Genomic DNA, 134948 nt, shown 5'->3' on the forward strand with positions numbered 1-134948 from the left:
CAGGCCAAAGAGTTCAATCTTGGTTTCAGCAGACCAGAGAATCTTGTTTCTCAGGGTCAGAGTCCTTTAGGTGCATTTTGGCCAACTCCAAGCGGTCTGCCATGTGCCTTTTACTGAGGAGTGGCTTCCGTCTGGCCACTACCATAAAGGCCTGATTGGTGGAGTGCTGCAGAGATGGTTGACCTTTGGAAGGTTCTCTCATCTCAACAGAGGAACTCTGGAGCTCTGTCAGTGACCATCGGGTTCTTGGTTACCTCCATGACCATGGCACTTCTCCCCCGATTGCTCAGTTTGGCTGGGCGGCCAGCTCTCGGAAGAGTCTTGGTGGTTCCAAGCTTGTTCCATTTAAGAATGATGGCCACTGCGTTCTTGGGGACCTTCAATGCTGCAGACATTTTTTTTGGCATCCTTCCTCAGATCTGTGCCTCGACACAATCCTGTCTCGGAGCTCTACGGACAATTCCTTTAACCTCATGGCTTGGTTTTTGCTCTGACATGCACTATCAACTGTGGGACCTTATATATACACACACACACACACACACACACACACACACACACACACACACACACACACACACACACACACACACACACACACACACACACACACACACACACACACACACACACACACACACACACACACACACACGTGTGCCTTTCCAAATCATGTCCAATCAAGTTGTAGAAACATCAAGGATGATCAATGGAAACAGGATGCACCGGAGCTAAATTTAGAGTCTCCTAGCAAAGGGTCTGAATACTTATGTCAGTAAGGTATCTGTTTTTTATAGATTTGCAAAGATTTTCACTTTGTCATTATGGGGTAGTGTGTCTCGGTTGATGAGGATTTATTTAATAAATTTTAGAATAAGGCTGTAACATATAACGTGGAAAAGGGGAAGGGGTCTGAATACTTTCCAAATGCACTGTACATGCACAACGCGAGAAAGAGCGAGCGTGGCTATATAGTCTGGTTTAGGAAGGGAATGTCTATGTAATGTTTTATGGAAACAAGGTGTTCCTCAAGGACTGCAAGAAGTAATGGCAGAGGTGGTTTAACTAAACAGAAGCCTATGTAGGTGTCTGTGGGGATGCCTGCCCACTTGCCCTTCAGCACAGGCATCATGACGAGATGCATGAAAGACATTTTCACACTTCAAAAGTCATTCCATGTTTGCTTCATGCATTATATTATCCTGCAAAATAGTTAATTTAGCACTTTTCTTTATCTTTACATTTGTAAATGTTGCATTAGATAACCTAAAATGTCTGACTTGAAAGATTCATCTCTTTTGGTTTTGTTGGTCATACTTGCTGTACTCTGATCTTTTTGAGCCAGACTATGATCTATTAATTTTTAGGGTACTTCATGTTCATGCATTGCAAAATTAGGGGGCAGGGAGGAAACTTGCCAGAAGTGAACATGGGTGGTACAGTAGTAGCTAGCTGGAATGCATGGGTGATTCATATCGTTGCCCTACTATGTACAGTCGTGGCCAAAAGTTTCAAGAATGACACAAATATTAATTTTCACAAAGTCTGCTGCCTCAGTTTGTATGATGGCAATTTGCATATACTCCAGAACGTTATTAAGAGTGATCAGATGAATTGCAATTAATTGCAAAGTCCCTCTTTGCCATGCAAATGAACTGAATCCCCAAAAAAACATTTCCACTGCATTTCAGCCCTGCCACAAAAGGACCAGCTGACATCATGTCAGTGATTCACTCGTTAACGCAGGTGTGAGTGTTGACAAGGACAAGGCTGGAGATCACTCTCATGCTGATTGAGGTTGAATAACAGACTGGAAGCTTCAAAAGGAGGGTGGTGCTTGGAATCATTGTTCTTCCTCTGTCAACAATGGTTACCTGCATCGTCATCATTGCTTTGCACAAAAAGGGCTTCACAGGCAAGGATATTGCTGCCAGTAAGATTGCACCTAAATTAACCATTTATCAGATCATCAAGAACTTCAAGGAGAGCAGTTCAAATGTTGTGAAGAAGGCTTCAGGGCACCCAAGAAAGTCCAGCAAGCACCAGGACCATCTCCTAAAGTTGATTCAGCTGCGGGATCGGGGCAACACCAGTACAGAGCTTGCTCAGGAATGGCAACAGGCAGGTGTGAGTGCATCTGCACGCACAGGGAGGCAAAGACTTTTGGAAGATGGCCTGGTGTCAAGAAGGGCAGCAAAGAAGCCACTTCTCTCCAGGAAAAACATCAGGGACAGACTGATATTCTGCAAAAGGTACAGGGATTGGACTGCTGAGGACTGGGGTAAAGTCATTTTCTCTGATGAATCCCTTTTCCGATTGTTTGGGGCATCCGGAAAAAAGCTTGTCCGGAGAAGACAACGTGAGCGCTACCATCAATCCTGTGTCATGCCAACAGTAAAGCATCCTGAGACCATTCATGTGTGGGGTTGCTTCTCAGCCAAGGGAGTGGGCTCACTCACAATTTTGCCTAAGAACACAGCCATGAATAAAGAATGGTACCAACACATCCTCCCAACCATCCAGGAACAGTTTGGTGACGAACAATGCCTTTTCCAGCATGATGGAGCGCCTTGCCATAAGGCAAAAGTGATAACTAAGTGGCTCGGGGAACAAAACATCGATATTGTGGGTCCATGGCCAGGAAAACCTTAATCCCATTGAGAACTTGTGGTCAATCCTCAAGAGGCGGGTGGACAAACAAAAACCCACAAATTCTGACAAACTCCAAGCATTGATTATGCAAGAATGGGCTGCCATCAGTCAGGATGTGGCCCAGAAGTTAATTGACAGCATGCCAGGGCGGATTGCAGAGGTCTTGAAAAAGAAGGGTCAACACTGCAAATATTGACTCTTTGCATCAACTTTATGTAATTGTCAATAAAAGCCTTCGACACTTATGAAATGCTTGTAGTTATACTTCAGTATTCCATAGTAACACTGAAACAGCAAACTTTGAAAATTAATATTTGTGTCATTTTCAAAACTTTTGGCCACGACTGTATACAGAAGACAGCCAATAAAGAAAATGAATAACTTCAGTGGGGTAAGGAAATGTTCAGCTTATAATTAGCTAAAAAAAAAAAAAAAAAACATACATTTGACTAGCTGGCCAATTTCATGTTGATAGCAAGCAAGCTAAAGTTTATTAACTGGCTGGCTTTCTATGGGCTGAACAAAGCTAGCTAATGTTAGCTGTACTAGCTAACGTTCATTGTTACTTGCTAGCCACAAGATCATAATGTTTAACAGGTTACAGTTGCCTAGTGTAAAAGAGTTATAACGTTTAGAAAATGTGTGTGATGATTTTTACGCCCCAACAATGATTTTTACGCCCTAACAATGTCCCAACTCCAACAGTGTGTTCTAGCTAGCTAGCTACTGTGTGTGCTTGCTTATACCGGCAGGGCTGGCTGGAAGCGGAAGGGCGATCCTATGTAAAACAATAGATCATGATTCGTACAATTAGAAATGGGGATGGGGATATCCAACCAGCGTAGGGTGTTGCCTTGAAGTCTGAGGAGCCCCTTCATTATCATCGCTTCGTGCTGACACATCAAAGCAGCCTTTCAAGTCAGGGACGTAGAGAGGCTGGTGTTTGGGAGAGCAAGGTTAGTCTTGCTGAGTGAGAGAGGTGCACATTTTGACAGAGAGTCCAACAATGAGTCAGAGGGGTTTATAGGGAAAATGATTGTATTTGCTGTCATCTTGGTTTCTGACAGCTTCAGTGACAGAGATACTAGCATGGTGATGACAGACTGATGACAGTAAATGGACACCGTAAGACCGTTCGTGATGTCATGCTGTATCACCACCATCACTCGGACTGCCAGGAAAAAGTCTGACAGAGGGCATGTCTGTGTGCGCGCGCTCATCATGCAAAGCCCTTGCCTTCAGCCAAAGTGGAGGGCATAGTAAGCTATTATCCATTAATATCAAAATGGGTTTTCATGACAATTTTTTTCCATCACTTGGCGTTGGATCGATAACGGAAGGAATGAAATGGGGGCCATTGTGAAACAGAACAGCAGCAAAGTCCAGGCATTTTACTTCAATCAGCAAAACACTAACAAGTAAAGGATGCTATAGCATAAACGGTGTGTGTGTGTGTGTGTAAGAGAGAGAGAGAGTAGAGTGTGAGAGCTCGCATGTGAGCATTGTGTGTACTACACATAAATATTACTGCTGAGACCAAGTCCTTATTAACGGCCATTACACATGCTACGTCGGGCAGCCTAGTCCCATGGGAGTGCCACTGCCAGGCCATCTCTGGAGGAGCATTAGAGCCAAACCCAGCAGTCTGGGGGCTAAATATAGCAGCAGGGTCGTCTGACTCCGCACCCAGAATAGACTGACCCAACCCAGCCTGTCCCGGCCCACGCTCTGACAGCCATGCTGCATGTCAACAGCTCCCTCACATTCACTCACAGCCCTGTCCATCTGCACAGGGTCTGTGTCCCAAATAGCACCCTATTCCCTATATAGTGCACGACTATTGACTAGGGCCATAGGAAATATGGTCCCATTTGGGACACTGTTACAGAGTAGGGTTGAATGGCGGGAACCCGTTGACTGAGATTTACTGCCTAAAACCACTCCCTTTTCCCGGGATGATAATAAGAAATTATTAATATTAAGAGAATAGAATGAAAATGTAACTTAAAATATGCGACGTCTAAATCTGGCTCCTCTACGCCCTCTGCATGATGAATCATCAACGCTCAGGGTGGGGACAGACAGCCCATCTCGGTACGGAGCGCAGTTCACAATGCATGTAGACCTCTCTCGTCATGGTAACTTTATTTGTTGTGACAGGTAGGCCTACATTTGCTGCAGCATAGTCTATGCTACGGTAATCTAAAAAACCGAACGTGCATGTAATTGACCCATCTCCATCTAGCTTTCGGGTGTCAACTTAATTCATATTGTTGTAAAGATGTATTTATTTTTTTATTGCAGCTGCAGAGTTTTAAAAACAGCCCATCACTCGAATATAGCTGCTTTAAATCAGTGTACGGGTGAGCACTCCATCTTTCTCTCTCCATCAATTCCATTCCAATTGCATGCAAAATAGATAATCCGGTTCTAGATGAATATATAGCCCTATACACACACACACAGATATATTCATATACACTGCTCAAAAAAATAAAGGGAACACTTAAACAACACAATGTAACTCCAAGTCAATCACACTTCTTTGAAATCAAACTGTCCACTTAGGAAGCAACACTGATTGACAATACATTTCACATGCTGTTGTGCAAATGGAATAGACAACAGGTGGAAATTATAGGCAATTAGCAAGACACCCCCAATAAAGGAGTGGTTCTGCAGGTGGGGACCACAGACCACTTCTCAGTTCCTATGCTTCCTGGTTGATGTTTTCGTCACTTTTGAATGCTGGCGGTGCTTTCACTCTAGTGGTAGCATGAGACGGAGTCTACAACCCACACAAGTGGCTCAGGTAGTGCAGCTCATCCAGGATGGCACATTAATGCGAGCTGTGGCAAGAAGGTTTGCTGTGTCTGTCAGCGTAGTGTCCAGAGCATGGAGGCGCTACCAGGAGACAGGCCAGTACATCAGGAGACGTGGAGGAGGCCGTAGGAGGGCAACAACCCAGCAGCAGGACCGCTACCTCCGCCTTTGTGAAAGGAGGAGCAGGAGGAGCACTGCCAGAGCCCTGCAAAATGACCTCCAGCAGGTCACAAATGTGCATGTGTCTGCTCAAACGGTCAGAAACAGACTCCATGAGGGTGGTATGAGGGCCCGACGTCCACAGGTGGGGGTTGTGCTTACAGCCCAACACCGTGCAGGACGTTTGGCATTTGCCAGAGAACAACAAGATTGGCAAATTCGCCACTGGCGCCCTGTGCTCTTCACAGATGAAAGCAGGTTCACACTGAGCACGTGACAGTCTGGAGACGCCGTGGAGAACGTTCTGCTGCCTGCAACATCCTCCAGCAGGACCGGTTTGGCGGTGGGTCAGTCATGGTGTGGGGTGGCATTTCTTTGGGGGGGCCGCACATCCCTCCATGTGCTCGCCAGTGGTAGCCTGACTGCCATTAGGTACCGAGATGAGATCCTCAGACCCCTTGTGAGACCATATGCTGGTGCGGTTGGCCCTGGGTTCCTCCTAATGCAAGACAATGCTAGACCTCATGTGGCTGGAGTGTGTCAGCAGTTCCTGCAAGAGGAAGGCATTGATGCTATGGACTGGCCCGCCCGTTCCCCAGACCTGAATCCAATTGAGCACATCTGGGACATCATGTCTCGCTCCATCCACCAACGCCACGTTGCACCAGGAGTTGGCGGATGCTTTAGTCCAGGTCTGGGAGGAGATCCCTCGGGAGACCATCCGCCACCTCATCAGGAGCATGCCCAGGCGTTGTAGGGAGGTCATACAGGCACGTGGAGGCCACACACACTACTGAGCCTCATTTTGACTTGTTTTAAGGACATTACATCAAATTTGGATCAGCCTGTAGTGTGGTTTTCCACTTTCATTTTGAGTGTGAGTCCAAATCCAGACCTCCATGGGTTGATAAATTGGATTTCCATTGATTATTTTTGTGTGATTTTGTTGTCAGCACATTCAACTATGTAAAGAAAAAAGTATTTAATAAGATTATTTCTTTCATTCAGATCTAGGATGTGTTGTTTAAGTGTTCCCTTTATTTTTTTGAGCAGTGTATAAATAAAGAGAGATATATATATCTATGTCCTAGCCTACCTCTAAGGTAACAAATGCTACGCAGTATTAGCCTTATATTTAGCTACTTAATGATAGATGCATATTATGCATAATAAGCTTTGAAATAATAGCCTCTGTCTCTTGCGCAATACGCACACACCGGTGCTCCGCTGGCATCTCTCCTTAAAAAAGGCTTCTTAGCTCTTAGAGACCCAAGCAGGAAAAGCTAGACTAGAATAGCTTGCTGGACATTTATTTTGGCATTTCTTATACCAATAGACTATTCGAAGAGGGACGCAAGCTCTTGTTTGTTGAATGTTAAATACAGCAGCCAATATAACTCAAGGGGAGTTTGAAAGAAGAACGAACGCGCAATGGCAGTAGGCTATAGCCGTTATTTCGTCAGACCCATAGGCTAACCATTCAATATTCGTGAAGAGAAGTGAAAGCCTTCTGCGTCTAATTCTAGTCCAAAATTATTCAAGGATGTCATTAGAATAAGGACATTGAAACTTGTTTCATTTAGGGTAACAGTTGAAAGCGAGGAAGGAATGAAGCAACAAGAGCGAGAGGAGGAGGAGGTAGGCTAATAACATTAGGGGAAATATTATGAAAGATATACAGTACCAGTCAAAATTTGACACAACTACTCATGAAAGTTTTTTAAAAATGTTTTACCATTTTCTACATTGTACAATAATAGTGAAGACGTCAAAACTATGAAATAACACATATGGAATCATGTAGTAAGCAACAACAAAAAAAGTTATATCAAAATATTTTATATTGGAGATTATTCAAAGTAGCCACCTTTTGCCTCGACAGCCTTGCACATGCTTGACATTCTCTCAACCAGCTTCACCTGGAATGTTTTTCCAACTGTCTTTTTTTACAGACCCATGCCTTGTGCCGGTTGTGATTGGACAGCAGGCTGGGGATTGACGAGCCCTCTGCCTTTCAGTTACTGGTGTCACCAATGAAAGGGGTCCCGATGCTGTTTCTAGTTAAAGTGAACGCGTAGCAGTAGCCCAGTCTGTAGAAGAGTAGCCTACTCTGGGCAGATATTTAGGTAGGGGTAAAATGACTAAATGAAAACATACCTGCTGCTGTTGAGGATACTGCATTCCACTCATGCCCACCTGACCCCTCCCGTGCATTCCCATTGGATAGCGGTGAGGAGAAGGCGATCCGTATGGCTGGCCAGGGTAAGACCCGCCCCCGCCCTGTTGTTGCTGGGAGTAAGGGTTGTTGCCTATGCCATAGAGCTGAGAGCGCTTCATGGCCATGGCCTCCATGGGTGGCACCTAACAGAGAGAGAGGGGATGAGTTGGAACATGGTAGGGCTTGTGTTATAAACATTTAACACTTGAGGTTATAGCTTGCAAATTTAAAATGTCTCTCTTAAACTGGGCATACACTACACAACTTCTAAAATCTTAACTTCGATGGGCTCACATTTCCCGATTTCCTTGTCCCAAATCTTTCATTCCATCCATCCTCAACCCCAGGACGGTGGTGCTCACATTCCCTAGTTAATCCTGCCCTGGTTTCTCGGTTGTCGTAGGAAATAAATGCAGACACAAACAGTGATCTGCTTTATTAGTGTGCAGATTATTATGTGCCAAAACATCAAAGGACACGGAGGTTTTCATTTTTTATTTTACTAGGCAAGACAGTTAATTAAGAACAAATTCTTATTTTCAATGACGGCCTAGGAACAGTGGGTTAACTGCCTTGTTCAGGGGCAGAACGACAGATTTTTTACCTTGGCAGCTTGGGGATTCAATCTTGCAACCTTTCGGTTACTATTCCAACGCTCTAACCACTAGGCTATCTGCCGCCCCAAGGTGCAGAATACGGAATGATCTTTTTGGTTTCTGTCATGGTAGGATGCAAACGTAGTATTGGTGGAGTTCGTTTTGCAAGGCCCGGTGCCCCGTGTGGGTGGAGATTTGGTTTATGGAATGGTCTAAAATGAGCAAACGCCACCCATCCGGGGCACCGGGCAATGTAAAATGAACTCGCCCATTGAAAAGGCAGCCATGTTCTCTCCACAGCTCCACCAATCGGTCTTCCATCACCTCGGTCCACAAGGTGAGTGTTGTTTTTCTCTTCACCATCGTTTCATATATAAGTCGGTTAGGACTTGCCAAAGAAAATTGATAGCAACATGGTCCAATCCTGACTATCAATACTCAAATTCCAGTATGAAAGCTGCCCAGTATTGAAGTAGACCTATTCCCCATGTCCTGCAAACTACAGAAGTATTTTTTTTATATCTCAATGAAATCAGCAGAGCCCTATCAACTGGCATGAGGATGGCAGACATGGGTTTAGTGGTTGGTAAAGATATCCAGGCTAATGTGCCGTCAAGTGCTTTGGGAGTCAGGTTATTCTCTCAAGAGACTCGGCAGGCTGTGCCAAAAAAAATAAAAAAAAATAAAAAATAAAATGCGCAATTCAAGCAAATCTTTTTATGTCATTGCCAAGTTCACGCCAATTGAAGCACCACTTACAGAAACTGTGAGCATATCGAGAAAGCCTGAGAGGCCACTTTAAACGAGCAGTCTAAGTGTCAGCAGTCATGCCTGGGCACCCTGAGTTAACACACACGGGTAAGGTAGACAGCCTATTCTGGGGAAGAAAAAAACTTTTAAAAAAACTCAGAAGGGATTCTCCTCAATGAAAGCATGTGGAGGATGTTGCACTAACATTGTCTTCTGTAAAATTACTGTACATCTGGCAGTGTCCAAATTAAATCAATTATTGTTGGGACTAAGAAACAAAAAGACCAAAACAACCACCAATCAAATGTACATTTCCCAGAATCCAGCATGGAAAACACAAATGGCTAACAGTGGAAAAAGAAAAACATCTATTAAACATGATCTTGACTGCAGGATCCGTTTTAATCCCAAAGACCAAAAACCCTACACATTTTAGACCAAACACGTACGCAACACTTCTAATGAGGTCGAAAGCAAAATAAACATGTAACCCACTTCCAAGGGTGCTTCCGGTGTATACGGTGAAAAACACTGCTGCTTCTTTATGGGACCAAACTCTTCCAAAAAAAATTGTTTAATTGAAACATTTTCAAAGTGTAAAACAAAGATCAGCCCGTAAATGGAGGCAGCTGAAGTCTGAATCCCGTGATGGTGAAAGAGTCAATTGACAGACTTGTTGGGGAATGTTTGGCTAGCCTAGCTATAAACTTAGCTGCTAATAACTGAAACACTTAACCGCTAAAACATACGGACTCCGGTAGAAATCTACGCAGTAGTGAGAAAAGCCCAGAGCCGAATTTATCAAAAGAAAGAAAGTGCCAATAGCATGGCTAATCAATCTCATGACAGAGATAAGGAGTCTAGATACAAAGATGAAGAAAAAAAAAGATTGACAAAATGAGGGTGAGTATTGAAAAAGGAATGAATAGTAAAGTTGACAGCTTACGTGCATCTTTGGAGAAAGACATTCAGCATAATCATCCAGCTATGCTGACTCAACTGGAGAATAATAACAAGCAGCTACAAGACCGCACAGCTCTTGAAGTTGGACGTCTGGAGTCCTGTGTAAAATTCCTAGAATAGGTACCGCCAAATCAAAGTCCGACCCAGACGTGTATATCATAGTGGCAGGACTGCCAGCTGATGAAAAAGAGGACCTAATCTACAAAGTCAACCAGTTGATATCGGTTAGCCTAGGCTGCAAAACAGTTGAGAGGATGAGGGAGAGAGGTAAAGGTCCCGGGGTTGTGAAGGTGGAGTGTCTGTCCGTGGAGGAGAAAGTAGCTCTGTTATGGGAAAAACAAAAGCTTGTGAGGCCAAAAGAAAAACTAATGTAAAAGCCCTAGGGGCTCCGAGGTAGTGGGAATATGTGTAAAGTTGTGTGTTTTCATGCTATTTTCCACCTGAACAGTCTACATGGGTTCGAGATACATCCTCCTTCTATTGTCATTTGTTAAGTCAAGTATACAGAAGCAGATGCTATTTACATATGTGGGGATCTTAACAGTCAAATTGAGAGGTTAGATGACTATATAAATGATATTACATTGCCTGTTGCTTTGGATTACTTTGTTAATCATCATGGGGAAACCCTATTAGAATTCCTTCGGGACTCGAACATGTGTATAATTAATGGAAGAATAAGCCCCTTAAGCGATAACTTTACATCCATACAGCATCTGTCAAAGGAAAAGCTGTGATGGACTACATAGTTACCCTCCACGACTACAAACTTGTTTGGCATTTAAGGTGTTCTCTCCTACACAGATGGTTGAAGAATGCAGATGTTTTGACTTAAACTGGAGAGAGAAAAGTAGACTTCCTGGTTAATATTTTATTCATGATATTTTCTGGTTGGCCACAAACTTTCTCAGCCAGGTATTACTGTGCATCATTCGGAGCAAACGATACAGGCTTAAACGTAATTAAAGAAATGTGCCAAATTACTTTATGTTCTGAAATGGCATGTAGAGCTCTGGTGAAACTGCAAAGATGCCAAGAAACAACAATAGATTTAGATGTGTGGTATGAAAAATGGTGATAATATATACTCTGAAATGGGGGGAAAAAATGAGAATAAAGAATACAACCAAGTCCAGGAAAGATTACAAGCCAAACAAGCCTTATTGGAATGACTAGTTAAGGGATCTACGGTCAGTAAAACGCTGACCACGCCGCTTGCATCGCATGCGCGAGCGCTGCAAAAGAAAAGTACACGTACATGTTATTCAATCATTGCACCCACACCGCTCACGCGCCTCTTGCGTAGCCTTGCGCTAAAATAGAACTTGGTTCTATTTGTGACGCTTCACGCTCTGCAAGTCCCGTCTCTCCCATCTCATTGGTTTTTGAGGAGCATATACCCACGTGGGTGAATGAAAGATGAACTGAGGTCCACACTCCAGTCGGTAGTGGTAATGCACCTTAAAGTTGGTTCCCAACCGCCATATAAAGTACAAATAAGAAGCCTGAAGGAGGAGAGATTACTAGAAACTAACTTGGTTTACCCTGTTATCTGTGGATTAATTGTCAGAGTAGATGACCTTGTGCATTTCAGGTAAAATAATAACCCAATGTTTATATCCCAGGACAAATTAGCTAGCAACAGTCAGCATGTCATACACAAAGCTGAATACTTATGTTTACAGTGTACAGATAGGAATACAAGAGAACATTTTAGGAAGGAATTTAAGAAAAACCAGCATGTGTTTGATTAAAGACTGTGCCTATTCAGAGATATTGAAGAGATTTATTTAACCAGGCAAGTCAGTTAAGAACAAATTCTTATTTACAATGACAGCCTAGGAACAGTGGGGTAACTGCCTTGATCAGGGGTAGAACGACAGATTTTTTTTTACCTTGTCGGCTTGGGGATTCGATCTTGCAACCTTTTGGTTACTAGTCCAACGCTCTAACCATTAGGCTACCTGCCACCGCAGTGGCTCAACAGTTTGTAAGCCAAATAAAGAAGTTAGGACCAAAACGACATGAGAAAATTCCAATGAAAGTCAGGGAAGGGGGGTGGGGGGGGGTGTTAGAACTCAGATATTACACAGGTACTTAAGGAGTGGGAGAAGTGGTTTGCTCGTTTGTTCTCAGGTAACAAAAATGTGGCATATTTTGAGGAAGAATTTTATAAAGACGTACGTTCCCTGAGAACTAAAATGCAAAATAGAATGTTAAAACCCTCTGATCAACACAGAGGTGGAAAAAGTACACAATTGTCATACTTGAGTAAAACAAAATACTACATTTTCATACTTGAGTAAAAGTAAATGCTATACATCAAATTCCTTATATTTAGCAAACCAGACAGCACAATTTCCTTTATTACTTTTGACAGCCAAGGGCACACTCCAACACAATTTACAAAGGAAGCATTTATGTTTAGTGAGTCCACCAGATCAGAGGCAGTAGAGATGACCAGGGACGTTCTCTTGATAAGTGTGTGAACTGGACCTTTTCCATGTTCTGCTAAGCATTCGAATTGTAACTTTTGAGTGTCAGGGGAAAATGTATGGAGTAAAAAGTACATCATTTTCTTTAGGAACGTAGTGAAGTAAAAGTACTAGTAAAGTAAAGTACAGAAACCCCCCAAAACAACTTAAGTAGAATTTGAAAGTATTTAAGTACTTTACACCACTGAATACACAGTGCATTCAGAAAGTATTCAGACCCCTTGACTTTTTCCACATTGTTACGTTGCAGCCTTATTCTAAAATGGATTCAAAAATAAAATCATAATCCTCAGCAATCTACACACAATACACTATAAATGACAAAGCAAAAACTTTTGACAATGTATTAAAAAATAGAAATGCCTTTACATAAGTATTCAGACCTTTTGCTATGACACTCACAACTGAGCACAGGTGTATCCTGTTTCCATTGAACATCCTTGAGATGTTTCTACATCTTGGAGTCCACCTGTGGTAAATTCCATTGATTGGACATGATTTGGAAAGGCACACACTTGTCTATATAGGGTCCCACAGTTGACAGTGCATGTCAGAGCAAAAACCATGCCATGAGCTCAAAGGAATTGTCCATTAGGATTGTGTCGAGGCACAGATCTGGGAAAGGGGGCCCAAAAAAAATCTGCAGCATTGAAGATCCCCAAGACCACAGTGGCCTCAATCATTCTTAAAAGGAAGAAGTTTGGAACCACCAAGACTCTTCCTAGAGCTGGACGCCCAGCCAAACTGAGCAATTGGGGGAGAAGGGCCTTGGTCATGGATGTGACCAAGAACGTGATGGTCACTGACAGAGCTCTTGAGTTCCTCTGTGGAGATGGGAGAAACTTCCAGAAGGACAACCATCTCTGCAGCACTCCTGGCCAGATGGAAGCCATTCCTCAGGAAAGGCCCATGGCAGCCCGCTTGAAGCTTGCCAAAAGGCATCTAAAGAATCTCATACCATGAGAAACAAGATTCTCTGGTCTGATGAAGCCAAGATTGAACTCTTTGGCCTGAATGCTAAGCATCACATCTGGAGGAAACCTGGCACCATCCCTACAGGGAAGCGTGGTGATGGCAGCATCATGCTATGGGGAAGTTTTTCAGCAGCAGGGACTGGAGGACTAGTCAAGATCGAGGAAAAAGATGAACAGAGCAAAGTACAGAGATATCCTTGATGAAAACCTGCTCCAGAGCTCTCAGGTTTACCTTCCAACAGGACAACAACCCTAAACATACAGCTAAGAAAAAAACAGGAGTGGCTTCGGGACAAGTCTGAATGTCCTAGAGTGGCCCAGCCAGTGCCCGGACTTGAACCCGGTCAAACATCTCTGGAGAGACCTGAAAATAGCTGTGCAGCAACGCTCTCCATCCAACCTGACAGAGCTTGAGAGGATCTGCAGAGAAGAATGGGAGAAACTCCCTAAATACAGGTGTGCCAAGCTTGTAGCATCATACCCATGAAGACTCAATGATGTAAAGGTGCTTCAACAAAGTACTGAGTACTTTAGGCAAATGTGATATTTCCGTAATTTATATTTTTGTAATACATTTGCAAAAATGTCATTAAAAAAAAACATTTTTGCTTTTTATTATGGGGTATTGTATGTCGATTGATGAGGGGGGAAAACAATTGAATATATTTTAGAATAAGGCTGTAACGTAACAAAATGTGGAAGAAGTAATGGGGTCTGAAAACTTTCCGACACCACTGTATGTAACCCATACTTAAAGGAGCTTCTTCTGTGGCAGAAGTTAAGGTGATTGACGCTGCAAAAAATGGGAAAGTGTTTGACATTGATGAACTGCCTAATTAACTTTTAAAATCCAAATTTGTTTTGAGTACAGTACAATGCCATCCATAAGTCTATAGTAAATCCCATTCTCAAATCTTCAAAACAATGTAACTGAATTATAGAGGCATACGTTTATGAAGTACGGTATATAAAATGATATTCATCCATCCTCAACAATAGGCTAATTACCTTTTTGCAGGATCAAAACATTCTAGTGGAAGAACAAAATGGTTTCGGTAAATCCAGAGCCTCTTTTGATCATATCTTCTCAGTCTGTACAATAATCAGACATAGATTACATAAAGCCTACATTTGCATGTTTCATTGACTTCCAGAAAGCTAAAGGGATCTTTTGGCCTGTAGTTTGTTAAAGACAAGGGTTGATTGGAAATTTTATCATGCAATCCAGTCTCTTTACGAAGTACCAAATGCTTGTGTGCGTGTTAATGAATATCGTACAGATTGGTTTCCCACACCCTCAGGTGTAAAATAAGGAGACGCCTTATCACTGACTTTGTTCGCTATGTTTATAAATTATTTGGCAAAATAATTGGAGTACGATATGATGAAATGCTAAGTATCCTTTTATATGCTGATGTTATTTTAATGGCAGAAACTGAACAAGACCTGCAGAAACCTTTAATTTGTAGTTAATTGGTGTAAAAGATGGAGACTCATGATCAACCAGACAAAAACACAGATAAAGCATTTTGGAAAACCAGGTACTAAAGAGAAGTGTTTTTCAGTTTTGTTTTGGTGAAGACATTGAGTACATTAGCAATTGGCCGGAAGGGTAGCCTAGTGGTTAGAGCGTTGGACTTGTAACCGAAAGGTTGACAGATCGAATCCCCGAGCTGACAAGGTAAAAATCTGTTGTTCTGCCCCAGAGATGCGTGTGTCCTGTTCTGGAATATTCAGCAGGAGTGCTGAGAGGTATCTCAAAAACAAACATGTCCAGAGCAGTACTTTACTTAAGGTGGTCACATGTTTGCACCTATACTTGCAATAACTGGGGACATGGGTTGGGAACCCTGTGATGGAAGGTGTGTTTGGTGAGACTTTGGAATAGACTTTTGGATATGCCAACTGCCAGAATAGCTAGTAGGTAGATAGGTAGCAGCAGGTAGTCTAGTGGTTAGAATGTTGGGCCAGTAACCGTAAGGTTGTAAGATCAAATCCCCAAGCTGACAAGGTAAAAATCTGTCATTCTGCCCCTAAACAAGGCAGTTAACCCACTGTTCCTAGGCCTTCATTGTAAATAAGAATGTATTCTTAACTGACCTGCCTAGTTAAATTAAGGAAAAATAAATAGTAATGTTTTTCAATGGGATCTATCCATAGAGGGGATCCTGGGCAACTGAAATGTCTGACCTTTTTCAACAGTGACTGAACATCTGTACAAAAAACAAATTACAGGAAACATTGATATTATCAGAAAACTTGATGCAATATTTCAAAAATGATTAGAGGAGATTAATGATAAACCCAAATTGAGAAGTTTTTGTTTGATTAAGGGTGAATTTGTGTGTGTGTGTGAGAGATATATTATGTATAACCTACCTAAAAGCAAGAGATAGCTATGTGCACAGGTAAGATCAGGGATATTGCCTCTGCATATTGAAACAGGTTGGTACGGTGGCAAAATGGAAGAGAAAAGACCTCTTATTGTGACCTCGAAGAAATAGAGAATGGAGCTCATTTTATCCTCTATTGGCCTATCTATCATGGCATATGCTTGCTCTTAATCCACAAAGCACACCAGATATACCCTGGCATCTGTATATGTTATGTATGGTTGTTATGTTATGTACGTAAGCACAGTACCATTCAAAAATGTACACCGACTCATTCAAGGGTTTTTATTTTTACTATTTTCTACATTGTAGAATAATAGTGAAGACATCAAAACTCAAATCACACATATGGAATCAGGGAGTAATCCAAAAAAAAGTGTTAAATAACCAGCTTCGTGAGGTAGTCACCTGGAATGCATTTCAATTAACAGGTGTGCCTTGTTAAAAGTTAATTTGTGGAATTTCTTCCTTCTGAATGCGTTTGAGCCAATCAGTTGTGTTGTGACACAGTAGGGGTGGTATACAGAAGATAGCCCTATTTGGTAAAAGACCAAGTCCATATTATGGCAAGAACAGCTCAAACAAGCAAAGAGAAACAATAGTCAATCATTACTGTACATACGTTTCTTTGAAAGTTTCTTCAAATGCAGTCGCAAAAACCATCAAGTGCTATGATGAAACTGGCCCTCATGAGGACCACCACAAGAAAGGAAGACCCAAAGTTAGCTCTGCTGCAGAGGATAAGTTCATTAGAGTTACCAGCCTTAGATTGCAGCCCAAATAAATAAAATCCATTTTTATTTGTCACATGGCCGAATACAAGCCCTTAACCATCAATGCAGTTTTAAGAAATAAATTGAAATAACAAATAATTAAGGCGCAACAATAAAATAAACAGTAACGATGCTATATACAGGGGGTTCCGGTACAGAGTCAATGTGCGGGGGCACCGGTTAGTCATGGTAATATGTACTCGTAGGTAGAGGTAAAGTGACTATGCATGGATAATAAACAGTAGCAGCAGCATACAAATGGGGGCTGGGGTGGGGACAAAGCAAATATTCCAGGTAGCCATGTGATTAACTGTTCAAGAGTCTTATGGCTTGGGGGGGGGGGGGTAGAAGCTGTTAAGCATTTCTTCATTTTTTGCCTGCCGTGCGGTAGCAGAGAGAACAGTCTATGACTAAGGTGGCTGGAGCCCTTGGCAATTTTTTGGACCTTCCTCTGACACCACCTGGTATAGAGTTCCTGGATGGCAGAAAGCTTGGCCCCAGTGATGTACTGCGGCCGCAGTGCCTTGCGGTCGGAGGCCGTGATGCAACCAGTCAGAATGCCCTCGATGGTGCAGATGCTTCAGAGTTCAAAAGACAACTGTTCAGAGGAGACTGCGTGAATTTGTATTTATTATGGATCCCGCAGCAGCTACTCTTCCTGGGGTCCAGCAAAATTAAGGCAGTTCATTTTTAAAACATTACAATACATTCACAGATTTCACAACACACTGTGTGCCCTTAGGGCCCTACTCCACCACATACCTACATTACTAAATCCATGTGTATGTATAGTGCGTATGTTATCGTGTGTGTCTGCGCCAATGTTTGGGTTGCTGCACAGTCCCTGCTGTTCCATAAGGTGTTTTTGAATGTGTTTTTTTAAATCAAATTTTACCGCTTGCGTCAGTTACTTGATGTGGAATAGAGTTCCATGTAGTACTGTGTGCCAGGCCTTCATGGTCAAATTGCTGCAAAGAAACCACTACTAAAGGACACCAATAATAAGAAGAGACTTGCTTGAGCCAAGAAACACAAGCAATGGACATTAGACTGGTGGAAATCTGTCCTTTGGTCTGATGGATCCAGATTTTTGGTTGCAACCGTCGTGTCTTTGTGAGACGACGAACAGATGACCTCCATATGTGTGGTTCCCACCGTGAAGCATGGAGGTGTGAGTGTGCTTTGCTGATGATGCCATCAGTGACTTATTTAGAATTTAATGCACACTTAACCAGCATGGCTACCACAGCATTCTGCAGCGATAGGCCATCCCATTTGGTTTGCGCTTAATGGGACTATCATTTGTTTTTCAACAGGACAAACACACCTCCAGGCTGTGTAAGGGCTATTTAACCAAGAAGGAGAGTGATGGAGTGCTGCATCAGATAACTTGGCTTCCACAATCACCCGAACTCAACCCAATTAAGATGATTTGGGATGAGTTGGACCGCAGAGTGACGGAAAAGCAGCCAACAAGTGCTCAGCATATGTGGAAACTCCTTCAAGACTGTTGGAAAAGCATTCCTAATGAAGCTGGTTTAGAGAATGCCAAGAGTAGAAGTAGGCCCATAGGTTACCTGGCCTGCGCACAAATGTAGGCGTATAAAATGTGCCAATTCGGGGATCAGATAGTATTTCTGATTGGCTTAACACACCACCTGTGGAACTTCAAAGTAATGTTTTCTTCACCTCAAACAGCAAGCAAGCAAAGTCTGTTTTCACATCCATTGAGAATGACAATAGTTCCTCAATGTATTTGAAAAACAACTCAGCGCGAAAAAGGAAAAATGTCATGCTCTGATCCAGTGGAAACGGCATAAAATAGACCTACCCAATTACTTCTTATCCGTTGCGCAAATAGTCTACAGCTGTGTCTGTCCTGAGCTTACTGGTGTGGGAAACTGAGGGCACAGAATATTTCATACAATGTTGCAAGTTTGCTAGCATGAGCTTCAGGCCAGATGCAAGTTAATACAATGTTTCAAGTTCATTGAAGATATCCTATAAATCACATTGGCCTATTTATAACTTATTTTAGGACATTTTCTGCCTGCAGGCTGCAATGGTTTTATTTGTTGGCTTTATAGGCTATTTACAGTTGGCAATGGAAGTTACTTTTTAGGTTTGTATCATTTAAAATTTAGTTTTGGATAGAATTTTGTTTAGCCACATGACAATGATTGAGATACGAAAGATGTTATTATAAATGAAACTTTTTCACGAAAATGTGCATATGAAAACCATACCTGGCACGCAGATCGGTAGAAATGGTAAGATAAATTGGCATGTCACATGATAAAGGTTGCCGACTCCCCGCAGAATCTGCAAGCCCCAGTAGGAGGATGGTCGGGTCAGGTTAAGTTTATCCTGATCTCTGGCTCCCTCAAGTAATTTGTGTCTTATTTTAAACAATGCGCGTAAAGCATCAGACAAGCTCAATGCATATATAGGTAATTTTATTAAAATACATAGGGTGTGTCTTCGTGGAAAAATACACTGTTGAACATTTTGACCAACTGATTGGTCGAAAGAACAGATGACTTTCTGTTGACTAAGATACTTTTTTGGTCCGGGACAGCCCTAAATTTTAGACAAAACCTTTTCAAAACAAAACTAAAAAATAGGGCCACCTCCTGCGATAACCAGCGCAATTCTGACAAAACTATGATAATATGCCAGCAGTGTAAAAATAGTTTTGAACACCCAATGTCAGGTTTGTCTGACCCCAAAAGGCATGTGACGAACTCTCTGTAACCCACGATGAAGTGGCCATCGCACTGACGTCCAGGCTTGTCATGAATAGAACCATCCTGCACATTATAGGCATTACATCTCTGCATTTAGCAGATCATCTTGGTATAGGCCTATATCCACAAACGGTATCTTTGTTGTAAATATACCCACTTGATTTGTCAAAATATACCATAACTAGATCGTTTGATAGCATGGTCAAAGCGAGCGTCAAAGCTATTTCGGTGTCTCTCCCTCCGTATTTCTTCTGAAGCTCCAAGGTTTGTGTGCTCAAAGCCCGAATGAGAGCGAGCTGCTAGAAAAACAGGGCACGTCCTCTTTAATAAGCCTAATTTAAGATTCAATTACAATACCTCTGAAGATCATTAACTTCCAAATTAGACATTTACTGTAGGCTTGTCAGTGACAGAATCTCAATCTGATGGAGACAGCGGGTATGAGCTGGTAAATACACAAAGAAGCGTCTATCTGAAATGTATATTTTACACTGGTGTGAGGTAGAAATTAGTAGTGGGGAAACTAAGCTACAACACCAACATTGTATTATATTTTTTTCCAGAAAGAAAGCATGCCCACATTACAATAAGACATCGATGCCTTGAAACAGATTTTTAGAGCAGGTTGTCACAGGGCAGGCGTGACCAGTGCACGTGTGTGCATGCATGCTCCTGCTGAGGTAAATAGCTGGCTGATGGTGGGATCAGGCACATGGCTAATCTGCATGTGTGAAGGTCAGGGCTCAACCACATAATGGGCTCCCTGCCAAAAAGCAGGATCACATCACTAGATAAATGAAGCAAGTAGCCAGAGTGTTAGAGATTTCATTACACAATGTAAACAGAACACAATCCTGAATCCTACCCCACACCATTACTGAAGGGATTAAGAAATTAGGCAAGAACACAGTAGACATCTCTATTTACGTCTACAGTGAAAATACACACATTTGATAGATGGGTGGTGAGAACCAATCTGATGCAATATTATGTAAACTAGGCAGTAGCTGTGAAATTTCACTCCAATTCTCAAACTTCCAAAGTGCCCTCGGAAGTGCAAGCTGTATACTAGTCCAATATTGGACTACAGGAGCTTAACGTTACTCCTTAGTCCAAGGACTTTACATGTTCTGTTTAAAGTGCGAATTGGCGCTGGAAGCCAAAACAGCGAAATACTCTTAAGTTAAATGTGAATCGATTCTCAATTGCGGTATTGTTCTAGAAACATAAATCCCTCTACTTTCACATCACATCAAAATAATTTCATAAATGCAACACACACATTCCGTTTTAACAGAGTTGCAGCCGACAGTACTGTCCACTGACAACACGTTTGTGGTTTCTGTCCTCCATTTACACACAGGTGTTCAGAGACTCAGACATCCAATTAGCACAGGTAGTCTACGTTTCCTGTAAACAAGCGCTGTAACATGGAAATATGGCCATGTGTGAACCTTAACCCTAAAAAAAGGTGTGTATCAATTTAATGTATTATTCATTGTCAATATATGAAAAATAAGGTCCTTATGCTACCAAAACCGTACCACAGGCGATGCGTGTCAATGTTCAGACCAAGCGTCACAGCTCTTAATAAAATCCCCCCCCTACAGAAGACGCCTTCCTCCAATGACTTACGTAATGGAACTGAAAGTCATGACCAAGAGCTAGCTGGATACCAGCCCTTGCAATCTCTAACCAATTGATTGCAACACATGGGAACATAGCTAGCTACTAGCATAATATATCCCTTAAAGGCGTTGGCAACTCTTTATGCACAATATGGGCCAAGGAGCATATCTAGCTAGCCAACGTTAGTTACTTGGCCAACGCGAGGCCCTCAAACTAGTGTTACAAAGCTAAATGTTATCAGGCTATGCTATAGCTAGCATATAACAAATTAGCGTATATAATAGTTCGCTGGATATCAACAAACGAATGCTAACGTTAGCGAGTAAGAATTGTGCTTGTTCAACATACGTTGATATGCTTTTTGAGATTTGAAACGGATACTTCAATATCTCAGCAGTTGCACACATCCTGACCTGACCGTTAGCTAGCTAGAGTCAACCTTGCTAGCTAGCAAGTCAATGCTAGTTAGAATGGTCCTTGGTTTTTAAGCAAGCTGAACATTAGATGGAATGGTCGACGATATTTTTTGTAAGTCCACAAGTTAAATTGCAAATAATGTTTTAAAATTAAATCAGCATGCGAATGCATACGTTTATTTGGAACTATGTATAGCTAAAGTGGTTTTAAAATGTTGGAGCATAGACTATAGAAACTAGGAAGCAAACTAACTGAAAAGGATAACTTTGTGGTCCCCAACCAGATGCCACATTTAATGCCAACTTCAAGCAACCATAAACATAATAGTTTGCTAACTGCTCACATGGCTGCTGAATTCAGAAAATGACAACGTGGATGTTATCTCCACCTGCATGTTTATATATTATACAGTAAAATGTTAGGTACTGTAATGTAGCTACACAAATATGCAGCCAGACTCAGAGAAGACCTCTCATCCTAGCCTCACTGGCTGACAAATTGGCATAACGTTCGCTAACTGGTCTCTGTGACCATAGCTACATTAATGTATCTATGTAACGTTAGTTAACTACAAAACCGCCTGGAAAGCTTAGTTAGTTTGGCCAATTAGTTAAAAAGTGACATATATGAATGTATCATTTACCTGTGATCTGCCGCTTCCTTGTCCGTTGTTTCCAGGGCTCATGGCTGGGTGATTTCTTTGTTGTCCTCCCCAAACATGAGTAACTGAACCGTATTGGGGGTTTATGTCTTTGGTCAGCCCCATGCTTGATTGTTGTTGTTGTTGAGCAGAGGGATTAGTGTAATCTTGATAGCCACCGCCATAGCCCCGCATCATAGGGCTCGGGGATGTCAGTAGCTGGTTTAGAGTTGGGGTAGCCCCCGAAGGATGTTGCTGAGTTTGCCCTGGAAATCTCTGAAACCCTCCAACATTAGCACCACCAGAAGAGGCAGCGGCCATGGCAGCTTTGCTATGATTAGCAGCAGCCGTGTTGCTGCCTAGGCCCATCATGTTGTTCCCCTGCCGAGAGGGACTCATCATCCCATATCCACTATTACCGTAGCCAGGGCGGTAAGTCGGGTAGTGGTTGTACGGGTTGTTGTGGTACCCTTCGTGGGAGTTTTGTTGAACTTGATCCATATTCTGTTGTACCGAATGCATTATCCCAGACCCAGGGCTTTGTTGTCCGCCATGTTGATCAAAGCAAGGCCCTCCTTTACCATTTCCATAATAACTATTAAACTCCGAAACTGAGCTGGTACCACTTTGGGACGGGTTGATGTTGTTATTCGTTGGTCCCGAACTGGCATGCTCGTACCTGCTGTCCAACCGGTCTTCCGTTTTGCTCGGTTGGTCGTCCTCATTTTTATTCAGCATTTCCTGTTGCTGATGGCGTTCGACTGTATTCCCTAAAACAACATTCCCTTTTCCTCCATGTTGGCGGTTTCCACTTTCTCCATGTAGCGACTGCTGGTTGTTGTTCTGAATTTGGCGTTGTTGGTGCTGAATGAATTGGTTGAATGGCTGTTGCTGAGGAGGTGTGTGGTGGAGAGATGGAGTATCTTCGCCACCAACATTTTTCACTTTATGACTCACAAACATTCCCGTCTCCATGCTAGAATTTGAAGTCGAAAAAGACGCCGATCTAGAATCTCTACTTTCCTTCTCACGTGGATTCGAATCGTTGTTTGCAGGAGAAGCTCGAGCTCTACTGGTCGGGTTCAGTTCATGGCGTTCTACATTATTCATAGCATGAACGCTAGTCCCATTTCCTACCCCAAGCACAGCTCCACCAACTACTCCAGACTTGCCAGATTTCAAATCTTGACTCAAGTTACTGGTTAAATTCGACCTTTTCTTACCATTTGATGTTGGGGCTGTTGCCACTTGTGCGGCCATGATCAAGTCCACATCTCAGGCATAAAGTCCAGTCAAGCTAGCAAGCTAACTGGCTAATGAAAAAAAAAAAAAAAAGAGGAAGAAAAGCAGAACACAAAAGAAGCCAGACAGCTAACGTTAGCTAACAAGAAAACGACGTTAGCGTAAAATCAAAAAGCGCAAGAGTATCGAATATCCGCATAAATACCGTCTGTTAGAGCAAGCTCATGTTATACGTTTTCAGACAGACATGAAACTTTTTTCCTTCCATGTCTAACCCGGATACAGGCAAATGCCTTTTCTCTCCGAAGCCCCTAGCCCAGCATGGCATCAGCGAAAACAGCGAGCGTTGAGAATCAAGGTCTCTAGCCAACGATGGTGGATAAATAAAGATGTCTACTCAAGCAGTTTACCATTTGAAAAAATGGTCAAGGTTCCTGTCTGTGTAAGTGGGTGTTCCCTCTCTCGCGTGAGCATGCTTTCCCGCGTGAGACCAATGGTGGAGTTCGGTTTGCATGGCCAGGTGTCACGGGTGGGTGGAGATGTCTTGTAAGGACAGGGGTGAAAGTAAGGCAAAATACATATCAGGGTAAGCCATACTGGTAAAACATCAAATCAAATCCAACTTTGTCACATGCGCTGAATACAACAGATGTAGACCTTACCGTGAAAAGCTTACTTACAAGCCCTTAACCAACTGTGCAGTTCAAGAAGAGTTAAGAAAATATTTACCAAATAAATGAAAGTAAAAAGTAAATAAATAAAATAACGAGGCTATATACAGGGGGCACCGGTACTGAGTCAGTGTGTGGGGGTACAGGTTAGTTGAGATAATTTGTCCATGTAGGTAGGGGTGAAGTGACTATGCATAGATATTAAACAGTGAGTAGCAGCAGTGTACAAAAGAAATGGAAAGGGGGGGGGGGGGGGTCAATGTAAATACTCCGGTGGCCATTTGATTAATTGCTCAGCAGTCTTATGGCTTTGGGGTAGAAGCTGTTAAGGAGCCTTTTGGTCATAGACTTGGCGCTCCGGTACCGCTTGTTGTGCAGTAGCAGAGAAAACAGTCTATGACTTGGGTGACTGGAGTCTCTGACAATTTTATGGGATTTCCTCTGACACCACCTATTATATAGGTCCTGGATGGCAGGAAGCTTGGCCCCAGTGATGTACTGGGCTGTACGCACTACCCTCTGTAGCGCCTTACGGTCAGATGTCAAGCAGTTGCCATACCAGGCGGTGATGCAACCATTCAGGATGCTCTCGACATGAGCCTTTCACAATAATTAAAACAAAATGTCAAGAAAACTGTAAGCTATTACACCATTATTAAGAATTACCACATGTCAGAGGCATGAAAAATGGACTTGAAAACGGGTGGTATACCAACCTACGAGCCAAAATGCAATGTGCCAATCGACAAATGTCATTACACTTTTTGGTGTTTGGTGTACAAGATGTCTCTTTCCATTCACCACTGTTTAGAGGCTGGAAATATTTTGTGAGTGGATGAACGTGCGTGTGTAACAGTGTAGGTTCCGTCCCTCTCTTCGCCCCAACCCGGGCTCGAACCCGGGACCCTTGCACACATCAACAACTGACACCCATCGTTACCCATCGCGCCACAAAAGCCGCGGCCCTTGCAACGCAAGGGGAAACCCTACTTCAAGTCTCAGAGCGAGTGACGTCACTGATTGAAACGCTATTAGCGCGCACCACCGCTAACTAACTAGCCATTTCACATTGGTTACACGCGTGTAGCCTAGTAAAGGAGCCCATTTTATTTATTTTATTAAACTATTATTTAACTAGGCGAGTCAGTTAAGAACAAATTCTTATTTACAATGACAGCCTACCAAAAGGCAAGGGATTGTTTGAGAATCTGATGACAACATCATGACTTATTGTGGCATAAACACAACCAAAGGTAATACATACAAGTTAAAGCTACAATATGTAACTTTTTGGCAACCCAACCAAATTCACTTAGAAACATATGTAAGAAGCGGTAGATCTGTTCTATGTAAGCTATTTCTATGCTTCCCGTTCTTAAGTTTAGTTTTTGCCAAACTGAAATGCACAATTTGAATGCCTGAATTGGAAAACAAGGAATGGATCCTAATGTATTTGAGAATTGTTCTCAAAGTGAAATAGGAACAAAATTATTTCACAATATCATACCAGGTGGAATTTAAATGTTTACCAAAAAAGTGGCAGGGTAAACGTTTTGAATCCCATATTACCCCTTTAATCAACAGTAGATGTCTTCAATGAATTAGAAATAGGCTTGTGTTTGAGTATGAGAGGCACAGACCTGTTTTTGTGATGTATTGAGCCATTGTTTTTCCTGCTTTCTTTACTATTTGTCTGATTGAATTCATTTCATATGTGGGACAATTGTTGACTGTAACGGTACTCATTCTTCTATATGCTATTATGTTATTAACAAAGTAACAAGAATGGAAAGAAAAGGATCAACAGAAAAGGAAACAGGCCATATGAGAACGTCTGTGTGTTTCTACGTAGGCCTAAATGAGAGCGAATATACATGAGCGAATTGTTAGTCTGTGTGCAGATGAGGGATTGACTCACTTGAGGGACTCAGTGGCCTGTTCAAGGGGAATCGACTGGGCCCTCCCCCAGCAACGGCAGCAGCAGCCCAGTCAAGTCAAGCAGGGAAAGTGGGTCAGACAGAAAACCCCCAGAAAGCAGTACAGCACAGCTCTCAGTAACACACTGACACCACACGCCTTGTATTTTTTGTACAAGAAAATAAAAAAGTATTCTCTAACACAGTAATTGTGAGCCAAATGCAAGAATATTCCCTTGATAGTGCACTACATTTGGCCAGTGCCCGGACAAAAGTAGTGCACTATATAGGTAATAGGATGCCATTTGGGACGCACACGGTGACAAAAGACACATTTAAACACACCTTGCTATACAGACACTGGCCAGACCAATGTGTTCAATTTCAGGGTGGAGTAAAATAACAGTTTTACAATTGATTTGTTTACTAGGATGGCTTCAGGTTGCTCAACATGCAGTGTATAAAAGAGTGACTGTATTCACAAATGTGTCTTGAAGACTGATCCATTTCATATGATATTTTACGAATTGCAAAGTGTACAAATTGTTACGAATTTGTAAAACGAATGACATGTTACGAATTTCAAATTGTTTTTGCAAACGTTAGTTATGCTAGGAGTTAAGTTTAGGGTTAGGGCAAGGGTTATCTAAAAAGGGTTAGGGTTAGCTAACACACTAAGATATTTCAAATTAGCTAAAAATTAGTATGTAGTTGCTAATTAGCTAAAATTATAAAGTTGTACGTGATGAGATTTGAAAAAGCAATCTTTGGGTTGTTAGACGTTTGCGTTATACGCCCGCCTTAAGTAACCATCTGTCTTATGTAACCATACCAAATGTAACATACTAATTTCAGTGTCCTGGATTTACATGTACTATGTTACGTCTAGTCTATGAGACCAGGCTGTGTATTTTCCATCCAAGTTCATGCCTATTTCACTGGATAAATGTAAGCAACCAAAGGCAACTTCTCAAACCTCTGACAGCAAATACTTTGTGGATGGAGGTAGAGATAAGAGGAAATCACACTTATTGTTCTCAAACCGCAAAGTATTGCTGAAATTATGAGAGTACAGACAGAATAGAATTACATAATATAGAATGTTACATTTTAAGTCTCTCACTGCATAATTCCAACAATACTATAACCCTATGATTCAACAACATTTTGTGTCAACCCTGTGTTCTATGCTTTGCACATTAGCAATAACAGCTTATAATATGATTGCTTCAAACATCAACAAATCAGTCAAACCTATGGAACAAATCTAATGAGCAATAGTTGAACAGTGACTTTTCATAGTGGAAAGCATAATCATTTCCATTAATGCATAATAAGGCAGGGTCTATGCATACAATTAGTCCCTAAATGTATTATGATGTAAGGTTGAAGTACAAAGAACAGAAACAGGGATGTAGCCTACTCAGCACTAACCATGTAACCATCTGCATCCCAAATGGCACCCTATTCCCTATATAGTGCCCTACTTTATGAGCCCTGGTCAAATGTAGTGCCCTACATAGAGAATAGATTCAACCCATGACAAATTATAATTTTCACCCATTGTCCATTACAGTCCAGTTTACTGCATAGAGAGCCTATTATAGTATTAAAGGGGAACTATGTCATAAACCCTCTAAGTTCCATAATGGGGCCAAAATGGCTACCATTTTGGTAAGGGAGAATCCAAAACCAGTCTAATTGGAATGAATGGCGGTAGAGGCATTTCCAGCTTTTACTTTTGCAGGAAAATAAAAGTAAGACGTGATGTATCAGAAATTGTGTAATGGAATTATAGTCAACCTAAAATATTATTGTCATATAATTATAAATACAGTTTATACAGATTTTATACAAATGTTGTGTATAAATAGCCTCTGGAATATATGTAAACAGACCATAAATATCTCAGATTTTGTTTTCTTGGAAAGCTGTGAGTGCTATTATATGATACAATATCAGTACTAGTTGCATTTACAACTTGTTTAAGTCCTATCATCAACTGATTTCAGCCAGTGTATGGCTTTGGATTGTTTGAATGGAATGTTGGCATATTGGCAGAATCATTCCTCTAAAACTGTCTGGCCAGCTAGCTAACACACATACACTGCAGATAAACTCTTCACATTCATTGTTTAACACAATATCTTATCACAGCACTGTCAAATCATGGCTGACCTTTGGACCATCATAAGAAGGTTCTAGTATTCTAATTCCTAATTGTATGGTCTACTGTCTGTGAGCATCATCACTTGACTCTTTCACATTGACCCTCTACTCCACAACAGCTTCTCGACCACCCAGACCCCTTTTATCACCCCACTTAAAGCATCCATGTGACAGCTGGCTTTTAATGAACAATTTCACTGATGTGCCTTAGGTTGGAGCTGGCAGGGACCCAAACAGGAATTGGTCTCTGGGTCTCAAATGGCACCCAATTCTCTACATACAGTAGTGCACTCGAAATGGAATAGGGTGCCATTTGGGACGTAGCCACAATGAGCCGAGTGACACTGATTGCATTTCTCCAAATTAAACGTCACCTGACCTTGGCAGAGGTAAATCATTAGTTTCCCGTTGTAATCATCACACGGCCGCAATTATACGCCATTGGACCTCCATTTGCATTTAGACGTAGCTCAAGCCATGCCAAAAAAGAAAATACACATTGACAATGTCAGAGAAACTCAGGGACAGGGGTTTGCAAGCCAAAGGGATTGCATGATTGGAGCATAGCTATACACACAGTAGAGATAAGCAACTACAGGGCACATATTTTGTGTGCAACCCTTCTAAACAAGTCTACCTTATAACAACACTCTAATTCAAGAATATTCAAACGTAGAGAGAGAGCATTTGAGTTTACATTACTTGAAATGCAGCCCATAACTGAGAAAAAAAGATAAATCAGGGAATTACTTGCATCATTAGTAATTAATTACTTTAGTAATAAGGTGTTCTTTCTTACTGGCAGCTGTCTTACTGAACTAAGGGGTTGCCTAGCAATCACCATTACACACTGGGTGACATCATTCATGGCTGAATCAATCCAATCTCTTTAATTAAAATGACCTAGCTGACCATGTAGCATTATTTCCATAAACGTGACCTTCAAAGTAAGTCAGAAAACGTGAGCACAGTGAGGGGGGGTGTGAGATGAATCCAAGTCAGATTAGTATGGTGAAAACGTCAAATGCTGTGGTCTGCAAAATCATTGCTGAGATTCAATTTTACCACAGGGAAGGTACAATAGGCGTGACTTAATTTCCTCTGAAACACGCCAGCCATGCTGTAGTAGACAGTAGACAGTGAAGAACAAAGAACAAAGCAGCCTGAAGTAGAGCATATCATGGCTACAATACTGAAGCCAGCAGGTTTAATATAATAATCATCTCCCTTTGTAGGTTGGAAATAGAACAATTGTGTGTAATAGTATTAGTAATCTGCAGCAGGGGTTCCCAAACTTTCTTTTCACAGGGCCTCCTTTTTCCATTTTTAGAATTGTTCATTGAGATACCCTATGTTAAATACACCACCAAAAGCTTGATTTTGTTTCATTTGAGGGACCTAGGATTTTTGTTTGTTTTTAAGCTCATTTCCTTCAATTCTCATGACATCTTTTAGGTAGGCTATTTAATAATGATCATAATGATAATAATAATGGATAAGGAAAGTAAACTCTAGATCTGATTTCCCCAAATGTTATTTAGCTACCAAATTGTTTTATTATAATTCATATGAACCCTTTTACAGAAAGTGAATAGATCAAATGATAGCGACAGAGTCACACATTGTATAAGATTACTTCCCAAGCAAAGTCTTTTTTTTTTTTTTACTCCTCTACATTAGGTCAGCCTCAGATATCTCCATGTGCTTCAGAGTTGTGTCTTCCTCTGGCATTGTATAGCTTGTTTCTAGCCTAAAGCAACGCAGAGTTATGTGTCGTTTTCGATCGGTTTATACAATTGTGAATTTGTAAACCCCTAGGTTGGGAACCCCTATTCTAGAGTAATTTAAGATACGTCCCATAGGGCTTTCTTCAGAAGTAGTGCATTATAGAGAATAAAATACAATTTGGGACTAAACCCTTAGTGTCAGGGACAGCATTCTCACACTAAACACAGAGCCTATGTCCCGCCAATTCAGGTCTTTCAATCCATTAGGGATCACCACTAATCATTTAACCAGCAAAGTGGCGAGTCAAGACCTGGGATAATTTGTCCTGGCACACAGTGAAATGGGGCTGTGCATTACAAATGGCACCCTATTCTCTTTATAGTGCACTACTTTTGACCAGGGCCCATAAAACTCTGGTCAAAAGTAGCGTACTATGTAGCTGTTCCACAGATGTATACACGTGTAGTGGTTGATTGTGGATGCTTGGCAAGGAAAACAACCTCTCGACGAGATGTCCCCCCTCTGCTCACCGCTCCTTAGGCTGCGTCTCAAATGGCACTCTGTTCACCATATACAGATGTAGGATCTTAATTTGATCACATTGTTGCTGCAGGAGATTTCCTGCATAGCAGGAAATGCAGATGTGTAGTGTAGGCTTCTAAAGTTTGTAATTTATACTTAAAAATGTCAGACTTGATTTGCCCTAACAAAAAATGTATCAACCCCTACAAAAATGTCCATTAATTATAATCCACACAAGAATTCACATTTCCGGTTGCTGTAGGATTATTTTCCTTCTGTGAGAAACTGGCCAAATTAAGATCCAACACCCGTAGTGCACTACTTTTGACCATTTCCCTTGGGGCCTTGTGAAATGTAGTGCACTATAAAGGATATAGGGTGCCATTTGGGATGCATTGACACAGACTTATACACACTGTTCTCACTAAGTCTGGGATATGATCTATAGATTCTGTCTGAACACTAGTTTTAAACAGACACATTTCTCTGGGTATTTTTTTATGATGCTAATTCGATTTCCGCAGGGTCACGGACATCAACTGTACGGCTGTAAAATAGCAGCATGTTTCTACAGATGGGGAAAGGAGGTTCAAAATCAATGAGCCATCTCAGCAGGTAAATGTGTAAAAAAAAAAAAAAAAGTCACATTTACAATTTGTGGTATTAAATTAGCATTAGTATTAGTATTAGTATAAATACAATAAGATAAAACATTTTACATAATGGTGTACTTCCACTAACTGATCTGTGGACTAATAGTTTATAAGCAAGGATGTATTTATTAAAAAAAACTATTTATTGTGTGTAACACAAAATACATAGTTTCATAATAAACAATGGAAATTGCCTGAGTCACTTGAGTCAGTCTACTCTTGGGCGCAAACGTATCAGTGTTTCTCGTCTGAAAGCTGGATAACACTACTCAACAACTCAAAGTAACATTTCTATTAAACAAACTTTGAATGTTGTTAGCTATGTGCAATTCATTTTTAACATCGGACATTTATGCTTACATTTCCCCGCCCTGCCTGTCATTTAGACATTTTTTTATGAAAAGTCTTCCACTCTGTTTTCCCTGGACTCCTATTTGCTGTGCCACTTTGTCCTTTATTAGCACAATTGCCCTGGAATGCAGGCCATGTTAACGGAACCAAATGATCAAACCACATTTTCAAAGAGAAAAAGGATTAGAGGATAGTCTCTCTGGGTGTTTGTGGCCTGGCCACAGGATGCCTGTAATGCCTCTAGTGCAGTAGTGTAGTAGGTAGTTAGTGCAGGATAGTTACAGGATAGTGATGGGTGATGCATCCTTAAAGGGCCTGAGGATGAACCTTTGAATCCCGCAGATGGTTCTGTGTCAGTGGAGGTAGAAGCAGCAGGCTCTGTGTCACCAACTAAGAGAGATACAACGCAACAAGAACAGATCAAATCAAAGTTTATTGGTTGCGTACACAGTTGTTGTCGTGGGTATAGCGAAATGCTTGTGTTACTAGCTCCTAACAATGCAGCAAAAATATCAAACAGGTACACAAATAATAATCAAAAACAAGAAATCACAGGACGAATCCAGTTAGCAACCCACATAACGCCGTATCAGTAATCCAAATACAATATATGCGTATATACACCAAAAAGATACACAGGAGTAAAAGACCACGTTTTTTTGGCCAACCTTACACCAACTTCGATTTTGGACTGATTAAAAGGAAGCCTGGACAGTGACAGTTGTTCAGTATTGAACCAAAATCATCATCATCATCACCTGCTATGAAAAAAAGTGTGTGCCGTGTGCTGCAGTGTGAACAGATTAAGACACCAATTTATCAGGAAATGTGCAGAACAAAATGCACCTTGAAATGTACGACACAGAAGAGTTTTCCATTGTGTCAGATGTGTATACTAAGACCAGATGCTGCAGTGTGGACAGACGGAGGACTTAGTGACTGTCACAGAGAAGGTTGGAGCAGGATGTGGGGTGCTGGAGGGCCACATGGCTGATGTGGGCCTCTTGCTTAGGGAACCTCTGCAGCACGGTCCAGAAGGCCTGGATGGACAGGCTGTAGAGGCGGCAGAGAGTCAGCGCCGTCATGTTGGCCGAGTGCTTAGCATCCGTCACCAGGCACAGCTCAGAGCGCAGTCGGACCAAACCAGAGACAAACAAAAAGACAGGTCAGTAGTTGAGATGGGCCAGCGTTGCTAAGAATGGAATGGGGTCCTCATCTGGGTAAAGGCATGTATTCCACAAAAGAAAAGACGATGGTACCTAATGGGTTTCCATCAGTCAAATACAAAACAAGTAAGAATTTAGCATAAATATCAACCTTGAGCAGCAGCCACTAACAATGGCTGAAACTAAGTCAGTCTTAATTACACAGCAACATAATAACATTTCTATGGAGCAACCTAAATATAAGCATTCATTAAGGGTGGTGTGAGCTACTTTGATCTTCAATCTTTTCATACACTAAATGTGGCTCAGTTGGGAGAGCATGGTGCTTGCACCACCAGGGTTATGGGTTCGATTCCTGGGACAACCCATACGTAAAATGTATGCATGCGTGACTATAAGTCGCTTTGGATAAAAACATCTGCTAAATGCCTTAAATTATATAAATACGGTTGTAAAAAACAAGACTTCATTACGTTTGCTTTCATGTTCTTTGTTGTTGATTTTTTACCCTTTTTACTCCCCAATTTCATGGTATCCAATTGGTAGTTACAGTCTTGTCCCATTGCCGCAACTCCCGTATGGACTCGGGAGAGGCGAAGGTCGAGAGCCATGCGTCCTCTGAAACACGACCCCGCCAAGCCGCACTGCTTCTTGACACACTGCTCGCTTAACCCGGAAGTCAGCCGCACCAATGTGTCGGAGGAAACACCGTAAAACTGCCAACCGAAGTCAGCTTGCAGGCGTTCGGGCCCGCCACAAGGAGTGGCTAGAGCTTGATGGCACAAGGAAATCCCATCCGGCCAAACCCTCCCCTAACCCGGACGATGCTTGACCAATTGTGCGCCGCCTCATGGGTCTCCCAGTCACGGCCACTTGGGAGGCCATTTTCATATTTTTTTAATAATTAAATGTAATTACCATACCATGCATGTACATTGTGTTGTTCACATAAACATCAAAGAACAATCATATCACTATGATGTAATTCTCAAAATCCCTTTAACAATTTGCGTGAAAATCCAGGGATATTTCAGCATCTGTTTATGCTACATTCACCTCAGATTTCTTGATTACCAACCCAAAACAAATGTTGTAGAATAAAGACGGAAACAAGTGACTTTTGACCATGCAACTACTTATGCCATCAGCAACGATCCCATTTATCTTATTAGAACAAACAACAAATTAGACACCTATTATAGCATGAGTATAAACACGTATTATAGCCAACTTCCTGATTGAATATCTGCCACATCTTATCAGTTATGATTATCATGTGCATCCCTCAGTGCCTTTCATTTATAATCTCAACACTTTGAGCAGTGATCAGTCACTGTCAGGGGGACTCTGCAGTAGTAGAGGAGACAGGGAGGAAGACCGTCCTAAGCAGTGCCATTATGAACTACAGTTGAAGTCGGAGGTTTACATACACCTTAGCCAAATACATTTAAACTCAGTTTTTCACGATTCCAAACATTTAGTCTGAGCAAAAATGCATTGTCTTAGGTCAGTTAGGATCACCACTTTATTTGAAGAATGTGAAAGGTCAGAATAATAGTAGAGAGAATTATTTATTTCAGCTTTTATTTATTTCAACACATTCCCAGTGGGTCAGAAGTTTACATATACTCAATTAGTATTTGGTAGCATTGCCTTTAAATTGTTTAACTTGGGTCAAACGTTTCGGGTAGCCTTCCACAAGCTTCCCACAATAAGTTGGGTGAATTTTGTCCCATTCCTCCTGACAGAGCTGGTGTAACTGAGCAGGTTTGTAGGCCTGCTTGCTGGAACACACTTTTTCAGTTCTGCCCACAAATTTTCTAGAGGATTGAGGTCAGGGCTTTGTGATAATCACTCCAATACCTTGACTTTGTTGTCCTTAAGCCATTTTGCCACAACTTTGGAAGTATGCTTGGGGTCATTGTCCGTTTGGTAGACCCATTTGCGACCAAGCTTTAACTTCCTGACTGATGCCTTGAGATGTTGCTTCAATATATCCACATCATTTTTCTACCTCATGATGCTATCTATTTTGTGAAGTGCAGCAGTCCCTCCTGCAGCAAAGCACCCCCACAACATGATGCTGCCACCCCTGTGCTTCACAGGTTGGGCAAAGATGTGCTGGCGGAAGCTGCCAGGGTGACGGTAGTGTCACTTATACTTCTTCAGGTCACTGTGCTGGATGGAACAGTAAATGTTTGAAAGTGTAAGATTTAAGATCCAAAATTAATTAGACTGAATCGTGCATCTATACTGCCCTCTGGTGGGGATTGTATGTATACAACTTCCATTATTATTTTACACTGACTGGACTAACACAACAAATGCAAATAATCCAACATATATATACAGGATTATTTGCATTTGTAAAATAATTATGGAAGTTGTATACATACAATCCCCACCAGAGGGCGTCTAGCACGATTCAGTCTAATGAATTTTGGATCTTAAATCTTACACTTTCAAACATTTATTGTTACATCCAGCATCCAGAAGAAGTATAAGTGACACTAATATATATATATATATATATATAAATAATACCAGTCAAAAGTTGAGACACACTTTCCCATTCAAGGGTTTTTCTTTATTTGTACTATTTTCTACATTGTAGAATAATAGTGAAGACATCCAAACTATAAAATAACATATATGAAATCATGTAGTAAACAAAAAAGTGTTAAACAAATCAAAATATATTTTATATTTGAAATTCTTCAAAGTAGCCACCCTTTGCCTTGATGACAGCTTTGCACACTCTTGGCATTCTCTCAACCAGCTTCATGAGGTAGTCACCTGGAATGCATTTCAATTAACAGGTGTGCCTTGATAAAAGTTAAATTGTGTAATTTATTTCCTTCTTAATGCATTTCAGCCAATCATTTGTGTTGTGACAAGGTAGGGGTGGCTTACAGAAGATATTTGTTAAAAGACCAAGTCCATATTATGGCAAGAACAGCTCAAATATGCAAAGAGAAATGAAAGTCCATCATTACTTTAAGACATGAAGTTCAGTCAAATTTGAAGAACTTTGAAAGTTTCTTCAAGTGCAGTCGCAAAAATCATCAAGCGCTATGATGAATCTGGCTCTCACGAGGACCGCCACAGGAAAGGAAATCCCAGAGTTACCTCTGCTGCAAAGGAAAAGTTAATTAGAGTTACCAGCCTCAGAAATTGCAGCCCAAATAAATGCACTCACAGAGTTCAAGTAACAGAAACATATCGACATCAACTGACTGCGTGAATCAGGCCTTCATGGTCAAATTGCTGCAAAGAAACCACTACTAAATGGGCATCAAGCAGAAGTGACTTGCTTGGGCCAAGAAACATAAGCAATGAACATTAGACTGGTGGAAATCTGTCCTTTGGTCTGATGAGTCAAAATTTGTCTTTGTGAGACGCAGAGTAGGTGAACGGATGTCATTGTCTGTGATTTATTTTGAATTCAAGGCACACTTAACCAGCATGGCTACCACAGCATTCTGCAGCGATATGCCATCCCATCTGGTTTATGCTTAGTGGGACTATCATTTGTTTTTCAACAGGACAATGACCCAACACACCTCCAGGCTGTGTATAGGCTATTTTACCAAAGAGGAGAGCGATGGAGTGCTGCATCAGATGACCTGGCCTCCACAATCACCCGAACTCAAACCAATTGAGATGGTTTGGGATGAGTTGGACTGCAGAGTGAAGGAAAACCAGTGAACAAATGCTCAACATATGTGGGAACTCCTTCAAGACTGTTGGAAAAGCATTCCAGGTGAAGCTGGTTGAAAGAATGCCGACTTGGTGTGCACAGCTGTAATCAAGGCAAAGGGTGGCTACTTTTAAGAATCACAAATATAAAATCTTTAGATTTTTTTTACACTGTTTTGGTTACTACATGATTCCATATGTATTATTTTATAGTTTGTCTTCACTATTATTCTACAATGTAGAAAATAGTTAAAAAAAATAAGAAAAACCCTTGAATGAGTGTGTCCAAACTTTTGACTGCACACATTTGTTTACATCCCTGTTAGTGAGCATTTCTCCTATACCAAGATAATCCATCCACCTGACAGGTGTGGTATACCAAGAAGCTGATTAACCAGCATGATCATTACCTAGGTGCACCTTGTGCTGGGAACAATAAAAGACCCATTGTCGTGACATTCATCTGCCGCCATCACCTCATGTTTCAGCATGATAATGCATGTCCCCATGTCACAAGGATCTGTACACAACTCGTGGAAGCTGAAAATGTTCCTATTCTTCCATGGCCTGCATACTTACCAGAAATGTCACCCATTGAGCATGTTCGGATATACGACAGTGTGTTGCGGTTCCTGCCGATATCCAGTAACTTCGCACAGCCATTGAACAATGGGACAACATCCCACATGCCACAATCAACAGCCTGATCAACTCTATGCTAAGAAGATGTGTCGTGCTGCATGAGTCAAATGGTGGTCACACCAGATACGGACTGGTTTTCTTCCACAACCCTACCTTTTTTTTTAAGGCATCTGTGACCAACAGACGCATATCTGTATTCCCAGTCATGTGAAATCCATAGATTAGGGCCTAATGATTTTATTTCAATTGACTGATTTCCTTGCCTGTATCCGCTATGGGACAAATGACCACCCCTCATCACTGTCAAATGCTCCCTAAAACACTTCTGCGAGCAGGCCTTTCTAATCGACCTGGCCCGGGTGTCCTGGAAAGATATTGACCTCATCCTGTCAGTCGAGGATGCCTGGTCGTTCTTTAAAAGTAATTTCCTCACCATCTTAGATAAGCATGCCCCATTCAAAAAAAGTAGAACTAAGAACAGATATAGCCCTTGGTTCACTCCAGACCTGACTGCCCTTGACCAGCACAAAAACATCCTGTGGCGGACTGCAATAGCTGTGAATAGTCCCGCGACAGGCCACTGTTCAGGGAAGTCAGGAACCAATACACGCAGTCAGGAAAGCAAAGGCTAATTTGCATCCTGTAGCTCTAACTCCAAAAAGTTTTGGGACACTGTAAAGTCCATGGAGAACAAGAGCACCTCCCAGCTGCCCACTGCACTGAGGCTAGGCGACACGGTCACCACTGATAAATCCATGATAATCGAAACTTTCAATAAGCATTTCTCTATGGCTGGCCATGCCTTCCTCCTGGCTACTCCAACCCCGGCTATCCTAGACCTAGTTAAGATTTGTCATATCACTTTTAACCTTTTAATGTGGCAAAACACAACCAGTCATGATGTTTTCATCTAATTGTTGTCAAACGATCACCGTAGGCTACCCGCGCACATTGGTACACTCAAAAAATTATTCCTGCATCCAAACAGTGCGGCTTTGTCAGCGCGTCTTGGTCTCGGCCACTCATCTCCGCCTTGGCAAAATGTAAGTGTTCTCGTCGAACCTCAACGCAATTTGGAGCGTATACCACCCGGTTTCAAGTTAATGCGCATTTATTTCATGCTGCTGACACGCGGTGATGTTAAATAATGATGTAATATCCTAAACAAATGTGGCACCGCATAGCTAGCTAACTGGAGACGAACTGCATTGGCTCAATAATCTGCCACGGTGCTTCGAGGTAGCGTCTCCAAGCAGCCACTTGAGAGTAACATGCGTTACAATGTTTCTAGTGTTTTGTTGTTGTAGTACTGCCTACCCTTCTTTCTAATTAAACGGATTAAGTAAGCATGGCTCTGATAACGATGGATTGTACAAACATTTTGGAATACTCATTGCATTCTCTACGGATTTACAAAACACATGCACCGCATATCGGATACAAACGTCAGTGCTTCGGGACAATGCGCGCAAGAACCCGGGGAGAGGGACTAAGTTAGTAAGGGCAGACAGGAACATACTGACGACAGAAGGTAGCAGACCTAAATTACATCGAAACTATAATCGCTCACGTGAATGCAGAGTTCTAACTGAAGTATGTGATGTCGCAAATACATCCCAAAATGCCCCAGTCTCCGAATGTGCTTGTTTGTAATTCAAGCTCACTGATAAAGTGGATAAATGGAAACTGCTTCTTCAATAAAGTAAATGCAGACATTGGATGTGTCACTGAAACTTGGGTCCACGAAAATATCCCAGATGTAAAATATTTTCATACAAGACTATCAGCTGTTCAGTAATGACGTGTCCAAAGAGGGGATGAAAGGAGTGGGCGCGGCTATGTCTGTGAATTACAATAGGCAGGCAAAGAGAAGAGCTGACCTAGAGAAAGAGGAGTTTGAGTGTATGTGGCATCAGCTTCATCCTAAGTGACTCCCGGGCTCAGTTTCAACTGTGAAAGTGGGAGTACTCTACCATCCACCAATGGCAAATGAGAAAACACTTCAGCAGAACACTGTGGATTATCTCATCAACACTGTCCATGTGATCAGGATGTCCTCTCCCCAAATGGTTCTCATCCTGTGTGGAGACTTTAATCCGTCCTAGATCTGATCATTACAAATCTGAACAATCACTTTAACACCCCCACTGTACTTGCTCCTCTCAGATCTGATGATCAAATGTCTGCTGTTCTCCCCATACAACATCAGGAGGGAGAAGCGTGGTGCAGCGGAAAAACGGACGTCTGGTAACCAAGAACAGAAAGGAGGGCATTGTGTGTGTGTGTGTGTGTGTGTGTGTTTGTGTTTAACTAGGCAAGCCAGTTAAGAACAAATTCTTATTTACAATGACGACCTAGCAAGAGGCACAAGACCTCCTGCGGGGACAGAGGCTGGGATTAAAAATACAAATGTAGGACAAAACACATCGCAACGAGAGACAACGCCACATAAAGAGAAACCTAAGACGACGACAACAGCATGGCAGCAACACATGACAACATAACATGACAGCAACATGTTAGCAGCACATGGTACAAACATTATTGGGCACAGACAACAGCACAAAGGGCAAAAAGGTAATAGGTAATAAGAAAACAACAACACCGGACAAGCCCTGGATGACTAAATGAATAAAGGCTGCCATCAGGAAAAGACAGAAGATTTTCAACAGATGGGGTGAAAACAATGACATGGAGAAAATACAGAAACACAGTGCAAATGCTTATCAAGGAAGCAAATGAAAAACTACTACAAAACTGAAATCCAGAACCTAAAGAAGAAAACCCCTAAGGAATTATGGGACTTCAATAACAAAGAACATCCGGAGGGAGAATACAGGTCGAGAGAATTGAGGATGACGACGGGGCTGAGGTTTTGAATGGCTTCTTTGCTGAGGCATAGACAAGCACCATGCCTACAAGGCTGGTTGAGCTGTGCAGCATTGGCCAGATAAAGCAAGCTCTGACCAGACTCAGCCCATGTAAAGCTTGTGGGCCTGATGGCATTCCAGCATGGCTACTAAAAGAGCATGCAGAAGATCTAGCCCCTGTCATCACACACATTGTTAACACCACCTACTGGCAGGAGACTGTTCCTGCTGCCTGGAAGATGGCCAATGTGTGTCCCGTACCTTAAGTGTCAACGAGTGACTGGAGGCCCTTCTCTCTAACTTCATGTCTTAGAAAGTTCCAGGAGAGATTTAGCATTAAAAAAAATAATGCCAACCGTTTTATCCGAGTGCATGAATCAGTATGCCTACTTCCCAAAGTCCAGCACTACCACTGCCCTTTTGTTTCTCCTTCACATGTCCACCCGAAAAGTTGTCTTCAGTGACACTCTGGACACTGGGTATGCAGACGATGTAGGGCTGTCCCGAGCCATACCATTAACCAGCATCCAAGAGGACACTTCCATGGGCTTGGAGGCAAAGCAGCTGGAAGAGTGGGCCCCATCCAACTACATGCTCCTGAATGGTAAAAAGTCTGTGGAAATTGTGCTATGTTTTTCAACAGACCCTCCACAACCTGCACCTCTAATCCTAGGAGGACAGGAAGTACCAGCGGTAACAACGACCAAGTATCTTGGTTTTTATCTAGACTCTAACCTCAGTGGTGACACGTGGCGCAGTCAGTATTGTATTTTGTATTTATTAGGGATCACGTTCAGCTACTTTCAAGGCAGCAGTTACTCTTCTTCTCTTAATGTCCACACTCACACATAAAACAAAAGATAAAACAGTACATCATATAACATTACTACATATCTACAATACAAAATATATAATACCACCATACAACAATATTACAGTGTACGTGTGTGTGCTAGCGTGTGTGTGCATATGCGTGCGTCTGTACATGTGTCTCTTCACAGTCCCCGCTGTTCCTTAAGGTGTATTTCTATCTGTTTTTTTTAATCTGATGCTACTGCTTGCATCAGTTACCTGATGTGGAATAGAGTTCCATGTAGTCATGGCTCTATGTAGTACTGTGTGCCTCACATAGTCTGTTCTGGACTTGGGGATTATGAAGAGACCTATGGTGGCATGTCTTGTAGGGGTTTGCATGGGTGTCCAAGCTGTGTGCTGGTAGTTTTAAACAGACAGCCAACACCCGACTGTGAAACACCACTCTACCCACTGCTATCAGACTATATAATAACTCTAGCTCTTAATAAATGGTTTTCCTTAAAATTCTCTTTTTAACAATCACACATTAACATTTCAATTTCCATCATGAAAAATGTCCTTTAATGTTTCAAGTGTCCTGTATTCTATTCATGTCACGTATTTTATATGAGAGTTTTGCAATTCTTAGTAATGTAAATTCTGCATTTCTTCAGTTTTATCTGTGAGCAAGAATAAATCATCTCGAACTCATAGTTTTCTTGGCATTTTGTGTTAATTGTAATAGGCTCACGTTTTACCGATATGGCGTACTCCCACCATTTATTTTTCCAGGACGCCATACCGGACTGTACTGGCTTACTTTCTCCGCTGGTTAAAATAATATATTAATGCATCTGCATCAATCATCATAATAAACTCTGCTAAAAGACAACTGGGCATTAAAATATGTACCTCGTCTTCAAATACTCTTTGGCTGGGGTTGGAGCTGTTAGTGCATTTTTTTTTAGCGAGAACTAGAGTACACATGACTGTTCCCGTCCGTCTTGCTCACAATAACCACCCAGATTTCTGAAACCCCTGAGATGAAAAGAGAAGAAATTAGTATGCTTCTCCACCCTCACCCAAAGATGCTGTACTGTTTTTAAAAAAGCTTTAGGGATGGTTTTCCGGATACAGATGAAGCGTAATCGAGTTCTGGACTACAAAAACGCTTTCAATGGAGAAAAGTGCTTTTTAGTCCAGGACTAGGCTTAATCCATGTCCGGGAAACTGGCCCTTAGTGTTACAAATCAAATTAGATTAGCTGACCATGAGATAAAGCTACCTCAGTGTCTGAAGATGTATTACTACACTCCCATAGTTAAGTGTCATAATGTGACACAGAGCTCGAAACTTGTCTATCTGTGGTGCCACTATCACACGAACCACAGAATAATAACCAAACCTTGATTTAAGAAAACAAATTGCTCTCACCTCCATACATTTGTTCACATGTCGTAGTAGCCTGGAGAATCTGAGCAGGCGCAACAGGCTGAACACCCTGGTAATTCTGATCAGACACAATTTTGATCGAACTCCAGTTCTGTGGAGGGCATATCAATTACACCTGCAGCCTGAAACAGACGCGCTCAATAAGCCCTGGCTGTACACACACCCTTCAGCCAGTGGGAGGCACTGGCACCATGTTTAACGTATCTCAAGAGAAGCAGATTAACTGTATTTAGAAAAGTATACAACATTTCAGAGCCAATCCCTCCAAAAAAAGTGTTCCAAAATAATAGTTGATTATTAGCATAATGGGGAGGGCACCCATGGAGAGTTTTTAACAATACAAACATTACAAAATCAACATCTGAAAGAAGGAGTGGGAAATGCAGTACATACTGCTGATCACCCACAGCCAGAAGGTCTGGAATTAACTAAGCTTTTAGGTAGTGGTTCCTGACTTTTCTAAGGTCAAATGTCTATCTCTCATAATGTACCTCAACAAAATGTGTCTACAACAACAGAAAGAAGAAGACAACAACAGAAAAGCATGGAAATTCAGGGCAAGGTCAATGATGAAAAATACATGTATTCTACTCCAAATCTCGTTTTAACTTTATAATTCCACTTCATGAATGTTGAATCTTTCTTATTAAAACTGTTAATAATGTTCTGTAAATGAGTTCATGCCAACAAATCCAATACATATGTTTCAAACTATGTTCAGTAAACACAACTTTTATTTTGAAACTATCAGACCAGGGGTTCCATTTATATTAGGCCAGTTATGTAGGAGTGAAAAAACAGGCCGCTGTAAACTGACTTGCTGAAGGCTATATGCAACATGCGGGAATAGCATTTAGCAAGTTGGTGGAAATGGTGTTTCATAAAGGAAGTAGCCATATTTCAAATCAAATCTAACTTTATTTGTCACATGCGCCAAATACAACCTTACCATGAAATTCGTACTTACAAGTCCTTAACCAACAATGCAGTTCAAGAAAGAGTTAAGAAAATATTTACCAAATAAACTAAAGTAAAAAATAAAAAGTAACACAATAAAATAAGAATAACGAGGCTATATACAGGGGGTACCGGTACCGAGTTAATGTGCGGGAGTACAGGTTAGTTGAGGTAATTTGTACATGTAGGTAGGGGTAAAGTGACTATGCATAGATAATAAACTGTGAGTAGCAGCAGTGTAAAAACAAATGGGGGAGGGGATCTTGGGACCCATGACAAATATTTTCAGTCTCTTGGGGAGGAAAAGGTGTTGTCGTGCCCTCTTCACGACTGTCTTGGTGTTGGAACATGATAGTTCATTGGTGATGTGGACACCAAAGAACTTGAAAACTCTCGACCCGCTCCACTATAGCCTTGTCAATGTTAATTGGGGCCTGTTTGGCCCACCTTTTCCTGTAGTCCACGATCAGCTCCTTTGTCTTGCTCCCACTGAGGGAGAGGTTGTTGTCCTGGCAACACACTGCCAGGTCTTTGACCTCCCTATAGGCTGTCTCATTGTTGTCTGTAATCAGGCCTACCACTGTTGTGTCATCAGCAAACTTAATGATGGTGTTGGAGTCGTGTTTGGCCACATAGTCGTGGGTGAACAGGGAGTACAGAAAGGGACTAAGCACACACCCCTGGGGAGCTCCAGTGTTGAGGATCAGCGTGGCAGATGTGTTGTTGCCTACACTTACCACCTGGGGGTGGCCCGTCAGGAAGTCCAGGATCCAGTTGCAGAGGGAGGTGTTTAGTCCCAGGGTCCTTAGCTTACTGATGAGCTTTGTGGGCACTATGGTGTTAAACACTGAGCTGTAGTCAAGGAACAGCATTCTCACATTGGTGTTCCTTTTATACAGGTGAGAAAGGGCAGTGTGGAGTGCGATTGCGTCATTTGTGGATCTGTTGGGGCGGTATGTGAATTGGAGTGGGTCTAGGGTATCCGGGATGATGCTGTAGATGTGAGCCATGACCAGCATTTCAAAGCACTTTATGGCTACTGACGTGAGTGCTACGGGGCGGTAATCATTTAGGCAGATTAACTTCGCTTCCTTGGGCACAGGGACTATGGTGGTCTGCTTGAAGCATGTTGGTATTACAAACTCGGTCAGGGAGAGGTTGAAAATGTCAGTGAAGACACTTGCCAGTTGGTCCACGGATGCTTTGAGTACACATCCCGGTTATAATTAGTCTGGCCCCGCAGCTTTCAATGTTGAGCTGTTTAAAGGTCTTGCTCACATTGGCTACCAAGAGCGTTATCACACAGTCGTCCGGAACAGCTGGTGCTCTCATGCATGTTTCAGTGTTGCTTGCCTCGAAGTGAGCATAAAAGGCATTTAGCTCGTATGGTATGCTCGCGTCACTGGGCAGCTCGCGGCTGGGTTTCCCTTTGTAGTCCATAATAGTTTTCAAGCCCTGGCACATCCGACGAGCGTCAGAGCCGGTGTAGTAGGATTCAATCTTAATCCTGTATTGATGCTATGCCTGTTTGATGGTTCGTGTTTTCCATTTATTTTCCGTCTTCTCGCCATTAAATCGAGTTAAGGAGGCAATCGAAGCCTTTACAGCTTGAATGGATAATATTTTAAGTACGAATCGGTCACCGGGGGACACAAGTGTACTACCGGCTGGGAACATTAAGCCCAGATGATAGTGGAGATCCATAGCGCCCACTGCAGCTGCCCAGGCTGGTGGTTGATCAGCTGTGGTTGAGCTCTAAACATCTGACGTTGCTCTGTTTCAAGATACCACATGGACCAGGGTTGTTAGTGTTCATTCTGCTAGTCTTTGAAACGCGCTGACAATGTGTATCCACTGTGAAGACTCAGAACGTTTCCTCTATTCAAAACCCATAATTTGCTAGCTGGTTAGCCTGGCGCTGTTTAAATATGACCAAAATCCTTTTTAAAAGTTAAACAATTCAACAAAACGTTTTATGTCAGTAGGTAACCATTGCTATGAACGCTAACAAGCCCATCTTACTGAAGCATATATCAGTCGTTGGCCTATCCCTCTGTACTGGCACCGATCTACTACTCACACGAATCAGCCCCATGGGCACCGCTACAATTAACACATACCGCTTGTTTCCCCAATGCTACAAATTCCTTTGTCTCATGCACTTCTGCACACTTCTCACACCTAGGAACCTCCCTCCTTCACACTGCTGCCACATGCCCATAAGCTTGGCACCTGTAACAACGTAATGGATTTGGCACAAAAGCTCATAAGGGACACCTTAAATAACCTCACATCACTTTGTCAGGCAAAGACTCAACATCAAAACTCAAAAGATCAGACAATGACTCTTCTATTTCACCACTCGCACCAAACGACGAGCATCACAAACACCTGGAATCTTCCCCTTCAGTTGGTCTACTTTCACCTTTACCGCTTCCCCAGTAATCACTCCTTTCATGGCACCCTTATTGCATGCATTTTCTGGATGATTTCTCTTTTTCGCGAATCTCATGGGCCATGGCTAGATGGGATACAGTCTATGTCAAATTGACTTCGAATGTTGATGTTGTTTTTGCATTTTAGCTAACCCCAACCCTTTTCCTAACCTTAACATAATTATCCTAGCCTGCTACATTAATTCTCCAAACCTACTGTGTAAGTTCTCCTAACCTGCTACGAAAAGTCAATTCTGACATAAGATATACCTTTTCTAACCAAAATCCGTCACAAGTGTGGTCACTGCACTGAGGTGTAATAGAATGGATCACTCCCCGAAATGTAATTTACGTAGGTATCTTCCGCCACCATGGTGTGCTGGTTAAGTATGACAAGGTTGCTAACTTCATAACCTTTTATATAACCTTGTTCCTATAGCTCAATGGTCGCTAACTTTACTTTGGCTTTCAAAATTTGACCAAACCGATCTAATATCAAACACAGTGGCCACCGTGTCATTATTTTCTGATCGAGTCATGTAATCAGGAGATTTTTCTGATTGATGCCAGAGAGGATGAGGCGAAGCCAATATAATAGATCATTGGGTGTGTTATTGGGTGTGCAAAAAAAGTGCATGCAATCAAGTAAGTCATGCCTCAATTTTGTTTTAGATTCAAGAGGACTGCTCAGAGAATGACCGAGAGCAATGAGAAAACGACAGTAAACATGCCGTCAACCCACGAGTGATGCAACGGGAATCTGCAGAACACCGGTAATTCCATCTGAAGGTTTTGAGCCTCGGTGGTTTGGTGTAGCCAGGTTGGATTAACTGGAGTAGCATTTATTAGGCTATACGAGTTTGTTGTTTCCTATGGCTTTAATTTGGGGATTAAAGCCAATGTTCAAGATGGCATTGGAAATGTTATTGGTGAATTGTAAGGGTTCTTGGTGAGCAAGAATCCAAGATGTCTTCCAGTATCCCCACTAAATGGAAGTTGCTCAATTAAATGTCTTCATAAAGAACAGAAACAAAAGAGACATACAAACATATTTGTGTAGTGGTGGTGTAAAGTATATAGGCCGTCAAGTTTTACTATACTGAATAGATGCATTTCGATTTGAATCATATAGAATTTGCTGACTCGTTTTTGCTTCTCTTAATTCCTCCAGTTTTAGTTGGGGTCATTCAAGATACCAAATGCTTAGGAGAAAGGATTCACTACGTTGGCATCGTCATGTAATGCCCCAAGGGTGAGCAGAATCTCAATATACCACAGTGCTACAGTAAGTTAAAAAAATATATATGATATGCACTGCCTTGAGAATTAAATACAGACATAGTGTAGGCAGCAAGAACATCTACATTTTTGAAATTTAAGATGTGTTTATTTACTGCTTCTTTGATACATTGCATGCATGGGCACTGCACAGTTATTGCTGTTGTCTGTCATAGTGGAACGACCACAGAACTCGAATTCTATTTCCGTGGGAATGTCAGACCTCACAGAGAATTCTCTTGACACTGTAGAGTTGTGGTGGTTGCAACTTGCAGTCCATCACCTCAATCCTGTTCACTGTGAGGAATTTTTCCATTGGGGCTTTCACTTCAATGCACTAAAACAGTTGATAATGGCTAACTGTTATTTGGTTTCACGCCTTTGCTGTTATGCAGAGCTTCCACAAAATGTACTGCTGGTGTTAAAATCTGTGTGATTGTATTAGTTTAGTAGACTTGTGAACACTAAGAAGATCTATGGTGAAATCCCAAGGGATGTTATTGATGAATGAACTGGTGATGTCTTCTCAAATCATACGTTTGTCTACTTTTTGGATGTGCTCGGTGTGAGTCATACGGATTGAGAGAGATTTTTTTGGGGGGGGGGGATTTTTTTAAATGACTAAATAATTGCTTTAATTATTATCAAAGAAAATTACAATAATACCTCTTTGGTTTCACCTAAGTATTATTTGTAGGTGATAGGGCTGGCAGATAATTAGAAAACAACACAGAAGAAACGTTGTATCTAGGGGGAAAAAATGAAAAGCAACCTTGTGGCACAAAATCAATCTAATTGGTTAATTAGATGGGCATTGCACTAAGCGAGATGAAGAACCATAAACGCTCTGTGTGTGTGTGTGTGTACGTGTTTGTGACTCATGGTGCTCAGCTGTTTGTGCATTGAGCTGATTTGATGCCTGAGTGAACCCACTGTAAGAGTATGTAGATTTTCATTTGGACAAGCCTGACTCCCAGTCCCAGCAGAGCCCATCGCCTGACTAGCCTCACATCACATGCTCCTATTATCTGTAGGTGTTGGAAGTCAGAGCACGGGCAGACAACAAAGAGCAATATAAAAGGGAGGGAAGATCAAGTTTGACAGAATCTGATGATGTGCATGTTTTCTTATGGGGGAAACTTGGGGCGTCAAGCTATTGAAACTGCTTGGAAAGGAGAGGAACACAGATTTTAAATTGAAATCACATCCTTTTATTTGGTTGTCAAAAAATTAAGTATTTTCTCCCTTCACGTATGGATTTATTTCCGTTCTTGTACAGAGAAAAAGCAACAACTTTATTTGTTTTGCCCAGTAACAGGCTTTTTGCTTTAATGAAACACTTGGGCTTTTGCTTTGTTGCACTGATCATTATGCCCATGCACAAACATTGTGTTGCGCGAGAGAGGCAGACTAGGATGTTGCAGTCATTATGTTTTGTTCGAGTTATGAACATCCCATTCATCTTCATTGTAAGAAGCATTGGTCTCTCTGACATTCTTTATGGAACAAGTTGACAGCTTAACAAATCTTTTATATTTTTTTTCATTTTTAGCAATTAACAATCAAAAACATTCTTAACAAGCGCTAAAGTTGAAATGACTTGTGGATTGACAATCACATGGAATCATTATTTTAATAAGAACCTGATATCCACAGTAAATTCACACTCATCAAAGTTATGCCCTTAATCATAATAAAGTAGACCATTCTCAAATAGGAAAAATACATGTAAACCATATTTAATCAAATAGTTCATATTCCCGGTTTAAAAAGTGAAAGCATATGCATTATCAAGCATTGTTTTTAAGCATTATTCTAGAATCTAGCCTAGATATTTGTATTCCATGTTGCGAACATGAATATCGATAAGAACATAGTGAAGTATTGGTTCTCCGAGGCATCAAATGTACTTTCCTCTCTGATCAGAGGCAGAATGACATTTATGATTTTTGAGGGGGAAAGTCAGCTTTGTGAAACAAACCCTCTCAAATTAGGAAACCTTTTACCCAGTGGAGCCATTGTAGTTATTTTTGTTCTCTCACATACAGGTAGAGAAAAAACAGAGCATATGTCCTGTCAAGTGAGGTAAACACACAATGACACAATAAACCTACAAAACATTTCTGGATTTTTATTGCCATGATGTCGCTTTTCCAAAACAAGAGCAGCACTGCAATCGAGACCTACAATCTTAGAAAAAAGGGTTCCAAAAGGGTTCTTTGGCTGTCCCCAAAGGATAACCTTTTTTGGTTCCAGGTAGATTAGAACCCTCTGTGAATGACACAAGGACACATGCCTTAAAGATGATTGGGTACAAGACCCTTTTAGCCTCGCAGCTAGAGAGGGAGGGAGCTAGGGGGCGAGGCAGATAGAGGAAGGACGAGAGTGTATGTGTGTGTGTTCAGGGGGGTGTGCAGTAAATGAGTAGTGTGCATCTAGCCGTAGCGAGGTGATAATGGGAAAGCAAAGAGGATCATTATCTCCGACAGCCTGCGCTGCCACGCGCTGGTGGACTTACCATTAGGCAGAAGAGGAAATTGCTTCAGGCCTCACATCATCAATGGGCCTCATGAGCTGGGCATAAAAAATATATATATATATATATATATATATATATTTTTTTAAACATACCCCCCCCCATGCTCCGCTCGAGGCATAAACTCCCAAAAAATCATCCCCATCAAAATCCATCTGTTTAAGCTAGAGATATGTTTTTTTGCATGGGCTGCGTCTCAATCCACCACATCCACCACTGGTTTTAATGTCTATGATCCGCCAGCCTTCTGCAACTGTGGTGGAAGGTGGCCGACCTACAGAGGTGTTTGTCAAACCAGGTGGCATCCCGAAAATCGTCTTCTCACAAAAACATCTGTAGTGTCCGAGCGGTTTAGGCTGCACACTAATATGAACCCTCTATGGAATGATGAGACTCACGAACACTATTGTGTTTTCCATTTTGCTCTACCCCATAAGTGTCACAGGACTTGTCTGAAGGTAACCCCGTGTCGGGCCAAAAAAAGTTATGGAAGTGAACAGGGCATTTCCATGTAAAGTTTACGGGTAATTCCACAGTAAACCTTTTTTTTTTTCTTCTGATGTTTCTTATATCTCTCAGACATAGGACAGACACTTCAAAATATACACTGAGTGTAAAAAACATTTGAGAACACCTGCTCTTTCCATTACATATTTTGACCAGGTGAAAGCTATGAAAGTTAAATCCACTTCAATCAGTGTAGATGAAGGGGAGGAGACAGGTTAAAGAAGGATTTTTAAGCCTTGAGACAATTGAGACCTGGATTGTGCAACTCAATATTAGGAGTTAGGAATCCTTTTGATAACTTTTTTTACGATCTGTTTTTCTATGTATGAATCTGATATTCAATGTGTTTCTATTGGCTAGTAGCAGTAAGGCTACTTTATTTTAAATGTTTTAATACCTACAGGGGTCTTTAAAATTCCAAATCAAATAGATAAATGATCCTTGGTATGACCATCTTAAAACAATTCCATATGTTAGCTTAGTAGAAACCAAGCCCGGGCCCTTTGACTCTAGATGGATACAAATACGCATTTCTTTAGTAAAAAGACAGGTGCTGCTGATAATACTGCTATCATCGTCAAGGCAGAGGACATGTATGTGTAGCCCATGTACAGTGCCTATAGAAAGTCTATACCTCCTTCAAGTTTTTTCACATTTTGTTGCATCACAAAGTGGGATTGAAATACATTGAATTGTAAAAAATTAAATTAAAAAAATCAATTGATCTACACAAAATACTCCATAATGTCAAAGTGAAAAGACAATTCTACACATTTTGTACAAATTAATAAAAATGAAATAACTCAAATATAGTCGTGCATTAGTATTCACCCCCTTTGTTTAGGAAAAACCTAAATTAGTTCAGAAGTAGAATTTGGCTTAACAAATCACATAACTTATATTGACTCACTCTGGGTGAAATAATAGGGGTTGGCATGATTTTTGAATGACTACCCCTTCCACTGTCCCCCAAACATACAACATCTGTAAGGTCCCTCAGTCAAGTATTGAATTTCAAGCACAGATTAAACTACAAGGACCAGGGAGCTTTTTGAAAGCCTCATTAAAAAAGGGCAGTGAGTGGTAGATGGCTGTGATGGGGGAAAACTTAGGATGGATCAACAACATTGTAGTGACTCCACAATAATGACCTAAATGACAGTGAAAAGAGAAATACAAATAAACAGAATCAAAATATTGCAAAACATGCATATGTATGCAACAAATCACTACAGTAATACTGAAGAAAAAAAAACGAGGCAAAGGAATGAAAGTTTTGGCCTAAATGCAAAACCTTATGTTTGGAGCAAATCCAACACAACACATCACTGAATAACTGCCTCCTTATTTTCAAGCATGGTAGTGACTGCATCATGGTATGGGTATGCTTGACATCTGGGGTGTTTTTCAGGATGAAAAGAAACGGGATGGAGCAAAGCACAAGAAAGATCAAGGAATATTAGTGTTTACATTTTCAGTAATAAAAAAAATTAAAAACACTACAGAGCATTTTGTGTAGATTTTTTTGTCAACAATTACATCCGTTATAATCCAACTTTGTTACACAATAAAATGTGCAGAAATCCTAGGGGTTGTCGTCTTTCTATAGACACTGTATCTGATTCTGCCTGGATAAAAAGATTATGTCATGTCATATTCTTTTTGTCCAGACAGCATCAGATACATGGCTTACATATAGTAAGACAGAGGGGTGCTGTTTTGCTCGCTCATATGCTTTCTCCGGTGAGATCGTTTTAGCCACTTGCCTATTTAAGGAATGCTGGAATTATTTTGGATGAACGTGCGAAGGGACCCTACTTTTGAAGTGATTTGTTTGACAATCAGATGGAAACATCGTGTCTGGTTGTGTTCATGGCACATTAAACGGAAATACATTTTTACAGTTAAAATTACAGGAGAGGGGCTCAGACTGGCCTCTGCCTGGGGCCTCCAAATCACTAAGTCTGCCCTGCTGCCATGTACCTTATTCCCCTCCAAGATGGACTGGATGTGTGTGTATGGTGTTGGTGGGAACCTGAACTCCCTTTTCATTTCTTTAGTCTTCTGTAATTCTCCTTTACAAACAGTTGAAATTCTACAAACACATTTTAGGCACATGCTTTGGTAGCTATGTTTCACTAACTACTCTCCATTCCACTGCATTATTTAACAAGCTACAGATAACTTAACGAGCTGCATTATTTAACAAGCATGCTAAGAAGACTGAATATCAATCAGTCTGTTTATCTTTTGAAAATAGGATTGAGGATGATTATTTTAATCTCACAAGGCAAATGGGGTCTAAGAGTTGCAAGCTTGCAATGAACAGCTTCGTTTTTCCGACACATAAACGTCTAGTCCACGTTGGTTCAACGTAATTTCCTTGAAATGACATGGAAACAGTGTTTATTCAACCAGTGTGTGCCCAGTGGGTAACTTACTATGCAAAAGTAATGATGTCATATTATTAGCAGCTAATTATCATCAGCACTCTTTTCTCATCAAACCTTTGGTATGGAAAAGCCTCCGCGTCCATTTTTAAAGGAACTTGTCACCGGATATACAATACTTGTGCTGCGCTTGTGCATTTTTATGACACCTCTCCTCTACCCTACCCTTACCCTACCCTTGTGTCTTTCCGCCCACCACAGCAGCAGTCAAGGAGGCATTTACCCCAGGATTCTGAATCCACAAGCTGCCTTTCTCCAAGACTTTGGGAATAGCTTTACTGCTTGCGCTTGCAGTAGCAAGAGAGAAGAGATGAGAGGGGGCGATAAGGCTGTCAAAGTCATTACCTTCTTCCTTCCTCACCCTTTTTTCTCTCCTCCACTCTCTCCCTCTCACAAAGGCAGCCAGTAGAATGTCCTCAGGATTCTCCCTCCACCCCGCTAACAAGAGTAGGGTTTAGGGATTAAACATATTAAACATAGTCCTGCAGGCTGTAGCCAGCCCGGGCGTCTTTTGGAGGGACTCTGGATGGAGAGTAGAACTGCTGCGTTCCCTTGTCTTCATGTAGAGGCTTCTCATGTAGAGGCTCCTCCTGCTGGATTTCGTCAGCTGCTTGGGCCTCATCCTGGGGCCCTTTGTCACCCCATTGTAGCTGCTCGCGGCTTGACTGCTCGTTAGGCGACGTCTGCTGTTCAAAGTCCTTCTGCCCCCGTTGCAGTTGCTCCTGCAGTATCAGGTCACGCTGGAGCTGGTCGCGCTGTATTTGCTCCTGGTTTATCTGCTGCTGCAGTAGTTTGTCAGGAAAGGTGGTAGAGGTGGATGTCGAGGTGTAGTCCAACTGCCCCTCTCTTTTCCCGGGACACGACAAACAAAAGATGACCCCACCGGCCAGCAGTAGGCCGGCAGAGACAAAGGTCACGTACACGGCCCCCCCAGGCTCGTATTTACTGCTCTCGGGTACGTTGGAGTCCAGGAAGGTAGTGATTACCTCGTTGGTGAACCAAGAAGCGGGCACTAGGCAGAGGATACCAGCCAAGATGAAGCAACCCCCCGCCCCGATGGCCGCGTGCCTCTTTGCCCGGTGACTGCCCCCCCAGCGGGTACATTTGAGCCCCAGGGCAGCGAGACAGAGGCCAAGGCAAGCCATCATGCACGACAGAACCATTGTCGTCCGGGCAGTCTGCAGGTAGGCAGGCAGTGAAAGAACAGAGTACTTCAAGGTGCAGCTGAACACGCCGGTGCTGTACCAGGTACAGTCCATCCACAGCCCCTGCATCTGGGAGATGGCGGTCATGATGTTGGAGCCCACGTCGGCACTCACCTTCCAGTTGGGCAGCAGCGTGGCCACAGTGGCGCCCAGGACGCCCAGCAGCGCCAGGACAAAGGCGAGGATCTGCATGGCGGAGGACGCCATCGGCGAGTTGCGAGTCTCCTCCTCTCCGGCACGGCGGCACCCTCACCTTGCTGTGGCCTGAGCCTGGCTCCTTGGCTCCGTCTCTCCCTATCGCCCTGGTGCAGGCGCGGGTCCTGACAGCAGATAATTCCTCAGTGCAGGCTCCAGTGGGCTGTGATAAAAAGCGAAATGAGAATTGAACTGAGCGAGCAAGCGTGACGATCAGACGGATGAGGCACAAGGGCTGGTAATGTGGGGAGAGGAGACTGCGCTTTGCTCTTTTTTTCTCCTTCTTTTGAGGGGAGAAGCGTGTGTGAGGGTGCTTTCTGTTTGCCTGCATTTTGACTCTGCATCCCTGGCTTTGTGTGACTAAGTTTTGTGGTGTTCATTTAAAGGCTCAATTATGTGCATTTAAAGCTGCAGTGTCCTTCCTCTGAAAGTAGGTTACTTTTTTTTTACAGCAAGCAGCTAGTTTACTTCACTTCAGCTGTCAGGTAAATGCTGGTTCTATACAAAAATGGAAAATGCAATATTTCTAATTGAAACATGCATGAGCTATTTCTCGTAAAATAATGTGTAATTTCTTAAATTCTTTACTTTGTCTTTATGTTAGTGACGTTCTGACATTGATGCTAATGTAAATGCGTTGTTAAAGTAAATAAGTGCATAGTTTGTCTGTAATGCAGTGTTCGAGAGAAGAAAAAAAAGCATCCTTACCTTTTGTGTCTTGGACAGCGTGCCATGGTGCGTCAGTCTCTTCTCAATGTTGCCTGGGCTCAAAAGAGAGAAAAAAACATAACAATAAAATAGAGTGAGCAGCTTAGCGATTCGTACTTCCTCCTTCCATCTCCTTAGCAACAGAACATACAATTCCATCCTTTTCAGTGTCCCATAAAAGACGTGCCAGCCACACATCCTTGTTGCCTGTGAGCTACAGCCCCACTAAGGAGAACTGAGTGGTGGACTGAGAGAAACGTGGTGTGAGAGTGGTTAAAGAACTAGACTAGACTAACCTGAAGGTCATTGATTCAGATTAAGCTAATGTCCTCTCAGCAAATGGGCAGCCTGAGAATGTGATTAAAGACAGTAATAAGCTAATATTTTTCATTGCGGCATATTTGAATGGCTGACTGAAATGAGCAGTTCAAGATTTGTTGGTGTACCTTTAATTGGTTCAATATATCATTTAGACAGCCGAGAGTTTTGAGGTTTGATTTGACATTGGTGCTCGCTTGGCGGTGGCTTTGTGTGTTTCGTCAATTGTCACTCAGAGCACAATAGAAACCGACTGATGACAAAGACCTGCATCCCCATCCTTTTGCCCTGCAGCCGATACGAAGGTGTCGCCCTTCAAGTGACCGCATGAACTATGGCCGACTGCAATGCACAGATAAGACTGTGAACAGCCCCCTCCTTTTGTGGAGATGGAACACACACAGCAGTATCCCAACAACAGTTACACAACCTATCCTCATAGTAATCCTGAGTCTATATATTCACACACTGTGACAGCAAAAGGAAAGTACCCTATCGTGGCAGACCTGCCCCAACAGGAACCATTACCAGAGGGCTGAACATAAAAGGTTGCCCATAGGACTTTGACCGAATGTAGTGCACTACATAGGGAATAAGATGCCATTTGGGACACAGAGAAATATAAATGTTCCTACCTTCTCCTCAGGCCCTTATCAGACCCCCCCCCCTCCACGCTTCACATCTCTGTGGAAAGACTACATTAATTTGAAAAAGAGGAAAATATCGTATCATACATTATCTGTTCCAGACTGGTGATGGCAAGTACCGTAGCAGGGAGGGAGTGTGGAGGGTAAATGCCACTGTGATCATTACCACAGCTGTAGTCCTCATTAGGAGAACCCTAGCTCTATTTATGCGCCCATCCATTCCTGAAGGGACACAGCCCCTCTACATCCCACCACCACCCTACTCCCAAGAACAGCAGCATCCGGAGGTGAATGACCGCAGGTGTGGGTTTAATGGTTCCCCCTAGAATCGATGTCCGAGCCTCCACGGAAATCGAATAAGCATAATAAAATACAAAAAATCCCCATAAAGATCTGTCTGTTTAAGCTAGAGATGGGCTGCGTCTCAATCCACCGCATCCGCCGATGTCGTCCATCTGCGGTGAAAGGTGGCAGAGCTGCAGCGGTGTTTGTCAGATCATGAGACATCTCGAAAAATTGGTCTTCTCACAAACATGTCTGTAACATCCGAACTGTTTGGCCTACAAACTATTATGACCCTTCTATGGAATGATGATACTCTCATGAACACGATGGTTTTCCATGAACCCCACAAGCGTCATGTCTGAAGTCGGTACCGCTGAACTGCAAACATCTATCTGTAGTGTCCGACTCTCGCAAGTCCGTACGGGAGTTGCGGCGATGGCACAAAACTGTAACTACCAATTTGAATATCACGAAAAAGGGGTAAAAAATAAATAAACAAAATAAAATAAAAATGTATGAAAGTAGTTTAGTGTCTAAAAAAAAGGGACAAATATGTGTACAATATACAGTTGAAGTCAGAGGTTTACATACACTTAGGTTGGAGTCATTAAAACTTGTTTTTCAACCACTCCACAAATTTCTTGTTTTGGCAAGTCAGTTAGGACATCTACTTTGTGCATGACACAAGTAATTTTTCCAACAATTGTTTACAGACAGATGATTATCAGGAGGAATGGGCCAAAATTTACCCAACTCATTGTGAGAAGCTTGTGGAAGGCTATCCGAAACGTTTGACCCAAGTTAAACAATTTAAAGGCAATGCTACCAAATACTAATTGAGTGTATGTAAACTTCTGACCCACTGGGAATGTGATGAAAGAAATAAAAGCTGAAATAATTCTCTACTATTATTCTGACATTTCACATTCTTAAAATAAAGTGGTGATCCTAACTGACCTAAGAAGGGAATTTTTACTAGGATTAAATGTCAGGAATTGTGAAAAACTGAGTTTAAATGTATTTGGCTAAGGTGTATGTAAACTTCTGACTTCAACTGTACATAAATAATTTCCTCATCTTACTTATATCTCTCAGATATAGGACAGACACTTCAAAACAAACTTCCTTTCGATACATTTTTTGGACTATTTGTTTTTCCATGTATGAATAATTTCTTCAGTGTGTTTCCATAGGCTAATAGCAGTAAGGCCAGATTCAATGTTTGATAAAAACCTTTTTTTTTTTTTAAATTTTATACCTAAATGGGTCCTAAAATTCCAAATCAAATAGCTAGATGATCCTTGGTATGAGCATCTTAAAACAATTCCATAGGTTAGCTTAGTAGAACCCTCTCTCCCGCCCCCGGCCTAGACTCTAGATGGAGTACCAACTTTGGGCCTCCTGCCTCAAACAGAGTCACATTGAAGTCATTAAAATTGTAGAATTGTGAGCTTTGTGTGTGTGTGTGTGTGTGTGTGTGTGTGTGTGTGTGAGATGTGAGAGGACATGGCAGGCTATTAAAAGCATGCAGTTCCATATATTTATCCCTTCTCCTTCCAGGCACCGAAGTTGGGCTTGATACAGAGCCTGTCTACCGAAAGTCAAAGGAAAAACTGTCGTGAATTTTACACGCTGCATGCATCCCACTACTACTGTGTGTCATATTCCTTTGTACAGAAACTGTATGGACTTTTACTACCCAAATATGGTCATGTCATGAATGGAAAAAAGTAATAAAGAGCTCTTTAAGACCTGACCAGATAATGTTTTGTCATTTTACTACCCAGTATTTAGACAATTATTTAGATAACATGAATATTACTGGTACTCTTCGGATATTACTTCTAGCCTGTTGTCCCATAGAATTACTTCTAGCCCGTTGTCTCATTATTGCACATGACATGAGTCAATGAGACTGGAAAGAACTGCATTTCTCAAACATACACACTTGGATTTGGAGTTGTCATCTAAAATGTTTCTTCCCAAGGCAGTATGCTGTATGGAATTCTCCTCCATTATGTTGCCAAGAGTTTACTAAGTACGCAGGCAGGCAAGGTCATGCAGTTTCCCAAGAGTAACTCTAAGGACAAGTAAACATCTACTAACGCAACACCGCTACAAGGTGAACAGAACGTTCGTATTAATGTTATGTGATATCTGTGGTATAGGATATTTTTAATAAACTCCTTTTGATAGATATTGACCATATGAGCAGACTATAAAGTCCTTTACCAGCCTAGCCCTTTGAGGGTGTAGTGTAGTGTATTTGATGCATGTTTAGCCTGGGCTGCGAGGGGAGCGTGGGAAGAGGAGGGCCGAGTCACAAATGGCACCCTATTCACTTTCTTGTGCACTGCCTTTGACCAGACCCCTGGTCAAAAGTAGTGCACTAGAAAGTGAATAGGGTGTCATTTGGGATGGAGAAGAGGAGGGAGATGGGAACCAAGGCAACTCTCAGTAGAGCAGTGTTATTCTAGGTCTATTGCGTGGCCTCCACTAAGTGGAGAAGTAGCTGCTGATGTGTAGGCTAGTTTTCGAACGGAACGTTCTACTACTCCTTGTTTACTTTGGCTTCTTTACTTTTCACTCCCGTCATTCCTATGGGACAGTAGTAATGTGTTGTACTGTGGAGATGATGTTAGGGATGGATGAAAATGTACAGAATGGGGCCTCCCGAGTGGCGCAGCGATCTAAGGCACTTCATCGTAGTGCTTGAGGCATCACTACAGACCCGGGTTCGATCCCAGGCTGTGTCGTAGCCGGCCGCGACCGGGAGACCCATTTGGCCCAGCGCCGTCCGGGTTAGTGGAAGGTTTGGCCAGCCGGGATGTCCTTGTCCCATCGCGCTCTAGCGACTCCTTGTGGCGGGCCTGGCGCATGCACGCTGACTTCAGTCGCCAGTTGTACGGTGTTTCCTCTGACACATTGGTGCGGCTGGCTTCTGGGTTAAGCGAGCAGTGTGTCAAGAAGCAGTGCGGCTTGGCAGGGTCGTGTTTCAGAGGACGCATGGCTCTCGTCCATCTGCATCAGTGTTTTCGAATTAGTTTATTTTAGGCTATGTATCGATGTGTCCGATGCCGCCCTTCAACTCTGATTCTCTGATTCTATAGTGTGGTCTCAATGAAATGATCCAATGATGAAATGATCCATAAATCTTCAAGCAGCATCGCGGCACAATCAACCTGAAATGGACAGCTCCAGGCGCTGAAAGTAGGCAAATTTGAATAGGCATAATACATTAAAACCGTCTTCAGAGGTTTTTGTGTTGGAGCCTGCATGTATATCTTCCTGTTTAAGAAATAAGAGGCAGGCCTACCTGTTTGACAGACGATATTAGGCTATGGGCTGAAATATCCATAGGTTTGTCGTTGAATTCCTCCATCCACCATCCACTCTTTTAAATAGGATACCTCTGTGTCAGTGAATGGATGTTAAGTTAAAACCATCGAATTGAGGCAGTATGCGGGGGTATGCCATAGTCCTACCTTTTATTGAAGAAAATGGCAAAAAGCACAGCCCTACTCCTTGTTTGCCTAAGATTTTGAAGCAAAGAAAACATCCGATTATATAATAAAAATGTATAATATTTGGATTTTTGCACAATCTGGCTCCCCAGGCCCACCCACTGGCTCCCCAGTGGGTGGGCCTGGGTAGACATGCCTACACCCCTGTTATAACAGTACTTTGGTCCACAATGCTGTGTTCTAGAAACTATAGCTATAAAATATCAGAGAAAGACGTTGCTCCGATACATATGGGAGTATCATTGTTTAGTGTCTTTGACATTCAGAGGCTGAGCTACAACCCTCTATAGCCGAGGAGACAAAAAATACACTTGGGAAGTCATCTAATTCTGTCACTATCAGTTGATGAAGCTATTCACTTTCTGTACAATAGAAGATGTTTAAACCCAGACAGCTTTGAGGGAAACACTTGTGACCTTCTCTCGTTGGGTTAAGCCCAGACAAACGTTTGAAAGTACCATACTCAGATTCCTAATGTATAATGTCTCAGATGTAATTATTTGCAAACAGGGACTGTTTCGTTGCAAACAAGACATGCCGATTTGGCATTGGAGAAGATGAACACATAGGCCTATCTCTCTGTCTTTTCATAGCCTGTAATTTCGGTCATTTGTGTGGTAGTTTCTGCTAATGTGTAAAATGATATAGATTTGCATGAAATGTTTATAAAAGTAAACATTTTCTCAGACCTGCAAATACGATGATAGATTCATGCAATGCTTTTACTATAAAGGAGATTTCTCCACCCTCTACTCTTGTCCATGGTGGTCTGCGAATCCTGAGCGCACAGGGCTGTGGGCCAGATGGTTATCAAAATGATTGTGTTACCATATAATGCTTGCAAGACGAAGAACAGTTTCTTCTTTCTCATACAGTATCTAAGGCTCTGGTCTATTCTAGGACTGAGGCAAAAAGGATAGACATGTTCTCTGCTATCCACTTTGTTTTAATTATTATTTTGGGTACAGAGGAGGGTCACTTGTTTTGTTTCAAGCTTTCAGGGGGTGTTAATGTAAATATATATTTTGCTGACAGGAGGGCCATCCATTTTCTCCATGCAACCCTTATTATAAATAACGTTCACATCCTTATTGCCCGTCCCGATATTTCTCATTACTGTGTACTCATCTAAAATTCATAATGTTTAATGATGGAGGATGAGCATAACTGAGGACTATGGTTTGGCAGAGACAGACTATTGGCAGTTATTCTGTTGGCACTTCCAAAGAGGAATACAAATTCAAAGCCAGAGGTACACTTCTGTAATGATGGTGTAGAAGGGGACCCTACCCAGAATTCTTTTAAAATAAAACAAATATTATTCATGTGAAATGGCAAGCACGATTACAACGTTTTCATTGCCTGTTTGTTTGAAGTCTTAAAAAATTTTTTTTAAAGAAATGTTGAAATTGGTCACATAGCCAAATCATTTTTATAGGCTTGTAATGAAGATACTGCATGTTTAGTCTGGTATTAATTACAGGGTTTCTGCTCTGCTTGTTGTTCTCTCTTTAAAGCCTTGTTCATACAAGCACATTAAAAAAAAAAACTGTTGAGCTCATTCAGCAAATCTATTTCCAAAGGGAAATGTTATGAGCAGTAGACTAACGAAGACCTATTGAAGTATTTTAGCTAAGAGACAAATGCAAGAAACATATTTTCTTCTTAGATATCCCTTTATGTTCAGGCCCTATGGTCCGGTGGTCTAGGCACATGCATGCAACCCTGGAGACGGGGATTCAATCCCACTGTCTCCACCCTTCCTAATCTGTCTCCCCTGCTGTTTCTGATCTAAAATGCCCTAAAAAATATATATTATTAGAAGTCCCTTTATGATTACCGAATTTACTGATGTTTGCTGGGATGACAAGCTGTACAGCAATGAGAAATGTTGCATTGGAGTGCTGTTAGAATATTAATTTGCGATACTAGGCAACTAGGCTATTTGTTGCTTTCCATTTTCATTGCTAAACTACCCCCAGTCTCAGATGAAGTAGGAATAGCAACACTCCACAGCAAGAGAAGGAGGAAAAGGCAACTTCTTATGTAATAAGGATAACGAAAGGTATTAAGCCTTATCACCCTATCGCAGTAGCCAGAACACCAGGTGAAATGGGATATCTGAGTTGAGAGTTCATTCCATAGACTGAACTATTTGAGTATGAGCAGCCAGTATACTGACTACAGCCTGGAAGAATCAACCCTCCCAAAATCATCAAACAGACAGGAATATAAATGACCTATTTACTCCCACAGTCAAGAGGCAATGCCCTCACTACATTTTTTACATTTTAGTCATTTAGCAGACGCTCTTATCCAGAGCGACTTACAGTAGTGAACGCATACATTTCATACATTTTTTTCTGTGCTGGCCCCCCGTGGGAATCGAACCCACAACCCTGGCGTTGCAAACACCATGCTCTACCAACTGAGCTACAACTGAGCTATTACCTGCCAGCAGTTGAGTTGACGCTGTGTTTTTATCACCAATGAGGCATCACCGTGAAATTATTAACGACAGGTTCCTAAGGTTTTTGCACAGCATATACAATCAATGTGGATGGTTAAATAACTAGGTGTTTAGAAATTCTATTCTCTCTGAAAAATATCATTCATTGCCATGACATCGGAGTAATGGAATGATGAGGGAAAAGATGGAACCCATTTCCGGCTACCTGATTGGACAAGCCATAATAAGGAAGGTACACGAGCTGCGATGGAAAGTGCAAATAAACAAGCTGTCGACAAAGTTAGCAGAACGAGGATAATGTAAATCTATCGGGTGTTACTCGACATGTCCAAGTTGCTAACAGATGTGCTCGTGTACACAAACTGTCATCCATAGACATATCTCAGTCCAACTGTAGATTACTGTCGCTAGATGTGGTCCATATTATCTAATGGAAGTCTACCTAATGCGTTGTAATCAGTCTCTCGCGTGACGAGAGAAGGAAGAAGGAAACACTTGCAGCACACACTTACCGCTATTCTATCCATCCAGTGGTCATCCAGTCGCACAACTCACAATGGAACGTTTCTCCTGTGTTTGAGAGATTTGCAGACACACACACACACACACACACGTGTATGTGAGTATGTCAGGTCAGCGAGTGCTAGTTGAGTCTTGAACAAAGAAAAAACTATCCTGAGTTGCTGAATTTCCTCTTTTCACTTCAGTTTGCTCCTCAATTCATGCACCTCGGCGAGGTAGCGGCAGAGTTCCCTTCCCTTTGCGCTGTAGGTCCAGGAGGCCCCGGGAGGATCCCAGTCATATCATGGATGAATGGCAGGAGGCAGGAGTCGGCTGATCCACTGATGGCTGAAGAGACCCAGCTGTGTTGGAGCATGCCAGAGAGCAGAGCACACCTGCCTGCCTGTCTGTAGGTCTGCCGCTGCTGCTGTGGTCTTTGTGGAATGGCAATCCCACTCTATTGGTCTGGGTAGAGAAAAGAGCACGAGGCTGGCAGACAAGAGAGTCTAGTGGTACTGTAGTAGGCAGGCAGAGGGAGTTTTGAGAGGAGAAAGTGGAGGAGGTGGTGGACCAGGCACTGCCTTCAACAGTTTGTCAGATCAGAGGAGCTGCTATCAGTGGTCTGTGGTATCTGCGGAGCCCAGCCTCCAGTCCTCCTGCACTCTGGCCCCAGAGATAGATCTAAATTCAGCCATTCCCCATTCCTCTGTCATCCACTCCTTCTTTAATCCACCCACTGCCGAGACCAACATTTACTGCTTTTCCAACACAGCTTCTCTTCCAAGGCCTTTTTCTCGTGAAGAGTAAGCAGTAGGCACGCTGAAGTGTGTTACCCCCTCTCCTCAGGCTGTCAGGCGGCAGTGTGGCAGTATGTTCAGTGGTGGAGGCTCATGTTGAATTTATGTGTGTGTGTGTGGAGTGGGCTGTGTTTATGGCCCTTCACAAAAGGTGTTACTGTGGCAACAGGAACTGAACCGGCTTGCCATCACACACAGCCTCCTGTTTTCCCTTTAAAGCAATCTGTTACGCACATACCTGAAACCTCTCCATCTCCTGAGTATGTCTCTTTGTTTCTTGTGTCTCCATCTTGTGTCTGGCCCAGGAATGCTGTGTCTCATCCCTCAGATCCAAGACTGTAGCTAAAGTGACCAAGGACATTCCCCCCCTTAGAGAACTGCACCAACTGAGTGGAAAATAAATCTCCTCCCCTTCTAATTTCTACTACTCCCTCCATTCCTCCATTTTATGTGACGAAGACTGGCTGACGCCCTACACCTGATTAACGTTGTCCACAGACCTGTGAACAAAAAGACCTGGAAAGAGGGCCAGCAATTATGACTCATTGTGTTGGTGCTGATAGACTGGATTTAAAAAAAAGAAGCTTTCTCCATGCCGCCAGCTAGCAACAGTGTCTGTATTCACCAGAGCCTCAACTCCACTGTCTGAAGGAGGAAGAATCTGTGTGAGTCACACACACAACACTGAGGCTCGGGTAAAGGATGCTGCAGCTACGCTGATGTGGTGTGGTTGTTGTGGCTAGCTCTGGTCCAGGGCTCCAAAGTCTACATTTGGGCTCTACCTCCCTCTAGCTAACGGATGGAGCAGCAGGAGGAAGAAAGAAAGTGTAGGAATATTTTGCATCTTTCTTTACGCTCTTCTTCTGTACCACTCAAGAGTTTCTAATGCATTCTCTCGTCCAGTATATATTAGTGCCGTAGCAAACCGTAGCAAAACATTTTGCAACAGGAAACGTTTTGCAACAGAAATTAGTTTCTTATTGGTCAAGGTCAGGTCGGTGCTCCCCGTTTCAGTCAGTTTTCTTCCATTTGGTGTCTAGTGGATAAGACCTTGATTAGCCAATAACCTACAGTAATTACAAAGCATCTATCTATCAAGCAGGACAACTCCTGTGTGAGCCTGTTTAATTTTTTATTAAATATTACATCATTTAACTTTACCTGTACAATGTCATGTATATGAAAATAATATTCATTATTAGAGAATAAATTACAATTCAGCTAAATTGGAATAATGATAACAAACATTTCAACAATTTGTGACCTTAAAACCTTACAGTCCCACCTGACATTTTAGTCAAACAATGTGTTATTCACATGGAGTTGCTCTTTAGGTGGTCCTTTACATGTAAGATATGTCCGATTTTTGTTTAAAGTCATTTTACGATAAAACATTTTTTAAAAACAACATCAGAAAGTACTATCTGCACAAACACCTTTTAACTTGGTTCTATAAGGTTCTATCTGCAATCCAATCACACAATGCCGGGTTGTCAATCAAAAATGATTGAACGTAAGGTGATAAACTAGCGTATATATATATATATATATATATATATATAAAATATGAAAGAAGAATTCGCTACACAACAGTTCTGAGATCTGGGATGGGAAAATGTTGACGCTCAATATCTCAGAACGGAGCTTTGTGCAGATAGAACCTGATGGTGCCAGGGTCTTGAATTCTTAAAGTGATACATCAAATCACTTCAAGTATGAAAGAGCTTGAAAAGGGACTTTGCTTTAACTTAATAAGATAAATGAAATAGAAATGTGACACTTAATCTTAGTTTTTCTGTGGATATTAACACATGAACAAAATAATATAGAGATACATATAAATAGGAACAGGTTCAAATAAAGTACTCATATCAGATGTTTTTTTTTTATCAAGCAATTCCAGTCTTGAACTAACAACTGCTTTTGTCAAAAAAGCCATGAAAATAGAAAGCTACTCGCAATTGAGATACTGCATTATAGTTACAAACAAGATGAATTCCAGAGAGAAAAAAATGAAAGGAATGCTATTGAACATAGGCAACTGTGTTTATAGCTTATAGAGTGCAGCAAAACAAGGGACAGACAGGAGAGTCCCACGGGCATCCATTTACGTATGTACTGTGACGGTGTGTAACTGTGGGACCTGCAGGCCTTCGCTCTTCTAGGAGCTAAAAGGATAAAGTCAAGTCAAGTAACTGATCAGAGCTCAGTTCTTCAGTCAAAGCCTACTCAGCAGAGTCAGAGTAAGCATGTTAAAGAGATTCATCCTCTAGTCCATAGCAACTTGACCAGGCTAGTCAGTGTGATAAGAGCCTAGACAGGTTTTCATCAGCTCTCTGGGGTGAAGTTTCCCCTAGTTTCCCCTAGTTTCCCCTAGGCCACTATAGTGTTGGAATGGCAGCCTTCTGAATTCCCATGACCGTATCGTAGAAGCAGTCCTCGTTGACCACAGAATTCAGGCTCTGCACACTGAAGTCCCTCCCTAGTAGGGCGTTGAAGTCCACACACTGGGAGTCATTATCCTGCCTCCCCTGGCCCCCCTGCAGACTGCTCACCCTATTCTGGACAGCAGGGTGGGGCTGGGGGACCCCCTGTCTGAGGTGCTCCTGCTGGGTCCCCGTGCTCCTCGGCCCGGCCTCTTCTGTGAAGTTGAGTCTCTGGAGCTGGGCTTCCAGGGTGCTGGTCAGGGAGCACAGCCAGGCCCTCTTGCCCAGTGTGGTGCCTTCCAGACTGGGGAGGCCCGTGGAGGAGCGGCCGGGGTGCTGGGGCTCCGTGTGGGTGTCTCCTGGACCAGGGTAGGGGCCGCCGCTGGACACACTGCTGTCGTCTGAGTGGTGCTGGTGGCCTGCAGTCCTCCCGGCCTCTGATTGGCGCTGTTGTCTTCTCCAGGAGCCGTCTCTGACAGGTGCAGGCTGGGTCCTGCGGAGGGAGCCTAGGTGCTCTCTAGAACCCCTCTCTGATAGGAGAGGCTTCCGGGTGCAGTCTCGAAGGGAGCGAAGAGCTTTCACTACACTGGCCTTATTCTCCAAACCACTGGAAAAGACCCATACATGAGATCATGTCAACTAGGCCATGTTCATTCAAATGTATATATTTTTTGTTTTCATGATTGATAAAACATTCATTATCACTGTCATTTTCATGTAATCTCTCACCTGCTGCAGAGCTGGAATACGGTCTCTGGTCTCCCCTCCACCTGAGACTTGGTGTGGACCAGCTCCCAGACGCAAGGGTTCTCTGTTCCTGCTGTGTTCCCCAGGCGGACCTGCACTGCCGACACTGGGATGAGCCAGCGGAACTTGAAGGGGTCCAGGTCGGAGCGTGACGTGGTCTGTAGCATACAAAGAAACCAAAATGTACACACGCATCAGAACCTGCGTGATACCCACTGTATAACATAAAAGTTATCGGAAGAAGTGTGTTTGAGCAAAATGAGACTCACCATCCTCTTCCTCATCTTGCTGCTCTCACGGTACACCAGGATCACTGCTCTCTTGAAAACTGAGGACAGAGGCAGGAGCAACTCGATTTGAGTCCGACAGTTCTTGACTGTTGTAATAAATATGAAAACATTGACGTCGTCCTGTCAAGTCATTCTGATTCAACTCGTCATTGGAAAAAGTCCCACTCACCGAACACCGTCAGTTCAGGGTCTTTCCTCATGCGACACAGGGAGGGGAGAGGGTTGAGCCACTTCAAAGAGGAGTGGATGAGGAACTCCCCCATGGAGATCTCTGTCACCTGGAGAAGAGAGAGGGGGACACTTAGTCTGGGAGGCTGGTGGTGGAGGGGGTTTCCTCCAATGAACTCACTCTACAATGAGTACCATTCGTATCGTTCATCCAATTACTTGAATGAACAGAATCAAATATTCGTATTGTCAAGAATACGTTATTATAGTTTCATTTGCCAGTTATGTGTGGTGGTGATTACTGTACCTCTTTCTCAGGGCCACTCTGCTCTGCCACCAGCTGGTCAAACACAGTGCCGTAGTCCTCGTAGAGCTTCTGCATCTCATTGATGTGGCTGGCCACCTTCTCCATGGCTCTCAGGGCCTCTGATGGATGGAGACAGATAGACACACAGAGAGGTGCACGTCAATAGAGCTCACCCCTAACACGTCAGACAAACCTGGAAAGACTGCTGTCTGTGGGTCTTATGGTTTCTGTGTGTGTGTTTCTGTGTGTGTGTGTGTTTCTCTCTGTGTGTGTGTGTGTGTGTGTGTGTGTGTGGGTGTACATACATGTCCCTGTGTGTGTCTATGCGGGCTCACACATAAACCCTGACATATGTTGTCATACCTGTAAGGTGGCTGTGCTCCTCGCTTTCGGGGTCAGTGAGGGAGACCAGCTCTCGGAGCAGCAGGGGGTACTTGAGCACCCTCTGGACTGGCTTAATGAGGTACGACTCCAGGGTGGAAGAGTGCTGCTTGGTGGGGTTCCTCGCTTCCAGGAACTCCTTGAAAGCCCGGTCCGTCTTTGCTGTAAACAGGAAATGAGGACTTAAAGCAAGCTTTGATGCAGGCATTGATTTGCTGCCTTTTGCACTGGCTTTTCAGATGGCATTTAATGATTAACTGAGCAGGGATATTCAGGTCTACTATACATAAGGTAGGCATCATCCTTACCTCGTTCCAGAACCTTCTGGACTTTGATGTGGTTGGCACAGAAGCCGCTGTAGAGCTTGAAGTGGTCGGCATAGTAGAGGAAGGAGCCGCCCAGCGAGAAGAGAAGTTTCTGGATGCAGAGAGAGAGAGAGAGAGAGAGAGAATGCTTGCTGTTCACTTCCTGTGAACATCAAATAGGCCTACCGCTGACTAACACTGCAGTCAGTAGGTTAAGTAACATCCTGTTGATAAAGCTTGAAGATTTTCCACTAGACCTCGAGGCCGCATCCCAAATTAAACCCTATTCCCTATATAGGACACTACTTTTCGACCACAGCCGTGAGTATGAAAAACATTAGGAACACCAGCTCTATCCATGACAGACTGACCAGGTGAATCCAGGTGAAAGCTATGATCCCTTATTGATGTCACCTGTTAAATCCACTTCAATCAGTGTAGATGAAGGGGAGGAGACAGGTTAAAGAAGGATTTTCAAGCCTTGAGACATGGATTGCGTATGTATGCGTGCCATTCAGAGGGTGAATGGGTAAGACAAAATATTTAAGTGGGTTTGAATGAGGTATGGTAGTAGGCACAAGAACTGCAATGCTGCTGGTTTTTTTTCACACTCAACAGTTTCCTGTGTGTGTCAAGAATGGTCCACCACCCAAAGGACATCCAGCCAACTTACAGCCAACTGTGGGAAGCGTTGGAGTCAACATGGGCCAGCATTCGTGTGGAACGCTTTCGACACCTTGTAGAGTCCATACCCCGATGAATTGAGGCTGTTCTGAGGGTGCAACTCAATATTAGGAAGGTGTTCTTAATGTTTTATACACTGTGTAAATGGAATAATGTGCCATTTGGCACGCAACCCCAAACTCATGGGGACTCTACCTTGAACTGTTCCGGGGTCTCCAGAGAGCTGAAGTTGGGGGAGGAGGCGATGCGCTCCTCCAGGGTGTGTAGGAACACTCTCTGGAAGTCCAGCATCTCAGGCAGACTGCCAAACAGAGACTCCATCTAATGGAGGGAGGAGAGAACAACAGTTAGCAACGACCCAGAGGACAGAATATTCTTTATTTTTAGAAACCCTTTATTGGCACCTTTTTTTTATCTACTGTACATAACAAATTCAAATGCCCAAAAAGTACAGGATAGAAGACAGGAAGAGGTTTACAGCCAATGTTGCGGAGGTGGTTGGTAACCACGCTCATGTGATGGTTAGCATTGTCTGAGATCTGACCAACTTTTATTCCCTGAGACCCGGGTTCAAACCCTGGTCAGTCACACTAACATACAGCTTACTAACAAGCCATAATTCTATGTTATTGTATTTAACATGTTTAGACATGTAAAATACATTTAGACATTTACACGTATGTCTTTCCATAGTGCCCCCTTCGTGCTCTACCTCGTCGTGGCTGAGGAAGGTCTCACTCTGTAGAGGGGTCAGGTAAATGTCAAACAGACAGCCCAGGTCCTAAGGGGCAGACAGGGGAAAAACTTCATTAGACTGTGACATCATCACTATCAGACTATTACACCATCACTACCAGAGAAATCAGCATTCTCCTCAGCCTGACACATGGGCGTTAGAGTAGCAGATGGTAAACATACATTACACTAAATGCTACGAGAGATCATTAATAAACAGGCACTTAGAGACCATTCATTACCATTAATAAAGAGAGACCATCAATTTTAAATCCCCGGAGAGGACGTTCCAGCACTCTCTTAGACAAGGCAGCAGAATGTGAGTGATCAGGACCCGTATTCATAAAGCGTCTCAGAGCACGATTGCTGATATAAAACCAGATCCCCCTCTGTCCATTCATTACAATTTCAAATGCAAAACTGATCCAAGATCAGCACTCCTGCTCTGAGACGCTTTGATGAGGATAATGTATTTTAAATTATTTAACAAATAATTGTACAAATGACAGCAACACGCTGAATTACAAGTACAATTTACAATGAAATGATTAAATATGAAGAATTTGAAATATTACAAAAAAACAAGTATGGCCAGGTATGTACCTTGACGTAGGACTTCTCTGTGTCTACCAGTTCCTGTATGACCTTACAGAGCCTCTCAGAGATAGACATGTGTCTGGGGCAGGGGGGCTTCTGGACCTGTGGCCCGAGGGGCTCCATGGAATAGGGGTTTCTCTGGCCTTCTACCACCACCGCCCCACGGCCCTCTGGGAAGGTCTGGTACAGCGAGCACACCGTCTCCACATTCTGAAGGAAACAGAAGAGAGACGAGTTTAGGAGATATTCTCATTTCAGCTCTGAATATCAAATGACTGCCCTTTACTCAGCGGAGTGAAGATTACAATTCAGCTCGGAATCTACCGTAACAAGCACCTAATCTTAAAGGGGAATATCACAATATTGTTGGCATCCTATGACACGTTGCATCATCATCATGATGATGTGGATGGAGACACTTTTCTTCTTAAAAAGTCCAATATCTTGACAACTTGACTACTGACATGCAAAACATTTTGGGACTGTATCAACAGTGGACTAATGAAAGAAATACCAAAATATAGTTTTTGAATGAAATTCCCCTTTAATAATCAGTCAGTTTAAATCATCTACCCCTTGTGCAGTATAAGAGGCTGTCAAACCACTCCCTCTGTATTTATGGAGAGGCAAAGAGTGCAGAGGGTCAGGGTCTACATCCCAAATGGCACCTTTTCCCTATATAGTGCACTACTTTTGACCAGCACACTATAAATGGAATAGAGTGCCATTTGAGATGCATCCCAGGTTTAAGCCATAGGGCTCTGGTCAAACGTTGTGCACTCTATTTGGAATAGGGTGTCATTTGGGATGCACCCATCATCTAGGAGTTTTAGATATTTGTGTTATTACCATAATGATTCAGCCAAAATGAATCAATTAGATTAAATTAGAATATACTTATTTTGTCAACAATTTCCCATAAGACATGAGAGAGAGCGTCTAACAGTGAGGTATCAGACGAATAATCGGGTGTCAAGTTTATGAACAAGCATTTCACATCACATACACTTTCACGCTCTCAAAGTTGGAATAATCAGCGGTGAACACACACACGGGCCGAGGCAACCCTCAATAGCAGATTAAACAGATAGGAACCCCCGCCACGGCTTTGTTCATTTGTCATCATAACGTCTCCTGTCAGGCTATAATAAAGTGCTGACAAATGAATAAATCCCCTAGGTTAGGACTATTGCGCTGCGCTGCTATCCAGCTTTAAAATACCCTCTGAACTAGAAGCAAGGTCGGACAGAGAATGGGAAAAAGATTCTAAACATTAACATTGATGGGCTTATTACCTCCCGTAACATTTGTGTGTCTTTACATGAGCGTGTAGCCTATGTATCTTATACCTACAATAAAACCTCAACAGTAAAAACAGTGCATTCAAAAAAGCTCTTGTTTCTATGGCAACAACATCAAAGCAAAAACAACGCAACACTAGTTACAGCACCCATGCATCATCAGTGCAGTGCAGCTCAAACACAGAGAGAGTACAGTACAACAATAACTAGGATACAGAGAGACACCACAGTACACTAGCTACAGTACTACCAGGAGAGTGATCCCGTCGGCTGCCTGCTCGCAGGCTACGCAGGAGGCCACGTCGTCCAGCAGCCCGGCCAGCCTGTCCTTCAGGGACTGCCTGAGAGATGGCAGGGTGAAAGTCCCAGGGATGAAATCCCCCGCCCCCACTTCCACCTCACCCTCATCCTCCTGGGGCAGCACCCAGCACATAGCCCTGGTTGACAGGGCCACCCGGGGCTGCTTTCCCGGGGTGAACCTCTGGCTGTTGTTGGTGGAGCTGGATAGAAACAACATTCTACATGCCAGGCTGGGCGTTCTGACCTCTGCTGGTGGCCATTAATCCCTGGAGATTCCCGGTACTCTCGCTCTCTCTCTACCTTCTCTCTCCCTCTCTTTACCTTCTCTCTCTCTCTATCTCGCTCTCTCTTTATTTATGCCACTCTCTCTGTCACACACACTTAAGGAGTAAGCCTGCAGTTTGTCGTACTACACCTCTCTCTCTCTCTCTCTCTGTGTCACACACACTTAGGCAGTAAGCCTGGATTGGATTAGCAGTCTACTCAGGGTCATGTGTGCTGACAAGGCTTGGAGAGTCTATGGGCTTTAGGAGCCTTGGAGGAGGCTGGGAGGGAGGCGTTAGCTGGCTGGGAAAGACATTTGGCCGAGTGCATTTCAAGTGAAAGCAGAGAAAGGGATTTATTGACTTCGAGTAATGGCGGATATTGTCTTTGAAGCAACTGCCTTCAAATCTAAAAGGACATGACAGACCAATATAAATGTCAGTAATGTGCAGCGGGTGGCTATTCTATCGCCTCTGACCACACAACATCGGCCGCCATTTTCTGTCCATCCCGCATTGATTCCACATGTTGAATCGCCACCATTCGTCGACACCCTAAGGCAGTGTCATTTGATGTGAGTGAATTCCTGAAGTGAGGGACTCTTTTCTCTCAGGCCATTGTTCTACCAGAAGAGTCCCTTCATACTTCCAATAGTTGTTGATACCAGTTGATATTGTGCGATGGTGTTGGTGTCACCTGGTGAGGCCATGGCAGGGCAGGTGTGTATGACCTGGGCTTGAACCTGAGACAGTACTCTCCTGGCACCTCATCTTAGCAGATGTCCTGCTCACCAACACATGGCACGTGATCAAACACACCACTCACTGCTCTTAAACCTCCACTGACACACACATTGATAGATATTACTGCACTGTTGGAGCTAGAAACATAAGCATTTCGCTAAACCCTGCGATTGACATCTACAAATCTCTGTACGCGACCCGCACACACACTCCAGGCTCTTTTTTCACAAACCTAATGCAATGGTAAATCTCTGGCGGTAGCACCATAGGTACCAGAAATATGTGTCAGAAATATTTTTTTGCTATTTTCACAGCGGGAATTATGAGTGCAGTAGCCGGTGGTGGTGTGAAAGGGCTGGGTTTAGATGAATAAATACATTGGAGGTGTGACGAGGGCTTGGCCACTCACTGGCCAATCAACGCGTTCAATGGCTTAATACTGCATGCGTTTTTCTCAAGTTCTGAACGGTTATTGACAGGCTTTTGCGTTGTCATCAACTCCAATTCGGCTCAGGTTACAGACTGTTCTCATCATAGTCCATTGTGGATTGATACAACCGTTTATTAAATAGCAGAGGCTGCAGTAACTAGTAGCCTAATAGCAGTAAAAAAAAACATCAGTGTTTGCTCAATATGTTTGGAGTGTTGAAATTGGTTTTAACAAGTATAGGCCTACATCGCACTTCTCCTCAAATAAAAAATACTAGGCTCCCATAAATTGTATTGCATGTGTGAGGCACGTTCTCAATAAGCAAGATATAGCCTAGGCCTGCCTTTGATATGTTTGAATAATTCGAATATGTTTGGTGGAGTGAGTTTTTGGTAACCAGACAAGAGGCGCCCTTTGGAAATGGGGATGGATACCAGCCGAATTGAGTATTCACTGCAGGTAGGCCTATGTGAATTGTTCACGCAAAAAGCATGATGGGAAAAGCCTCACGAGTAGAATATTAAGAAACCTTTTATTGATAGGCTACTTGGCTAATGCATGGCCAGGATAAGAAATTCACCCGACGCATTGCTGTTGAAACCAGCTTTCGTTATAGTAGGGTAAAGGTAGCCAACTAAGGTTTTGTTTTTTAATCAAACTAAACAAACAGGAAAATAACTTAAATGTTTCTAAATAGGGTCACCAGGATCAGCTCATCTCTCTTTCCACGATTGGCATATGGACATGAGGGGTTTTAAGCACATCCCAAATAATGACAGGAGCTGGCTAAAATAATGTACAGAACAAAAGGGGATGTACTCTCCAAACCCTTTATCGATACTAGTCTTGACTAGCCGACTTGGGTAGGGGAACAAAACAGCCTTCATTGAGAGGAGGGAAGGCTTCGCTTGGTTTTTAATCAAATGAAAAGAAATGGGAAAAAACACCAATACAAAAAGCACATCTCTCTTGTCCCATACACATATACAGATGTAGGATCTCAATTTGATCACTCATTTGTTGTTGGAAATGTTCCTGCACAGCAGGAAATAATAACTTGTGGTCTAAGGTTTAAAAAGGCTTCTAAAGTTTGTAATTTCCACTTTAAAATGTCCGACTTGATTTGCTCTAACGAAAAATGTATCAACCCCTACAAGAAAATGTCCATTAATTATAATTCACATAATAATTCACATTTCCTGTTATTTTTCTGTAGTAGCAAACTGGCTCAAACTGGCTCAAATTTAGATCCTACATTTGTAGGCACTGTATATCATGGCTGGATAGGCTGCGCTTCTGCTGTCAAAATCCATGCCATAACCAACCACGTTATCGCTAAGACCAGCTTTTGGTTAGTCTTAAATATACCCACCAGCTACTGCCTGAAATTGGCACTTTTGGAGCATGTTTTTAAGGACACACCTCAGATATTGCCACCCCTTCCACCTCAGCGCAAATGGGTTCATACAAGACAGGTAAATTACCAATCCCGGAGGACGTGTTTAAAAATGGCGGAGCGCCGGTCGAATTTACTAACGAGCATTTAATAATTGCGCTGGCTTAACGCCAGACGAAAATAGAGCCCTCATCTCACCTGGCCGAGCTGCTCCATCTCATCAGCAGGTCGTGGTTGTTGTGACACCTCACCAAAGGGTGACGCTACGGAGCTCTCTGGAAGCTCCTGGGGCGATGGCATATCTGAGAGAGAAGCAGACAGGCCAGTATGATTAAATAGATGGACCAAAGGAAGCACATACACAGTAACCCCCCCCCCCCCCCCCCCCACACACACACATATCTACTGGTGCTGAGAGAGAATTCCTGGTTAGACCACTGAGGCAGTTAGACCAGGTTAAGTCCACCTGACTGGTGTCAACCAGCATTGATCTGGCTTCAATACAAGCCCAGCAGGCAGGAGCAATTCATTTGGCACCACTCCTCCTCTCCCCGGGGTCTTGCGCAGCTTACTTGGCGTCACACCAACAGCAATAACAGTATCATGCTTTTTAAAGTAAAAACACGCACGCACGTATGCACTCACACACATCCTTACACTGCACACATAAACACACCATTAAATCAATATTGCGTAATGTAATCAAGACAAAGATGATTGTCCTCCCATGGTGTTATAAATAGCATGCGGCCATTCCAACAAGAAACCGTGCTGTGCTGCCCAGTGAAATATGCTAGCTCTCTTCACATTTTCTTAATTGAATCAACGTGAGGCATTTTAAATGTCTCCATCCAGGCCTAAACACCCTGCAGCATTGGCTGGGCAGGATGGCATTCCCCTCAACATGATGTGGCAGACACACTGGCTCTGTGCTACAAGATACAAAGGCTGGAGAACCCTTTGGCCTGAGGCCCTCTAGTGGGGAAGAATACAACTGTTACCCGTTGAGAGAACACAATGCTCTTCAGACAGTAAACCAAATGTAATGCGAAGTTAGGAACAGGTTAAAAAAAAACATCTAGTAACTCAATAAACTCAATAATACCGGCAATTTCCAAAACACAACCTATTTTTTTTTGTCTAAAGAATTGTATCTGTGGGAAGGGATGCATTTCAAATGGCATCCCATTCTCTATATAGTGCACTATAATTGAGGTCTATGGGCCCTAGTCAAAAGTAGTGCACTATAAAGGGAAGAGTGTGCCCTTTGGGAAGTAGCCTGTATCAAGACGAGGTTGAAAATACAAAAGTTGTAGTCTCTACCTATAGGCCAGACACAGTGGCTGGGTGGCGGTGGTGCTGGCTGCCAGGGGTCACAGTCTGGCCAGACAGAGGTGTGGTCGCCAGGGACTTGCTCCTCTCGTCTGAGCAGTAGGTGGAGGACCTGGTGGTTGAACATCAGGTGTATCAGCCCCAGGTCCAGATTGGACACACTGGTCCCATTCAGAACCAGGATCTCATCCCCCGATCTCAGACCTGAGGGAAGGACAGGAGACAATCAATCAATCTGACAGTTATCCCCTCAAAGTGTTGACCACTATGGCCTCTTTTTATATTAGAATGGGAATCCATGTCCTTCTGTAAGTTTTTATAGATAGAAATGTATGGGATGGGGAGACAGATGGGATGGATAGAGCATAGAAAGTGAGAGGCGGAACAAGGGATCGAACCGCTTCCTCCAGGGGGAAATGTGTGGCAGCACTACCACTAGTCCACTACCACTACTGTATCTACTCTTAAGTAAAATGCATCAATACTGTATTTTTCTGTCTCTGATACAAAGTAGATATGTCAAATGTATTCGAAAGATGAATTGAGATACCTTCAGTGAAAGCCAGTCCCCCTGGGTTGACCTCACTCACGTAGACATGGCTCTTCCTGGCTCCGTCTACATGGCCTGTCACAGCAAAGCCTACAGGCGATAGAGATCAGAGGTTAAAACAGAGTAATACATGATATTATACTGTAATAACACAACCCAAGAGCAAATGTGCTCTTCCCTGCAAACACACACACACACACACACACACACACACACACACACACACACACACACACACACACACACACACACACACACACACACACACACACACACACACACACACGATCCCCATTCCACATGATCCCTACTCACCAAAGTCTACTGCTGTGTCAGGGCGGGACAGTTGTATGGTGAAAACATTGAGTGGGAAGACCTCAAGCTCTTCATACACCTATTCAGAAAAAGCACATAGAAGAGTGAAAAAGTACTCATCGCATACCTCAATGTACTTACTAAAGACGGCAGATATCACTGAAACTATATTCTAATAATGGGTGGATTATGGTTGAATCTTTAAATGTAGCAAGTTGCCTCAGTATTGACTCAGAGATAATACAACGAGTGACTAAATCAATGAATGAATGCTTGTATCAGTGATTGGATCCTTCGTTTTCCCATAGGTACTATATACGGCCGGGGCCTCACCAGGTCTCGTAGTGGGTCTGTGGGCGCTGGGGAGAAGGTCTCTGTGTCCTGACCCACCAGCCTCCTCACACGCAGGCAGTGCTGGCTCGGGTCCAGGTGCCTCTCCTAGAACAAGATCCAAGAGGATGAGTCCGGACGGGGTGCGTCCCAAATGGCTCCCTATCCCCTATGTAGTGCACTACATTTGACCAGGACACACTGAGGTTACATCCCAAATGCCACCTTATTCCCTACTTAGTGCACTACTTTTGACCAAAGCCTGACTAGGGCCCTTGGGCCTCTGGTCAAAAGTAGTGCGCTATATAGGGAATACGGTGCCATTTAGCCTCAGTGTGTCAGATATCTTCAGTGCCTTCAGCTACGGTAGCTAGCTATACCACGACTGAACCTGTTCCCTATCAGCTAAAAAGGATGTCGTGAGAGAACTTTCTACGGAGGGAAAGCATGAATTATTGAGATATCAAGAGCAATTAAACTAGTATCTGTTTCGTACCACCCCTACAGCAATCCTCTCCTATCATTTCCTCTTTAACTTTAACAACCATATCAGTCACTGGAGAATTCACGGCAAAATGCTGACATGGGAGTAATGAGTTAGGAGAGCGTTGAAATGTATTAATAATTAGGCCGATAGATGCAGTATGCTTACCTTACAGGCCAAAGATAGCATGTCCGATACGAGGAAATCGGGTTTGATGTGCAGAGTAACGCTTTGGCTGTCAGGCATATTCACACAGACGGGAGTTTCCAAACTGCTGTACCAAGGGTTGCCTTCAGGTGGTGCTATCAACTGCATTTTGGCAAGAGCGTCCAATCTCTGTCAGACAAAGATGGAGAATAATTATGTTTATTTCGGGTTTCTTACCTGATAATACGTTCTTATATTAAACAGGTTACTAAATAATTATGTCAGGAATTTAACATCCCTCTTGGCAATGTTTGTGAAAAGTTGTGTATTCTGGGACGTCTGCCCCATGATGCAAATATTTATCCACTATGACAAAAAAACGACAACTTTCATTACATCTGTTAAAAATCTATCAGTCAAAGATGTTTCATTTAAAACACCACAAAACCCCCAATCTCAGCTGACGTACGGGTCTATTGAACTAAAGTCAAAAGACAGTGAAAGTACATAGCAACAGGTCTGTGAAAGGGGAGGTGTCTCCCCATTCACTGATAGGTATCCCCATTCACTGGCCGTACAGAGGGATTAACACCGGTTGAACAATAGAATTCTGGGAGAATAAAGACCCTCCCCAGCCCCCCGGACCCTGGAACTCGGCCGCCTTACGCCTGCCTGTTTGCGTGGAGCAGTGTCAACAGATCAGCATGCTGTTGAGACAGCTGTGCTAGCCCCGACCCTGTGTGAATAGAAATGGCCCCACCTCTATCCCCCCCCACCCTTATTCTCCCCTAGGAAAGGATTAGTCTGAGGCTGAGATTGATCGACTACAATACTCCTCGAGTACGTCTCGAATGGCACCCTATTCCCTATATATTCCCTATATAGTGCTCTGGTCACTATGGGCCCTTAAAAGTAGTGCACGCTATAGGGAATAGGGTGGCTTTTTGGACGCATCCCGCCCTAGCACCTGGTTCTAGTGCAAATTTAGGGGCAGTTTTAGGAGACTTTCATCAACAAAGAGGAAAAGTTTGACGAGGCCTGACAAACAGGGTTGGGTAGGTTACTTTCTAAATGTAATCTGTTACAGTTACTAGTTACCTGTCAAATTGTAATCAGTAACGTAATTTTTTGGATTACCCAAACTCAGTAACATAATCTAATTACTTTCAGTTCATTTTGGATTACTTTCCCCGTAAGAGGCATTAGAAGAGGACAGAAAGGATCCATCAAACGCATTTGGTGTGTCATACTGGTCTCTGACTTGTGGTCAGACTCGCTCAGGTTGAACACACTGAAACTTGAGCCTTTTTTCAATGCGGAGTTGAACGTCATTGAGAAAACAGAAAGGTGTCAATGTATTTTTGTCTCTCGCAATCATCCTTTCTGAATCTAAAAGTAATCCAAGAAGTAATCATCTAGTTTTTCAAAAGTATCTGTAATCTGATTACAATATGGTAACTGGTAACAACTGATTAAAGGTCTTTTGTTTGTAATCAGATTACATGTAATCGGTTACTACCCAACCCTGCTGATAAATGTGTCCATGACAACCTAAAGTTATTGAATAGAATATTTTAATGCGGTTAGCTGGTGAAATATGATAAATTAGACATATTTCCACTGGTTGCAGGAAATTATGAGGTAACATGTTGGAGAAAAAAAATCCGGACAAAGTGCTTACTGTACCTCTGAGCTGCAGTGGTTGGGGATATGGCCAGCAGGCACTCCAATACTTTGTCCTTCAAAAACCTGCAACATGGAAAAAAAGCACATGCACATTAAGCCTACTCAGTGACTCAGGAGAAAAATGCACACTAAAAAGAACTAACTCAGTCTATATTTACAACATAATACATTTAATTAAAAACGATCTATCTAAAACCAAAGGCTTTGATACTATTCTGATCCAGATTGAGGCCGAAATAAGACTTGGAGGATCCATGGGAAGAAATAAGGGGTTTGGTGATGCTGAAATTACAGGTCTGGCAGTGAGGCAGATGGAACGGCTCTCATCAGGCTGGCGGGGATGGAGACTGTCTCCTCTCCACCCAGATACCAGTCTGCCCTCAGCAGAGATACCAATACCACCGCCCTCAGCCCACCGCCAGTGGCAGGCAGGACCACCACAGAGACAAGGGGTCATGCCTATGTCAACAAATGCCAACAGCTTACTGGAATTTAACAACAACAAACTCAAAATGCACACAAAATGCTTGAGTGCTGGATAGTTGTATGATTTTAGTCATTTTTCATCTTTACCTATTCTGTCTCCAGAAGAGGTGGTTGAGTGACACTGACTGACTGACTGACTGACTGACTGACTGACTGACTGACTGACTCCTCACCTTGACATCACAGCTCTCTGGAAGCAGTAACAGGGCCCTTAAAGTGACAAACCCCCCAATCACCCTACAATAAAAATACATTTCTGGGCTGGCGGAGAAAGGGGGTAGAGTAGAGTCCCTTCGGTAAATGTGGTGCTGTAGGACGTTTAGTGGACGGCGCGGCGGTTTACACAGACCATCTGTTTGTCGCTGCTGGCATGCTGCAGCTTGCAACAATTAACCACATGTGGCTTCCAGTAATGTCCGTTCCATCTCTGTTTCCATTGAGTGGTCTAGTTGGCCTCTCTAATAGGGAGATTAGACTTTCTCTGACTCAGGCTCATAACAAAGAACTTCACTGCTCGGAAATCTCTCCCTATCTGCCCCGTGGGTAAGGAGGGAATCATGTACGTATTTGGGCACCACATTTGACCTGTGTACAGAGATCTATGGACCGTCATGTTATATGTGTGTATTATATTAGATAGTAATATGTATAACCATGGTATATGTGTGTATTATATTAGATAGTAATATGTATAACCATGGTATATGTGTGTATTATATGAGATAGTAACATGTATAACCATGGTATATGTGTGGTATTACAGCGGTGGTTCCGATTATGACCCAGACACCCCTGGGCATTACCAACGTATGCTGGTAAGCATATGGATATGCCATGTGAGTACACAGACGCCAGGCATGCCTGTGACTACGATGTATCTTTCAGAATGTCAACACAGAGCATGTGTCGGGGGGGGGGGGGGGGTGAAGTGGGCTTACCATGTCTATCTTATTATCCATCCCATTATACAATACAGCCAGTCTGTCTAACGTAATGTCACACTGGACAGAACTAAACAATGATGGGAGAGCAGAGGGGCCCAGTGTGGTTTGTCCTTCACTGAAGTCCTAGGGATAAAAGATTCTATCAACATCCCAAAATAGACTGCTCTCTGAGTGCTGTTTATCAACCAGAGACGGGGGGGGGGGGGGGGGGGGGCTGGGACAGGGACAGGGCCAGTGGATGGGACAGAACTGGGACTGTTAGAGGGACTGACTTGACTTCAGTAACTGATGAGAATTTCTGCAGGTTGCTAGCTCTGCCCCTGACCGGGGGAAACAAAACATCTGCCTCACTCATCACCTCTATTTGGAATGTTCCCAAACAACGTACAGGAAAGATAGTTTTACGACGAGCAACCCCCTGTCTACCTCCCGCTGGAAAATTTAGTAAGTTCAACTCCCTCCGTCTGGCTAATTTATGGGTCACGGCTCGTGAGGAGTCAGACAGTGCGTAAAACGCATTCCAGGAACCAACCCGATTCTTTTTCTCTGATGGATTTATCAAACATGTTCTCTGTTTAAAACAGAAGGGCTCCAGAAACGTGCCATTGGGTTGGGAGCCAAGGGGTCCCTTGTAAAGAATTGTTTACAAGGAGAACAGGCAAAAGGCAAACGGGGGCACCACAGTCATGGGGTAACCCGCACAGGTCATTCCCCAGTTGATGGTTCAGTTCACCTAATAAAGGCTTTTGGGAGGTTCGTCCAAGAGCACCACAGAACTTCATTACCTCCTCAATGAGATATTCTTTACCTATGTACTTTTCCCATTCACGTGGTGTGGCAGTATAGCCGAGGTTGTAGGGAGGTTGTAGGGTGGTTGTATGGAGGTTGTAGGGCGGTTGTATGGACGTTGTTATAGGGAGTTTGTAGGGCAGTTGTAGGAAGGTTGTAGGGCGGTTGTGGGAAGGTTGTAGGAAGCTTGGAGGCTGTAGGGAGGTTGTAGGAAGGTTGTAAGGAGGTTCTAGGGAGGTTAAACAGTACCTGGGACACAGACTCCCTCTTCTCCTTGCTGCGTTTGGTCAAGCTGTCCAGACCCTTGAGGGAGGAGAAGAGCCCCCTCTTACTCCGAGCCCCTCTGGAAAAAGATCGGCAACGTCTCCGCAGGGTCGCCTCGTCACGGGTGCAGATCTGAGAACAGACATTGAAGACATCACTTCTGTGGTTAGAGACTTTAAAGAGCCCAAGACTCTGTATTACAAATCTGACCAGAGAGCACGCTGATGTTTTCTGATCATAGTAAACATAGATGGCATTCAATAACATTGCTTAATTGCACCTAAAGGGATAAATAAAGGTGTTATCAATGGAACTGTTCCAGAGAATGTGTGAAATCCAATGTCCCAAGCTGAGGGTGGATATGGATGTAAAGCTGTAGGTAGATCAGGCCTCACCAGGGCATGAAAGGAGGAGACAGAGAAGATCCCCAGGCGTCCCAGAGCGGTCTTAGAGGGGCGTCCTGCCACGGCCAGGAGACTCTTGGGGTTGGGGAGCTCACTGCCCTGCAGGCTGGCCAGGTAGCAGCGCATCCGGAACAGATCCATGTGGAACTTCTCCAGGTTCTGCTCCCACTGCTGGATCTGGGGAGAAACAGACAGGACAGACACCCAGGGTTACACCACAGTACATAAGGTTACAGTCACCTTCAAGGTGACAGAATGGCCTCTCCACCCTCTCATTGACAAAGAGAGACCAGGCAGGGCAGGATCAGACTCACAGTCAAAGCCAGAGCCATTTAGAGCTTGGCCAAGTTTGCCATGTTAGCGCCTTCATTCACAAATTTCTGGTGATATGACCATACCAGAGCACCTCTATGTGAGGGTGACATGGTGACAGAATGGCCTCCACCCTCTCATTCAGAAGGGCGTCTCTAACTACAGAACGAGCCACATGTCTAATTGGAGCGACATAATCACATCTCATCACACTTATCTCTCGCTCTCGCTCTCATTTCCCCTCTCTTCTCTCAATCCCCCGTTCTCTCTCTCCTTCACAGAGGGTGAATGTGTTATAACAGTGTCATTGTTTGTGAGATTAGGATTTAATCTAGAGAGGAGGTTTAAGAGGTTCACTTCAAATGGCAGAGAGAGCTAGTATCACTTTCAGAGAGACCGACCGTCAGACATCAAAGTGGCCGGTGGGCCTGGGGAGATGAGACCAGCTGCTGTAGAGCTCAGTAGAGGCTCTGGGGGTTTGACCCCCCCCCCCCCCCCATCTGATTACCCCACAAACTGGGCATGATGACCCACCCCCCCTCCTCCTGTCCTGCCATTAAGAAGAAAGGACACCTAACTACCCCTAATGCTGCTCCGGGAACCACTGCTGTCTGTAAACACATCAGCATTTGGTTTGTTACGCTATAAAATGTCCCCCTCATCTGGGTTTCCCATTACAACAGACTTCTATGAGGAGTGGATAGAATGTGTTGATGGTACTAGTCTATTAGACTGAGAACATCTGGAATACAAATGTCATGGTGGCAGGCTACTTGGGTCGGAAAGCTTAAAACTCCAGTTTCAACAAATGATGCTGCCAACACATATAAGCTCATGTCAATATGTTCCACAACCACAAGGAACGTTGTTATATCGTAATGATTTTTTGCCATTACATGGAGGTCGCAACTCGCAGACTTATGGACAGAAACAAGGAGATGTCATGCAGGTGTTAAATTATGTATGGTTCTACAGGAATAGAATGGTCTGGTTTGCATTGGAGCTGAGACACTAATGACCTAATAGGCCAATTTGACTAACTGCTTGTTTGAATGGCTCAGTCTAAAGGTGGCCCTTGATCTTAAGACCACGGCCATTTTACCGAACTGGCACGAAGGGCACGTGCACGAGGCCGCCGACCTCTAGGGGGCCCCCAACTAATTTTTCGAGGAAGAGTTGTGGGCCCCATGGTGGTCAGGGAGTTGTGGACCCCCATATGATAGCAAAATGTGTAGAATTGTAGGAAATTAGCTTTATAACTGCACAACTTTCTCTCAGTCTCATGGCAAAATGTGAACAATAGCTATAAAACAGCACATTTTTCTCTCTGACCCATGGCAAAATGTGAACAATATCTAGAAAACAGCACATTTTTCTCTCGGACCCATGGCAAAAAGTGTAGAATAGCCTGAAATTAGCTTTAAAACTGCAACATTTTCCTCATAGCCTCATGACAAAATGTGTAGAAAAGCATTCTAAAACTGCACATTTTTTCTAAAGAAATTTATTTTAAAAATTTACATTTTGGGGGGGCACCAAATGAGGTAGTCTGGCCCTTCTTAAGACTCACACACACACACACACACACACACACACACACACACACACACACACACACACACTTTTGTTATCCTTGTGGTGACCAAATAATTGATTCCCATCCAAAATCCTATTTTCCCTAAACCTAAATCTAACCCTAACCTTAACCCTTTAACGTAACCATAACCTTAATTCTTATGCAAGTCCTAATTGTAACACTAAACCTAACCCCTAAGCCTAAAATATATTTGTCTGAATTCTCCTCGTTTTACTATCCTTGTGAGGACTTTTGGTACCCACAAGGATAGTTAAACAAAAACACTCACACACACACACACACACACACACACACACACACACACACACACACACACACACACACACACACACACACACACACACACACACACACACACACACACACTAGACCATCTCAGTGCCTCACCTGGCTCTCGATGGCCTTCCTGTTCCTTTGGTCACTGATGACAGACAGCTGCAGCTCAGCCATCTTCTTCATCTTGCTGTCCATGTCTATCTTCTGCAGCAGGGCGCGGGTCTGGCTCCTCAGTAACCGCACCGTGTCCTCCTTCCCCTGTCTCTTAGCCAGCAGAGAGGCGCTGGCAGAGTGGATGGCAGTCACCCAGTTCTCCAGATCTGTTTGATTGGCAGCCTGCGGGCAGGAACAGGGCTAGATGACACAGTGCCACGGTTGGGCGGGGGGACATGGGGCCAGGTGACACAGTGCCACGGTTGGGCGGGGTGACATGGGGCCAGGTGACACAGTAGCAGGCCAGGGGAAGGGCAGGAGAACATGGCTCTCATTTCCCGTCTTTCTTTCTCTCTTCCCAGACGCCAGGGATCCTTAAGTGCCAGACAAAAGCCCGTTTACATGTTCGTGACTACGCTACAAAGTTTCACTCCCCTCAGTTTCCCCCTCGTTGCCATGGTGCGTTGGGTAGATACAGCCCTGCAGTGTGATTTGTGTGTCTAGTAAACACTTGGTGAATGAATCAAATGAACGTTACTCTCTGGGAAGAAGAAGGTGTTTTCAACGATTGTAAAACTGAGTGCGAAGAACATTAAAGAGAGACAACACGTTCCCTCTCAAAATGTGGAAAAAGAGGACAACAACCCTACTGCCAAACAGACACACAGGATGCATGCCAAATGGCACCCTATTCTCTACACAGTACACAACTATTGATCAGGGCCCATAGCGCACTATATAGGGAATAGTATGCCATTTAGGACGCACATATACACGACTAGTCTACTCAGACCAGCCAGTAGGGATGCTTTTCCCAACCCTACCATTTGACCCCTTTGTAGAACATATAACAGTGGAGCTCTAAAGCTGACAATGCATCCAGACAGGACATAACCAACGCCAATATAGTCATGACCAACCAGAACAGCAGCACATTCCATCCTAAAAAGCAGACGTTCAGCCCAGTCCATACTTGTGGTTGTCCCATAGCATATGGAGTTGTTCAAATATATAACCCTTCTAAAAAAGAATGCAACAGACTGAGTTGAAAAAACACTACTCCATCACAAGGGGTCCATGAGGCAGGAGCAGGGCATACTGCAGAAAACCCTAAAATGTTCCCTCTTACTCATTCACACTGTGCTCAAAGAAAAAGAGATCAACCTACAAAACAAAACAAGAGACAAGCTTACAGTATTGCAGTGTCCGATATGTAAAGACTGCATCAAAAATGACGACGTACTGCATTTCAAACAACAATAGTGAATGAGGACCTCCATGACAAGTGCCTCCGTTGATTGCACAGCAGTCTGTGTAGAACTAACCTCGTCCCCAGTTTATTCCACAGGCATATACAGGTACTTCCGAGCTTGAGAATCCTGGTGTGCGAGCCTAGGGTAGAACGTACCTGGAACAGATAGACGTCTCCGTACGCGTTGCTCAGACAGAAGACGTTCTCCTTCTTGGGGTGTTCGGGGACGGCCTGGACAATGCTGTCCTCGGCCAGCAGGGCGTAGCGCGGGGACAGCTCCTGCTCGGGACAGCTGCTCTTCCCATAGGTCTCATAGAACAACAGGGTACACCCTGTATGCACCAGGGAGGAGAGGAGGTTTTAGCTAAGACACAGCTCTAGAACCATATTATGAGTCAATGTCAACAATAGACTTGTAAGGGGAATACCTACAGAACATACAGTGCATTCGGGAAAGTATTCAGACCCCTTGTTTTTTCCCCAATTTTTTTACGTTACAGCATTATTCTAAAATGAAGAGAAAAAAAAAAACATTCTCATCAATCTAAACACAATACACCATAATGACAAAGAAAAAACAGGTATTTAGACATTTCAGGACTTGTATAAAAAATATACAACAAATATACCTTATTTTCATAAGTATTCAGACCCTTTGCTATGAGACTAAATTGAACTCGGGTGCATCTTGTTTCCATTGATCATCCTTGAGATGTTTCTACAACTTTATTGGAGTCCACCTGCGGTAAACTCAATTGATTGGACATGATTTGGAAAGGCACACACCTGTCTATATAAGGTCCCACAGTTGACAGTGCATGTCAGAGCAAAAACCAAGTCATTGGGTCGAAGGAATTGTCCGTAAAGCTCAGACAGGATTGCATCGAGGCAGGGTACCAAACAATATCTGCAGCATTGAAGGTCCCCAAGAAGATTGTGGCCTCCATCAGTCTTAAATGATAGAAGTTTTTTGGAACCACCAAGACTTTTCCTAGACCTGGCCGCCCAGCCAAACTGAGCAATCGGGGGAGAAGGGCCTTGGTCAGGGAGGTGACCAAGAACCCGATGGTCCCTCTGACAGAGCTCCAGAGTTCCTCTGTGGAGATGGAAGAACCTTCCAGAAGGACAACCCTCTCTGCAGTACTCTACCAATCAGGCCTTTATGATAGAGTGGCCAGGTGGAAGTCACTCCTCAGTAAAAGGCACATGACAGCCCACTTGGAGTTTGCAAAAAGGCATCTAAAGGACTCTCAGACCATGATAAACAAGATTCTCTGGTCTGATTAAACCAAGATTGAACTCTTCGGCCTGAATTCCAAGCGTCACATCTGGAGGAATTAAAATCCAGACGGAAAATATTTACACAAGAAGCAACCTAATATTACACAGTCAAACTCTCAGTCATTTAGTAAGTTCACCATTCTGCCATTCTCACTGTTAAACATCGCACAGTGTTCAACACAACGGCTCTTTATGTCATCATTTGATCTGATCAGTCAACGGCAATTTTTTCTAAAGTAATCTGGTATCATTTTATTTCAACCCAATAAGCAAAAAATAAAAACTGTATCGATCTTCATGTTAAACTACTTTTACAAATAAAAAGCAGGAAGAAAAAACACTATATTTACATATGGTGAAGCATGGTGGTGGCAGCATCATGCTGTGGGGATGTTTTTCAGCGGCAGGGACTGGGAGAGTAGTCAGGATCGAGGAAAAGATGAACGGAGCAAAGTAGAGAGAGATCCTTGATGAAAACCTGCTCCAGACCGCTCAGGACCTCAGACTGGGATGAAGGTTCACCTTCCAACAGGACAATGACCCTAAGCACACAGCCAAGACAACGCAGGAGTGGCTTCGGGACAAGTCTCTGAATGTCCTAGAGTGGCTCAACCTGATCGAACATCTCTGGAGAGACCTGAAAATAGCTGTGCAGCGACGCTCCCCATCCAACCTGACAGAGCTTGAGAGGATCTGCAGAAAAGAATGAGAGAAACTCCCCAAATACAGGTGTGCCAAGTTTGTAGCGTCATACCCAAGAAGACTCGAGGCTGTAATCGCTGCCAAAAGTGCATCAACAAAGTACTGAGTAAAGGGTCTGAATACTTATGCAAATGTGATCTTTCCGTTTTTTTCTGTCTAAAACCCGTTTTTAAATCTGTAACGTAAATCTGTAACGTAACAAAATGTGGAAGAAGTCAAAGGGTCTGAAAACTCTCCGAATGGAGAGTAGTAGCATGTTTACCTTTATTTAACCAGGTTGTCCCATTATGGTCAGAAGACTTCTTTCCCAAGTGCATCCCAAATGGCACCCGATTCCCTTTATAGGGTTCTGGTCAAAACAAGTGCACTATATAGGGAAAAGGGTGCCATTTCGGACGTGAACCCTATTGGCAGGTTATTTCGAGCGAGTGCAGGTAGAAGGAGGAGGGAGCCCTACCTTTAAGTGTGACCCAGTATTGCCTCCACTTCCTACGGGCCACCAGCTCCAGCTTCCTGTCCTTGTGCAGGGTGAGGATGGGTTTGAAGTAGAGCCAGCCTGCCCTGCGCACCACCCCCTGCTCCTTCTCAAACAGCAGGTCCAGCTGCTCCAGGGAACCCAGGGAGCCACTGCCACTGCTCTCCCCCTGCTCTCCCTCTCCTATTCCCCCGCCTCCTCCCATCTCCTCCTCCTCTCCCTCCTCCGAGGGCTCAGTCCGCTCCGGCCCACTGTAGCGTCCTGTCTCCAGCTCCTGCATGAAGTTCTCGTAGATGTTCTGGCGCAGAGCATCACTGTGGCACTGTTGGCCCTGGGTGTGGGTGTAGGTCTGGGTGTGGAGGGGATTCCACAGTGGACCAGTTAACTGGGAGCTAGAGTTACCTAACCCAGGGTCCACTCCACTGCTAAAGCCCTCACTGGTCTCACTACCGTAAGGCTCCTAGGGAGAGAGAGACAGAGCAGGATGGTTGGAGAGGAAAAAAATTAATAAATAGCTTGCTAGACCTTAAAAAGACCCGTAAAGTTGAATGATCATCTAACAATATGGCAATTTCAGGGGCACAGAAGAGCCATATTCTCATGTATTTCTCGATTTACCATTTCCTGGACAGGATGCCATGATTTTCTGTTTGTATTAGGACATAATATGAGATGTATTGTGAGATACTCTAACATGATATAATACAATCATACCCTGGAATGTTGCTGGTACGAGTAACAGAAGACATGGATATTATACAGACCAATCTAGAGCAAACATTCTTGCGACTTGCCCTTGGCTTGTGCTAGCTGGAATCGCTCATAGGGGCAGGAGCCTACCCAGCTAGCACATTTGGTTCCTTGGAAGTTGTGGGAACGTACGTTTTTGGTTTCCCATTGGTTCTGGGAGTGAAAACAATATGTTTCCTGACCGGTAAAACTGAAAGTTCTAAGAAAGGAAGTGAACATTTTGCCTGTTCTGGGTTGCAGGGATGTCTCGGGAACGTATTACTATGGTTCCCTGAACATTTTCCTGGGAGGTTTTATTAACGTTCCGAGAACGGAAATTCTAGGTTATTTGAAGGTAATTAAATAACATGCTGTGAACATGTTTCAATAAGACTTAATAACACTTCTAGCTTAGGTTAACTGTTTTGAACTCTAAACACAGTGCACATGGAAATGAATTTGCTTAGGTATTAATCATGCAAACACATTTATATTTTTAAATGTGGCACGGCGTCAGTGAGATTCAAACCGTGATCTTCTGTTTCCTATCCGTGGAATTAGTCGATGCCAGCTACCCCAGCAAAGGGTTACCTGTCATCCACATCTGGTTCCGAGGAGCATTTCCCGGAGACGAGGCCTACCCCAATCTATTTAATAAAAATGCCATATTGCATTCTGTCTTTGTTGTCCATTCAGTTAAGGCTGTACTCGATATAACTGAAAATCCCACAGAAGAATGTTTTTTCTTAACGTTCTCTGAACTATTTTCGAAAATCCCAACGTCAAACCAGCTGGAGAACGTTACCACAATTGAAATGAAATGTAAACATGTTTGAACTTTTAGGAAGTAATGAAATAGCAATGTAATGTTCTCCAGCGGCAAAAGGAGCGGGAAAGGTTTCCTTTCTGAACCGACATCATCGATCTTTGAAATCTTTCCCATGTAAATATTATATAATTCTACACAAAGTCTTAGGGAGACTAGCCTATAGTCTTACATAATATCTGTCAAAATTATATAAGGTTCTGAAAATGTTCCAGCGGGTAACTATTGTTAGAATAATGTGTTTTTTCCTTTCATAGTAGTGTTTATCGCAATGGCTTGATTTTGTTTATTGAAGAACAAGCTACAAAAGTATCTCCAAGGATCCAGTCTGTCAGATATAAGTCTGAGGGTATTTAGGAGCCATAGGATGACGTGTGACAGAGAGACATTCATATGGCACTGCAATGATCTGCATCGTCAGACTGGATTTAAGAGCCAACGGCCATCAGCCAATCACGTTGACCAAAACAACCTAAACAATGAGATTACTACCACACAGACTCAGCGAGCAGTCTTATCGCATCTCTTCGACAACTGGGGACACGTCATATGATAAAGAGTCTACACTACATGCCCAGTCTTTCCTCCTTCACTGTGTACCCTTCCCTCCTCCCATCCCCTCTTTCTTCCCCTCTTTCCTCACCTGTAGTCTTCTTTTCTTCCTGCTCAGACTTCCCGTCCAGTCGCCGAGGCGCCTGATGCGGCTCTTCAGGTTGTCCTTCCTGCTGTTACCAACCACGATGGCGGAGGGCTCGGTGGCCACCGTGGCAGTAACCCTCCTGCATGGCAGCGTGCGACTGTGAGAGGAGTAGCGCTGGTCGTACGACCCCGAGCTCTCCTCCTGGATGACCGCGTCCAGGGTCAGTAATGAAGTAAGCGACCCCCGTTGCTGGGGGACGTCCTGGAACTGAGTAGGGGGGAACACAGCCGCCACGCTGGGGTTAGAGTAGAGGTCAGACAGGGACACAGGAGGGGACATGAGGCTAAACGGACTCTTCTCCGGGAGAAGGATCATGGAGTCCCCGATGCCACTGTCCTCAGTGCGGCCCGAAGAGCAAGTGTTATACCCGTTGCTGTTAAACCCTCGGCTTGTATATTGACCGTTACCATCCACAGTCTGGAAGAGGAGGCCCGGGGAGATGTCCTCAGTGTGGGCGGACGAGAAGGTGTTGAAGCCGCAGCCCGTCTCCTCGGTGCGAGTGGAGGAGTAGGTGGTGTAGCCGCTGCTGTTGTCCCCCGCTACGGTCTGACTACAGGTGAACACATTGTCGTTGAGCTCCGTGGGGTTCCCCCAGGGAGAGTCGTACCAGGAGCCCTCGGAGCTCAGGGAGCTGCCCTTGCTGGTCCTAGTCAGAGAGGGCTCTGGGGCGGCTACCACAGGCTGGCTGTGGCCTGACAGATCCTGGGGCTCCAGCGACATTCGCATGGCGTTGGTGAACTCAACACGCATGCTGCCGTCCTTATGGAGAAGCACCTTGGGGCTGCTGCGGCTCTCTATGGGACCCCTGTGTTCACACGGAGAAGTCCTCTCGGGGGTACGCTGTCCATTAGCCCCGAGACCGTTAACACTCTCCCCACTACTCTCCAGGTAACTGTAACCGGTATGACAGACGTTTTTCCTGGTCACTTGGGAACTGTCCCCTCTGCCACACCTCTGTGGAGAGATGGGCTTCAGCTTGGCTCCCGGGGGCCCCCCCAGTCCCCTGCCCTCCTTAGTGATGTGGTGCTCATAGTGTTTCGAAGAGCCATAAGGCTGGTTGTGAGTGATCTTGTGCTGGGGCAGGCAGACCCTCCCTCCCTTGCCTCTGGTTCTGTATCCCTGGCCGCTCCCCTCGCTGCCCCTCCACCAGCTATGGGGGGACAGGGCCTCCTCTTTAGTGGAGTAGAACTTTAGAGAGCAGGATTTGGATTTCCCAGGGACGTTAAAACTGCTGTACTGGCTGTCAGTGTTTCCCATTCTGATCTGCTGGGCAGAAGACAAAACATCAGAATGAGAGATAATCAAGACAGGATGTATTTCATTGTAATGAAAAAGGAATTTGTTGTTAACTGACTTCCCTGGTAAAAAAAAAAATATGATAGGAAATGAACTCACATCAGGTTAAACAAAATAAAATCACATAAAGACAATGTTATATAAAACAAAATGAAATCACATAAGGTTAAATGAAAGCACATCAAAAACGATTGTATGCACACCAGCTGTAAAGTTTTCTTACCAGTTGTGGTGTCTGTCCTCAGGACAAACTTAGATACTACTCTGCATACTCCTATGGGTTACGTCTCAGCAGCGCTAGCTAGGCTCTATGTCGTTGTGTGATCTCTTCAGGACTGAGCACCTCTCTCTCTCACACACACTCACACAGCTGCTCTCTCTCTCTCCCTCTCTCTCTCTCGCTCTCTCTCTCTCTCTCCCCGACTCATCTGTAGGGAAAGAGAGGAGGGAGGGGCTTTGGTCAGCTCCACACACACAGTCTGCCTTGTGTGTGAGCCTACTGTGGTTAGAGCCCCACCCCAAATCTAAACACCCCTTCTTCCTTGGCTTGGCCATCCCCCCCACTCCACTCAGCCTCCTTCCATGACATACTGCTACTGAGCTGCTGAAGGGACCTTTTTAAAAGCAGACTTCATTCTGTCACATGTTTATTTTGGTTCTCAGGAATTCTGAGCAATTTTCTCTTCTTTTAAAAAAAATAAATCCTCCACTCTAAAAGACTGTTGAGTTGAAGTCATCAGACAAGGCTATTTGGAGAGTCACCACAAAGCAATGTCTCTGAGTTCTGAGTCAGATTTAAACTTTCAAAAAAAGAACACAAGTTAGAAATCTCGCGTCAGATCAAGTTCAAGCCAAAAAGAATGAAAGAGAACATATCCTTAAGGTAAAACAATTACGGGACATTTTGAAATACAATATGACACTGATGAAAAATGACATCAACCCCAGTGTTTCCTGAAACAGATAAAGCCTCAGAGACTGTTTACATCTTGCCCAGACTTATTTTTTTCCTGAGAGACAGAGAGGGGTCAGAGGTTACAGTGGCCCAAGGTTCACTGTGTTCCAGCAGTAAACTAAAGCAGCACTACGCCTATCCTGTCCTGGGCTCATTCATACTGAAGAGGGAGGAAAGGAAGAGGTGAGGAGGAGTAGAGGAGAGGAGGACAGAGCCCTGGCTACACAAAGCAGGGTGAGAATACATCACACTGCTTACCCGAAAAACATTAACGACCCTTGACCCCTTCATTTAAACCCAACAGGAAGCACCGATGGGGAAACCTTGGATGCCGAAACACCCAGTCAGACGGCAGAGAAAAGAGCAACCGGTTGCCTCCAGTCATTAAGCTAGAATGTTGAGGAGGACAGAAGAACGGCCAGCAGCGTGACAGGTTGTATTCGACACTCGCTGTGTGTGTAAAAAGAAGACGCACCCTTTCACCCGGGGCGCCAGACTATGGGCCTGTGCAGTGGGCTGGGCGGAACCGTGGAACGGGGTGCTTCGTGACACGGTTGTCGACTTGCGCTGCAGACAAGTAGGCCGTGAATGGCTAAAGGTAGAGGCGGTGGTTGACACTTTTGTTGTGCCTCTCCGATAGGCCATCTGCTCCCTCGCTGGGGAAGCCCTGTCACTCTCGACCCTGGCATTCTTCAAGCACAATGAGCCCCCCGTGTAGAACTCCAGGCCTGCCATACTGCAGTGGAAGGCATCAGGGCTGAAAATGAGAACGTGCTCCTGTGGATGGCTGAATGCTCTTGTTTGAAGTTTTTTTTGGGGGGTGGGGGGGGGTTGGAATGCCACACACACAGTCACATCCTATTTATTCCATGACATCAGAGCAGTTCAAAACCAACCGTTCCAACCTTTAATTTCTATTTCAGTGAAGAACTTCATTGCCTTTCCTTTTGTTCACCAAATACAGTACTACGAAACAAGTTCACTCTGAATCCCCCTTTACTATCTTGCTCGCTCTCTTGTCCCAGCAGCCTCTCTGCCTTTCTCTTCCTCCTCCTGACCCCTTTCCTGTTGCTCTGCTTACACGGGCCTGCTAAACACCGACTATGTCCCAAATGGCACCCTATTCCCTATATAGTGCACTACATTTCACCAGGGCTCTGGTCAAAAGTAGTGCACTATATGGGCATGGGCCTTGGTCAAAAGTTGTGCACCATATAGGGAATAGGGTGCCATTTGGGAAGCAACCACTGTATCAGCCAGGCCCCACATACTTCACACAACTTTCCATAAGGGGATAAAGGGCTGGCACAGAGAGAGAGAGAGAGAGAGAGAGAGAGAGAGAGAGAGAGAGAGAGAGAGAGAGAGAGAGAGAGAGAGAGAGAGAGAGAGAGAGAGAGAGAGAGAGAGAGAGAGAGAGAGAGAGAGAGAGAGAATCCTGACAGTGTTCTAAAACAGGCCATTAAAAAAAAAGGTACATGCCCTTCTCTTCATCCACTTTATGTTTGTCACATGAATGTCGTTAGAGCACATCTGCTGCGGCCAAGAATTCCCAACTGAAAATCTACTGCTATGATCTAATATTGTAATAACACAACTGCTCAAGTTTATGACTACAGTACATATGAGTCATCGTACAATGGAATTGTTCATTGTAGACGGTCACTTTCACAGCAAAATCCACCCTGATCAAATAAATTGACCTTATAAAGTTTTTTCAAACAGATCAAAACTGTAGGAGGCATGAATGTAGATGTTTTATTTAAAGAAAAAGAGGTAGATTCAAATCCCCACACTGTGTCAGCAGCAGCATGTGTAGCCTACTATGGATGGAGCCAAAATCCAGTGCATCATTTCTCCTTCAGCAGCCGGATAAAGGAAACAGGAAGAATAGCTAGATCATAAAAAGAAGGAAACAGAGACACCTCCTACCTCCCTCAGGACTGACACTATGATATGGTGGCAAGTGGAACGCAAGAACATACCAACAAACCAATACACCGGAAGTCTCAGTATCAGTCTCTCTCTCTCTATTGTAGAATAATAGTGAAGACATCAAAACTCTAAAATAACACATATAGAATCATGTATTAACCCAACAAAGTGTTAAACAAATCAAAATATATTCTTCAAACAGCCACCGTTTGCCTTGATGACAGCTTTGCACACTCTTGAAATTCTCTCAACCAGCTTCATGAGGTAGTCACCTGGAATGCATTTCAATTAAAAGGTGTGCCTTGTTAAAAGTTAATTAGTGGAATTTCTTTCCTTAATGTGTTTGCGCTAATCAGTTGTGTTGTGACAAGGTAGGGGTGGTTAAAGTCCATCTCTCAGTACATTTATTCATTTCCAAACAATTGCCTAGCTGTCAGGGTGGGCAGACAGCTTGTGTATCAACAGAGCTCTCTAAGATAAGTATCAAATATCATACTAATGAAACAGCCAACAACAGTTTTACAAACACTTTTAGGTTCCATCCCAAATGGCACCCTATTCCCTATGCAGTGCACTACTTTTGACCAGGGCCCTTAGGGAATAGGGGGCCATTTGGACGCATATTTAGTGTTGCTGCAGTGCATGGTTCTCACTGAAATGAAGTCATATCTGGCTGCGGTGTGTGGGCAAGCAGATATAACTCCATCGTATCCTATTGCACAGCCACAGGAAACCAGCCGTGTTGGTCTAGTGTGCTCTGGTCTGTCTTGATAAAACTGTGTTGGTCTAGTGTGCTCTGGTCTGTCTTGATAAAACTGTTGGTGTAGTGTGCTCTGGTCTGTCTTGATAAAACTGTGTTGGTCTAGTGTGCTCTGGTCTGTCTTGATAAAACTGTGTTGGTCTAGTGTGCTCTGGTCTGTCTTGATAAAACTGTGTTGGTCTAGTGTGCTCTGGTCTGTCTTGATAAAACTGTTGGTCTAGTGTGCTCTGGTCTGTCTTGATTTGTCCACACATCTGAATTTGACTGCTCAGGCCAGATGTGGTGTCAAACGCACGCTAGTTTGCAATTTAGTCATGTAAAAACTAGTGTACTGGCATTCTCCAGCCCTAACGCCAGGTTCGGCAATTTACCTGTCTAACATCAGCTCGCTTGCGCTGAGGAAGGAGGGGTGGCAATATTTGAGATGTTGACAAAAATGGACAATTTCATGTAGCGCTAATGGGAAGTTTTAAGACCCACCGGTAACGCAGTCGATAATGGCATGGATTTTGAGAGCGGAAGCGCAGCCTATCCAGCTATGACGAAGTGCCCATGGAACAAGAGATGTGCCTTTTGTGCCGGTGAATCTCATATTTCGAAACATAAAAAATGATTGGTTTCCCCCCCATTTAGTTTAATTTTATAAAAAAACAAGCATAACCTACCCTCTCCTTAATCAAGGCTGGTTTAGCAGCATTGTATTGTCTTTTTAGCCTGGTCATTAGCCGGGTAGCCTATGAATAAACAGGTTTTAAATGGTATACTGAGAGTGCTTTGAAGTATTTCAGGTTTTTCCCCTTTTTTTATTATTCACAAAACTGCATTTCACTTGTTGAAGTAGGCTATCCATCCCCATTTTCAAAGAACGCACCTCGTCTGATTACCAAAGACACAATTCTAGCTCCAAATGATTCCCTCCTCCTGTAATGCCATATCAACAGTGGATAAAAAAAATATATAAAAAAAATATGCCTCGCACATGGGCACCGATACAATTGACAGGAGTCTAGTATTTTGTATAGATGTACGAATGTTATGCGGAAAGAATAGGCCTGTGTGCAACCAGTGCCATGGAACAAGATAAGTAATTTATGATATTGCACTCCTGACGCTACCCTATTTAGAAATATTGTTGCTGGTTTTAAAAAAAACAGTTTCCTTGTTTTCCATTTCATATGATTAGAAACCAAGCCCTCCATAGGCTACCCTAGGCCTAGGCTACTATAGCGAAGGCTGGTTCAACAGCAATGCATTGTGTATTTTTTATCATGGCCTTGCAAAGTAGTCTATCCATAAAAAGTGTTTAAATGTTTTATTTCGTCTGAGTGCCTTGAATTGAAAATATATTGCACATCCTAAAACATACACTCATATGCCTATTTGCATACTTCATTTTGCTTGGTCAAGTATCCATCCCAATCCCCAAAGAGTGCCTCTCATCCAGTTACCAAAGACGCACTCCTCCAAACTTATTTACAATTTTCAGTCCTATAATGCAGTATCAAATGTAGCCCTAGTATATATCTTGCTTACTGAGAACCTGCCTCACACATACAATACAATACAATTTACAGGAGCCTAGTATTTTTATTTTACGAGAAGTGCGATGTGTAAAGACATGTAGGCTAGGCTTATTGACGCCAATTACAATGTTGACCTTTTTTTTCTGTTGCTATGCCTATGATATTTAACAAACTGTATTGTAGTATAATCAACAATGGACTAGGAGGAGAATATTCTGTGCCCGCCAGAAGAATTGGAGTTGACGACAACACAAAAACCGGCAATAACCTACAGAACTTGAGAAAAACGTATGCAGTATTAAGCCATTGAACGCGTTGATTGGCCAGTGAGTGGCCAAGCCCTCATCACACCTACAACTTGTTTATTCATCAAAACCCAACCCTTTTGCGGCGCTGCCAGTTATTGTTCTCATAATTCTGGTTGGACATATAGCGCTACCGCCAGAGCATAGATTTACCATTGCGTTAGGTTTGTTAAAATAAAGCCCACGGTTCACTAGTATGCACTGCTTCTCTTATTCACGTATTCATTCTCTGTTCGCCAAACAATGTTGACCCATTGTCTGCTAACCAGACTATATTTGACCTGGTATTAAATGAAATTAAACAAACTCTTTAGCCACCTCCAGCCCATTTCCACCCTCTGCCTCAATCTGTCAATTTCTAACTAAGTTAGCTGTCAATTAGAGTTGGACCCCATTGATCCATCACTGCAGCTGAGCATTCTGTTGTTAGCAAATATACTGGGGAGTGAGTTGAGGACACAGGCTGCTGTAACGTGTACGCTGGGAGTCGAGAAGCAAGTACAGGGAGTGAATAATTGAATAAATAAAATGAACATGGAACACGAATAGCGTACAGACGTGAAACAGAAACAATAACACTTGGGGAAAGAACCAAGGGGAGTGACAGATATAGTGGAGGTAATCAGGAAGGTGATGGAGTCCAGGTGAGTGTCATGAGGCGCAGGTGCGCGTAACGATAGTGTCGAGCACCAGAGGGGGAGCGGGAGTAACCGTGACAGTATCACCCTATTCCCTATTTAGTGCACTCATTTTAACCAGGGCACATAGGTGTTTGGCCAGTTCTATGTGGTGACTTTCTCTGGCGCAATTTGACCCAGATTTGGGTTAGGTTAGTTGGTACACCGATCGATGACACAGTCTCCAACCCTTTGTGACGCACACCTCTTTATATTGCATCTGCGTGTCCTATACTGTTAGTAGATTGTGTGTAGAACGTAGGTTTTGCCTTGATGTTACATTTTGGCCCTGATCATTTCAGACTGGTGAGAAATACAGTGAGAAATGATCCTAAAAGCCATCTAGAAGTAAATAACTAAATCTTCATACCCTTCATAGTGAGAGGGGTGAGATGGATGGTAGTTGTGCTCGTGGGGGCAGGGCTCTTTCTCTCTCTCTCTCTCCACTGAGCACACACTCTTTTCTTCCAGCTCCATTGTCCCAGAAGAGAGAGAAAGAAAGTGAGAGAGAGGGGGCCAGAGAGGGCCACACAAAGCAGAGACGGCTGCCTGGCGCGGGCTCTTCTGTTCAGCCTCTAGTCCAGATGCCAGCATCAAGCCCCTTTGCCCTTCAAAACATCCATCAATAAAATTTGAATAATACTACATGGTACTTTTCAAAGACCCAAAGTCGCTTTACAATTGTAAAAACGAAACAAAAAGCAGAAATCTAAACTAGGCCAGACTAACAGCAGGTCGAAACAGAAACATGAGTGAGCGAACAGGTGTTGTGTGTGTGTGAGAGTGAGTGTGTGTGGGAGAGAGAGTGTGTGTGTGTGTGTGGGGGGGGGGGGGGGGCTTAGGGGTAGGCCAAGGTGAAGAGGTGGGGCTTTAGGAGGGACTGAAAGATGGTGAAGGGCTCAGAGTCACGGATGGCTGGAGGGTGACAGTTCCAGAGCCTAGGAGCAACCCTGGCGAAGGCCCTGTCGCCGAAACTCCGGGAAGTTGGATCTGGGAACGACAAGGTGGCCTGCTGTGACGGAACGGAGTGAGCGTGCGGGTTGGAAGGGGGAAAGAAGGTCGGGAAAGGTAAGCGGGGGCAAGGTGGTGAAGGGCTTTGTAGGTCAGAAGGAGGATCTTGTAGTTAGTGCCCTAGATTCAATATCTATCCAAGGAGCTCCATAGCAACCACTGATGAGCTCAGTGAGGTAAAAGGCAACCCTCAGACATTGGACACTGTGTACACAATGCCAGTCTCACTGAGAGAGAAAGATGTGCCACAGTGTTGCTGGTGACAGTGATGACGATGGCTTGTCAGTGTCTTTGAAAGGAGGAGCCATATGTTGGCAACTATACTTTCAAAAGATGCCCATGTCATTTAAATGAACAGGTTGAATGGACTGTCTGTCGCTGGCGATTGAGGCAGTTTCAGGCAGTTTTGTGAATGTGCTAATCGCATTTGGAACAAAAACCTGCTAGGAAGCACTTAAATGCCAGCAGCACCCTCAGTTGGTATCCAGATTAAAACCTAAAAGGGTTCTTTAGCTGTACCCAATCCCATAGGATAGGGGTCCCCAACTAGATTCAGCCGCGGGACGATTTTTTTCGTGAGCGGATGGTCAGGGGGCCGGAACATAACTAGAAATCATTTGTACTCGGCAAATTGACGCAAGAAGCATAAAAACATAATCATTTCAAACCTTGATTACATTGGTACACGATCACATATGTCTCTCTATTTATGAGTGGGAATACTTCAGAATAGATTTCCTAAATAAAAATACATTTGAGCTGAGTTCCTAGTGATTTTACATTCTTTTATGTAAAAGAAAATGAAAATCCCCCCCCCCCCCCCCCCAATTTATTATAAAAAAAAAAAATGTTGGCTCAGAAAGCTTTGGGAGGGGGCAATTAAAAGCGTCAGTGGAACAAATTTTGAAAGTTATTTTATACTATTCATTTATACATTTTATTCAGGTTTTCAACATCCATAATAGCATGACCATGATAGTCTTTCAGTTACAATATGGTGGTGAAGGGCTATATTCAGCACACGTTTTCATAATTTCATATTTGGCCCACTCATCTCTGGTCAGAGTCAGAGTGAGGCATGCTGGGTTTGCTCCAGCAATAGCTTAGCACCTGGGTCCGAGCTGTGTGGCGCTGTGTACCGCTGTGTACCACCACACACACTAATGAGCAGGATGTGGTGGTTAAGGCTAAGTCCATGTAAACATAGGGATTCCACAGGCAAACCCGATGCATTCCCTCACACACGAATACACACAGAAGAACGCACACACAAACAGACAGACACACACACACCTACTCTCCCTAAGTACTTTGGGCTTTGAGGTGATTCAGTATTTATTTTCTCTGTGGAGCAACGACAGTGTTGTTGGTCAGTGAAGTCTTAAAGGAATGCATTAACAGTATTGATCTGCTGTTCGGATGCCAAATGAGAGAACAATGAGAGAACAAAAAAAGTGTTATTTCCAGTGCAACCAACAGAAAACAGGAAAAAGGCCCATTTGTAGAACTAAGTGGATTTATTGGCTTAAAGTTTAATACCATTTGTTCAGAAGGTCACTGGTAAATACCCATTTAGCCGTAGAGGAATGCCGTAGACTTTTACAGTAGACTTGGTAATGTGCTGTAAAGCAGCTGAAAACGACTAAAAACCTCTGGACCACATCCCCCTATTGTATGCTGGGTTTTATTTTAATAGTTCATAGTTTCTATTGTAGATGGTGCAGCCTTAGCACGGCAGTATGGCTGCCAGAGGTCCACAGCCATGGAAATGATGGTGATCTGAGAGGGCAGTAGGGCCCCAGCCCTGTTCTCCTTGTTTGATCGGCTATGCAAAAACACCTCTGACTCTCACTGAAGACCAAGGCACGCAGAGTCGGATCCGCTTTCCAGCCGGACACACACTGTGCACACACAGCTTGGGAATTCTGCTGACCGGTCACTTATGAGAGGTGAGAGGTGAGGCCGGACAAAATCCATTCTCTTGAGTCTTTCTCACGTGCACTGCAGTGCACACAATCCTACATGACCTAAAAACGCACCCAGGCACACAAGCACACGCACACATCAAGGCACACACTGACTATACTTTACACGGTACACACAACATACACACTCAGGACGCAGTCACTTCCTTAGTCAGGGTAGGGCTATTTCCGCTCAGATAGTCACTCACCAATAACAGGGCTCCAGTCTTATTTGAATGTGACTCACAGGTCTCAGAAGGTCAAACATCCCGTCCACTTGTGTTCCCGTGATGCTATCATTGTAGTACTGTAGGGTAAAACCTGGGAACAAAATCCAACTGAAGCTTCATCTGAATAGCCTACATGAGAGCGATCACAGCCCCAGTACACACAGCGCACCTATTCCCGCTGACTGCTTTGAGGAATTCAGAAAAACATGTTCAAGATTTCAGAATGATCTTTCAGGTTCTGTACTGAAAATTGAAAAGTGCTGCAGCACTTCACCAAGTTGTCCTCTGACTTCAGACTCTTCTCTCATTTGAGGGGAACATGTAAACAAATCCAAAAACCAACCCCTTCCCTTACATAAGAGGCCGCCCATTCAGGGAGTCGCGGAGCTGAGCTCACCAGGAACCGCAGTGGCTTAGTCACAATTCTCCACCCTTTTTTTCATAAGTGTGCACATGCACACTCCCCATCATGGATTTAAAAGCATATGATTGCCGTAAACATTGGCTGGAGTGAGTTTCCACTATTGCTAAATACATGCGAGAAAGTGTGCAAGTGTAAAGTTTGACAGAAGGGTGGAGAATCGGGACTCAGGAGAGAAGTCAGGAGCGCCTCACTCACTCCTCTGTTATGCAACACAGGGAGAGGCTGCAGATCCAGCCGCACAGAATGGAAAACAATGAGGGCTAGAGCCAGAAACGGGCAGGACAAGCTGCCAAAAAATCAACGGAGAGAGAAACCACAGTGTGTGCTGCTGGAGAAGAAATGAGAAGAAGAAGAAAGAGGGGGGAGTGGGAAAAACTGACACACAGGGGAAACATACACTCTGACTCACATACACTCGTTCATCCACTTCAACACAAATGCATGCTATTTATTTATTCATTTATTCAGGTGAATAAATGAATAAATAACCCTTTGCGTTTATTGCATGGTTTGTACCAAGCATTGAAACATTTAACTCTCACCACCCCAGTGGTGTTCAAATGCAAAAGAGTCATAAATTATAGGTCAGGGAAGGTTCCCATGAATCCACTGTGGGGAAGGAGGGAGAGAGAGAGAGAGAGAGAGAGAGAGAGAGAGAAGAGAGAGAGAGAGAGAGAGAGAAGAGAGAGAGAGAGAGAGAGAGAGAGAGAGAGAGAGAGAGAGAGAGAGAGAGAGAGAGAGAGAGAGAGAGAGAGAGAGAGAGTGTTCAATTCACATTCAACCCTTAATCTGGAGGGAATTAAACTCATGAGGCTACCCAGTATTTCCCCCCTCAGGCTAAACCTCTGTTCAATGAGAGAGCGATGTCTGGGAGCTCCAGCCTTACAGGGCCACTAACCCTAACCCTGTCTATGTAGCAGACAACGCATAACACACCCCCACAGCTAGGCTAATCTAGGCTGTCCAAAATGGAACCCAATTCCCTATGTAGTGCACTACTTTTGACCAGGGCCTGTAGAACCCTATTCCCTATATAGTGCACTACTTTTGACCAGATCCCTATGGGCCCTGGTCAAAAGTAGTGCACTACATAGGGAATAGGGTGCCATTTGAGACACACAGCCCTAGGCTCTCTCCCTGCACCCCTCATCAGGGAATAGGCGTCTCTGCTGGGGTTGGTGAGACGGATGAGTGCGTTGGGCGACCAGAGAGAAGAGGATATTAACAATTGTGACATTCTGTGTTTCCATATTAAAAGGAAATACGTTTGAGGATGTATTCTTAAGTGGCACAGAGGCTACAAATATGAGCGTCTCTGTTTGTGCTCTGAAGTGTGGGTGTTCTCGTAAATGTGTGTTTGTACATGCCTGTGTGTGTGTGTGTGTGTGTGTGTGTGTGTGTGTGTGTGTGTGTGTGTGTGTGTGTGTGTGTGTGTGTGTGTGTGTGTGTGTGTGTGTGTGTGTGTGTGGTGAGTGGGCGGCAGGTAGCCTAACGGTTAGAGAGGCAAGCCAGCAAGTGGAGGGTTGCCAATTCGAATCCCGGGTTCCGACGAGAACTGAGCTGGCAACCGGAGGGTTGCTGGTATCAAATCCTAGATGCTATTGCCTGCCTTTGCCCTAGGCACGTAACCCCCCCCCCCCCCCCCCCCCCCCCACACAACAGCAGCTCCCCAGGCACCCAGTGTGGAAGCCCCCTGCACCTCTCCATATTCAGACCCCTTGACTTTTTCCACATTTTGTTAGGTTACAGCCTTATTCTAAAATGTATTAAATCATTTTTCCCCCCTCATCAATCTACACACAATCCCCCATGATGACAATGCAAAAACAGGTTTTTCGATTTATTTTGCAAATTTATTTAAAAAAAATAAAAAATTCAATATCACATTTACATAAGTATTCAGACCCTTTACTCAGTACTTTGTTGAAGCACCTTTGGTAGCGATCACAGCATTGAGTCTTCTTGGGTATGACGCTACAAGCTTGGCACACCTGTATTTGGGGAGATCCTCCCATTCTACTCTGCAGATCCTCTCAAGCTCTGTCAGGTATGATGGGGAGCGTTGCTGCACAGCTATTTTCAGGTCTCTCCAGAGATGTTCAATCGGGTTCAAGTCCGGGTTCTGGCTGGGCCACTCAAGGACAGTCAGAGATTTGTCCCGAAGCCACTCCTGCGTTGTCTTGCCTGTGTGCTTAGGGTCATTGTCCTGTTGGAAGGTGAACCTTCATCCCAGTCTGAGGTCCTGAGCGGTCTGGAGCAGGTTTTCATCAAGGATCTCTCTGTACTTTGCTCTTTTCATCTTTGCCTTGATCCTGACTAGTCTCCCAGTCCCTGCCGCTGAAAAACATCCCCTCACCATGATGCTGCTACTACAATGCTTCACTGTAGGGATGGTGCCAGGTTTCCTCCAGATGTGACGCTTGGCATTCAGGCCAAAGAGTTCAATCTTGGTTTCATCGGACCAGAGAATCTTGTTTCTCATGGTCTGAGAGTCTTTAGGTGCCTTTTTGCAAACTCCAAACGGGCTGTCATGTGCCTTTTACTGAGGAGTGACTTCCGTTTGGCCACTCTACCATAAAGGCCTGATTGGTGGAGTGCAGCGGAGATGGTTGTCCTCCTGGAAGGTTCTCCCATCTCCACAGAGCGACTCTAGAGCTCTGTCAGAGTGACCATCAGGTTCTTGGTCACCTCCCTGACCAAGGCCGTTCTCCCCCGATTGCTCAGTTTGGCCGCGCGGCCAGCTCTAGTAAGAGTCTTGGTGGTTCCATTCTTCCAATTAAGAATGATGGAGGCCACTGTCTTCTTGGGGACTTTCAATGCTGCAGAAATGTTTGGGTACCCTTCCCCAGATCTGTGCCCCGACACAATCCTGTCTCGGAGCTCTACGGACAATTCCTTCGACTCATGGCTTGGTTTCTGCTCTGACATGCACTGTCAACTGTGGGACCTTACAGAGACAGGTGTGTGCCTTTCCAAATCATGTCCAATCAATTGAATTTACCACAGGTGGACTCCAATCAAGTTGTAGAAACATCTCATCTTTGGGTCTTGGGTAAAACGTGGAAGTCCAATTTTGGGTGATTTTAAAGCTCATTTCATAATCTCCAGCACAATACTAGTGTGTACATATTTGAAAACGGTGCATTTCTATGTTTTGTAGAACAAAATCTAATGTTAAAAAGTTCTACCCGATGACATCAACAGTGATTTTCAAACACTATGATATACGTGATGGCGTTGGAACAAGAAAATACTTTCCCTCTGGCTAGAAAATCGTTGCAGGTTTTGAAAATCACAGTTTTTCATACTTTTAACCCTACCCTGTGATGTCACAGAGAAGCATTGTTTAGGACCTTTCTTCTTATCTTTTTACCCACGGATCATAGAAACACGGCGTTGTCATATGTAAACATGGGTATGGTGCTGGAGATAATGAATATGACGTTGAAAAGTGGTGGAATTGCCCTCTAATCTTGATCTTAAGAGGCAAGGGGACTTATCTTGTGTGGGAACAGGGAGTAGAGGAGATTGGAGTGCATAACGTAGAACTAATAGATCAGTAATGAAATGCAGCTGTGGCTCAGTCAGGCCCATAAAGACATGGGGAAACATAAAGCCTTGTTATTGGACTCTCATTAGTGCTGAGTGATTAACCGAAATGTTGGTTATTTCTCTTCATTTTTTTGTTGTCGTAATTGGCCAACATCAGTTCAATTATTTTCTGTGAGCTCAATGCAAATTCGTAGTTTCTCTGGAGATAAATCAGATCAAGCCTGAACTGTGCAATGTAGTAGGGAGTTGTAGTTTCCAACAGGCCAATATTGTACATAGTTTAGCGCAGAAAATTTGGTAATTAACTACAATGACCATAATACATTGCGTGCCTACTTGTCCGGTGTGTGTTTCTTTTACGCCTGCTACGTAAAAGAGACAGAAGACAGCAGTTGCTTCGCAAAGCATCTCTACCTGAAAATACATGATCTAAGTGATTGATAGTTTGTATTCAGCAGTTATAAAAGTATGCAGTCATAAAAGTAAGAACTACTAAAATAGTGATTTTGTCAGACAGCATGGGTAGCAGCTCTATAGAGATGCGATGATGACTTTGATGAAATAATAAAGTCATTAAATAAAACCAATGTAATATACACAACAACTGAAATATTTTATAAAGGTAAAGTAATGTGAATAAATGATGGTTAATAAGTGATCAGCTGTAAATTGGCAGTCACTACCGTCATGGGACTTTTATTCATTGTTTTATTCTGTGTTGTTACAGCATTCCGCCCACATAATGCATAGTGCATTTAATGTTACATTTAAAAAAAATCAAAATCTGTTATTATTTTTCTAGAATCAAACCGAGACCGAACCAACCTCAAAAAAAGCCTAACAGAGTAGCTAGGGCCTGTCCTCTGTCCCTCACTTATGCACAACAACAACTTCAATGCACAAAGCAGTGTAAACCACCAATCTAGAATACCATTGAGTACAAATGGAGGTTGGGGTTATATTTTCAAAGCGCTTAAAAAAAAAGTGCTCTTGTATTCTGAAACTCGGCAGCATTAAACGATAGGAGAGAATGACACGCTTCCCTGAGAAGGGGGAGCTCTCCTAATACACACTGAGGAATAGAATAATTAACTTGACACTAATTTCAGAGATGGAAACAAACCTCCTTGGCCCATCTGTGGTCTGGTCTGGGCAAGCGGCTGCCGTGTTAAGAGGGGGTGACAGCGCTGCAGCTGGACGAGATTCGCTTCTGTTCTAATGCCACACATGCACGCGCACAAAAAGAGCGCATTGGGTTTGCAATGGATGCCCATTATCCCACATGGGAGATTGATAAGGTAACATTTGCTGTGAAATGGCATCGCGGAGAGACCCTTAATGCGAGCCACGAGTTTTTGGTGTGGCTGGAGGATGCAGGACTGTGTGGTACGTAACGCAGGCTGTTTTTCCAGTAAGGAAAAAAACTTTACCCCTAACTGAAAACCCCCCTATCCACTCTCTTCCCCCATTCAGGTCTCCAGCAAAGCCAGTGTGCCCAGTGGTGGAGACCATGGAGACAGAGGACGACCTAAATTACAGCTGTGGGCCACAAAGTAATCCACATTATCATGAGTTATATGTTGGTGATTTCCTCTTTCCTGGAAATAATGTATATATATATGTGTGAGGGAACTGTGTATATCAACGAGACAGAGGGCTGGCCTGGCAATCCATGTCTGTTTTGGAAATGCAGATTATCTAAGCATGCTTTAGGCATACTGTAGACTTTTGGTCTCGTAGTTGAGAGAGTGCATATTTTGAACTACACTGAGTGTACAAAACATTAGGAACACCTGCTCTTTCCATGACATAGACTGACCAGGTGAATCCAGGTGAAAGATATAATCCCTTATTCACGTCACTTGTTAAATCCACTTCAATCAGTGTAGATGAACGGGAGGAGACAAAATATTTAAGTGCCTTTGAACGGTGTATGGTAGTAGGGGCCAGGCGCACTGGTCTGTGTCAAGAACTGCAACACTGCTGTTTTTTTTTTTAACGCTCAACAGTTTCCGGTGTGTATCAACAATGGTTCACCACCCAAAGGACATCCAGCCAACTTGACACAACTGCGGGAAGCATTGGAGTCAACATGGGCCAACATCAGTGTGGAACACTTTCGACACCTTGTAGAGTCCATGCCCTGATTAATTGAGGCTGTTTTGAGGGCAAAAGGGGGGTGCAACGCAATATTAAGGTGTTCTTAATGTTTTGTACACTCAGTATATATAGCTACCGACTGCATAACAACTAGTGGCGATTTTAGCATGTAAATCTTGGTGGGTCAAAGAAATATGTATGCGTACCAGCAATGCCACTACACAACACAACACAATACAAAAATTGCACTGTAATTGTGAAAAACCGTGCCCACAAACTGTTAGGACCTACATAAAGATGTCCCAACAGCAGAGTCCCAACAGCAGTCCCAACACCTTACCACTGCTACACCTGGCTATCAGCGGAGCCTTGTCTGGCAGCAAAACAGTTCATTCATCCTCATTTACTGGCTTTTTAAATAACATAGCTGATATGGCTGACTTGCTTAAACAAATGTGCTTTCTACTGACAATTGAAATGTACAAACTATGGCATAAGAGAACGACGAGCGGATAAGAGGCAAGTCGTAATTTCGAATAAGACATTAATGAGAGAGCTAGGACGGACGTTGTCAATATAACTATTTGTTCAGCGACAGAATTCAGAACATGGGCCGTTCTTACAGTATTCTCCCTGTACACCAAGTCAGAAATATAGGTTAAATCAAGGGGGCATATAAGCAGACAATGAAAGCTCTTACAATATTCAATGACTACATTTCTCTAAAACAGGCTAAAGGCTACATGTGCACCACCAAGTCAGAACAGTAGGCAAAATTAAGAGGGGGAAAAGGGACCAAATTCCTAGCATGAGGCACATGGGCTACTTACATCTTAGTACACAACATACAGTTAGTACTACTTTCTTAGCTACAGTATACATATCTCCCTGGCATATTACATCATTTATGCAACAGCATACAATACATTTTTGGACTCACCTTGGTTGTGCAGTGCTCACTTCCTTCCAAACCATTCATTGTTGCATTTGTGATTTCCAACTTGTTGTGTAATGTTTATGTGCAATGGCCGATGAGCACCGATACGTTTTATCTATAATTTCTCTTCATTATTGATCTTCATATGACAAGGATTGAAAATAATTTGCCAGTAGATTGTCAACTTGATTCATAATGATGACTGTTAGCTAAGATTTTGAAAGTATGATGTTGACATGATCAGTCCAATCAAAGCTACTGTAGATATAACATGATTTGACATCATTTCATCTGTGGCCAATGACCTTGACCTTTCTTGGATGGGCACTTCTAATGTAACTCTGTGGCAGCACCCAAGGTGCTAGAATTTTTTAAGTCTACCCTTAGACTTTGCGGTGACGTAGTGTCCCCATGAGTGACAGAACACTGAGCCAATCACAGTGCAACGCTCCTTATTTTCTGCTGGCTTGCCCCACCACCACAGAAAGCACTGAGCTAGGCTGAAACACCTGCATTTTGGAGCTGCCTTACTCAAGAAAACAAAAGAGACCATGTTTGTATGCGGCTTCATTAACTCAATGATATACAACATTTTTTTTACATTATTTGCAAACTGATATGTGACACGTATTAAATGCCAAAATAGGCAAGCCCCCCCACCCAAAAAATGTATTTATAATTTTTCTGTTAAAAATGTGGGGCTCAAAACAGGTGGGGCTTAGCCCCAGCTGCCCTGAATGACGGGTCGCCACTGATGACAACATACAGGTAGATGCCAAAAAAAAGGTACCCCTTGAGTAAATGAATGATACAAAGTATATTGAAAGCTGCCCACTCTGCAAAAACTGGTTGAATCAATGTTGTTTCCATGTCATTTCAACCCAAAAATCTATGTGATGACTTTGAATCAACGTGGAAAACTGATTGGATTTTCAAAAAGTCATCAATGTAAGGGCATTTCATTTTTTTTGTATCCATCGTTTTACATACAGTAAATTCAATGACATGGTGAATTTGATTGTTGATTTCTCGATGAATTCACGTTAGTTGACAACTCAATCAAATGTAAATCAAAACTAGACATTGAACTGACGTTTGTGCCCAGTGGGAGGTGCTTCCACACAGGTGTGGTTCCTGAGTTAATCAAGCAATTAATATCCCATCATGCTTAGGGTCATGCATAAAAATGCCCTACCGTGGCTAGAAGAAGAGATCAGTGACTTTGAAAGCGGGGTCTCAAAGGAGCATAGGGGGTTTAAAGGATGTGTGTGTGTGTGTGTGTGTGTGTGTGTGTGTCTCAGTCACCAGATCTCAACCCAATTGAACACTTATGGGAGATTCTGGAGCGGCGACTGAAACAGCATTTTCCACCACCATCAACAAAACCGTAAATTATGGAATTTCTTGTGGAAGAATGGTCCCTCCAGTAAAGATATTTTATGTTGGTGTTTCCTTTATTTTGGAAGTTACCTGTAGCTTGAAGCACTTCACTATAAGCAGCCATAGTAACAGAATCTTAGATTGGCTGTTGTACGTTAAAAGGATAATATGTTGAAGTGAGAGCGCAATTACATGACTAATTCATATTAGGGTCCTTTAAAGTCTGGCTCTTTGTTGCTGTCAGAGATTCCCCACTAGGCTAATGCCAGCCTCTGAAATGACTTCAAACACTGAAACACTCCATTCAGCTGTATTCACAGCAACTCGCTTTTCCACAACGCTTTTGTTGTGGAACCCGCATTTCCACAACAAAAAAAGGAGTGTTTTGCCAAAAACAGTATTTGCTTTGTTTTATTTGGGTTAAGGTATGCTCTTCGACAGTACCCTTCCCTTCCTCTCTATGTTGACTTTCAGCATCATATTCTCTATGACGCTCAATGGGTTCTTTGGTTCCAAAAATGTGGGCTTTTTCACCTACCTAGAGCCAGACACTTGCCTTTGGCATAGCCAGCACAACTGAGCAACGCTCCACTTTAGTCTCAATTTATATCAACATTGGTTATCAACATTGGGTAGAACCTCTTGAATTGTCCATGATGTTAACAACAAGATAATGAATAACCTTTGTTCTTCTATAAAGATGACTCCCCAAGAGAAATTATAGATTTAAATGATCATCGCTGTCTGATTTTGATCTTAATACAACAATCTAATACATTTCTTATTTGTATTATTCATTCCAATGTCCGACCTAATTAAGGTCAGCAATTAACTCTTTATTATGAAGAAAATGTGAATCCAATTATGTTTATTGGCCAGGGGCATTTTAATAGTATAATAGTTCTGCCTGACATAATTGAGTTTTACATTAAATAAGATGGTATCAGGGCTGCTCTCGTGCCTTATAATGCCCCATGTATAATGGGTTTCCATTGTGGGATTACAAGGCCTCTTCATGCTCGGTACACCCAGTCTTATTGTTGTGCGCAAGAGGATTTAGCGAAAACAACAAAACCCAGGACAGCTAAGCCTATATCACATTCTTCCATCGTAAAAAAAGTGCAGGCTTGCAAGACAAAATATGGGTTAATTGGGTAGAAAATCCACCGCACATTCCACACGCCAGCAGTTCAGATAGCTGAACACAGAGGACCCTTCTTCTGTACCAGACCCACAAAAGACATCAAGGCACTTTACCACTAGATCTGGGCTGGATGAGGTTACTGGGCTACGTGCCTGTGATGACTACCACTGGAAAAATGTACCCACTACCCAGGGACTTCACCTGTTGATGGATCTTATTGTCTTTATATGTACCACAAAAAAAGAGTTCTCTCTGAAGGAGCTCTTAGGAGCTCTCACATAGGAGAATTCAAGAACATATACGGTGCATTAGGAAAGTATTCAGACACCTTCACTTTTTCCACATTTTGTTACGTTACAGCCTTATTCGAAAATTGATTAAATTGATTTTTTCTCATCAATACCCCAATACCCCATAATGACGAAGCAAAAACAGGTTTAAAAAATATATAGAAAATATAAAATATATATATATATATTACATTCATATAAAGACCCTTTACTCAGTACTTTGTTGAAGTACCTTTGGCAGCGATTACAGCCTAGAGTCTTCTTGGGTATGACGCTACAAGCTTGGCACACCTGTATTTGGGGAGTTTCTCCCATTCTTCTCTGCAGATCCTATCCAGCTCTGTCAGGTTGGATGGGGAGCGTTGCTGCACAGCTATTTTCAGGTCTCTCCAGAGATGTTTGATCAGGTTGAAGTGCAGGCTCTGGCTGGGCCACTCAAGGACATTCAGAGACTTGTCCCGAAGCCACTCCTGCGTTGTCTTGGCTGTATACTTTGGGTCGTTGTCCTGTTGGAAGGTGAACCTTCGCCAAGGTATGAGGTCCTGAGCGTTCTGAAGCAGGTTTTCATCAAGGATAGGGCTGGGCGATATGGCCAAAATCTCATATCCCGATATAGGTCACTTCATATCCCGATAACGATAGTTTATATAAAATGACCACATGTAAAGGCCTATTTCTTATTACATTTTGAATTATACTCAACAAATAAAAAAAGGTACTTACTCATATTTGATTATTTCTTTCATTTAGAACCTGTGCAAATTTTCAATTAAGCATGTAACAAAATATAAAATATGAATGTATAAAATCTAAAAAAAGGTAAATAGAAAACACTTCAACTATAGTTGCAAACAAAATAAATATATGCCTAATATATATATATATATATATATTTTTTTTATTTTTATTTTTTGGGGGGGGGCTTTCCTGTTTTGCATGTTATTTTGGCATTAATACGTGTCACATATCAATTTGCATTGGGTACCTTGGATCGAGTGTTAGCACCAATTCACAAAACCCAAGTTTCTTGACCGTGTAAATTGGGTCCATGTCTTTGTGTAACAGTGTAGGTTCCGTCCCTCTCTTCGCCCCAACCTGGGCTCGAACCAGGGACCCTTGCACACATCAACAACTGACACCCCACGAAGCATCGTTACCAATCGCGCCACAAAAGCCGCGGCCCTTGCAACGCAAGGGGAAACCCTACTTCAAGTCTCAGAGCGAGTGATGTCACTGATTGAAACGCTATTAGCGCGCACCACCGCTAACTAACTAGCCATTTCACATCGGTTACACTTGCAGATGTAAGTTGTAACAGCAGCTGTTATCTCCTTCCATCTTCGTGATTCTTTGCCATATGGTGTGCCGCGGGCAAAAGCCTCTTGCAATGTCTGAGTCGGGGGTTTGTTTTGAGCACTCAACTGTACTTTTTGGGGTCTCATCCGTAGACTGTCTCCGTGCTGTTTCACATGATTCTTGCGTAGGTGGTAAAATAGGTTAGAGGTGTTTGAGCCTGTTTTCGGGACCGGCCTGCAGCATATTTTGCAGTGGACGGTTTTCTGGTCCGTGTCAGACTTTTCATACCCAAACCACGTCCATGCGACCGAAGTTGCCCCTCCTTTAGGTACGAGCTCCGTGTCTCTGCTCTGTGTCACGTTCACTCTTCCATGTTTGTTTGTGTTGCAAAGCGCCATTTGGAAGAACGCAAAGCGTCATCCAATTGACGAAAAATATTGCAGTAAAGAGTGTGATTTGTGACACAACGAAATAAACGATAGAGCACAATATGAAACGATAGACGTTTTTCTATCGTCACACGATATATATCGTCATATCGCCCAGCCCTAATCAAGGATCTCTCTGTACTTTGCTCCGTTCATCTTTCTCTCGATCCGGACTACTATCCCAGTCCTTGCCGCTAAACAATATCCCCACAGCATGATGCTGCCACCACCATGCTTCACTGAAGGGATGGTATTGGCCAGGTGATGAATGGTGCCTGGTTTACTCCAGACGTGACGCTTAGCATTCAGGGCAAATATTTCAATCTTGGTTTCATCAGACCAGAGAATCTTGTTTCTTATAGTCTGAGAGTCATTTAGGTGCCTTTTGGCAAACTCCAAGCAGGCTGTCATGTGCCTTTTACTGAGGAGTGACTTCCGTCTGGCTAAACAATCATAAAGGCCTAATTGGTGGAGTGCTGCAGAGATGGTTGTCCTCCTGGAAGGTTCTCCCATCTCCACAAAGGAACTCTGGAGCTCTGTCAGAGTGACCATTGGGTTCTTGGTCACCTCCCTGACCAAGGCCCTTCTCCCCCGATTGCTCAGTTCGGCCGAGCGGCCAGCTCCAGGAAGAGTCTTGGTGGTTCCAAACTTCTTCCATTTAAGAATGATGGAAGCAAATGTGTTATTGGGGACTTTCAATGCTGCAGAAATGTTTTGGTACCCTTCCCCAGATCTGTGCCTCGGACAATTCCTTCGATCTCACGGCTTAGTTTTTCCTCTGACATGCACTGTCAACTGTGGGACCTTATGTAGACAGGTGTGTGCCTTTCCCAAATCACGTCCAATCAATTGAATTTACCACAGGTGGACTCCAATCAAGTCGTAGAAACATCATGAAGGATGATCAATGGAAGCAGGGTGCACCTGAGCTACATTTCGAGTCTCATAGCAAAAGGTCTGAATACTTATGTAAATAAGGTATTTCTGTTTTAATTTTTTATACATTTTCGCTTTGTCATTATGGGGTATTTTGTGTAAAAGGGGTCTGTATACTTTCCGAATGCACTGTAAAAGATTTGGTCACAGACTGAAGATGTTGTTACTATGATCATCTACTACCCTCTTAGAAAAAAGGGTTCCAAAAGAGTTATTTGGTTGTCCCCATAGGAGAACCCGTTTTGATTCCATGGAGAACCCTTTTTGGTTCCAGGTAAAACTCTCTGTTGAAAGGGTTCTACATGGAACCCCAAAAAGGTTTCACCTGGAACCAAAAAGGGTTCTTCAAAGGATTCTCCTATCCGGACAACCGAATAACCCTTTCTAGGTTTTAGATAGCATGTTTTTTTTCTAACAGTACACACAACTGTAAAACAAGGGAAAATGTTTTGTGTTTCACATTCCCAGGAGTCTTGTTACAGGATGCGTTATCTTGTGTGTACAGACCAGGCTTCTTCTGTAGGCTTATTGCATGAATCACTATTCCTGTTCACATTGAGCGGAGTACCATGCTAACTCAGTCAGCAAACATTGACAAGTAGCTCATGGTCCAGAATCAAGTACCACCTACCCAGCCAGAAAAGGTCCTGATGAAAACTCAGATGACAGTCCTTTAAAATAGATACTTACTGGCTGTAGCAAAGGATACCAATGCATTACTATTAGTTAAAAGGTGGCGAATATTTAGGGTTTCACAGCGTAGATTTTTAAAAACGTTATTTTCTAATTTGGCACACTGAAACTAGAGGCCATGAGTAACTTAGTCAAAAAGAAGGGCCACGTATCCGCCTTCCCTTTAAGCAGTCTTAAAGGAAAGGCGGATACCTAGTCAGTTGTACAATTGAATGCCTTCAACTGAAATGTGTCTTCCGCATTTAACCCAACCCCTCTGAATCAGAGAGATGCGGGGGGCTGCCTTAATCGACATCCACGTCTTCGGCGCCCGGGGAACAGTGGGTTAACTGCCTTGCTCAGGGGCAGAAGGACAGACTTTTACCTCAGGGATTTCAGCTCAGGGATTCGATCCAGCAACCTTTCGGTTACTGGCCCAACGCTCTAACCACTAGGCTACCTGCCGCAAACCCTCAAATGTCATCCCGTTTGACCTAGAGACTTGAAACTTTGTATGTTGGTGTCGTTCCTCATGCTGAACAAATTTGCCTCAAGGAACCATAAAATCCGTCAAGATAGATTTTCCTCCATCTTCGACATTTTGGAAAACATTTGAAAAAATGTATTATCATGAACCATAATTTCAAATAACATCAACAAATTCAGTATGTAGGCCCATGGTACATCTCTTAACTTTGTTTGAGAAAATCTAAGGGATTGGTTAAGAGATGGCTGAGATATTGATAAATCAGGAATTCAGATTTTACATGTCCATTTAAATTCTTTGTAAATCCACTCCACAATGTGCTATCAACTTGAAACTTTTTAGGGTCATCAAATACATTAACATGATAAACTAGTAAGCTTGGTATTGATATTTAAAAAAAATAAGGAAACTATTAACAATTCACTTTTTTGACTGTGTAACATTAATGCTTAAAATAATCAGAAAAAATATTCTTCCCATGGACTAAAAGTCAGATTCACTCCAAATGTGGTCATTGGACCCATCTCAATAGTCCCTAAAGAGTTTGAGACAATAACATTGATGCACTCATACCAGTAGATGCCTATTAACACATATGCTAATATGCTAAAATATGCTAAAAAAATACTTCACAAACTATGAACCATAGGACCAAATGACACCAAGTTTGGAATGCAAGCCCATAGTACATGTCTTGACTTAGTTTGACATAAGGGATTGGTAAAAAGATGGCTGAGTTATTGACAAATCAATAATCAGATTTATGTCCATTCAAACAACTGTAAATCCACTCCACAGTGGCCTATCAACTTGAAACTTGTCATCGGTATCATGGGTATCCCTAAGATGAACCACACTGAATTTGGTATTGATTTCAAAACAAAAAAAACAAGGACACTATTAACAACTAATTATTTGTATATGTAATGCTAATGCTCAAAATCATCTGCAATCATCTTCTCCTCGTGAACCATATGTCAGATTGAGTCTATATACCAAATCTGGGGTCAATGAATTAGTCTCTAATGAATTTTAGGAAAAATAGTTGCTGCATTCAAAGTCGGCCATGCTACACCAACAGATGGCACCATCTCACACCAGGGCTATATGAACTGAACCAACGGACATTGGGCTATACGAACTGAACCAATGCACATGGGGTCATGAAATGTGGTATGTAAACCTTATGTACACTGAGTACACCCCCTTTTGCCCTCAGAACAGTCTCAATTCGTCGGGGCATGGACTCTACAAGGTGTTGAACGCATTCCACAGGGATGCTGGCCCATGTTGACGCCAATGTTTCCCACAGTTGTGTCAAGTTGGCTGGATGTGGTTTGGGTGGTGGACCATTCTTAATACACACGGGAAACTGTTGAGCGTGAAAAGCCCAGCAGCATTTGTTCTAGATGTTCCATTGCCATACTGACTGGCAACGTTCTTATCCCTTTGCTTGTGCAGCCAGTGCAGCCAGAATAAAAGCAAAGTAGCAGCATTTGCATAAGCTGTTTTCTAGTTAAGATTTATTTGGATACATCCATAACAATGAGTTTATGATGCGCGACTTTGCCTGGCAGAAAACAATGTGCTCTCTTGTCAGGACACTGTTCAGACAAAAGAAAGACAATCCGTGACATTCATTTGAGCTGATTTTAATAAATGAAACCATACATTATCTTTGTTATCCACCACAGATAACATAGCTATCGCTACTTATTGTGTCACATTTATCTGTACATTCCCCTGGATTGTGCATTGGTTGAAATATCTGTCGGAATCTGTGCTTCTACTTCTGCTGCCTTGCTTCAGCCTATTGGGTGTTGATGGTGCTGCAGTGTTCTCTTTGTTTTTGGCCAGGATGTTGCTCCAGTGTTTTCTGTCTGTCAGTGACAGATGTCAGTAGCTATGGAGCGAACCTTTGCACCGATACCCACTCACTGACATAATCTCCCTCTCTTCTAAACCAGCATTGGCCAGTTTCTGGACTGTTGTGGTCCTGATGCTGTGATTTGTGTATGTAGTTGTTCCCGCTGCCCTGCAGATCTTGGGTAGAAGTGCTGCCAGATAGTTCACGCCCATCGGCTCTGACGTGTACCAGATCGAGTCCCTGATATACTCGCCTCTTCTTGGGTGGAGATAAAATGCAAGGGCGTTCTCTGGGTATTTTGATAGATATTTCTCCAGTGAGGCCACCGGGCATAGTGGGTTCCCTGGCTGCTCGAACATGAATCCCCTCTTGGACTCCCTGCCCCTCTCCATTGGGTCCAGATAATTCTTTGTGGCCTATATGCGAGAGTGGCGTATCTGAGAGAGCGAATGCGTTGTTATAATATTGTTTTCCAGTAGCCTAATTAAGAGTGCAACTTAGAAATAACAGAAACAGGCTATGAACAACATAACAGACGAGAACGGTCTAAGGTTTTGCGAGGAATGAGTTGGGCTTTAGTTGTCTGTTCCCATCTTTTCCTCTTCGACCCAGATGTAACTGGAGGTGGAAGCACACTTTCTGGAAATTCAGAGCCTTGGAGTTTTGGAGCTGGGCCATGTCCTTATCTGTGATGGAAGGGTGGCTGTTTGTGATATATTTTCCTTGCCTTCTTAGCTGTTTGATGTTGCCCAGAAATACATGATTTGAAGTGGTAAATTCAGTGTCCTTCATAAGGCACCAGCTGCGAACGATCGGTGGGTTATTTAGAAATGACCAGCTCAATTTGCTCTGTCTCGCTTGGACACATTCACTTTATATGGGATGGTGGAGATCGCAATTCAATATTGAAACAGTATTGAAAAGGTCGGAGAAACAGACAGCAAGGTTTATACAATTCTCTGCTGTTGAAAACCAAATGCTAGTTTAAAAGAAATGGGAGATAATGTCTAGATGCTTTTTATAGTGGAGATCAAGTTCAACATTTCCTGGCAGGGCTGATAAGACAGTGGATTGCGCAGTGAGATGGAACAGAGTAAATAGGCATTTCAACGTCATAGATTTAGCCGGTGGTAACTTGTGAAATAGACACCAGCTGGAATGTGGTTTTAACCAATCAGCATTCAGGATTAGACTCACCCGTTGTATAATAGAGCAATACCTATTGATCAAGTGTACTTTGTCTCGTGCAAATCAATGTCAGACTTAAATAATGCAGATGAACAATGTCAAATATTGTGATTAGTATTGTAATGGCTTTAAGAATGATTACCTGCTGCATTCAATGATAAAACAACCTACAGAACTAGACTTAACTTCACTTGCGTCACACTTGTGACATTGAAAGATAAACATCATGGTAATGCTTTCACTGATTTCAGATAAAGGAAGATAGTTCCTACATGATAGAGTGGTTGCTTTGTTATCCAACTTATCTTGTGTCCTTTCTGTCATTCTGTGAACCCCATTCATTGCTGCTCACAGCTATATTCAATTTAATTACATTTACTGTCGGGGAATAATATTTGATTCAAGACTGAACTGTTACTCACAGACCTCTGTTTGTTCTTTATATCCTCTCCCAGCCACAGCATCTCTCTTCATTAATTATATTGCTGACAAAAGCACCTGCTATCATTTTACTGTATACACCATCCACTTAACCATTCACATTCACACAACATGTGCACTTTCATATGATGGCAAGGCAATTAAGATGCTTTTTGCTTGCCACCCTCTTCTTTTTTACTGATTTACGAAGAAAGAAATTCACCTCATGTTGGCCATAAAAACGTCTCTTTCTTTTCAGCCTCTACTAAGTGGCTGGAATACCCCCACCCCCTAATGTGGCTTTGTTGTGCTGCAGCTGAGAGTGTTTCGGGCTTTGGCAGACTAAAGAGCACACAAAAGGCCCACTGGAGTCCTGGAGAGTGGCGGTAGGCAGAGCAAACACAGCACACCGCCACATGATGGAAGGCTGGGGCATGCTGCCGACCGACGGGCACAAAGAGAGTACTGTCGTGGAAACCCAAGCCGGTAGTAACTAACCACTCCACTGCCTTGGCTTTATCCATCTGTAGGAAGTTTGGAACTGCATCTGCACACACACACCACACACACACACACACACACACACACACACACACACACACACACACACAAGGCCTTTTATTTGGGATGCTGCTAACCACACTATAGGGTACATTGTCTAGATTAGAGGGTAGACTTTTTTTTTAGAGGGTGTTGTTCTTTGGAAAGAATGTGCATAAAAATGTGGATTTGTCAAGGATAGATGTTGAGAAAATAAATTGTGCTTATGAATAATGATTTTGTACTAAGGAGTCTGGTGCCAGATCTCTTTTACTAAAGCAAATTTGCCTTAGCGAATTGGTTGATGTTATCTCCTGATTGCAGCCAATTGGACCAGTGTTTGACTTCAATTGAGCGTGAGCACAGCCCATTTACATCTGGTTATCTGGAAGCATAACTTGCTGGCCCAGTGTTGGCCAGGTCTGGCTAATGACGTTGTTTGGTTGGTTCACCTGATTATTGTTGTAAGATTGTAAGCATATGTCGGTCTAGCATAGCTGTTGGAATGTTGCACGAGTCCAATATCCCCCTCTTTGACTGGTGTCCAATTCATTGGACTGGCTCTTTGTTTGCTTTGGGCTGACCAGTTTTTTGACTGGGTCCAGCTGTCAGCAAGGGACCAGTGAGTAAACAGTTCAGTGTCCAACCTCTAGTGTGTTAGAACGCAAAACTTAAAAAAAAAAAAACTTGGGGGGGGGGGGGGGCAAACAAAATCTGTTGCGGGCCACCTGTTACCACCCTGACTTATGTCAATGATTGTTGTTGTTTAAAATGTTGGCCCTCTGCCTCTTTCTTGTTATACTACGATGAAACTTGACCAAACGGCAAGGAGTTTCTCTGAAACTAGGATAGCTTGAACCACAAGTCATCCAGCATTCTTTCAAGAGGTTTGTTTTCATGTGGTCCAACAAAATAAGGTTGGACAATGGCCATACTGTCATGTATGTCATGGAGAATTAAATTACACTGTTCTGTGTTGCCCTTACCTCAGAGGGTCACACATGATAACTTTCTCTTGTTTGCTCACTTGACAGCAGTCTTTGCACTCTATGTCCAAGAGGTCACCACCTCAATGGCCATATGATCAATGGCCAGCTATTACAGCCTTATTAGAGACAGACCAGTGGCTGTATGTATCAAGCGTCTCAGTGTTGGAGTGCTGGTCTATGATCAGTTTAGCTTTTTAGATCATAACGAATAAGATTATATGGACAGGAAGGACCTGATCCTAGATGCTTGATACATATGGCCCCAGCTCTATCCTATAACTGAACTGTTCAGCTCCATGAAGCATCGTTGTGAGTTTGCATATCAAACCTGTTTGACATTTTGGATAAACTGTCTGACCTATAAAACATGTAATTGTTCCCACCATATCACAACGTTATGTAGATGCATTAGTCATTAGTATTTCCTGTCTTGTACTCTTAAAGGTCACATACACAATGAGAGTTTTATAGATGAGTAGAATGTGCACCTTCAGTCATGTGCGATGACTTGGTTCCCCATATTTTGCTTAATAACTTTGTTCCCTATATTTTGCTTAATAACTTTGTTCCCTATATTTTGCTTAATAACTTGGTTCCCCATATTTTGTCTAATAACTTAACAGTATTGTGTTGGAGCAAGTTACTGAATAATGGGCTGAATGGCAGTTGGTTTCTAAATCTGGCTTCATGCTCCTATGCTTTGCTAATGAGATGAATGGTACGTTACTGGTATCATACTGTTGCAATTCCATTGATCACTGCCTTTTAAATTGTCATAGAAATGCATTGTTAACCTTTGGTACAGTTTGTAAGTATCTTTATAATGAGCATAAACTCTCTCAGTATAGTTGTAATGGCATCTTAACTGGTCATATTTATTCCATATGCCATTCAGAAAAATAAATAAGACTGCCTGACTCATTGGACACTTAAGAGCCACTGTTATTCATAGTCTTGGTTTGGCCCCTATAATTGTATCCAGATCACCCACCAGTGGCCGCTATGACCTATGCTCTGCTCTCTCTCTCTCTGTGTTCAAACACAAGATACAACTAGGCCTACAATAGCCACTTAATATATTAATATAGAAATGCTACACAATAATATTCCATTCTCTCATCGTTTTCTAACCATTATGTTTCTCACTGCGTATTTAACAGTAAAACAACTTTAATCAATGAATCCATCCATGACATCTCCTGAAACGGCTGTCAAGTGAAGCTTGACAACAGAAATAGTCACGTGCATAAACCAAGAGCTCACTGTTTGTGACCACACCACCGTGAAGTTGCTCAAGGAGTAAAACATTTCAGGGAAGGTTTTACGTTTAATTTGAACACCTTCATTTGATCCACAAACGTGTGAGGATGACTCATTTCTGGATAATATGAGTCGATTAGTGAGAGAAACAAAAAGAGTAGGCCTAACTATGGTGTCCGAAAACACATTTTTTCTGGAGCAACAATAAATAAAAAAATCTGATAAATGTTTCTACGACGAGTCAATAAAATCCCGATTTACCAATAGTTCAACTCACCAGTTTTTTATCGCACGGGTAGTTCGTAGGTTGTTTAGCATTGCAGTTACTCCATCATTTCTTCCATCATTTACGTGATTCAAATGATACACACCACTTTGCTGGAGTCCCAATCAACAAAACTCTGACCGATCTTAACTCCCGGATATTAAAATGTTGTCGAAGCAATGAACAGTATAGCCTATCATATTATTAAACAAATGTACAGTAGTATGCTCATCAATACGTTGAAGAGCTGGGGGAGGCTTCCTCAAGAAGTTGTATCGGTGGAAACCACACCCTCGTCGGTCTGACCGGACAGAAGCATCTCGTCACACAGCTAGAGAGCAAGGTCATTACATAATGCATTTTTCACAATTGTAACAGTGACAACATCTAGTTTCTCAAATTCAAGTATGCTATGCCTCATTCTTCCTCCTTCTACAAGACAATAGAGACTTTATGGACCCCTGTTCCCATAAATTGTCATGGTTCTATCATTTCCTTTCTTACCCAAAGGTTACTATGCATGTCAAGATATTCCCTACATTAAAAAGATAGATGCACATGAGTGTACATTGGTGTTCTTCTTAGGCTTTTCCTGCCTGTAAGTAGTACAGCATAACTAAAGTAGGTAGTCTAGGTAGCCTAGTGGTTAGAGTGCTAGACCAGTAACTGAAAGGTTGCTGGATCAAATCCCCTCTGACAAGGTAAAAATCTGTCATTTTGCTCCTGAACAAGGCAGTAAACCCACTGTTCCCCAGTAGGCTGTCATTGTAAACAAGAATTTGTTATTAACTGACTTGCCTAGTTAAATAAAAAATACTTTAATATTTACACAGTAATAAGGATATGAGGACACCGTAATGTGAAGCTTGACCAAGTCAAGTGGACCCTAGAACTGAATTACCAAATCAATTCAAGTGTTACGTTGGGATGTATTCATTTGGTCCTGACTAAGAAAATCAGGGGAATTCCACACTAGCCGCGTAAACACAAATTAAGTCATGTTCTGTAGTCTGTTAACCAGAGAAGCCTGATCTGAATTAGGACATGCTCCTCTCAACAGTCCCCTCAACAACACAAAGAAGGAAACTAGAACCATTCTGGGTACACACTTTGGACGGTCATTTACTTGATTTCCACCAGTCAAGGACAAGATTTGTTCCATCAAGCTGAGTGAGGGAATAGATGGAACCATGATTGACGACTCAAAACAGAGGGCTGGAAGTTGTAATGCGTTTTTTTATTGGTAGTACACTGTATAAGTGAACGTTTTCATGTATGAACGTTTTTCTATGTCCATCTTCCCATAGGTACAACAACACTCCATCCTATCTGTTCCCTGCCTGCTTGGCATCGTGTCAGCCTCCTGTCCTCTCTTCTCCCTCCAGTCCTCACAAACCTCTCTGTTCACCTGGCTAGGCTGTGAAATGAAACCCTGTGGGTGGGTGTCCACCTGGGCTCACGTTTCCCATTCACAGTGGAGTTCCCCGGGGCAAGGTAAGTGGTGGTGAGAGGTGACGGGCTGGGCATGGAACCAGACGGAGGATGTGTTCCAAATGGCACCCTATACAGTGCCCTACTTTTGACCAGGGCCCATAGGGACTAGGGTGCCAATTGGGACACGGCCAGAGAGGGATTGGTTCACTCATGATTGGGCTATTTATCCTCACTGATCCCATCTAACCTATCTCAGCACTAGACATCCAATCCCACCACAGAATATAAAAGCCCTAAGGATAGAGCATTTCCATTTACTGTCTACTGTGACTTGGTTCATCAGCCCCTGTAGTCCCTGTTTTAAATAAACCACCCCGAGTTAAAACATCAAGAGACATCTTATATCTAGTGTTTGCTGGATCCAGTTAGTTTGGTCTTTCTACCTTCAACACGGTTGTCATTGTCAAGGATGTAATCATTTCCAGCCTAAGGGAAGGTCCCCTCATCCCTGTTCAGGCTGTCAAATCCACACACACAGCCACATGTATTATTTCAGGACATAGCTTCCAAGTAAGCCACAGGGCCTGTTACAGTCTAGCTATCATTGGAGCTGGCTTTGCTTTTATTGTCTGCACCCCACAGAGACCTGAGTACAGCTTCTAACTGTCTAACACCATAACCTTGCTTTAATGGCATGACAAACACTCACACGATGGAATCATTGCCACAGGGCATTTAGACATAAGGCCCCAAAAAGGAGGAGAAAATGTAATGATGTGTTTGACTCACAGAGGATCTGGACTGCCCGGCGGCAGCACTGTCAGCATTTAGGAACAATCAACATTAATATTCCTGTGGGTGCGCACCAAATTGCACCCTTTTCACTATGTAGTGCACCCATAGGGCTTTGGTCAAATTTAGTGCATCATATAGGGAATAGGGTGCTATTTGGACTCACCCTGTGTATCCAGTTAGGCAGAAACATCATCACTGCTGATATTGACTGAGGGGATGAGGACAGATTGAGGAGGTCCCTCTGGGGGAAACTAACTGTATTTTAGCCCAAGAGGCTAGGGAGATACAGGGAAGTGCTTTTCCTCATGGATGTTTTTCATACATTTGCATGTGATTATCTGCATTTGCATTAAAGACTGGTTGGTTGAGCTCGAGGGAAGGGTGAGGCTGTGGACTTTGGGATGAGCATGTCTAGATTGTTGACTTTATCATGTGATGAACATACTGTGTGGTATCTGTGTGGCAAGGGTATCTGTGTGGCAAGTCGAAACTCATAACACAGCCTGACAAATCATCTTCCAAGATTGTCTTCCAGGAAAATCAGATTTCCTGTGACAAAATGTCTGGAATGTTGTTGTTGTTGTTTTGAGGTTGTTCAAAGTAGTAAACAATGCATCTAGGGCATAAGAATTAAGCACCCTTTTGTTGCTCCTTCACTGCGGATTGCAGGGAGAGCGCAAAATAGCTGGTCTGACCCTACACGGAGCACAAGACTCCACCACAGACATCCTACATCCAGACATCCACAGACAATGTGTGGCATTGTCATCTGAGCGACTCCAAGTCTGATTCTCAATCAACTCATAGAAGACTAACTGAGCCCATATTCACAAAGCATCTCAGAGTAGGAGTGGTGATCTAGGATCAGGTCCCCCCCATCCGTATAATCTGTTCCTAGATCCACACTTCAGAGACTCTTTGTGAATAGGGCGCTGATAGTCTAATATTAGATAATTTAGAGAATAGTCTTTATTAGGAGTTTAATTCACACAGTGATGGTACTATGGCGATTACTTGGGCCACATCTCTCTCACACAGTGTATCATTTCATATTCATTACATTTATTGTTCAAGGCTGTTTACTCATTCCAAAGAGCGCAATGATATTGACATAATGCGAGAACTCTAGGGAAAGGACATTTTATCCGGCTGTGATTGTCAACCTTGATATGGAATAATGTCTGTTTGGATGGTGAAACCGTGTGTCGTTAATTCAACTTAATCTAATGGGCCCCATAACCACCAGTGCGCGCGTGCGTGTGCGTGTGTGTGTGTGTGCGCGCGCGTGTGTGTGTGACTGAGCACCTCAGGTACGGATTAATGAATGGAACAACATTAAAGTTGCTGTTGACATTGCTCTCTGTACACTTGAGTGGAGAAGGTCTGAGTCTGCTAGATATGTATATAGCCCAGGGATTCACAGGACATTTCTAAATCTTTTCATGCAGAAAAATGCTTTGGAAACAGGCAGCCATGCACCCAAATCCTCTCATGATTAAATCATTTTGAGACCATTTGCATATGTTTCATACCGTTCCATTTATTCCATTCCAGACATTACAATGAGCCCGTCCTCCTATGGCTCATCCCACCAGTCTCCACTACATTTTACAGTTGTAAGCAACTGTGCCATAGTTGTATATGAATAGGCTGTGTTAACTCCTCTGGCCCCAACAATAGAAAATGTGCCTGCTCTGATCTTGGCACATGCGCTCTAGCCAACAGCTCACAGATAGGACTCCAGTGCAGTAGGCTGTGTCTAGCTGAGATTATTATTGATAATAGCGAGAATATGTTTATTTGTCAAATGGCAGTCAAGCATCAATCATCATGTCACCAGAACAAGACTCTCGATATTTATTGGAAAGGATCACCGTGCACTTTCACCACCCTGTGAAGTTCATCCTCATTTCATCTGTAGCCTAATAAACTCCATGGTTTCCCCGAGTCATAGTGGGAGGACCACACACCATATCATCGTGTGAATCCAAGTTTATTTCGATATCATGGTTATTACATGAATATTTGCGCATAAAGGAGTTTCCACCGCCATGTCTTGCATAATTAATTTTACCGACACAAAAACAAACAAATTATCTGTTGGCGTTTATACATTTGTACAGAAACTATTCGTTCCCCTCACAGCTGTCGTGATTTTTTTTTTTAGACGATATGATTTTCCCGAGTAAAAACTGTGGACGGAGACGTGGTTTGTGTTTCTAACTTGTTGAAAACCTGCACTCTGAAACGGTTTGCCATTTTGACTCTTGATGTTTATTAAGTCTCATTCTCTGTTGCACATTTAGATATATTGTGTCATGTCGTCAGAATGTCACGATTGATTTCACAGCTCAAGCTCATACAAACGTACCAGTTACCCAAGACCCACACAACCACTCCAATTTACAGTAGTCAGTTTGAAAAGAGCCCAGTCATCAAACATAATAAACACACGGCAGTGTTATATTAGGTAGCCATCCAAAAACGTCTACTGCAGCAGGCTTCCCTCTCTGTTGCCTTGCCTTCCATCTGACCCCAGTTACATATCTAGTGTGTTAGCCTCGAGGGGGAGTTATATAGGATAACGTCCTGGTAAACACATTTAAATTCGGTTCACCTTATTAAAGTTGCAAGGCGAGTTCCCTCTACCTACCCTGAGGACTACAGCGAGGCTTGACTGGTTTGGATTGACAGGCCCTCCATCAGCCATAACACCTCCAACGGAGAAAGAAGAAATAACACCCCCGTTCATTCTCATTCAAATGAGTTGGTGTTAGAGCGGTGAGGTTGACAGGGAGGGCAGCCAGCAAAATCTCCTTCTTTGTGCTTTGACACAAAGGGCCAGCAACAGATGGCTAAGATATCATCTGCGTCTTCGAGGCTACTTTCTGTCTCAACTTCATTCACAGAACTTTGAGGTTTCAGCATTTATATGCAGTTTCTTTACAATACATAGTCCATTTCATGGTCACCCCCAGATGGCATACTTTAATATTAATTTCAGTGTGTGAATGCTTCTGTATAGAAATACCAGCAGGTCTAATGGGTGCCAACAGTATCCTATTTGGAGCCATGTGGCCTACAGATAAGTCAATACATCATTTCAAAAGCTCTGGCTTTTGTTTTGTACTGCATATTCTTGTTAGGTTGATACAAAATGTAAACAGTACAAGTTACTTCCACAAAACCCATACACAATGTACAAAACATTTACAATGTTAAAATGATCAAATATATACAGTATTAAATATTTATGCTAATTCTCAGTCATTTCTTTATGGGGCGGCAGGTAGCCTAGTGGTTAGAGCGTTGGGCCAGTAACCAAAAGGTTGCTAGATCGAATCACCTAGCTGACAAGGTAAAAATCTGTCGTTCTGCCCCTGAACAAGGCAGTTAACCCACTGTTCCTAGGCCGTCATTGTAAATAAGAATTTGTTCTTAACTGACCTGCCTAGTTAAATAAAAGTAGTATATTGTCTAGATAACATTAGCTTAGGCCACTGCTTCCTTTACTACACAGTGATGTTGAACTAGGTGTGTACTTAAATAGGTGTGTGTGTACCTTGAATAAACAGCCCTTATTTCAGTGTAACAACAGTGGAAAAAAATAGTATAACAATTCATGGTGTACTTTATGGACCCTGTTATCGAGCAAACTCCTTTGTGAGTTAGTCGAATATCAGACTGAATAAATATGCCTTGTTATTAGCACGGAGCATCATATTCCCATAACAAAATACATTCTTAAAATCATAACATTGGATCAAACATGTAGAACCATTTTTACAAGAAAGCCTAGGAATACCCAAAGCAAATTTTCAGGAATATCCTCAATAAAATGAATTACAACTTTCTTTTTTTTCACCTTCAACTATATGTAGGTATTTTAAAGCTACTGAATCTTTGCATCTGCCTGAAGAAAAGCATCTGGGCTGTGTTCACAAAGCGTCTCAAGAGTAGGGGTGCTGATCTAGGATATACGGACCCTGATCCCTCCATACGGACCCTGATCCCTCCATTGTGCTCTGAGAGGGAAAGACAGCTCTCTGCTGCCACCTGGTGGATCTTTCATGTGGTGAATCAGCCCCTGCAGTAGCAACAGTTACCAACCCTCCACAGACGACCCCTCCGTGCATTGAGCATGGCCAGCACGTGTTCTATAGCCAACAGGTCGGCTTATTTTGCCTATGAAACAGATACCACAGATGACACCTACAGAGTTGAAAAATGATGACATGATACTGTAGCCCAGGAATTAAAATGTGATTTTGACGGTGCAAAAGCCCAGCAGTTGGAGATAGTCTGTCCTGCTTTAGATTGATGTACAGTGCCTCCGTCTCATCACATGTGCTCTATAAAAATCATAAGAACTATAATAAATCAAGATTTGGCACTGAAATATGCTGTCATTCACATATGTTATCATTCAAAACAAGTTGATCAACTCTTATTATAATTTCATAAGAACACTCAGTATAGCTGTGTGGGTGTTAACTAGGCTGCTACATCATCTTGTGTGCCAATCCAGTACAGTCAGAGGATGATGTTGGGTGTCGATACAGAAAAGCTAACACAGCTCACCCTCCTTTACACCCTGGGCCTCAGCCCCCGATCCATCTTCCTCTGAGGGGAGGACCTGCCCACAGCCCTCTCCGGAGAAGGGACATCCAGCCAGCTGGACTCAAAGCTCTCTGACATCATAATGCTGGTAGGGGCAGACACGGGGACAGAGGAGTGACAGGGGGAAGGAGGTGGAGCGAGGCAGGGTTAGAGATCCCTGGGTAAACAAACGGTGCAGAAACACAACATTCACACTGGGTTAACATGAGGCTCTCATTGTTTCATCTAAAACAGCAGACATGGAGTCTGAGTCTACTTATTGTCTAAAGATATCCCACTCCAACTAGCAAACATTAGCGTCGATGCTTGCAAATCAGCATGTGTCAACAAAGTAGTGGAATGGGGCAAAGAGCACTCACATTAACACAGTCTTTGGTCAGCTGCTCAGAGTGAAAAGGGACAGATTGTCTCAACCTCTTCTTGGTCAATTGCCTCACTGTAGCTACACACATAGTGATCCACAGAAATTACAGAGAGTTTTTTATTTTTTTATTTAACTAGGCAAGTCAGTTAAGAACAAATTCCTATTTTTAGTGACAGCCTAGGAACACTGGGTTAACTGCCTTGTTCAGGGGCAGAACGACAGATTTTTTTACCTTGTCAGCTCAGGGATTCGATCTTGCAACTTTTCGGTTATTAGTCCAACGCTCTAACCACTAGGCTACCTGCCGCCCCAATTCGTTACAGTAACTTGTTAGAAAAATCTATGTAACGCCCGAGGTTGGTCGAGTGGTTAAGGCCGTCGCCCTCAGCACATATGCGATCCCCGGCCTCACACTATGTTCCCTCCATCTCACAGCTCATTTCGGTCTATCCTCATCAATAACACTGGGAAAAATCCTTCGATAATGAAATGAACGATCCATGTAAACCCTTGAGAGACTACGACCTCTGGTGTTCTTCTCTGACAACTCACTCAGTGTAGCAGGAGCTGCCGTTGACAGTTTAAACAGCCATCTGTAACATGGAGAAACCCTGCCTTAAAAACCCAAATACCTAACCGGTACGTCCAATGTTTTATGTACTTAGGAGTATAGCTTCCAGATGATTTACAACATTTATTTAACTAGTCAGATGGCCAACTAATGGAAATTGTAATATGGCCCCATGAGACCAAGTTTAACTCATAACATACAATAACAATAACATGCAACCAATAACAAGAACCAATAACATGCAACCTTCACACCGTGTGAACAGTAGAAGTGCAGTGTTCACACAAATCCAGCTCTATTTGAAAATATATTAGACAGATAATGGACAGCAAGGGAAACTTCCAGTACAAAAGACTACATTTGATTATGACACGTGCAAAAGCTCAGCAATTCCCTGCAACCTGGGAAGTGTGCTGTGCCGAGGGGAAGCTTTCAGCTGACTCTTACTGTGAGAAAGTCATAACTCTTATGTTTTGGAAGTCATGCCTGTGATCAAAAAATACATCTCGCTTTTACCATTACATGGCCAAGACATGAACCTATGTACTTCAACGGTGTATCTACTGAAAGGCAAAATAAGAATAATATACAGTTGAAGTCGGAAGTTTACATACACCGTAGCCAAATACATTTAAACTCAGTTTCACAATTCCTGACATTTAATCCTAGTAAAAATTCCCTGTCTTAGGTCAGTTAGGATCACCACTTCATTTTAAGAATGTGACATGTCAGAATAATAGTATAGAGAATGATTTATTTCAGCTTTTATTTCTTTCATCACATTCCCAGTGGGTCAGAAGTTCACATACACTTAATTAGTATTTGGTAGCATTGCCTTTAAATGATTAAACTTGGGTCAAACATAGACTTTCACAAGCTTCCCACAATAAGTTGGGTGAATTTTGGCCTTTTCCTCCTGACAAAGCTGGTGTAATGGAGTCAGGTTTGTAGGCATCCTTGCTCGCACACACTTTTTTAGTTCTGCCTACACATTTTCTATAGGATTGAGGTCAGGGCTTTGTGATGGCCACTTCAATACCTTGACTTTGTCCTTAAGCCATTTTGCCACAACTTTGGAAGTATGTTTGGGGTAATTGTCTATTTGGGAGACCAGTTTGTGACCAAGCTTTAACTTCCTGACCGATGTCTTGTGATGTTGCTTCAATATATCCACATAATTTTCCTACCTCATGATGCCATCTATATTAGGAAGTGCACCAGTCCCTCCTGCAGCAAAGCACCCCCACAACATGATGCTGTCACCCCGTGCTTCACAGTTGGGATGGTGTTCTTCAGCTTCTTCGACCAAAGTACGTTCATCTCTAGGAGACAGAACGCGTCTCCTTCCTGAGCGGTATGATGGCTGCGTGGTCCCATGGTGTTTATACGTGCATACTATTGTTTGTACAGATGAACGTGGTACCTTCAAGTGTTTGGAAATTTCTCCCATGGATGAACCAGACTTGTGGAGGTCTACAATTTTTGGCTGATTTCTTTTGATTTTCCCATGATGTCAAGCAAAGAGGCACTGAGTTTGAAGGTAGGCCTTGAAAAACATCCACAAGTACACATCCAATTGACTTGAATGATGTCAATTAGCCTATCAGAAACTTCTAAAGCCATGACATCATTTTCTGGAATTTTCCAAGCAGGTTTAAAGTCACAGTCAACTTAATGTATGTAAACTTCTGACCCACTGGAATTGTTATACAGTGAATTATAAGTGTCTGTAAACTGTCTGTAAACAATTGTTAGAAAAATGACTTGTCATGCACAAAGTAGATGTCCTAACCGACTTCCCAAAACTGTAGTTTGTTAACAAGAAATGTATGGAGTGGTTGAAACCAAGTTTTAATGACTCCAACCTAAGTGTATGTAAACTTCCGACTTCAACTGTACATGAGGAGGAAGAGTATGTGTGTTTCTTTGATAGAAGCATACATTCAAACAATGCACAGAAAGCCAAACCAACAAGACCGTGGTTAACCCCACACCACTCTGTTTTCCTACTGGCCAAATGGAAACTTTAAATTAGATCATTGCCATGCACAGAAAAACCTTACTGCTTCTTCTTGCACTCTGTCGCTTGGTCGACAGCAAAGTCTGACGTGTTGATGCATCCTTCTGCTTTCTCAGCATAAGGATTATAGGTTGTGACAAGACAAGTGAATGCTTGGTTGGAAAAACATAGCCTGGGAGAATAGTACACATTACTGTTTTAAGCTTTGAATACTACACAAGCCATTCTCATCCAATGATTTTGCCGGTGTCTGCCATGACTGTCAATAAGGGCATTGCATTTCTGTATCCCCTAAACTAAAGCACTGAGATTTAGCTAATAAAATGTCTACTGACTCAGCCCCAACACTCAATGACATGACACAACTCACCATCTGATAGGTATACCAGTAAAGGGAGGTCCTCTTCAGAACAAACCAGTACTTCTTCCATTTGGTTCCCAAGAAGCCCTTGCGCTTCCTGTAGAGCCAGTCCTGGTAGTCGACCTGACCCAGCTCCTTCACAGACAGCCTGCGCTGGCTCATTGCTGTATCCCCTACAGGTATGGGCCCTACAGACAGGCTCAGCAACATTAGCAATGGAACAGACAGATGGACAAAACTACATGTCCCTCCTCATTAAGGCATTAATTAATTGAAACCTTGTGACTATGTCATTCAGACCTTTAGTTGAGATAAAACAATTGACCATCTAGATAAAGTAGCGCATTGTTTTTTAAGTACAAAAATTGATTCTATTAATTAAATAGAGAAAAAACACAGAAGTATTGATCCGGCCTCCATTTCACCTCCAAACTCTGTCCTGTAGGTAATGTGGCAGGAGAGCTTGATCCAGGGAGGAGAGATGCACAGGAGAACATAGTTCACATTACAGCAGCATTCTAAATCTGGAGGCATTCCTCACAACAGTTCATACAGACTCTCGGAATGACAACAGGCTGCAAATAAAGAGCAATTCTGTATACTTGCGTAACAATGTAAAAGACTGATGGTCGTCATAATGGATGGACCAAGGCGCAGCGGGTTGAGTGCTCATATTTAACATTTATTTTAAATAACCACAAAAACAAGCCACAGACAACAAACAGTCTTGCATGACACACACACACACACACACACACACACACACACACACACACACACACACACACACACACACACACACACACACACACACACACACACACACACACACACACACACACACACACACACACACACACACACACACACACACACACACACACACACACACACACACACACACACACACACACACACACACACACACACACACACACACACACACACACACACACACACACACACACACACACACACAGCTATGCAAATAATAACCTCCCACAATCCCATGACAAACACATTCCTATTTATAGGACCTTCAATCAGAGGCAGCGATAGACAGCTGCCTCCAATTGAAGGCCCCAACCCCAATTACCTAAACATAGAAATAGAAATGACTAGACAGAACATAGAAATACACTAACATAGAACAATGACAAAAACCCCAGATCTCAAGAGATGCTGAAAGAAAGAAATCCTATTTCTCCACTCCTGTTCCCAGGACAAAAAGAATATTTGTTGTAGAATTTCACTACAAGAAATGCATAATTCTGCAGAAGTTATATGATGTTAGACTACATGTGAGAGGTTATAGACCTACAGTCAGTGTCCATATTTCAGTTACTATTCCATTTAACCCATATGAATTGAAATGAGACGCACCAGTTTGTGTCAAGAACGGCAACGCTGCTGGGTTCTTCACACTCAACAGTTTCCCGTGTGTATCAAGAATGGTCCACCACCCAAAGGACCTCCAGCCAACAGCATTGGAATGTTGACTCCAACGCTTGACACCTTGTAGAGTCCATGCCCCGATGAACTGAGGCTGTTCTGAGGGCAAAAGGGGGGGTGCAACTCAATATTAGGAAGGTGTTCTTCATGTTTGGTATATTCAGTGTATTTGAGGTTAATCAAAATAATGTTAAATCCAAGAGATCAAGTTAAGACTACATTCTAGGCAGTGGTTTTCAACCCGGTGTACTACAGGTGGTCTGCGATTTGTTGTTAATTTTTATTTATTTTTTTCTTCCAAAAATAACAGTTTGTAGTGAGTATTATAAGCAATTTTATATTACTTTTCACAATGAAATTAGTTTATAATAATATGCTTTAATTTGTTACATTCAATGCTAAAATGGACTACATATTTTATGTAAAACAAAAATATAAAACTGACTGCCAATGGTAATCCTCAATAGCATGACGGTGAATTTGGTGGTCCCGGAACAGAAACGTTTGGGAATCGCTGCTCTAGGGACAAATAGGAGGGAAAGGAGCTGACTGCAAGGGTGAATTGAGAGTAGTCCAATAACAATTAGGTCCCTGGTCCAACTATACTGAACAAAAATACAAAAAACATGCAAAGTGTTGGTTCCATGTTTTATGAGCTGAAATAAAAGATCCCAGTATTGTTACATACGCACAAAATGCTAATTTCTCAAATAATGTTGTGCACATATTTGTTTACATCCCTGTTAGTGAGCATTTCTCATTTTACATTGACATTTGAGTCATTTAGCAGACACTCTTATCCAGAGCAACTTAATGAGTGCATATATATATATATATATATATATATATATATATATATATATATATATTTTTTTTTTTTTATTTCATACTTTGCCAATGTAATCCAGCCACCTGACATGTGTGACATATCAAGAAGATGATTAAACAGCATGATCATTACACAGGTGCACCTTGTGCTGGGGACAATAAATGGCCACTCTAAAATGTGCAGTTTTGTCATGCAACACAATGCCACAAAGTCTACATTTTTGAGGGAGCGTGCAATTGGCATGCTGATTGCATGAATGCCCACCAGAGCTGTTGCCAGAGAATTTAATGTTATTTTCTTGACCATAATCCGCCTCCAATGTCGTTTTACTGTGCACGTTGGAGAAGTGTGCTCTTTACAGATTAATCTAGGTTTCAACTGTACTGGGCAGATGGCACACAGCATGTATGATGTCGTGTGGGCGAGCGGTTTGCTGACGTCAACATTGTGAACAGAGTGCCCCGTGGGGTTATGGTATGGGCAGGCATAAGCTACAGACAACGGACACAATTGCATTTTATCTATGGCAATTCGAATGCACAGAGATATCGTAACGAGATCCTGAGGCCCAGTGTCATGCCATTAATTCGCCGCCATCAACTCATGTTTCAGCATGATAATGCATGGCCCCATGTCGCAAGGATCTGCACACAATTCCTGGAAGCTGAACATTTCCCAGTTCTTCCATGACCTTCATACTCAGACATGTCACCCATTGAGCATGTTTGGGATGGGCTGATTCGACGTGTACGACAGTTTGTTCCAGCTCCTGCCAATATCCAGCAACTTCGCACAGCCATTGAAGAGTGGGACAACGTTCCACAGGCCACAATCAACAGCCTGATCAACTATGCGAAGGAGATGTCGCGCTGAATGAGGCAGATACTGACTGATCCCTACCTTTTTTTTAAGGCATCTGTGACCAAAAGATGCAAATCTGTATTCCCAGTAATGTGAAGTCCATAGATTAGAGCCTAATGAATTAATTTCAGTTAACTGATTCCCTTTTAAACTGTAACAAAAAATATATGAAATTGTTACATGTTGTGTTTATTTTTTTGTCCAGTTTATATGAGAGCATGTTGTGTCTGTAAATTCATGCAAACAGTTCATTGTGGCAGGTTGGACAACTTGCAGTGATATATTTTAGACCAGTACCCCCCCCCCCAAACAACGGTACATGTTTTTGTTGTGGCACTGGACAAGCACACGGGATTCTACTTGTCAACTAATCATCACGCCCTTGACAAGTTGAATCGGGTGTTTCTTTCCCCCAGGGCTACAAAAAAAGTGCTGTTGGCGGTAGTCATCCACCGGAGTTGGGGAACACTGTTTTAGACACAGCTCTACTTGCATTAGGCAAACGCAGGTTAATTCAACTCCTACCCTACGAGGTCCGGAGCCTGCTGGTTCTGTTCTACCTGATAAGTAATTGTACACCTGGTGTTCCAGGTGCTGCGGAACTGGCTTTGAGGTCCAGAGATGAGTTTGAAGGGGCTACAGATTGAAAATACCTTTACTCATAAGAAAAAAACAAAGATACCTTACTTTTAGCCTAGATTTGTGAAAGGGGGTCATTGAATATGAACGCAGTGTGTTATTTAGATATAATAAAAAAAATACAAAAGGAAAAAGGAAGAAAATACCC

The 134948-nt window shown here is 43.0% G+C and overlaps 3 protein-coding genes and 1 long non-coding RNA gene across 14 annotated transcripts in view; all 4 read right to left on the reverse strand.

Annotated features, from left to right (window-relative positions):
* arid1b (AT-rich interaction domain 1B) overlaps positions 1-23885 on the reverse strand; it is a 112146-nt gene extending 88261 nt beyond the window's left edge. For 5 of the 8 annotated variants that reach the window (XM_082976781.1, XM_082976780.1, XM_082976777.1 and 2 more), the window contains exons 1-2: positions 22233-23885; positions 7792-7995 (exon numbers count right to left, since the gene is read on the reverse strand). In XM_082976781.1, the coding sequence (XP_082832907.1) occupies positions 7792-7995; positions 22233-23489 (1461 nt within the window). In that variant the 5' untranslated portion in view covers positions 23490-23885. The remainder of the gene's footprint in view (positions 1-7791; positions 7996-22232) is intronic. The other 3 variants (XM_082976782.1, XM_082976779.1, XM_045720740.2) reach the window with 3 other exon arrangements.
* A 25528-nt stretch (positions 23886-49413) lies between these two features.
* Positions 49414-56504, reverse strand: LOC106607669 (claudin-20). The gene is made up of 2 exons (XM_014204866.3): positions 54377-56504; positions 49414-53831 (listed from the first exon to the last, which is right to left on the reverse strand). The coding sequence occupies exon 2, from the start codon at positions 53678-53680 to the stop codon at positions 52739-52741; it is 942 nt and encodes a 313-aa protein (XP_014060341.1). The 5' UTR covers positions 53681-53831; positions 54377-56504; the 3' UTR covers positions 49414-52738.
* Positions 56505-64033: 7529 nt separating this feature from the next.
* Positions 64034-121140, reverse strand: tiam2b (TIAM Rac1 associated GEF 2b). Of its 3 annotated transcripts, none has more exons than XM_014204871.3 (24): positions 120867-121140; positions 89970-91289; positions 87754-88231; positions 85470-85645; positions 84020-84244; positions 81715-81900; positions 81305-81451; positions 78837-78899; positions 77172-77339; positions 76523-76627; positions 76190-76268; positions 75875-75964; positions 75316-75528; positions 74191-74294; positions 69565-69768; positions 68939-69007; positions 68422-68547; positions 67546-67654; positions 67220-67399; positions 66857-66975; positions 66551-66659; positions 66361-66419; positions 66074-66249; positions 64034-65951 (listed from the first exon to the last, which is right to left on the reverse strand). In XM_014204871.3, exons 2-24 carry the CDS (start codon positions 91281-91283, stop codon positions 65300-65302), a joined length of 5151 nt encoding a protein of 1716 aa, XP_014060346.3. In that variant the 5' UTR covers positions 91284-91289; positions 120867-121140; the 3' UTR covers positions 64034-65299. The 3 variants fall into 3 exon arrangements, with proteins under 3 accessions (XP_014060346.3, XP_014060345.3, XP_014060344.3); XM_014204870.3 differs by lacking the exon at positions 120867-121140 and adding an exon at positions 100659-100991; XM_014204869.3 differs by lacking the exon at positions 120867-121140 and adding an exon at positions 91546-91772.
* A 3463-nt stretch (positions 121141-124603) lies between these two features.
* LOC106607671 (uncharacterized) lies at positions 124604-128573 on the reverse strand. 2 transcript variants are annotated; one of them, XR_001329248.3, is made up of 3 exons: positions 128300-128573; positions 127665-127860; positions 124604-127435 (listed from the first exon to the last, which is right to left on the reverse strand). It is a non-coding gene; the product is annotated as an uncharacterized LOC106607671 (long non-coding RNA). The 2 variants fall into 2 exon arrangements; XR_014392701.1 differs by having other exon boundaries at positions 124604-127860.
* Positions 128574-134948: the final 6375 nt, after the last annotated feature.

This window comes from Salmo salar, chromosome 06, assembly GCF_965601325.2.
Source record: "Salmo salar chromosome 06, fSalSal1, whole genome shotgun sequence".
NCBI lineage: Eukaryota > Metazoa > Chordata > Actinopteri > Salmoniformes > Salmonidae > Salmo > Salmo salar.

Excerpts from the sequence above, each read along its gene's own strand:
- LOC106607669 (XM_014204866.3), bottom strand. The coding sequence starts at position 53,680 with ATGGCGTCCTCCGCCATGCAGATCCTCGCCTTTGTCCTGGCGCTGCTG.
- tiam2b (XM_014204871.3), bottom strand. The coding sequence starts at position 91,283 with ATGGGAAACACTGACAGCCAGTACAGCAGTTTTAACGTCCCTGGGAAA. Across the intron at positions 76,628-77,171 it reads TGCTATCTTTGGCCTGTAAG|GAGAGGCACCTGGACCCGAG; the intron begins GTAAGCATACTG and ends ATCTTGTTCTAG. Across the intron at positions 67,400-67,545 it reads CCAGAAGGTTCTGGAACGAG|CAAAGACGGACCGGGCTTTC; the intron begins GTAAGGATGATG and ends TCCTGTTTACAG.